General features: G+C 45.5%; 2 protein-coding genes across 7 annotated transcripts; both read left to right on the forward strand.

Moving 5' to 3' along the window:
• Window positions 1-17,798: 17,798 nt before the first annotated feature.
• Window positions 17,799-55,363, forward strand: nrip1b (nuclear receptor interacting protein 1b). 2 transcript variants are annotated; one of them, XM_068600924.1, is made up of 3 exons: window positions 17,799-18,132; window positions 23,337-23,418; window positions 49,058-55,363. In XM_068600924.1, exon 3 carries the CDS (start codon window positions 49,492-49,494, stop codon window positions 53,146-53,148), a length of 3,657 nt encoding a protein of 1,218 aa, XP_068457025.1. In that variant the 5' UTR covers window positions 17,799-18,132; window positions 23,337-23,418; window positions 49,058-49,491; the 3' UTR covers window positions 53,149-55,363. The 2 variants fall into 2 exon arrangements, with proteins under 2 accessions (XP_068457025.1, XP_068457024.1); XM_068600923.1 differs by lacking the exon at window positions 23,337-23,418.
• Window positions 55,364-66,926: 11,563 nt separating this feature from the next.
• Window positions 66,927-95,175, forward strand: usp25 (ubiquitin specific peptidase 25). 5 transcript variants are annotated; one of them, XM_068599950.1, is made up of 27 exons: window positions 66,927-67,015; window positions 67,125-67,151; window positions 69,471-69,548; window positions 70,031-70,175; window positions 70,443-70,566; window positions 71,993-72,155; window positions 74,074-74,160; window positions 75,486-75,623; window positions 77,240-77,316; window positions 77,432-77,505; window positions 78,057-78,208; window positions 79,960-80,087; window positions 80,192-80,287; window positions 80,429-80,593; window positions 81,007-81,117; window positions 81,850-82,079; window positions 82,178-82,248; window positions 82,353-82,581; window positions 83,121-83,387; window positions 83,864-84,003; window positions 86,927-87,022; window positions 88,164-88,342; window positions 89,537-89,615; window positions 89,789-89,868; window positions 90,191-90,314; window positions 92,692-92,884; window positions 94,248-95,175. In XM_068599950.1, the coding sequence occupies exons 1-27, from the start codon at window positions 66,944-66,946 to the stop codon at window positions 94,418-94,420; spliced, it is 3,498 nt and encodes a 1,165-aa protein (XP_068456051.1). In that variant the 5' UTR covers window positions 66,927-66,943; the 3' UTR covers window positions 94,421-95,175. The 5 variants fall into 5 exon arrangements, with proteins under 5 accessions (XP_068456051.1, XP_068456052.1, XP_068456050.1 ...); XM_068599951.1 differs by lacking the exon at window positions 86,927-87,022 and having other exon boundaries at window positions 66,929-67,015; XM_068599949.1 differs by lacking the exon at window positions 81,007-81,117 and adding an exon at window positions 85,614-85,790 and having other exon boundaries at window positions 66,931-67,151.
• The last annotated feature ends 13,502 nt before the right edge of the window (window positions 95,176-108,677 follow it).

Raw genomic sequence — 108,677 nt, forward strand, 5'->3', positions numbered from 1 at the left:
GTTTCCTCTGGGGAGGAATAGGTCACGAAGGGTGCGGAGCGTCGGGCTGCTCGTGTTGTTTAAGATGGGAGCACAGGCCGGCGCTGTGTGTTTGTGTTGCAGCTGCTGGTGCGTGAAATGGAACTCAGGTAGCTGGGCGGGCCTCGGGCCCTTCGCTGTATCTTCCGCCAAGTGATTACTTTACTCCATTGATTTTTCTCCCTCCTCCACTGATCTGAGAAGATCACTGGAAATAGAGAGAAGAGAAAACAAGGGAGGGAAAAGAGAGAGGGAGAGAGAGAGAGAGCGGAGGAACCATTGATTGACCTAGTGCCGAGATTCAACGATTGACAGCAGAACCTTGAGTGGCAATGCTCCCTCTTAGCCTGCTAATCTATGACTGAGATCCCCGGTACATTCAAGGAGCACTGTTTTATAAATCCTTACAGATAGAGGCCAGATCTTTTCCTATCCAAACATGTTGAGACGTTCAGGGGGGGAAAAAAAAAGACGGAGCTGTCCTTGTGAGAGCCCATCGCTGTCACATTGAATACGCCGTTAGGAACATCTTAACCACGTCTAAAACATCGACCTGTTAGCAATATATTCTACTCACTGCTCATCATGGTTGGCTGTGCACGCAGTATGTTTGTTTCTTTCATGGTCTTATCAAGGTTTGTTGACCTGGCAGGGCTGAGTAAATATATTCATGAGTTTCTGAATGGTTTTATTTTATTCCATAATGCATCTTTCAGACAGCATGACATCTCCGAGAATCAAAACTACACCTCTTTAACTCAGAGGCAGATAACAGAAATGCATATGCAAAAGGTGCATTTCATTACCCTATAAGCTGCAGCAGCTCTGTGTGTGTTATGGCGTAAAGTGTCTGCTAAAGGATAATTGCATTTTACTTTTATCAACTCGTGCGGGTGATCATCTGCCGAGGCTTCCGCCACAGCAGACTCGGAGGTGGAGCTGAACTTACTGGAGGTGAGATGAGTCACCGAGCCTCCCGCTTGAGTGTCAGACACAACAAGTTGATGGCCACAGCGTGCAGGCAACTTGAGTTCTCTCGGAAAAGCACGAACAGGAGTTGACACAGCAGCACTTTCCAGCCCTTTATAGAGGCAAAACACTCTGGGAGAGAGAACGTCAGCAATCTGTTCCAGCGGCCTGTCTGACATTATCAAGCTGACATTTTTGTTTTCTTTTTTTCTTTTTTACATTTTAAAGGATGTGTATGGTAATATTACATGTTACAGCTGTTGGCAACTAAAGACAAAAACAAAAGCATTGATATTGCAGATGAAGTGCCGTCTGCCAAACACGGATATTATTCCTCTGTGGCATAGAGCTCCATTGTCAGAGAGCGAGACTATTGCATAGGGTGACATGTTCCTCCATGAACACACACACACACACACACACACACACACACACACACACACTGTAATTGATTTGACTCAATCCTGCATAAACCATTCTGCTGCTGTAAATACTCACTTGTCTACAAACGTCTATTATTCCACAGCTGAAAATAGTCCCCAACAAAATAATTGATCACCATTTTTTTTCTCTCCAAATTGAACTAGAATCCAATTAAGCCAGCGTGTGTCTCTTGTCCCATCTGATGATTCTTACTTCTCAGAAATTCATTTGGTGACAACTATGCTTTTATTATTAAGTGCAATGGACAAAACCACAAAAAAATAAGACTTCCTCTAACCATGAATGAACAAGTGAGATGAAGCAATACTCTGTCAGGAGATTCAGGATGTCACTTAAGTAAATGTGCAAAACTGATATTAGCTAAATGCACTTAAAGTAGCAAAAGTAAATACATGTGTTTGTGTGTGTGTGTGTGAGAGAGAGAGAGAGAGAGAGAGAGAGAGAGAGAGAGAGAGAGAGTGTGTGTGTGTGTGTGTGTGTGTGTGTGTGCGTGTGTGTGTGTGTGTGTGTGTGTGTGTGTGTGTGTGTGTCTTACATAATAAAATATATCACTGGTTGTAGCTGTGGTGGAGCCAGTTTTACTGCTACAATATTATTTGTCTCTGAGTGAAGTGTCTTGCCCAGCAGCCCTTCAGCAGAATATGCAGCTTCAGCAGGGGTCAAACATGTGACGTAAGAACTGTAACCTTCCTCTGACACGGGAGTCACTTTCTGCAAAAGGTCATCCTGACACCTCGCCGGCTCACTCTGGATCTCTGCTGGCGGAGTGATTGAGATAAACAGTGTAAGTAGATACGACACCAAGGAGGGACATTAAAGATTAAATAACAGCAATATGCCACACATAGGTCAAACACAGGTCGGTTCTGTCATTATCGAACAGTAAAATGTTATCCTGTGTAGGAGGAACAGAACCTCTGCGTGTCTCGCTGACGGCGAAGGTCAAGCACAGCGGTGTTATTGGGGCATCATTAGGCGAGGAATCATGTAAAGGCCACCGTCGTAATTAAGACCCGAGACCTGCGCTTAACACTGGCACACTCTGGGCCTGGAGAGTGATAAGTGCTTGATCCTGATCAATAAGATGCACAGCCCCGTTGCCACTTGCAAAATCAATATTGTTTTATTTGCTGTTACAATAGGCTTGTCTGGTTGCAAATGAGGTCTGAGCCACAGAGTTACTTTGGAAGTGGAGACCTTGCCCGAGACTTCTGCCCCAGTCCGCCTTAATGAATAGGCCAATAAGTGTCTGCACTGGTGACCTCTCCAGGCGGATGCCTGGGGGTAAGCTTCAGGAGAGATCCCCAAAGGAGAGAGTCATTATCTTTACATACAGAGTCAAATCTGCAAGCAACATGCTCACGAGCTATTTTACTCAGCTATTAGGGTTTAGCGATTTTATGGCATGGCTGGAGTAATACTTGCAAAAGGGAAGTTAATTCCTTATAATGTCAAGGTTGGAAAAAGTGTCACCTTCTAGCATTAGGACGAACTGCAGCGATTAAGGTCTCTCTCATGTTAATTCCTTCCGACACAAGACAGTCTCAAATATAATGGAGCGCATTGTATCCATTAATCCTTCTCATATGTTCTATAGATACATGGGTGGGATGAGTTAATCTGGATTTAGCAAACACGAATCCTAGCATTGAGCCTAATTGTCATGATAGAGCAAAGACGGGGATAGGAACAATGATTCATAAGATAGGAATCCAAATTATGGATGGCGCCGCGCAGTTCAGATAATAGAGAAAAAGGTCTAGAATAGAAGGTCATTAATAGACTCAACAAATCTATTCATTCTGTGACAATGTACTGTGTCTATCCACCAGTCGAATCATAGATCATGCTAATGCTCTGGCAGATTTCACCTCCCATCTCGACTTGCTCTCCGGAGTTTAATTTGGGATGATATCAGCTTCATCTGCTCCCACTGACACACTCTCACATGTGATGAATTCAAAGGGGCTTTGTTTTCAGCTTCAGATTCTCAGGAAACTCCAATGAAGCACAAAAAGTAATAGTTTTGTTTCTGTGGGTATCCCCTGAGGCACTTCCTTTATTCTTTTTTGTGCCAAATGCAAAGAAATTCCCTCCAGCTGTTCCAGAGATATCGCAATCACGAGAATGGGACGGACATAAGGTCACAGTGACTTTTGACCTTTAACCACCTTTGACCTTTAATCTCGTCATCTTTGGACATTTGTGCTAAAATTAAAGAAGTTGCCTCGAGTCGTTCCTGAGATACCACGTTCACAGGAACGGGATGGGTGTGATGTTACAATTACCTTGACATTTGACCTTTGACCACCAAAATCTAATTTAATTAAGTTCATCTTTGAGTTAAATTGGACGTTTGTGCCAGATGTAATCAACTTCCCTGCAGGCCCTTCTGATATATCTTGTTCACAAAAACGAGATGGGCGATTGGACAACTTGCAAACATAATGCATCTGTCTACGGCTGCCGCTGGCGTGGAGGAAAAAATTAAGATTTGGTCAAAAACTATCACTGCTAAAATGAATAAATGCAATTTGTATAAATTGACTGCCATGATTGCCCCTCCTACTTTATTGTCCTTCAATGGGCGTGACTTTTTTGGTTCCTGCTGACAATGCTGGTTCAGTAATTTGGTTGGTTCAATATCTGTGCGGGTGGGCACTAAAAATAGTTCATAACATCACTACATTTCCAGCAGACACACAGGAAGTTGCTAGGGGGCCCAACGTTGTGCACCACTGCTATTTGATGTTCGTCCCATCTGGGAATTCAGCCCTCCATATGTTGCCGTGAGGCTCCACCTGGATCCTCTGAGGTTACAGGACAGCCCATTTGTGCAAGTTTTCACAGTCTGATTAATTGCTGTCACCACAACTACACCAAGGAAATAGAGACAGTTAACAATAGCTGGAGTGTGGTATTGAAATAACATTAACTAAAAGTAACTCTAATATTTATATATAAATATAGACTTACATATAAATGTATGTAGATTCAAATATCTATGTAGATATAGATATCCATGCGCTATCATTAGCAAGCTAAGCTAACTAACTTTCTATTCCTGAGTTAGCCTGTGTGCTAGCTTCCGCTTTCTGGGTAAGCCTCGCGCGATAGCTTCAACTTACAGAGTTAGCCTGTGTGCTCGCTTGCACTTTATGAGTAAGCGCCACACGATAGCTTTAATTTACGGAGTTAGCCTGTGTGCTAGCTTTCACATTCTGAAAGAAATACAAATTTGTCAATTGATCTTCCAAAATGTTTCAGGGTTTAAAAGGACAGACTGTGTCTGTATGTATGCATACCATAAAAGCAGTGTCTGTCAGGCCTGACTGATAACGTGTTGTTATCTCCAGGTGTCTGGCCGCCCTATATGGCTGTCAGACTCACCTTCCACTGACCTCTAGATACAAACTCTTCCAGGAAAAGGGAAAACAGGGGACAGACTGCAGCTCAACCTTGACTGTGCACCTTTTTCCCACCACCATCATCCGCACGCCATCGCCGGACTTCTTGTGTTTTCCATTATCACCTGCACTCATACAATCAGATCAATAATGTTGCACTTAAGGCTTGTTTGCCCCCTTAAAGATTTAAACCTCCTGCTCTATATCCTCACAGACTCCACAAACTTCATTACAGCACCGTGCCAGAACGCATTTGCCGCCCCTGCAGTAAATGCTTCCCTTCGCCTCGCCATAATTCACCTGGGTTTCACCTATGGGGCGCCATTTTGTCTCAGCCAAACGGAAGTGCTAATAAGGCTCCATAGCTCTCTGTGATTATTATCAGTGACAGGCACGGTCAGGGACCGGCGGCTCTCGACTGCCCCCCGTGTACATCAGATGCTGTAACCCACTTGCCCCCATTGCTCCTGGCCGACTCACCCTCTTGCCCCTCTGACACACACCGTGCACCGCATGGCCTTGTGGAGGGACAGACGGGGTGCAGAGGTTGGCTGGCTGCTGGTGTCCACAGCACCGCCTGCCGCAGCCGGGCCCTCCATGGCCCTCGGGCTGTTCTGTCTGTTCAGCATCTCCCTTTAACCTTCATCTAGGAAACAATAAAACAAGAACAGAGAGGAGGAGGAGGAGGAGGAGAAGGAGGAGGAGGAGGGAAAGAGAGGGTGTGAATTTCGGTATGTGTGTGTGTGTGTTGGTGCTCTGAGTATCTGTGTGGGGGGAGATAGAGAGAGATGCTGTGGACATTTGACACATCTCCTTAAGCCAATGTCTACTTTATTATCTTTGGCAGTCCTTATTGGTTGCACTAATCAAGTGGAAGGCAGCAGCGCTGTGTCGGGGGCTAACACACTGCGTGTGACAAATATATTATTAACTGGAGGGAGACGGGCGACCTTGGCCGTGTCACCTGAGGACCCCGCCGGCGCTCGCTCTGCCAGCAGGAAACGACCTTCATATTAAATCCCCGCAGAGGTCAATAAACTAAATAATTCACAAAGGTTACACGCTTTGCGCTGAAATCTGCTAAAAGAGAGTGAGGCAGAGAGGAAGAGAGCGAAGGAGGGAGGAGAGATGGCAAATCTTTTGACTTGTGAGCACGAGGACTGGTGTCCTTGTCAGAGTGTAGTCTCTTTATCATTGAGGAGGGCGTTTATATGAGCGTGTCAGAGGACGATGTAAATCCTGAATCTCTCTCTATTTCCTCGCAGCTGTCACTCTTCGATCGATCCGTCATCCTGTGGCAGTGGTAGAGGTGGTAGGGGGTTTGGCCGGGAGGGGGGGAAGAGAGGTGTGTGTGTGTGTGTGTGTGTGTGTGTGTGAGGAGGGAGGGGGGGAGGGTCAGTGTGCTCTCATAACACGGTAGCCCTTTTTGACACAACAGCACCTGCAGCTGTATTTATATCCACAAACTGGTTGATCAACCCATCGCTTTGAACCTACAGGGAAGACGGCTTTGTTCCTCTGATGCACATGACATCCTGCTCAGCAACAGCCTCACGCAGTAGGGTCACTGTTTGTTTCCATGCATCTCAGAGTGATGGATGCCTTCTGTTGTGATAGTCCACGCAGCGCTATTCTTGTGGGCAGAAAGCAGGCCTGTCCGACACAGCTAAAGGTCACGGTTAGAAAAAGAAGGTTGCCAGGCTGTGACCGAGGGGGTGGAGGGGAGGGACGTGGGGAACCTAACTGTAAAGGCAGGAACGGGAATCACCGCCTCACGGTTGTGTGCCTCTGACCGACCAGTCGAGTTGCAAAATGTCATCCCTTGAGTTATGGCCAAATAAGTGTTTTGTGAGGTCACAGTGACCTTTGACCACCAAATTCGAATCTATTCATTCTCCGATAAAGACTTGGAAAAAGTCCAGAATAGGGTCACATGACTCAGAAAAGCTAACGGCGTCAGAATGCTGAAACTACAGGCACATACGTCTATGATCATTATATGGTCATTGATGAGGAACGTCTTGATTTTTCTTTTTGTTTTCATTTGACTTCCTCAGTGGCCATTACTTTTTATATACAGCATATCATCATTAGTTTTATTGTTCTTGATCTATTGTTTTTCTTTCCTTTTGTCTATTTTTCAATTATGTAATCATGAATTACATATTTAATTTGAGATGAGTGGATCCCAGAATGAGTAGTTACTATGTTGCTAGCAGCTAATGGAGATCCAAATAAATAATTAATCTTATTTATCCATTCATTAATTTTAAGTGCAATCATATTCTGGTATCCTCTGAGACTTGATGAAGTGGACAAGGGAAAGTGCATTGGAAACAGCTGGAATTATGAAAGCTGAGCTAGCGCTAAGATGTTGAGCTTTAATGTTTCCCATGTTAGCTCGCCTGCTACCATTTGTTAATTAGCACTTGCCGAATTAAAAGTTTGACCTTGTGGTGGGACGAGAGGGAAAGCGAAGGGATGAAATTTGTTGAGACGTGTCACTAAAAACCACAAATGTCTGAATTTGTAATTATTGAAACTTACCAGTCAGAGAAAAGCTTTTAAAATCACGATGGTAAGTTGTGTTTAAGTTTAACTACATGTAGCTCTTATACTTTCTGAGTATCATCTCAGAACGCTTGGTCTCAAACAGGTCTGCAACATTGACATCCCACTGATGTTAGTTACTGTTCATCAGTCAATCTGGGAACTCATCGGCTCTCAGTCACTCTCAGACGCAGGTAAGCCTCTGGGGGCAACAGATAATATTCCTGGGGCTACGGTGTAGCCAGGCGCTATCCAGGGCTAAGATGTCCTCTTCCGTGCGTCAAACATTGTTGATACTCCGATTAGCAGCTTGACCCGAGACTAGCGAGCCAGTTTACGAGCTAATGTTAAACCAATAAAAAGCTAAATCATCCCCAGATGATCGAAAAGTAGGTCTGCTTCTTTTGCGCTCAACACCGACTGTTTGTAGTCAGATTCCCCCAAAATGCCTTCTCGAGCGGTCGATAAGACACCTTTTTAGAAAGATTAGGACCTAAAGAATTGGAATCTGCAACAACAAATGAAGCTTTGGCCTGTTACGAAGGAGTTTCAGGACTTAAATTTGGAGCGGGATTTGCGCACAGTTTCCAAAAAGTTAACTTCAATGGTCAACGCTACTAGGACTAGCAACTGTTCAGAATCAGCTTTATTGTGTCGACATACAAATGCATGTTTGTGTCTTTGTTGCCCTCAATGCATTTTCACAGAAATAGATATAGAGCTAAAAAAACTAGAGACCGTCTTGTGATGTGATTGCACTCACTGCGATGCCTTATCAGGACAAGAGAGGGCAATTGCCACTTCCGACCCCCCCTCCACTCCTCCACTTCCAGGGCCCTTGCTCCAACCACACCTATTTTTGAACCTATCTTCGGACTTAGCCTTTATTTTAATCACAACTAAAACAACTTAAAAGGGTTTACATTCTCAGAAAAACTATGACATTTGTCAGCGAGGGTGCAGGGTGCAATGGGTTCTCGCGCCTTTGTGTCATCAGCACCAGAGAAAATAACCGGTATGCAGATCCTCTGTCGACAAGGAGAAGAGTGCGTGACGCTGGAAGGCAGTGATATCCATCTATCTGTCCATCTCCAGCAGGTTTTACGCAACCGGGTTACATGCTGGTGGTTTCTCAATCTCAACTCAAGTTAGTTGCGTTAGCGGTTCGGAATGCAACCTTTGCATTCAGCTGTGAACTGAATGACACGGAAGTTTGGTTGTTGCAGCGAGCTATGCGCGATATCATCTCTGAAAGGAACACTTCGTTTCTAAAAGCCAACAAAAGAAAGATTTGCAAAGAGCGGATGATTCGGCAGAAGATTCGACAGGCGCTCTATCCCGCACTTTATACTTATCTTTTTAATTAACTGCCGTGATATTTCACTGGAATTTACTACACGATCGCATGTGATGAATAGAAACCATTGATTGACTGATTGGTCGGTCCGTTGATTGATTGATTGAAACTCACTCAAACATAATGATTGCGGGCATTTGGCAGCAAGCTCAAAATTCAGCAGAGCATTCAAGTAATGGGCCCTCGTATTTAATGTGAACACAAGCCTGTCCATTTCAAACATAACGAGCTGACATTGGTGGGGGAAGGGGGAGGTGGGGAGGTTTGAAAGCGTCAAACATTTCACAGCTCAAAGAGTTTGCGGGGGAAGTCTTTAATACGGCTGGTAGTATCTGCCGCCGCCTCTCCCTGCGTCTTGCTCGTCTGCCTTTGAGGCGCGGCGGCAGATCAGACGCATCAGTGCCATCACGGCTTGTCACGGGGAACAATCGCGTCTTGAAATAACACAAACAGCCGCGTTCAAAGAACAGACATGAAAAGATGACACGCGCGTCAAGAGTTCTGAATGCATTCGTGTGTGTGTGTGTGTGTGTGTGTGTGTGTGTGTGTGACAGTTTTGCACGGATGGAGAATAGAGGAGGATACGTTTTACATAAGGGGCAGAAAAACAAGGGATTCAATATGAATTCTACAGTAGAAGAAGGAGAGGGAGAGAGGGAGAGAGAGAGAGGGAGATGATGGGAGGAGGAAACAGTGAGACAGGCAGGAGTGGTGTGTGTATGTGTGTGTGTGTAGGGAGGGGGCGGGTTGGATGAGAAGGATAGACTTTAACTGTCTGAAGGACAAAGCTACTGACCCGCGGATCATTCAGAGGATTGCCTTTCAGTTTCAGAGCAAGGTCAGGCTGCTTATTTTACCTCAGTGTTTTCACTAATCTGCTTTTTGTGTGACACAAACAAACACATGCACGGACACACCGCGCGGCACACACACGCAAACGCTGGGGCTAAGCCTTCCCATACTGCCTTGAAATAATGACAGCCTATGTAGGCTTTGCTATCAATGAACATTAGACGTGCGGGCTGTGTGCCTACATGAGTATCACACTACCTCGGACCTGTCGAGAATTTCAATTTGCCAGAAGCGGAGGAGGAGGAGGGTAGGGGGGGTCTTCACAGGCCGCATATGTCCACGCTGCATTTCGATGTCTACGTGGCGTCTTCCTCGCGCTGATGATTCGGCCTTGGAATGAATAAAACAGATCTTTATGCTTTAATCTATTGTTAGACATCTTGGCGTAATGAGCTACAGTCGGCCTCCGTCTCGTATTGACAGCTCCGACAGTGGTCTTCGCTTGGCAGCTCATTAGTAGCCGCACTACATTTATGTCAACACGTTCACTGACAATCAGCGGCGGAGGGAGGTGGGGGGTGGGGGGGTGTGGATGCTAGAAAGCCGTGGCAGTCCCACGGGACCCGCTGGCATCTGTGGTGGAGACGTACCGGTGGGCATTGAGCTCCTGGAGAAGCGCTCCGTCGTAACACGACGTCACCGACGAGCGGGCGCTGGATTAGTGCCCCGCTGTGGTTTTTGAAGGGTTGCTACGAAGCGGGGAGGTCCAAAAATACTGCTCTGAGAGCAGAGTAATCTGCACCCCGGTGTGCGTGTGGAGTGTCAGGATGTCTGTGTGTGTGTGTGTGTGTGTGTGTGTGTGTTTGTGAATAGGGAGGGTTAAAGTGCCCCAGTGTGTTCCATGCTGATCTGATAATGAGTGAGCAGGGTCAATAGGATGTTAACGGCCCCGTGGGAACGGCCCGTGGTGGATGGGTGGAGGAAGGACGAGGGCCCAGGGACACGGAGCTGTGTTTTCACTGTCCTCGCTCGCCGCCATCTGTGTGTGTGTGTGTGTGTGTGTGTGTGTGTGTGTGTGTGTGCGGGAGTGAGATAGAGAGTGCAGCGGGGACACTAAGGTGCCTGTCCCTGATATTTGACTCTTCAGCTCAGCCCCCGCTGTGTGCTCCCAGTAAAGCCCCAGTCAAACAAAGCAGCTCGCCCAGTGTAAAACCAACAACCAACCCAGCAGCATTGGCTACAGATTAGGCGTTGCTCCACTGCGACAATTGTCACACACACACATTAAACAAATAAGCACATCACGCGTCCAACGTCTGGTTGAAGAATACTATCAGAAACTCAACAAGAGGCCTTTTTAGAGGTTTCTGACCTCGCAGAAGGCCGGCACAGAGCGAACGAAGAGTCGTACACGACACGTAATCGGATCCAAACATTAGTAATAAAACCTCACGGAGAAGACAGCGTGTCAGCTGTGTGTCTGCGGGGGGAAACTCCTGTTACACGTGTAAACCGAGAGAGCAGCACTGGTAGCCGAACGGCTACCGGCGGCTACGTGATCGGTACATCTCGGCCTCGGTTGGCTCGCGCACACACAAACGCGGTTAAAGTATCCGTAACCGTCAGGGTCAACGTGAGCGAAAGCAAATCGAAATAAATGGGTTGAAAGAAGAAGACCCGTGATAGCGTGCGGGGGAGGGAGAGAGGAGCTGAGCACTAAGAAAACATTGCATGTTGTGTTGGCAGGCGCTCCAGTCAAATCCCTTGGCGTTTTTTTTTTTTCTTTCTCCCCTCTCTCTCTCCCCGCGAGGCCCCGCCCTCGCCATCTGATATTCAAATGCGAAGAGGAAACCGGAGGAGAGCTCCTCCCGGACCACCCGCGGAATCGTCAGGGATTAGTCAAAGAGCACCAACTAGGTCAACAAGATGCAGGGCCGGCGCGTGTTCAGGGGGGACGCGAGGAAGCTCACCCGCACAGGAGTCGACCTAGTCCCGCGTTCCCGTTCACACGCGTGAACTGGGCCTCTCTCTCTCTCTCTCTCTCTCTCTCTCTCTCTCTCTCTCTCTCTAACTCTCTCAGCTCTCGCACGAGGAGGCAGCCACGCTTTATGCAGTGACCTGTTTTCTCTCTCTCTCTCTCTCTCTCTCTCTCTCTCTCTCTGTCCCTCTCTCTCTCTCTCTCCCCATACTTTGACAGTTATCCAAAAAACAACTCCAAAATTCCTCTTGATTTTTCTGTTTCAGAGCAAGCGGGTGTGGGTTAAGCATCAGATATGAGGACAGGCGTAGGGAGATGTAAACATTCCCACTGCTGTCAGCAGCCCCGCCGTTGATTCCCTGGCAGAACATTTGCTTTGCCGGGCAAAAAAAATAAAAAAAATGATGAAATGATGAAGTTTTAATACGCGAGGATTACAGATGTTTGTTTTTTTTTATCTACCGGAAACAAACTAGTTGTTTCACCTCTAAACTTTTACGTGCCGTGTGCCTTCAGGTCACGTAGAATATTGAATGGCAGTCACACCTTAACAAAACAGCTCCAGGCAGGAAGGCCTTTGAGATGTATTTCTTTCTTTTCCAAGACCATAGGTGTTCATTCTTCTCTGTAGCAGGCCGAAGAAGCTGCTGAATGGGAAAGCAGACACCCTCTCTATTGTGAGGCCTACCATCATGATATCCCTCCGCAGGGAGGCTGCGCTAAATAACACTGACACCTGGACTGTGAGCGTAACATCCACTGCATAAGCGCCACCGGACCCGGAGGGCACCTCTCGGCGTCCCGTGATGATCTCATTCAAAGGCAGTATGGCTCTTTCTGGAGCACTTTTCCCAACAAACTTAAATAACTCGCGGGACGTACTGATTGTGAGTCTGATGAGAAGATAAGGTGAGACGGGGTCATCAGACTGAATCAGTAGTTTGGCACACCTTTCCTAGCAGTGGCAGCTGTGACTTTTCGTGTATCTCCTCTTATAGCGCAGGAATTATCTATCTTGTCTATCAGACATAGTTTCATCTCCCCGACACACTTCAAGGACAAAAGTGGAATATTTACCGGGACGACCGGGGATGGCTGTTTAGCATGTCTGCCGTAATCCAGTCATAATCACTACCGTCTGTTTATTTTGAGCAGAGGTCATGCATTTCCTGTCTCCGTTCACAGTTTGTTGCGCCAATAAAGACAATTTAACTCGTTAATGAGTAACCCGCTCATCACAGAGGCCGGCGGCGAGTCTGCGGTGAGAGATGCCACTTTCGTGGCAAAGTTTGAAAGTTTGGCCTTGTCGAAAACTGGTCGAAAAGGGGAATGTGGCTTGTCGTCCTTGTCGTTCCATTGTTTACTTTATTGAATCGAATGTGCGGCCTCGGCACGGTTTCATTGGAGCGAAAGCAGTCGAAGAATCCACATGCGCCTCATCTGTGTCTCCGCGTCACATGCTTGCAGGCGAACCCTCCCGCGGTTGTATACGTGGGGAATGTCACAGCCATTCCATACTCATTCCAGTTCAAAGGTTACAGTGTGGTGTGACTTCCAGCGGGCCCTCCCCCTGCAGCTCGCACCTGCCTCCTCCCCAAGAGGGCCTTCCTTCACTCTAAAAACCTCGGGAGTCACCGCGGCTGAAATTGGGGAGTAGAGGTCAAAGGTCAGGAGGGTTAATGTCTGCTGACACTCCGGCTCGCTCCCTCTGAGACAATCAGGCGTCTGATTCTAAACTCTCCTCCGTCTGCACTGCCGGGCCAAGAGTACGCCACTGCAGAGCCGACCTTTGCCCACGCATTCATGTGTTTTCCAGCATTTTTCTTTACTGTGAAAAACATTCAGCGCAGTACAGTGTATAGGGAACCAATTTTAAAGAGGGCGGGTGTCAGATCCCTCTACTGCTGGATGGAGGGAGCAAATCAAATCTTCCTAACCCGTCCAACGACCTGAATGGTAATCTGGCCCAGTAGCCGCTCAGTGAACTCCTGCTGACACGAAAGGTGAGTCGCAGATGAGCCGGCTATATCGCCGCGGCCATAAACGTAGATATCACATCTGATGCATAGCTTTTTTTTAAAAATATTTGTCAACGGAAGTGTCTGCTTTTAGTTTTTCTATTGTATGTTGCTTCACAAAATACTTCTGATAATTAAAAAGCAGCAAAGTGCAAAGTTCTTTAATTGGAGGAACTATTCCGCATGGAAATCAGCCTCCCGCGTTTCCCTCTTCCTGTGTTGTCAAAATAAAGCACCTGAAATTTGAAATGCAAATGTTCCCTGCACTCTACAGCTGTTGGTTAGTCTGCTCAAATCCCGCTCCAGCACGGTTTAACTTACTACGACGGGTCACTGTGTTAACAAGATTGTAAAAAGTCAGTCTTGTAAAACAACATAGTCCGTTTACCTAATGATGTTTAAATGCTTGTTAACCTTCCCTTTTAATACCACACTTTCTTTTCTCCATGTCCTTCACTCCTTTTGTCACCAGCCACACTGCAACCAGCCGGTTAACACCCGTAACCAGCCTCTCCTCAACAGCTCCTCCCAGAGTGTGTTAAAAACCACACACATAAATACAAGTCATGACACAATGTTTTCAAACACGGCTTTAGACTGTTTTTTTTTTTTTGCCAGCCACAATCTGTCCATATACTTAAGGTCAAAGGACAGAGTTTTCTGAACCACATTTCTGTGAAAAGCTCCCGGGGGCAAAGTTCAGCGTGGCGTGGTTGGGGGAAGGAATGAAAGGGAGGATATTGTATCTCCATTTATGTGGCATTCGGGGAGGTCAGGGTTCAAAGATGAAAGGTCACTCCAGCTCTAGAGGTTACGGGGTGAGATGCCATCCAAACTGCTGAGCCGGTCCTCTCGCCTGAGTTAAGGCCGGACAACAAAAACAGTGTCTCGAGCCGCACTCGTGGTGCAATCCGACCACGGCGATAAACAGCGGCAAACATCAACTTTTTATGAACGGCACTTTGGCGAGGACTTTGATCGGACTTTTAACTGCTGTCGCACTCAAAATGCAAATCGCAGGTAACACCTACTGTGAACAACAGCCTTGTAAAAGAAAACTATCCAATTTACCTGACTGACATGTTAAGTGCCGCCTCTGTTTATACTACTGGCAATGAACTGAATTACTGTTTAAACACCACGGTGGGGTTGCGGCAGGTTAGGAGGCGCGGTATCCAACTGGCTGAGTGCGAGCGACCAATAACGCAGCGTGATGTGATAGCAGAGCAGTGGGAGGGGGAGGAGGATGGAGCCCCCAACCCCCCCTCTTGGAAAACGGAAACAGAGACAGGGATGGGTAAGAAGTAGGTTATGTTGTTGTGTTCTTACTCGTCAGAACACTGATGTTCCCCAGGTCCTCAGAGACATTTTGTTCAAGGCCATGTTGAAAAGACCGACGGCTGGCCAGTGGACCTGATAGCGGCGGATTCGCACAAGAGGCCGGAGAAGACGGAAAGAAAGAAAGTTCCTCCGAAGCATCGGGTCCACAATCATACGCCTGAGCTTTCATAGGCGCATCTGCTGTTGCACGAATGACACCCTGGTTCACACTTTAGTGACACGCGTTCACACCTGGGGGCTGCCTCGGTGCCCCGTTCAAGGGCACCTCGGTGACGGTGATGCTGTTTTCCCTTTCTCCGCTTTGGTCACTGTGTGCTAGGGGAAGGTTGTAAATCTCCAGCGCTGTGGCAGATATATGCTTTGAACTCTCCGACGCTGGACCTCATCCAGAGAGAGGCCCGATGAGTTGTTCAGGAGATGCTGACTAAAAGGTTGGTCAGGGCCACTTCTTCATTTAACGGAAAGTCCATTTTATTCATCTGCTGTTGTTCTAAGCCACGGGATAGGTTATGAATTATTGTGTAGTCTCCATTCAGGTTTTTGGTTTCAGGCTGCCTATTAATTAATATTTGACTGTTCATTATAAAACAAAACATGGTGTGACTCTGTGCAAAGGTTCTTACTGTGGTATAATAAATGCTGTCAATTCTATTGTCCACAGTCATGCTTTATTTTGGCCTAACAACATAAATAGATATTTGTAAAGTGTGTTTGAGATGACCTTCCATTAAGACATGTGACATTTATAGTCAGGTTACAGTAAACGGTACATTTGAGCAGACCCAGTTAGTGATTCAGTATCCGCCACAAACTTGGGAGACCTGAGATTCACATTAATAAGTCAACTGATCAAAACAATGCAGCTGAGGCCGAGATATTTTGATCTCCATAAACATCCTACTCTTCCCATAATGCAACTTAACAGCATCTTTCTTTTGAACTTCCCTGTCCAAAATTCTCACAGTCTTTCAAACTTCTCATCACTGTGTAACCCAAGCTTTCTGTTTGGAAAGGTGTTCTCTGAGAGCAGACCTATCCTACCCCCGATGACGTCATTGGTGTTATTTATATCTACATAGCGAACAGGACCTCTTCATGGAGTCTGCCATGTTGCACCACCGTGTTTCTACAGTATCCCAGAAAGGACAAACCAAACACTGGCTAAATGGTCAAAATAGTTCTCTGACACGCTTAAGAAACAACGGTAACATAAGCCACTGAGTGCAAAACCGTGGCGCTGCTAGCTAGCGTCTGACTTCCTTCGCTCCTGAAGAAGTGTTACGATGGGAAGGACGGCCTCTGAGCGAGGAGAGCTTTGTTACCACTATTTTGCACTTGGCGGCTCATGCTAGCACGGTCTTGGAACGAGTAAAGCACGCAAGATACGCGTGACCAACTTTGCATGGTCAAATCGGCCATTTTGCGTGCTTGCGTGCGTCTCCCCAAATTTCTGACTATCAAAGCAACGCAAGCCCACAAGGCTGTGATTGGTCCGCTAACCACATCCTTTCTGAGTCTCGCATTTCCGGTTTCATAGCATAATACCGCTGTTTTTAAAAGCCATAGCAAAAACACGAACAATGGATCCCGTTGAAGAACGTTTGGCTGAAGAGGTCCTGCAAATATGAGCATTTATATAACCCGTCTGACGGAGTATAAGGACAAGCAGATGGAGGTGAATTCCTGGAGGGAGATATCGGTGAACGTCGGTGTGCAGGTTGACTCTAAACGGTCGTTGCGCCACCTACTGTTCTGGCGTATGAAAAACGCACGGGAACTTTAAACCAAAACGAGTCCGTCGATCCGACTGCGTGGCCAGCCGCAGTTGTAGTTGCAGAAGTATAATTCAGCCTTAAGTGGAGGGGTATTCAGTTGGTTGCAATCAGCAACCATACCGCTAGATGCTACTAAATCCAACACACTGTCCCTTTAAGAAAGTTGTTTTGGATTTTCACAATTAAGAGATACAAAAAGAATGTTCCTCCAGAGCCACGGAAGACAATATAGTTGGTGGAGTGCCCCTTTAAGCTTTTCTATAAACCCCTGAACGTTTAAATTGCCTTCACTTTGTGTCCTCCTGATATTTACTGTGAAGCAATTTTTGGAGATTGTTGTGTTTCACAAAAAAAGTGCAAACATAGAGAATACTGCTGCTGCTACAGCTGCTACTGTTACTGCTACTGTTGGCTTTTTCCACTAATACTAACTGGTGGTATGTGTACTACCCACAATAACAATAGAACACAATTCAGTTACAATTAAAACGTACAACAAATATTTCTTTCTGGGAATAACAACTAAATGAACATAAAAAATATATAATATAGACTGCCCTTTAATGCAAATTGTAATCATTATCGTTGTTATTGTTATCATTTTTGTTATTATGTAAGTATTATTATTAGTGTTAATAGTATTACTATTAGTAATATAATACAGTTATTGTTATTATTATTGTTAAAACGTGATACTATTATTAGGGTATTATTATTGCTGTGTTGTTATTATTACTATTATAATTCAGATGTTATTATTATTGCTGTGTATTATTATTATTGTGTTATTATAATTCATTATACATAATAATTACAGTGTTATTGTTATTATTATGAATATTACGGTATTATTTATGTGTTCATATTATTAATCATACTATACTAATTACAGTGTTATTGTTGATATTCTGAATATTATGGTATTATTATTATTATAATTATAACTGTGTTATTATGAGGATTCTGATTACTGTTCTCATTATTAGGGCATTAGGGTTATTCCTGTTGGTGGGCACAGAGTGGAGGCCTGTTCCTTTAAGGGTGGTGTCAAGGCAGCAGAGTGGAGGCCTGTTCCTTTAAGGGTGGTGTCAGGGCAGCAGAGTGGAGGCCTGTTCCTTTAAGGGTGGTGTCGGGGCAGTGGGAGGAGGAGTGAGGCTGTGTCCGCTCACTTCTCCACAGCGAGGGACTCCGAGAATAAACAATTCCCACAGACTACACGCTATACGCCTCGGCTCGCTCGCAGTCGCAGCGCGCGGACACACACACACATTCACACACACGCACACACGCACACATACACACACAACATAACACCGAGGCATCTTTTTGGACTAAACGTTTTGTTTTTTAAAAGCCTGCCTCGCCATCTTTGTTCGCCCGCCTGAAGTGTCAAGACGGACGCGACCGTTTTTCATTGGATTTGCCTCCTCCTGCCGAACAACAGCGATGCGCCTCTCCGGCTGACTGTGGGTGGACACCGCAGGTAGGGGCTCTTTATGTGCTAACATATAAACGCACTGTCATATCTGGAGAATTTACTATTAGCACCGGGAAATGAAAGGAGAGAGGGGTGAACAATTCACGCGCACGGGACGCTATGTCGAGTATTGTGCTTGACGTTAGCGTGTTTTTTCGAGGCTCGGAACGGGCAGTTAGCGGTCTTACGGCGGCACAGAGACGCATATGGATGTCGCGCCGCGGGAAAAAAAGGGTGAAAAAGCGCTGTATAAAGAAGTGGGGGGAATGGACCCGTCTGTGTGCGGTAGGCTTCTGCTTTAGCGGAGGAACAGCCGCTGTCCGTGTGTCGTGTGGCCACCATTTGACCAGTACACTCGGCCTACATTAGAGGCGTTTATCCGTGTGGCTATAGAGCCGAGGAAATGAACGTCAGCGGTAGTTCGTGTTCACGTCGGGAGCGACCGTGGCGGAATCTCACGAACGCGCCCCGCTCCGCCGTCCGGGTGTATTAATAGGCTACTGTAACGCTACTGTCACGCCGACCGTCGAATGAATGATCTCGCCACCGGAGCCAATTCCCGGCCAATAACACACCCGAAGGCCGGACCGTGTCACAATGTGGCGTGAGTGCGGTTCCTGTCACGCCGGGGTCCAAACACTCGACAGCCGCCTGTCTCTGGAGCGGGTCTAGCACCACCAACGGGAAGCACTTCACAGCTGCACTGTTCTGGAAATGACTCCCGGCAGGTCCTGCTCCTTCAATACAAAACAATAGAAATGTCGGAGTGGTTTTGAATGAACGTAAAGGCCGTGAGTGTAGTTCTATGTTGAGCTTGAGTCATGAATGGGCTTTGTGAGGTGTAGAAATGTGGAAATGTCTTGGATATATTGGGCTACCCCAATGAGAAATCTCCCCCATGCCCAGACTCGTAGTTTACTTGGGCGGGGGTATTAATGTCTGAAGAGTCCTAAATTTGCCTTAAGTATTTGCCTATGCCCCTGCAGTGCCATCTTCTGTATTTAATTTCTCAGTGCCACTGGGTGGGGGGTCAGTGACAATGGCACTAACCTTCCTGGGCACCTCCAGTAAATGCAGTGTGGGCAAAGGTAGCTAAAAATGTAACAAAGCAATGTCTCCTTTCTGTTGCTACAACATTTGGTCCCATTTTAATGCACCAGAAACAGCCGTGATCTGGATTCATGGTTTATTAATGATGCTCATCCTTTAAAAAAAAGGAAGGATTTGAATCCAGCATGCATTCGGTCTGTTCAGCCTGTCAACATTGCTGTGCCGTCATGTCAGATATGTTTTGGTCGTGTTCAAAACTAGTTCACAAGTAACTACCAGTGAGAGGCTTTTTTTTTTTTTTTTTGCGTAGGTGTTCCTTTTTCCTGAAATGTCCTATTGCTTCATTGGACTTTGGATTGTCGGCGGAGGCTAAAAGGTCAGGGGCTAAAGTTTGCCGCGAGTTACAGGAAAGAGGGCAGAGAACTTCAGTTCAAGTTGCAAAAGGGCAATTTTCAGGGCTTCCCGGCGGTGAACCTGTTTGGATGTCGTAATGGGAGGACGAGGGAAACAAAAAGCGCTCTGTTCTGTGCTACACTTTCACAGAGCCGCTGTAACTTCAGACCCCGGCAGTCTAAAAGTAAGGTGGAGAGAAGTCAAACTTTCTGTAAAGCCTTCTAAATACTGTCTGTGTCTGGAGGTCTGCCTTTTAGCCCTTCTTTTGTTGAGCATTTAAGCTGCTTAATTATTTGACCTGAACTTACACAAGATGTTCAAGGTAGTTCAGCGTGTCCTCTTTTGCCACAGATAACGCAAACCTGCACATTTATAGCCTGACTTTTTTAAGTAGCACTTTTAAAAGTGTGTGTGTGTGTGTGTGTGTGTGTGTGTGTGAGACCAGTAACTCAAGAGGAGCCTCCGTGTTGGACGTGGCTCCATTTGACTGGGCCATCTGCTATTGTCCAGGGAGCTGCTGTTGAGTGATGTGCAGTAGCCTGCAACAGGACCAGAGGACATTCAAATGGCCGAATGCAAATGATGCGGAGGCTGCTGAGCAGTCACAAGACTGGACTCCGCCGCTCGACTCTCTCTCTCTCTCTCTCTCTCTCTCTCTCTCTCTCATCGGCTGCCTTCCGTGACAGCCAATCTCACCCGCCACCGAAAAAAGCGTCTGCTACAGCCGAAGAGTGGCGTGTTTTGACGTGTGTGTGTAATTGTCTTATGCAGCTGTGTTCCGCACATCTTTTGTGGTTTTATCGATGATGTGTTTCATTACGGCACACAAAACAAACAAAGAAAGTAGTCACCGAATCCCAGTGCTTGTTGTCACTTGATGACTGTCCTCTCCCTTTGTTTGTCATTGAACGTAATGTATATTTGTATACAGGGTGATGCCACAGATACGGAGGAGTACCTGCCCAGGCACTTATTTCCATAACAGCCTCTCTAACCATTACCACTGTGCCAGCTCAAGCCCGCTGTCTGTCAGTCTGTCAGTCACACAATGGCACGATACGCGCACATGGCTGACAAAGCTTTGGGTGGCATCCTGCTTTTGATTGCTGAGCTCCAGTCTGCACCCCCTTCCCCAAAAAGAAAACCTAATGTGCAATCTACCAGAACAAGTGTCATGCATTTACTGCAGGGTTTTTGATTTATTATAGACCTGGGAGCTGCCCAGCACTTGCGTTGTTGGCCACCGAACATTGTTCAAGGGCACTTTGACAGTAGATGTTGAGGAGGAGAAGCATTTCTCATCTACTGAGTCACGGCCTCGCACTTTGTCAGCCCACAGAGGATTCAAACCGGAGACCCCCCCCCCCCTTTGCCCTCCCCACACCCTATGGCCACAAGCTCATTTCTCTAATTGTTTCGGGCTCTGTAATGGTAGTGCAGAGCGTGCATTAAGCCAAATTATTGTTGTCTTTTATTGTTTGTTTATTCAGGAGACACTCTGGACTAATAACGGATCTGCTGCTGTTATTGGAAGGAGATTTACGCCGCGGCAGTTATGTTGTGAATTTAAACTCAGACTAAAGCGTTTATCTCCGATTGATGAGACAAAGACCCAATAGGAGATTAGTCTATGAGGCCCGATCAAAGTGTTTGAAAGGATCGGTTTTCGGTATTGACTCCCCTCTGTGCCTCCGGTTCCTCCCCGCTGCTTATCTTACACAAGTATATTACAGACTAGAGTGCTATACACACAACAGGGCCAGGTTGCATACAATATGAATGGAAGATTGAAGATGTCTTGCAGTGGATATGACAAAGACGTCTTGAGCTGGAGTAAAGTGAAAATAGATTGATGTAGCAACGAAAGGAAAAAAAATATTATTAAGGCCAAAGTGATAATCACAATTATTGTCGCTCAATACTGAAATACACATTTATTAATTATTTTCATGTTTTTTGAAATTCCTGCCTATACAAAGCTTTGCATTAAAACATTACTTCACGAGGTCCTTCTGACCCTGCATTCAGTGCTTTTTCAGCCGACAGGCAAAAAAAGTAGAAGAGATATTCAGTAAAGTTTCTCACAGGCGGTCACTGTGTGCATGACGGCTCCTCAAAAGTGGAGCGAAAACATCTGGATGGCTGCTAGTTAAGGAAGCACTTGATTTGACGCACAGCAGCGTTTTCCACGAGTGGAGCTTTTTTATTTAATTGTGGGAACCATGACGGTGATGAATATTCGGTTACTTGTATAGACTTGATAAACATGGAACGTTAAAACTGCCAGTCTGTGCTCATGTTAAATCAGCACGGCAGATGTGTTCATTTGATTTTTCATTTATTCTGCCACTAGACTACCCAAAGAAAGAGGCCGCGGTGTCAGAAAACAAGGCATAAAATGACTGAAGTTAATTCTGTTTTCTAAAATCCAATCACTGTGTGGGCAATTCGAGAGCCTCTCTTGTGAGCAGCTCAGAAGATGGAGATATTTTTTTATTAAGGGCTCTCAGTTAGAGCAGCACTATCTCATTCGGAGACGATCACTCCGGCTCCTGTTGGTGGTTCTGTCACGAACGAACGGCAGCCAAAGTCAATGGGCCTCATTTTGATGACGAGGCAGGAACCGCTAAATGCGATCGCTCCTGGACGCTGGGATGACGAAATGCTGGAGGGAAGAAAGATGGACGCCTCCGCTGCAAACCCCCGAGAGCTACGCTAGCCAGAGCTCATCTGTTGAATGACAACCCCTCTGCCCCTCCACCCTCCACCGCCTCCCCCTTCCTCCTCCCACTTCACCCTCACCTCCAACTCTCCGCCCCTCTGCCTTTGCGCTTCGCGCGTCACCTTGGCCTTGGCGCAATGACAGAGGCCCTCAATTATCCCCACCGATTGATCGCCGCTGATTGCAATTGTCGTGAATTATTTAGACTTTGCAGAAATTGTTCACCGAAAGGGGAGGGAGAATGAAAGAGAGAGAGAGAGAGAGGGGTTGGGGGGGTGGGTCAAATTAATTTACCCACATGACGTATTGGCCCGGTTGGTAAACAACAGCTGTGGAAGCTTTGGTGTGCCGATCAATGAGGCGGAGCTGTGAGACAAACGGCACCGAGCTACCTTGTTGCGGTGGCTACAGAACTAACGGCGTCCCGCCCTGATACGTTAAGTATCTGAAGAGATGTAGCGTGGAGGAGCAGGCCTCCTGGGTGACGTGAGAGGAGCTGACTCTTTTTGCTGGGCTGGTGTGGAACCCCCCCTTTGCTTCTCTTGCTCTTATAGCAATGCCGCTGCCCCCGGGGCTGTAAAGGTGCAGCAGGAAGGTATTCTCTACCATTGTGGCGAGGCGTGTTGCCAGGATGCTGCAGTCAGACGGACTGAGTGGGCCAAGTCGTTTAGGGGGGCAGATAAATGGTCTACCTAGACAGTGTGAACATGCGATAGAGGGAGCCTGTCCAATTTTTTGCCCGCAACTCGGAGCATGTTTGGAACTAAGTCTGAGATAAAACGGTTGTTGGTTGATTTGGAGGACCTTGTGCCTCGTTAAACCAAGCTACTCCTAACAGGCATCGGACAAGACCCCCCTCCCCCCCCCGCCCACACACACACACACACACACACGCCTGCGCTTGCAAGCTAAATGCTATTTGTGTATTAATGCATATGTCCCTGACATGGCCTAAGAGGCCTAAGGGTTTGAGGGCTAGAACACCGGGTCACAATGTCCAGGGAGTGAAGCCGGCTGTTACTCAACTGTGTCTTATTTTAACCAGGTTATGTGGCGGGAGTGCAGGGGAGAAGCCGGGGCTAAGTGAAAATGCCACTCATTCCTGAAGAGTCCCTGGCCTCGTCAAGGTTAGTGGCTTGTCTTTGTAAGTTGAGGGATTGATGCATGAGCCTGTCTGGCGCTGAATTCAAAGTCCAAAGCTGTCACAGGCAGCAGCTCCCTCCCTCCCTGCACCCTCCCACCCTCCCTCCTCTTTGCAGGCTATCACAGGGCCCCGTCCTTCCCAACTTCTTAGCAGCCTGTCCTTTTGGGAACCTTGAGCAGCCCAGGCAAGGACACAGCGTCTGGTGCAGTAAGCCTGTGCAGAGGGGGAGGCTTTACGTAACGCTCTGCTTTAAACATGGGTGTATGACTTCCCTGACACGGAGCAGTGCGGTGCAGTGCCGCTCGGCTCGCGGTGCATGTCCCCCCCCCTCACCACCACCCACCCCTCGCCCCCACCCCACCCCCGGGCCCTCCTGGGCAAGGAGGGGGCAGAGAGATCCCTGCAACTTAATTAGATCTTTCTCTTTTTAAAAGCTTTCGTTTGAAATTAAATTTTCCCAGGCAATTAACTAAAGAGGAGTTTTCAGAATTTATGAATGAATGATGGATATATTGCACTGGATGACAGGTGGAGGAGAGGAGCGGGGGGTATGCGGTCTATGCCGTGAGGTGGTGGATTTATTTCTGTATCAAAACAAGTGAAGTTGAGGGGTGGGGTGATGGTTAAACTTTGTACCTGAGAGCTGCTCGGCTCATGTACTGTGTACTGTTAACATTTGGGTTGTTTTCAGACCGTCACGTTGCTTGTCTCTGCTGGATGGGTGGGAAACGCGGGAGCTGGGGTTTCCCCTCTTCCTCATTCACTCACACCCACATCCGATAGAAGCTGGATGTAACGCAATGAATGGTACTTGTCGCACACCCCTGATTCCTCTTGGCTTCGAGCTGTAATTGTGTAACTTTTTGGCTTCTGGTGATGAGCTGAGTGGTTGCTGGGCAACAAGGGACCTGTGCGGGTGGCCGCGGAGAGTCGGAGCAGTGCGAGTTCACATGAATCTGCAGCGCATTAGTTTCCAATGGAGGAATGTCACTGAATCCCTCTTGAAATACCTAATTTTGTGTTCCTCCGAGCAAACCGATTGGTGGTTCGTCCAAAAGAGTCTGTCTCTCGCGATCAATAAAGACCGGCCCTGTACCGGCTTACAGAAACCTTTCACTCCATTTCAAATGTGTCAATGAATACACAAAATACACATTGCCCTTTTCAATAAAAAAAACATCTTTTAACAACATGGTTAAATAATGTCTAAATGTCTCATTAAAAAATGCACTCCCACACCACAAAGCGTGGATCGAGGACATCGGGCACAGACCAGATAGCCCTCTTTTCCTGAAAGTGGTTTCTGGAATTTCCCGAAAACACTCCGTTCTTTTGTGAACCGCCAGCCCGCTTGTGAATCCATTAGCGAGGTGGCGTCCTCGCTGGAGCTGGGTAAACAGACTGAAAAGACCGCGGCTCGGGAGTGCAGCTTCCTCGTAACCAACCGCGTTAGAAGGCGGCCAGCGGCGGAGAGGCCATTTGAGAGGAGATGGGGCGGATGACTCCGGGCAGCCGTATGACCTATTACTTTGGGAAAATGGACTGGTGACCAAAGATTGCTGGCTCATACTCCTGCTCACCCCTCTGCCCTTGAGCAAAGGCAATTAACCTGGATTCCTCCAGTAAATATCCAGCTGCAGCAACGGAGGGAGATGTGCAAGAGTGATAATCGCGTAAGTGACTTTGAATAAAAGTGTCCACTAAGCAGGAAGATTAATACGGCTAATAGAATCATAGCTTGTGTTTTCAAGTTAGCAAGGACTGCTGAACATGTAGAGGAGTACGTGCCTCCCCTTCCCCCCCACCTCCGTGTCATCTCTCTTTGTGCTCTCCTCAACACACACACATACACACACACACTCTCTCCTCTTCTTTTTCCTGTGGCATTAAGGCGAGAGCGTGACCTTGACCTGATTGCAGAGGAGGCTTTTTAAGCAACTCTCCAGAAGGAGATCCAATCATGTGACACCCTTCAACCACCCCCCTGCCCAATCCTCTCTCCTGACCTTGTATGTCTACGAGGGGGGCGGAGACGCGTACACATGCAGCTGCGTGGTCAAACGAGGTCAAGGTCGCGCCATGGAAGAGCAGCTTCCCCCCCGTCTGAATTTCAGAATGGCTGGCCACAAGTTGCCCCCCCTCCGCCCACCACCACCACCTTGGTGGTGACAAACCTGGCGGGTTGAGTCATCCTCTCAGTTCTCAATCACTGATACCAGCATATGTCAGGGAAAGGTCGTCTCATGTCCAGAGTGATTCATGTCCCGAGTGAGCTGGCTGCTAGCGTCTGTGTTATTGCAGTTGCCTCCGCTCACTCCCTCCAGCTGCCCCGCTGTTTAAACCGCGCTGGCTCACTGTGTCTCGCCTTGGAGCGCGCCACTGCGCCTGCCTCAGAGTATTTTTATGTGCGACTACGGTAACGTTTCTGCCTCCTCACAGGATACCTTCGCCATGTGGCTGGGTATATCGGGATAGCCCACCCTGTTTAAGCAGGTTATAATGAATCCCAGTCTTTCTGCGGCTGTGTCTTTCCACTGGAGCGGTAGAACTGGACCGCCGGAGGGAGGCACTGTATCCCTTGAGGTTGCTCGCCATTTAGCGTGTTTTGTGACACAAATATATATATATATATATATATATATATATATATATATATATATATATATAGTCATAAAATCCCAGAGTGAGTGAAAGTTCCAGTATGCTGCCTCTGCAACTTAACTTTTTTTTAAAGTATCTTTTTTGTTATTTGATAACAAAAAAGCAGGGTCACAATTTTTCAATGTTGTGATTCTTCACATTTGTATAAAGAGCTGAAATGTCACATCATAATGTACCATATAACATCTCGTGGAATCAAATAGAATTCAGCAATATAAAAGGTGATTTAAAAAAAACAACTCATGTGAGCACCGACTGTAAATAAGCGTGAGATAATAATAGGAAAGTTCATCTGGTGACTTGTTAAGCCACGCCCTGATCTGAATGTAATGTAATGTCAGACAGGAGAGATTGCACTCAGAGTCTGTAGGCAACTACAAAAGGAGACTCATTTCCATTCTTGTTTTCACAGAGATGTCCTTTTTCTTTACTCTGTGGAGCTAAATGTCAAGGATTCTCCAACGCTGTAGCGTTATTAGAAAACATGCCGAAACGTACCGCAGTCCTTAGCTTTATTAAAAGGAACCCATCGTGTACTGGAAGGAGTGAGCCATTATGCAAGACGGCTACCTTCAGTTTGTCAGGATGGACACAGGCTTGAGTAGGGGAGATATGTGATGCGCATCTTTTCATCAGAGCCTTATGCTAAAGGAGCTTAAATGTATTTCTCCCTATCAATCTACTCAAAATGTCCCATAATGACAAAGTTAAAACATGACATGTCTGCAAGTGTCTTAACTGAAACAAGACCCGACCTTTTTATATAAGGTCACAAGGTCAAGAAAAAAACATGTTCGGTATCAAATTAAACACAAAAATCAGGGCTACAATAACATATAATCCCCATGCACAACCTCTCAACACAACTCAAACAATAAATAGGGCTAGGGTGTGGGCTTAAAGGGCTCAGTGCTCCTTTGAAGCACCTTTTGGCAGCGTTTCTAGCTTCCTGGATATGACGCGACAAGCTTTGCACACCTGGATTTGGGGGATTTTCTGCCATTCCTTGCTGCAAATCCTCTCGAGCTGTCTCGAGTTTGAGTGGAGGCCGTCCACTTTCAGGTTTCTCTCCCCCCCCCCACGGTGTTCCCCAGCGCTTCATGAGCTTTCCTTGATTATGTGCAGAGAGTTGTCTTGTTTGATGCAACTAAAATTAAGGTCGCCTGCTAGGGCTTGACATTTAAAATCAGAGAGACGTTAGCTGCCCGGCTGGATACACCTTTAGCGTACACACACACACAAGCAGCCCAGAGGAACCTTAAGCTTTTGAAGTTTTAGTTTCAGCCAATCAGAGGTCTTCTTGTTTCACTGTATTATGTCGAAAGAGATATATTAATAATATATTAATATTTTGATATTGCAACAGGTGCAGTGTTTCTTCAATAAAAGGTTTTCACTGCATTCACACAGGCTGAGGACCAACTAGCAGGATCCTGTTGAGTTATACTACTTTATTGAGTTTCTATTTGAGCAAAATTCTTGGAATGAATTTTCGCTCCCTCTAATGACCAGATATGCAGAGTATGTGTCCAGAGCTTTTATTTTGAAAAGTAAGAAAATAAGGCGTTGGTCTGGTCTGCGCTGTCTTTGTCAAGGTTGATGGGTGTAACAAAATACTTGTTGTTCTCCACCGTGAGTACATTGAAACTGTCCATTCCTTACAACGCGATTGGTTGATGCCTTTATTCAGACGGTGCGTTGATTTTTGTCTCGTAGTATTCACTTTGTGTGAAAGTACCGTGAACAACCATTTATAAAAAAATAATAAAATAAATCCTGACTGCCAATTGACTGCATGGAAAAAACAACAACAACCCTGCCCCGATACTTCAAGCTTGTATAACATGCAAGATCCTTTATTGACACACACACACACAAACACACATACACACACACACACACCTGGGGTTAGCACAGAGGAGCTGTGTGCTTGTGTAACTGTGTTTACGTGTCTGAGGCTGGTACTGGCACTAGACCCAGATGAATGTGGTTTATCCAGGGTGTCTCTCTCTCTCTCTCTCTCTCTCTCTCTCTCTCTCTCTCTCTCTCTCTCTCTCTCTCTCTCTCTAAGCCACCTTCCTTTCCATTCAGCACTGACCTTGGGTGCTTATGAGGAGTCAGGGCTTGACCTACATCCACCCCCTCAACTGGAACTAGAACCTACGCCAGCCCCCGCACCCTCGTTGAATAAGGAGACCTGACACCCCGACTCCGCTTTCTCAAACGGACATTTTGCTCCCCGCAGGTCGTACGTTTGATAACAGAAATGTAAGGCCCAGCACGACCCCGCCGCATTTGCAGCGCGTTCTGGCAGCAGAGGGAAGTGGAGCAGCGAGCTCCATGACTCGTCTCAGAGGCACCAACATGTCTGTGTGCACTGGGTCACCGTTGGCACGCAGGGGCTTAGCAGCGGGCCGGCGTGAGTTTAGCGGCGGGTCAACCCTCCTCCGGTTTTTGTAGTGTGGAGTGTCAAACCGTGGCGGAAGCAAATGAGCACACACGCAAACACATGTAGCGGCTAGCATCTGGTGAGACTAATGTTCTGGTGCGGGTCAATCTGTGACACCAGGACGCTAACGTGAGGCACGCTAATGCTCAAAGAGTCTGCTCGAGAGGGGTTGTTGTTACTAATAAAACATATTACATACATGCTGCGGTTGCACAGAATTACATTCAGTTCAGTTAAAGGGGAAAGGTGATAATTAAATGTCACTCACTCCGACAAATATTGCTCTCGAACAGAAGCTAAACAGTGGTTGCCAAGCGACACCAAGGCACGAGAGTGAGTGATGATTTCCTGGCCGGTGCATTAATATTTAAATCGGCAGCCAAAAGGTGCAGCGTCGATTGGGTCCGCTCACAATGGCTTCAAGCGCCGATGCGAGGGGCGTTGCGGAATATGTGTCACAAACGAGCGATACCCTCAGCTTCTGTCAGAGGAGCCCCCACCCCCTGCCCAAGCAGCGCTTTGGGTATTACCGGGATACTGAGCGCGGCTTAACGAGGGGAGGGTTTGCATGAGAGCACCGTGCAGGATCTGAGATGCATCATGAGCTGTCCAAAGCAGCGCGGAGGTATTCGGGAGGAAGGAGGGGGGGGGGGGTGACAGTGTCGTGTGCTACCTGGCATTAGGGCAGCACCCGGATCGGCTTGCCCCCTCCCCCCTCCTCCCCGTAACGTCTCCCCTAGCGAGAGAGGCTCATAATATATATATATATTTTTTCTTCTGGCCTTGGCAACATGCCATACCTTCACGGGGTGTTAGATGACTGCAAAAAAGCGCTGTGTTTTAAATAAGGCATAGGATCCCATTTAGCATTCTGAGAAAGATATGACATAACGGCCACCCAGAAGAGATGGAGAAAACAGGAGGCGGGCTTGAGAGGCCTGTAGGTGGCGTTTAACCCTCGGGTGCAATTGTTGCATCAAGGCGTGGGAGTGTTTTTGCCAAACACACAGCTGGCCCACTGATAAGGGTCGCCCCTCCTGTTCCAGAGGCCACAGAAGCGCATTGCCAAAGTGCAGGGACTCATCACAGAGGAGTCTCTCTCTCTTTTCTCTTTTTTTTTAACTTCTTTTCTTCCTTTGTCTCCCTCTCCCTTCTACTGTCTCCCTCGATCATGCTCTGCAGCACTCCTTGCACGATGTTAGGGAGGAGGAAAGAGAGAGAGAGAGAGGAAAAAAAAAGAAAGAAGAAAAAGGAAAGTGGGTCAGGGCGACCTATTTTTTTTTTTTCCCCCGCAGTTCACGGAGGCAGAGGGTGGCGGTGTTATCGTCAGTTAGACGAGGAGCAGGGCCTGATGGGGAGGCAGGCCCCTGTCGCCAGGACGCAGCCACTCAGAACTGGGTCAGCAGCAGAGGCTACGTCTTGTAAACGGCTTGTCATGCTGAGGAGAAAAGCTGCAAATGAACCATAGATTATACGCCCCAAGCCGAGGTCTCTCCTCGCTCTCCAGACGCACATCTCCCCCCCAACCACCCCCCCCCCCCCCCAAAAAAAATGAACACACACATGTAAGCCTTACAGTAGCGCAGGAGCCTCCTATACGCTCCCCCTCAGTCTCAGTCTCCAGTAATACCGTTTGATTACCGCAGTCAGACCTGACAAGCTCGGAGCACCGATCTATTCACATTTCCCTTCCCCTGACGCGCGGGCTGCTGTTTTTCCTAAATGAAAGCCGCTCTCTCCTAGATTCGCCGGGCTCTAATTCAGGTCAGGTTATTCACTGTACCGAGTTCAGCTGTGGTTTAGAGACGGCCGATACGCATGCTTATTCAGCTGCAGCGGCCTCTTTGCATATCATCTGTGCCACTGCCAGACATGCGAAGAGATCATTTGCCTACATAAGCCCTGGTGGGGGAGTCGTTTTTTTTTTTTTCCGACCAAAAAGAAAAACACAACAAATTGTCTTCTGAGAGCTTGAAGGCATCACAATGAAACTCAACGCAACCTTTGTGAGCTCAAATAATTATATCTGTATTTAGATAGCAAAGCTAATTTAAAAAAAACAACAACATTATGAAACTAAAAACATGCTAATTAAAATAGTAAAAGTATATTTTTATGGAATAAAAGTCAGACAGGCAGTGTGATAAAGTACACTTTGAGGTCAGATTAAAAAAAAAGCCACTTTCCTCGGGCAGGAGGTTCCAGCGCCTTTGGGCTGTCCCCCTCAGTCTTCAGCTGAGAGACTGGAATAGACAGAAGGCCCCGATCCGAAGGTCCACAAGTAAGAGAAGGGTCAAGCGGATAAAAGATCTGAGATGTATCGAGGCGTGTTGTGAAGGCACGTACTGTCAGGTTTACAGAATCCTGGCCTCGACGTGTGGGTGGGCATTTGTCCACAGCCACCATATACATGTTTTGATATTGATTTGAAATGGGTCTGAGCCTTCATATCCTCCGCGTCTTCTCACTACGTCTCCGACAGACAAAGCGGGATAAACACTGGTTTTGATCACAAATACTTGCCGTCGCTGTTGTTTTGAGCTCGTATAGAAGAAGGGGAGAAAAAAAAAAGTCAGAGAATCTGGGCTTATTCCTGCATCGGGGTCCGTTTATGGAGCAATGCAATTTTCAGGCAACAGAGCTCACTCGTATTTCACTATGTGGAACAAATCTGCCTGTAATGAATCTCCCAGGACGCTGTGGTGCCTCCACAAACGAGTCTGTTTTTTTGGCTCTTCTGCATGGGAGGAAGGGGGGGGGGGCGTCCATAGTGGGCCTTTTTTTATTTATTTATTTTAGTTTTTTGATGACATTCCACAGCACATAAACACCTAGTTTATTAGAGTTTGTATCACTATATTAGAGCAAACAAATGTTAATCATATTGGTTTCGCTCTGTGCAAAAAAAACAAAAAACAGCCCTATTAGCAAAGGTGTCGCACTAGCAAACATAACATAATATCCCGAGGTGGGGCTAAACATGGCGCGGAGGTGTGTATGTGTGGGGGGGGGGAGGATAAGCAGTGAGACTCCGGTTAGCTGCAGGCCCCCGGCCCCTCTCGGTGCCACGAGCCCTGCCACTGGGAGGGAGGGGGCACGACCCGTCTCCTGTTATTCTTAGCCCCCGGAGCGGCATGTCTCCGTGCGAAAGCCCCTTAGCGCTAATTGAAGAGACTGCTCATGGCTCACGTCGCTCAACGGCAGCCTCTGAGGGGGAGTGCGCCGTCTGCCTTGTGAAGGTGAGACACGCTGAGCAGCAAACCAGTCAGAACCAGTACTCGGCCACTCCAGCCAGTGTTTTTTTTTTTTTTTTTTGTGATTTTTTTGGGTGATAGGGAGCCACCACAGTGCCTTTAGCAGATGGTTTCCAGCAGGCCTGCGTGTGACATGTGATAACATTACAGTTTCTAAAAGGTCAGGCATGAAGAGTACCAGCAGGAGGGCTGGGCCAGTCGCAGAGTGCCCAGACCTCCAGTGCAGTACACACACACACACACACACACACACACACACACACACACACACACACACACAGAGACACACACAGACATGCTGTTGCGTGGTGTGTGCGCGTTCAGCTCGAAATAAAAGGTTCTTTTTCTTGTGAATACGCCCAGTATTGAACACATTGCCTCTAACAGGGCAATGCAAATATTGACTGTATCACTTGAACCCTGGTGGCCCCGAGTCGCCGTTGCAAGGAGGGTGCCGCAATGTTTGCGCGCTGATAAAAACAAAACCAAAAAAAAAACAACCCTTCTTTGTGCCTTTTACAGTAGACTCAGCTGTCATGCAGGAGCGGGCCCAGACTTTGGACTATGCACCATGGTGTTTACTTTGGAAATCCAGAGGTCTTCATTCGGGGACACGGCGGGTCATCGTCAACCTGTCAAAACACAGGCTCCCGGGCGCCGCCCCACTGTCGTAGTCGTAGAATCTTGATTGGCCGGCGACCCGGGCGCTCATCCTTGGAGCGGAGGGGTTGGGGTTGTTTGTTTTGAAGCTCCAGGTCGCCGTGTGCCAACGACTCGGAGCGGAGCAGGGAGGGAGAAATAGACTGGAATTTCCTAGTATGTAAACAACACTTCTGGGCTGGATGGCCATTTCCTCACGCAGGTGTATTCCATAAAGAGACCCCCCCCTCCCCTCCGCCACCCCAATCTCCTTACCCTGAAACGACGCAGGCCTTGTGCAATAAGGAGGAGGTTTAAAAATAAATCTGTGCAGGCCAGTCAGACATTTTGAAATTCCGTTTCTATCTATCTAGTCCGACAGCGAGGTTAAAGATACAGCATTCTGATAAATTTCTTCCCACCAGGGGAAACAGATAAGAAGTGGCGTAGATTGAATAAAAGAGCGGTGGAGAAAGAGAGGGGGTAGGATGGGGTGAGGGAAAGGGGGGTGGGGGGTAGGAGGAGGGCTGAGATGTCTATCAGGCCGCGTGAAGGTTTTTCTTCTTTTTTTTTTTGTCTCGCAGATCCAGTTCAAGGGCGCCCGCAGGCGAGGCAGCTCTCGCTCTTGCCGTGCCAACGCTGCTGCTCAAGGTCATATGAGCCAGCCCTGTGACATTAAAGAGGAACAGGAAAGGGGAACCGAGGGGGGGTGGGGGGGGAGCAGAAACCATCAAACCACAGACATGCACGCACACGCAGAGAATTGAGTTGGAAGGGGAAAAAATGGCCTTTAACTCCTCAAATCTTTTCCTGTGACTTTTCTGCACCGCCGTCTGGGTCCACAGTGGATTTTCTTATTTTATTCTGTGAGGGCAGGAGCTTTTTAAGGGCAGTAATGAGAGTGTCTTATTCTCTCTGCTCGGAGCCAAGAGATGCTTGGCTAACTGCTTTGTAGTTGCCAGCCACACTGTGTGTGTGTGTGTGTGTGTGTGTGTGTGTGCGTGTGCGTGTGTGTGCGCGTGTGTAAGGGGAAAAGATGGAAGAGAGAAGAAGTCACAGTGATAAACCTTGAAGAGGGGGGGGGGGAGTAGAGAAGAGGGAGAGGAAAAAAAGTTATTTAAAGGGACAGTGAAGCAATGGCGGACGCTTCCAAAAGCTCTTCCTTCAGCTCAGACATTATGAAGTGTTTTTTTTTTTTAGCTGATGTGAATCAAAGAGCAGACTGTGCTGTTTAACCGTTTAACTGGTACAATTTCTCCGCGTTCTGATTATACCCAAGCCTGCAAAACTATGTTTTCCTGCACTCCCTGTCAGCTCCTGAAGTGTTCATTTGATGGACTCAGGAATGTTTTTTTTAAACGGGTTTCAGGAGGAAGAGCACCGCCGTGAATTACAAAATGAATGACTGCTAAGTTCCATTTATCTGCTTCAGTCTCAAGGTCCTGGTATTGTCACGGCTCACTGGGACACTTAGAACGTAGAACAGAGCCATTGTTAATGCTATCAGCAACACCTATGCCTTTCCTACTATGGCATGTCAATATAGCGATTATTACACTGTAATGTGCCTTTATTATGCTGCTTGTCTGATATCTCAGGAATGTCTTCGAATTTGGCACAAACATCCACTTGAAGGATGAAGTGATTAGGTTTTGTAGGCATTGGTGGCCGAAGGTCACTGTGACCTCTCAAAACAGGTTTTTGGGCCATAACTCAAGAAGGACAATGTTACACAGATGTATAATTTAGAAAACACGATTAAGTAATGTCATGGCTTTAAAATGCAACATGACACTGGCTGACGGGGGCATACAACCTTCAAGGTGGTTATTCCTGTTTCAGGGATACCTGGTCGATCATAAGGCAATAAATCACATATAAAAAGTTGCAATATGCTGCTAATATTTCGCTTATGTGTTTGGAAACCCTGAAACAAGACCTGTAGTGTGACAGAAAAAGGTCAACATATCTCTTCTATGTATGTGCGTTTCTTTCTGCCCCTATGACGTTTTATTTATTTGTTCATACATTGAATTATCCCTGTTGCCGCGAGTTGGTCGCAAGGCGCTTTTCCATCTGCCGTCCCTCCACAGATATTACAAAGTCAACCTGTCAATCAATAGCGGTTTCTGTACACATCGCCATGAGCAGCCATCAAGTGCACTCGTCACCGGATGTTGAGCAGTCGCACCGAGAACGCCGTGTAAACGCGCTCGTCCACTTTTTGTTTACATTGTCGCCACGTGTCCATCGGTCAATCGGGTATCGGCTTGCAGGGCCCATTACACGGTGCTGCAGCGGCTCGTCCTACCACAGCGCACATCAGGGTTGCTCGTAAGGCGGCGGACAGGTGCGCTCAGAGACGGCCCGAGAGGACGTGAGAGCAAGTCCCTGTTGGTACAGAAGGCTGTACTGAATAATAATGAGGCTAGACAGGTGAACGGTAAAACAAGTAACTCATAAAGATCAACTGGAAAAGATCAAATGTGTTGCAATATGCCAATGAACCGTTATCTTATCAAACATCTGTCAATTTGCATTCATCTCTGTTAAATATTAGATGAAGCCAGGTTGCAAAGTCATTTTGTTGACATATTACAGTCACTGGTATTTTTAAAAGAGAGGATTTGGAATATCTCTTTGTAAATCAGAAAAGACTGTCAACAGACATTCATTAAAAAATGTAACATTTTGGTCATGTTTTTAGTAATATTATGTTGTGTGAATCAGACTCTGAGCGTCATATGAACAAACCCCTCTGTAGAAACCCTCAGAATATATGTGGGAAGGGAAGTGTAAAGTTTGATGGATGTGAAAGCTGCTGAAGTGAGATTTATGGATCAGTCTGAGAAATAACTCCTTAAGAGAAAACAACCCTTAAAGAGATGGTTTGTTAAATTACATTATGAAGACTCTATAGCTAAAGTGGTCAAATAAATAACTGATATCAACATGAAACTTCTGCAGTTAATTACTGACATTTAGACATAAATGTTTCTATGAATGTTAGGTGTAAATCGGCCAATGAGGCCATATTTAATGGTGAGTTGGAGATAAATGTAGAGACACAAAGCAGTAAAGGAAACACCTGATGTGTATTTAAGATGATTTATTTCCTCTGGTCTGAAAGAAGACAATCTCTAAATCAGCCAGTACATGAAGAACAGGATGTTTGTCTCTCCTTCAGAGAAACACTGCATCACCACCCGCTCCAGCCCAGAGACTTGGCCATGGAGCTGACCTCTGACCTCCCTCTGTCTGGGAGAGTGAAGAGGCTTTCACTCACTAAAGTATCACATTATTAATAGAATCCAGTTATTATTTTTATACAGCCCAAAAATGTGGCCTTGAGAGTGTGTTATTACCTCTCGACTAATACGGTTTTTATCATCCTTAGCCAGAAATGAGAAACACCTCCTCACCTAAGATTTCACACCAACATACAAAGGATTGGAAAAAAAAGTACAAGGTGAAAGTAATGGGGCTGATTTTTTTTTTTTGGACAAAGATAAGGCTATGGTTTCTGGAACAGAACTAATAGCCTCGACTATCATCTAAATTCCCTTGTAGATGTAAAAAAGTACAGGCAGACATCGTATGAGTCCACAAAGTCAGTCTCCCCGACCGCTAATGGAGCCGCTTTGGGCCATGCATCAATATGACATCGCAGATTACAATCTTTAGACTTTGGGAGCACTTTAGGTACTTTCAGTGGTGAAGGAGCGGAGCAAGGAACTGGCCGACAAAACACTGAGTCATTATAATAACAATCAAGAGATGTGGGTGGAACCGCGCGGTGAGACAGCCCAACAGAAATGACTCCAGTACTCCCAGAAGGCCTTGTGGTGTGTCTGCGGGACCTGATAGGGGCGTGACAGTGACCTGAAGAAACATCACAGTTTCTTTAGTCTCTTGCCTTTCAATCGCCTTTTACATTGTCACAAAGTAGAATACATAACATACTATGTTATATATTTAGATGTGTCGTGAAATAAATTGTGTTTCATGTCAAATTCAACTTTTTCTGTCTTCAGAAAACCTTTTTATATTCTGTAAAATCAAACTAGGATTATTTGCACTATGTCTTTACACTAATGCCACCACTAGAAAATGGCGTTGAGTAAGTGTCTCCACGTCTCCATCTTTTTTTTCTGGTTGCTCCCGTCACATTTGACTCACTGTGGCCTTGTTTTTCTCTGCAGTGTGCGACTCCTGCAACTCGGTGGAAACGGCACAGTCATGGCCAGAAGTAGAGCAAACTCAAACATGTCTTTAGAGCGGCGGAACACAGTTCTGATGACAGAAATCAGTGCCCACAAGTGTTTCCAGTATTGGAAAATACAATTGAGGCGCCACACGTTATACATAGTGAACTATTTCTACAAGCTCAACTCACATTTTCTCCTGGCCGCTTCTGTCTCTGTGTCTGTATGAACGCCTTCAGGTCAGTGAAACTTTCAAGGAGTTTTTGTCAATTGACTGTTTGTCCCAACTGAGTCATTCATAGTTTCGCAATTGCGATGAGAAGGGCAGAATGTTATGTTTTTTACATAATCTTGTTAGCGCAAACGGTATAGTCTACATTTTTAAAAGACGTATATAGAATAAAGTGACTGATAAACAAAGCTTCTCCTACCTGAACCCGTTGCAGTCACACAAGATGTGTTCGCGGAAGGTCGGACACCTGTAAGTAAATCTGACAATAATGTCGCTTTTTCACAGCTTGTGGCTATGATAAGTTATTTTGGGGGAGTTTTCTATAATTTTTCTTTTTCAAGAAACCACCACCTCAAGCCGCTGCATCCAGCTAGCACGTCCTGGACCAGTCTGTACTGGACGACTAGCTGGATGCAGAGAGACCAAACGGTGCGTTACTGTGATAAGTAACTGCAATGTAACCTGTAGTGAATGACACTTGCATAAAACGTCACATGACTGTAACAGGTTGCGTGCCCAGCTGCCTAACCAAACGGTGAAGGGTGGTTTTGTATTTTGCCACAGTATTCAGAAACAAAATGAGGGTGAGCGTTGGTACCTTGAAACAGGTCACTTCGAGTGATGAATAATAAATTGACATTCAAATTGCAGCAGGGAGAGTCCCGTCTGTGGAGCGTTGCTCGGGGATTTCAGTGTTTATCCCCTTTGCATGCTCAAACTACATTAATGCGACCGGTCTGCACTCCATTCTGTGTGTGTGGAGCAGGGAGGACGCCTGTCCCCAGGCACCTGGAGCTCCGGGGGCGAAGAAATGTATGCATCCAGCCCCCATGACATCTAGTCTAAGTCTCCATGAACTGTACTTTGTACTCAGACAGGATTTACGGGATAAGTGTCCCTCGCACTTGTGATGCAATCCTTTCGAACAGCAACCACTCAAAGCTGGATTTTGAAGCTCCACCAACCCCCCCACCCACCCCTCCTTCCTTCCCCCCGTGCTGGCATGGCACCAGTTTGACTATTTCTTCTGATTAAAGGAGGAAGCACGTTGGGCCAAACAATCAATAGGTGCGGGGCTCGAGTCCTGAATCGCTCCGGTGTAAATCTCCCCACGGTTCCCCGGCGTGGCGTCGTCTTTGTATCATTTTCGCTGATTAGTTTCCCCATTACTCAAAAACAGATGTGTTCGCCGGTGATGAACGATCCAATCACGGGGCGTTTGTCACCCGTTTGATATGTGCAGCTCGTCTGGTACTGTAAAGAACATCCACTCCGTCTGACCCGGCCTTCAGATTAGTTTAACTGGCAATTAGGTGTTTTTCTGTCCCCAGCAGCGCCCGGCAACTCCTCCCTGATCATCTCATCCATCTTGTGGTTAGACAGGAGAGGTGCCCACTCTGGTCTGGTCTCATTTTGAGAGTGGTTGCCCTTCCATCAAATTTCACTTGCATCCTCAAAAGTCAGCCCCTCCCGTTGACATGCCTCGGATAACGGTCATATATGTCTAAACTGTTGCTGACCCCCCGCCTCCCTCTCCACCCACCCCCAAACTGCACAACATAACAATACACAGACACTCATAGCTGAAAGGATGCATGTACACCTCCCCCCCCTCTCCCTACACCCACCCACCCCGTCTGTGGACAGTAGGCTGATTCTGCAGCCTTGCTCGCTCCCTCCCCTCTTTCTATCTCCCTGCTCTGCTATGCTGAGCTGTGTGCGTGTGCGTGTGTGTGTGTCTGTGTGTGTGTGTGACAGCTGCCTAATTGGGCATTCTCCCCTCGTCGGAGCTCTGCCTCTCCTCCCTCTCCTCTCTCTCCTCCTGCCCGGGCCGGGGCTGCTGACGAATGGCAGCGGATTACAGATGAGGACACGGTGACCTGCCTGACCTTGCTGCACAGCCGCAAGGGGAGGGGGACAGAGCACTAGGGGTGGGGCGGACGGGGTGTTGGGACTGCAGAGGGGCAGGATGGGTGGGGGTGGCAGTGGGCATGGGTGGGCGGTGGGGGGCCAAAGCGGAGTCAGGTCAGCGGAGGATGAGGTCGCACGAAGGTGGGCAATAAATTCAGAGGGAGGGGCGGGCGGGGGGGAGGCTGCCAGGTGGCAGGGCGGGCGGGCGGGTGATGAGGCGAGTGACAAGAGTGTCACATGACGGCTACCCCCCACCCCCACCCTGCCCGTGTCAGTATGTCAAGGGCACGAGCCCCCGCTGGCAACCGCCACTGCGGCATTTCGCTCCCCCACCCACCCGACACCCACACACTTGTATTTATATATTTATTTCCTCTTTTTTTATGTGTTTTTACGCGTCTCCATCAGATGAGCGCCTACGTGACCGCTGGCTTGCCTCCGCAACCCCCCCCCTCCTCCTCCCACCTCAGGGGGACCGCGATGCGCTCGGTCAAAAGTAGGCGGCGGATTCTCAGTGTGATGAATTTTAATTTCTGCGCGCACTGTAGATATTTCCATGCCCCCCCCCCCCCAACCCACCTTCCCCGCTGTGTGTGTCTGTGTGTGTGTGTGTGTGTGTCTGTGTGTGTGTGTGTGTGTGTGAGAGACTGCCAAGGTGAGGTTGTGTCCTCTTGTTAAGAGCGATTAATGGCACTCGTTATGTACATAATGAAATATCCCTGCCGATGCATAGGGTGGCGTTGTCTCTCTCGCTCTCTCCCTCTCTCCCCGTCACACACTCCTATCGCCTGTGTGTGTGTGTGTGTGTGTGTGTGTGTGTGTGTGTGTGTGTATATATACACACATGTGTGTGCACGCGGTGTAACATCGAGGGCGCTTAGTTACAGCCTCCAGGCAACTCCGGTCTGTGTTTGATATGGTGTAGAGACCCCCACCTCCTCTTCCCCCCCTTCTTTCTTGTAAGCCGTCCCTACAAATGAAAAACGAATGGGAATTAAGGCCCTGTCAATTCACAGTTCAGTTTGTCTCCCCACCCCACCTCCACCCCCGCTTTAGACACTGCACAACACTGCTGCTCCCTGCGTGACATGTGTTCTGAGAGAGATAGAGACGGGTGGCTCACCACCGAGTCCCGCTCTGACTGGCGGAGTAAATTTAGATCTAATCTTCTTGTGTGTGTGTTCTTTTATAGCGGCGAGAATGTTCGCCGAACATCAGCTTTTAAGTTGACCTTGTTGTGTTGTTTGCTCGTCTGAGGCTCGTGTGTTTGTGTGCGTTTCTAGGACAAGACGCTGCTGGCTTCCCTATAGGTTTTCATTTTGACCTCGTGTGTGTGTGTGCGTGCGTGCACGCCAACACATCTCAGTGCCTGAGTCAAGCTGTGCAAGCTCTTTTAATCCCACGCCCCGGTGCACGTAGGCTTGATTAGTGGCAGCAGTTATCTGTGCAGAAGACAGCCCGCCCTCCTTTAGCATTTGGTCAGGTCTGGGGCACTGGAGAGGTGGTGGTGGGGGGGGGGGTGTCAAGTCATGAGAAAGGTGAAGGAGAAGGTGGGGGTGTTGGAGGGATGGCGAGAGGAAGAAGATGGGGGGAGGGGGGCAGGAGGCCTGATTAGTATTCTGGAGGAGCACTCCTGCCAGTAGAGCAAATTGATTACTGCACTTTACCTGTATCGGCCTCCACAGCTAAGGATGACAAGGTACGGGGGGCACCATGTGTGTCTGCGTTCGCCTCCCAACCGCCGCAGAGGAGGCGTGTTAGCAATCGGCTCACTGTGGGTTTTTATACTCTGTTGGGAACTTTTCTTCAGTTGCCGCCGTCCTGTCCCCTTTCCTTCGTTATGGGGACATAACGGGCCTGTTGCTGCCCGGCTGCCGGTCGTACCCTTCACCCCCCTTCTCGTATAATCGGCGATGGTGGGTCCGAGGGAAGACGGACTCCCTCTCTCTCTTTCCCCGCGAGCCTCAGCCCCCGCGCTCGTCCCCGTCTCCACTGACAGTTTGGTGCGGTCCTCTTGGTTACCGTAAAAAGCAACCTGGTCGTTTTCAAGGCAACAAAGGATTCAATTCTTCTTTCTTTTTTAAATTATTTTCCAGCCATCTCCTGCTGGTTTTCCTTCCTGCTGCTCGATCAGGGACACCTGGGCTGCCAGGTGAAGGCCGTTTATTGAAGTTAACCCTCTGAAACGCTCTCGTATGTGTACAGATTGTAAAGCCCACTGAGGCAAATTTGTGATTCTGGGCTAGATAAAAATAAATATAATTGAATTGAATCCCCGGTTTTCTTTAAACCATCACCGAAACTAAACAAACACATCATCATCATCGGATTTTCATCTTTTTGCCGGTCTTTGAGCACATTATGCGGGACAAACGCTTCTCGCAATAGAAGCAACCAAAATGGTGAAAGAAAAGAAGCAACCAAACTCAAAAATGGGGATACCTCATCAAAATAATGTTACTTTAAGTGCCTCATTGATAGTCTTGTCCCTGATAAGGTGTTTGAATTGACTGCATCCTGTAAAAGACAATGAATGAAGTTCTGAGCTCCTCAGCTCAACTAAGCTGGGACCAACAGTCACGTGACAATAACACTTGCTCATACATATACGAGACAAAATACGTATTTGTGTTATCTCTACTTCTCGCCTTGATTGTTCTGTTTCTCCAGAGATTCAGGACTTTCATATTGCAGTGAAAATCAAAGTGACGGGGAGTAAAATATAACGGAAAGAAGAAAAACCGCCCCAAAACTGCTTTGGTGTTAAGAGGGTTTTAACCTCTACTTGGACAGGAAACCAGGAACAGTTTGAACTCTTGACACCCGCCCCTCTCCCTTCCTTCACTGGGGACTGGACCTGAGCGTAAAAAGAAAAACGACTCCATCTTGAGATACTTCTTCTTACTGATTACTTTCATAACCCACAACATGGTTTCACTGTGAAATTCCAGTTCAGAGCCAACTACACTGATCAGTTCAGTGTGTTAGTAGCACGCCCCGTGTTGTCAATAATCAGTAGCCACTGCACGGATCACGAGGTTAAATCATGATATATATGTATATGTATGATTAGGACTACGTATACCTACGCCTGACGCGATGCGCACAGATAAATAGTCCCTCCGAACCAAACCATTGTTCTGCCAAAAACCATTGAACTGGTTTATTCCACTAATAATTTTTCTCCGCCCAATTAAATATGGCCGGTGTGGACTATCGAGAGAGGCAGTGAAGGCATATGTCTGAGGTCATATTTTGTAATAATGAGTTCCCGACCAGGACGGCTCATCCACAAACACTGGGCGATACGAGGAGCGTCTTTTTATATTGTAGAAAGTGTGTGTGTGTGTGTGTGTGTGTGTGTGTGTGTGTGTGTGTGTGTGTGTGTGTGTGTGTGTGTGTGTGTGTGTGTGTGTGTGTGTGTGTGTGTGTGTGACGGTTTGAATATAAGGAGGAGGTCAGGCTAAATAAAGTGGGTTCTGCCCTAATCTGTGGAAGGAAAATGGATTTATCTCCGGTTCAAGTGGAGATCACAGTGATCTTGGCGCACTTGAAGGAGAAAAAAATAATACTTTTAAGCACACAAAGACAGATTTTGTTGGAAATGTAACACCTTAACTTCCAGCGTTATTTAATGCATGTGGAAACTGTACTTTTAGCTGTATTTTAGCTCATCTTGTGTATTTGCATTCTGATCATTTTCTTTTGTTTTACATTTTGTTCATATCTAACTCTCAAGCCCAGAAAACAGTCCGTCATATTGGCAGTGTTTTTTAATAAAACACCTTCAGAACCCACCCGGTAATTGTGGGGTCAGTTGTTCCATCATCTGTGGAGGTCGTCATCGCTGAGGACCTTCTTATGTCACGTTACATTGCGATGGGGATTTTAAATGAAGCTTTTCAGCTGTCTAACAGTGGAGCTCTTTATGAGGGTTATGGATTTACAGTTACTTTTTAAATACTGGACTTTGCATAGAGCTATGGTGGCTTCCAGTACTCTTTGATGGTGGATGTAAACCTTCGTATTCCTGAAGAATCGGCCTGTTTTCCGTACAGTAACAGATTCTCTGGGAATAACTCATGTTTACTCACCGCTTTGGTCAGCTCCAGTTAAGTGTAGGCCTGTCACAATTAACATGATTATTGTCACGTTCCCACCATTTATTGCCACTGATATGATGATATAATGACATAATAGCGCAATAAAACAGCTCTGCCCTCTGTCAAAGAGATGTGAGCTTTAAATGCTTAAGAATATTCCGACATTGGAATTAGATTTTTGAAAGAAATATGAAAATATTCTAATATAAAAACAAGAAATTATATTAAAGCACAGAAGCAAAACAATACATTAAATGGACTCTCAGGCTCTGTTGACAAACATGTGCAATGTCCAAGTCTCTTTTATGGTGGAGGGAAAACGCTGCTGTTCATTCTGGCATCACGCCATGCCAGCTAAAATGTGGGTGACAAACACACTCGTAAACACACCGGGTAAAAAAGATTGAGGTCACGTCCACATATCGTACGATAATGGTCCACCACTGTATAGTCATCGTCCTTCACCCTTATTGTGCAGAGAGGAAGATAGCGGAGGTCACAACTACATTTGTCTTATTTAGGTCCCATGGAGCGCCTACATGCATGTGCAGCAGCACCGGGCGGCAGTTAGTCCATTACAATCCCCCGGTTATCTGAGCTCCATAACTCGTTGAAATGACTTGTTTTGCTCGTGAGGAAACCGTCTCGCAACGTGAACTTGAAAAGGCTGTGGGGGCCTGCCTAAAGCGGACACTTGGGTCTTCTCCAGGTTGCGTAACAAGGCAGCAGGGCGGTTCAAGGTCCTCCGGGGTGGCAGGAGGGCAAGCAGATTGTTGCGTGCTTTATCAATGTTCTATAAAAGCCTTGCGCTCAAGTTTATAAGGATACGGCACATATCCTTATAAACTGTTAGTGTACACCGTGTTACTGCATCGTGCCTCTTCAGTATTTCGGTCTAGGAGATAATAAGGTCCATTACCATATTCCGCCTCCTTGTTAGAAACTGGTATCTAAAGGGGGGGGGTTGCTCATGAACCTGGACCAGCAGCCATTGCTGTGTGAGCACTGGGTTTGGGCATGGAGTCCAGGTGTAGGACTAATCTTATTGAAGTCTCCTGTTGGTTGGCATGTGCTCCGCTCGGCCCTGCCAACTGGATTGATGCTGCTCGAGAGCTTTCCCCCAGAAAAGGTTACACATAATTGTTTTATACTTTATTGGGTTAAATGTACCTAATTGATTTAAAGGCTCCCATTAATTGTGTGACTTTGAATAGGACTGGATTCCTAATTGCAACACAACTGGTGTTTTTGCTCGCGGTGGCGAAGTGTCCCTTCACAGCCCCCGTACCCAGCGTTATCATTCTCCAGCCTCACTCTGAGCAAGAATTAGGGCGATTTGAAAAAAACAGAAAGTAGGTCAATGGGAGCATTATGAAAAGCAAAATGATAACAGAGATATGTCCTCTTCCTTTCTGTCACTGAGACCTCTGCCACACACCGCATTACTCCAAACCGTTTAAAAAAAGAGTAGCAGCACTCTTTTTTTAACCCAGTAAAGGCAGCCATCCTGCTGACTCACGGCAATAGCCCTCTTAGGGCGGATGCCAAGGATATTATGGAAATGATTCATTAAAGGCCACAGGTTTTTTTTAGCTGGTTTTATCCAGCTTTCAGGGCCGCCTGACAGTGGGACATTTGATCTCAATCACAAAGTGGCCCATTTCCCTCAGACATCACCGCTGCAGTCTGCCGCGAGAGCCGAGCTCGGCCTCTCGGCGACGCCGGCCGCGGGGCGATCATCTGCTCCGGTTTCCAGCACCGGTGTTTACAAATGGAAAATGTGTGTTGTTTCAGGAAGGGAAATGAGCACCATTTTGGACGGCCGATGGAAGCGGAAGATTACCTCGGAGCCCAATAGAAATGAACGAGGTATAGATTGATGGCGGCCACGGCTCATTAAGGAGGAATGTGTGTTTGTGTGTTGTGTGTGTTTAATTGATGCACTAATTCTCAGCCACTCAGGAAATGGCCCTTGGGTGGGTCTTCCAAATGGCACACAAATATTTACTGTGGACACAAACATTTTTCCGTAAGCAGCCGCCGTGCAAAAGCCTGTGCATGCAAGGTGAAAAAAAAGAAGAAAGGTGGGGGGGGGGGGGGGTCTGTCGAGGTCCACGATAAAGAGCAATGATCTCATCGCTCCTTTGACCGGGTCCTTCGCCAGTCAGCTGGGCTCAGAACCGCTTACATGACTCATCAGCGTGCACAAATTCCTCTTCTCTCTCTCTCTTTCTCTCTCACTCTCTCTCTCTCTCTCTCTCTCTCGACCCCAAGAACTCTTTGTACTGATGAGCACAGATGAAGTTAAAATCCGCCCCCGCGCTCCTCATCCAAGGCCAGCTGCAGGCCGAGAACCCCTCACACTCTGGTCCCATTTTGTCTGAAATCTTAGCACTCAGTCATCACACACTGTTCCTTCACACGCAAGTGCTCTGAGTGGGAGGATTTCTTTCTCCCCCAATGGATCGCCTGTGCTACTTAACACAAGAGTTCTGACTTATCCGTGTCTCACATTTCCTGTATGTGGGGTACATCCACGGGTCTTTCTCTATGTTTGTGTTTGTGTGCGCACACGGAGGCATGTGCGCACTATGCATGACTTGTTTGGTCAATGCATCTTTAGAAGTGGGTCAGAGTGCCCCAGTTTTCATTGTGTGGGCGCGCATGTCTGTGTTGCGTTGCATTGTTATTTTGTCCTGATTGACTTATCTGCAAGAAACATTTTCTTGCTCCGGCTCTCCCGCTGTTCGGGAGCGTGTTGTTCTTCTTGTTTACCTCTCTCAAGGTGAACAAAGAGCTTTTAATTCAACTTTCCTCCGGCGCACTCGTTCACTCGCGGTAGAAAGGGCCCGGAGCAACGGCGTTTGGTCAGGTAGCTTATGTTTTGTCTTATTTAATCATGTCAGGCCATATTGGATTTACAAATAGCGGTCACACCGCATGTGTAAGTGAGCTTCCCCGTTGAGTATGTGCAGCCGAGTTGGGCCGCAGATTACATGATATAATGGTGTTTAGGCATCGCCTCTCCTTCTTAAATTCCTTTAACCTTGACTCCCCTTAAATGCAGGGAGAACACATCTGCCAGGCTGGTGTCAGACATTAGTAATACACACCGCTTGGGCAGCATTGTCACTTTTTATTAACGCCCAGAGCTTTGCATGGACACCAGCTGTTGCGTCAAGTGGAAAAGCCTTGGCGGAGTGAATGACCTTGACTTTAACTGCCACTCCTTTTGGCTCTTCCCCTTTTTTTAATTCTTTTGTTTGGTCTCATACATTTTAAATGGATTACCATTCCAGACAATGAAGGTCATTCATGAAGTCACTTTTTTATGATTTAAAAAAAAAAAAAATCTGGATCAAACATGGCTGTGTGTCAGTGGGTGTAGTCTGGAGGTCAACAGAGGGAATGAAGGTCACATAACGAGATCCAATCCTTGACATCTGCATCGGCACGTTTTTACGTTGGCCTGCCCGGTAATTCTATGGAACTCCGGCGGCGGCTGAGAGTGCAGTGACCTTTCCTGTTCCCGGTGTCTGTTCGGCACGAGAGGGAGGGAAGAGGACAAGAGGAGAGAAACACACGGAGCGCCCGAGCAGCCAGTGGAGGATAGCGCTTTCACCCCCTCCCACCTCCCCATCACTTTGCCCTCCCTCTCCCACGTACGTGGCCGACTGTAGGGGTAAAAATCACTTTAGAATGGCGCCTGCTCTGTCATTGGCTGACATTGTCAAGGATAATGGATAATCACCACAGAAACCGTAGAGCAGCTCATCTGTGCTGTGCGGTGGGGGAGGAGGGAAAAGGGGGGGTGGAGGTCAGGCTTTTTGGGTGCCACCACCAATGAGATGACATGTTAACAGATGTGTAAGGTCATTTCCAATGTATACACCGGGGGAGATAATGTAATAGTAATGCACACATCACACATTGGGAGAGGGAGAGGAGGAGGGCCGTGTGCTTTAGGGGCTCGGCACAGAGGACAGCGTTCCCTATATTAAGGTCATTTGTTTGTTAACCGAGCTCTGTCACTGAGGGGAACATATTTTTTCTTGCCCTTGCTGTCGTCGAGCTTTTTGACACTGGCTCCGTCATTCCGTGTCTCTCAAGAGCCTGAAGGTCCCCACTTTGTTCCAGGAGTTATTTGTGCTTTGTGTGAGATAGTGAACGCAGTGGCTCTGTTGTATATTAACTAGCAGAGTGCAGTGTCATAGTGTCCCTGTGCCGCCTTGTCTGCTCTGTATTGAAGTTTCTTTGGGCAAAATCATCAACAAGGTCAACTGTAAATCCAAAGGTTCACTGCCAGCGGCAGAGAGATTAACAGCATTTCTCATGCTGGAAACTGTGTCAGTGTTTCTTTTCCATTTTCCTCTTAGGCTAACTGAGATCACAGCATATTAGTTACGTAGCCGGGCCGGTGTTGAAGGTAAACATGTGTACGTGTTTACCGCCCTGATCAAACGCGGTGTTACAGGGCATTCTATTATAATTGCGCTAAGCTCACTGGCGGGAAAATAGCCCTAATCCTGAGCATCTAAGATTAGCATGACAGCAGACGTCAGATGGCCCAGTATGACCAGGTTGGCTTTTGTTGTTGTCAAATTTAGGTCAGCCGCTTTTAAATGGCCTTGAACTGTAATTGCCGCCGATGGGCCAATCTCGGTTAAATGATTATATTCGATGCATTGTCGCGTCTTGTAAAAGCCGCCAACCTGTTTTCCTGCTGCCACTCAGACTTAATTGCGCTCTGATCAACTTGAATCCAGCTCCTAATCCCAGCTCCTTTTTCAAGGTGGCATTAAAAGTGCCACCTCTTTGCCCTGACTGTCATGACAACCTGTGGACCTTGGCCACCGTGATGGATTTCAGCGTGATTAGAACCCTGCAGCTTTGTTGTTTTTGGCCCTGGCTACTGCTCTCTGTGAAGTATTTAGGCCGGTGGCCGCGTGTTGCCATGGCCTCTCGTCATAATCAAGGGCTGCTGTCCTGTTGTGTGACCTGCTATGTCGGTCCACTCAGCGGACACCAAAGGTGAGGGCGGCCTCGGTAAAGGACACGGACAGCAGCTGAGGCGAAGGGGGAAGCTCTGTATTAATTAACCTTTATGGGACGCGGCCAGGACTGTCGGAGGTGTCCTGTATCCACGGAAACCGCGCTGACAGGGTTCAGAGCAGAGGTCTCCCAGGGCAGCGCCGCTGAAACTGTCATGGCAACTGGCACAATGCTCACCCCAGTGTCACCGACTCTGCCCTCCTGACAGTGGCGCGGTCTGACAGGTGCACCTGATCCTGAAGCCACCCCTCGACACACACACACACACACACACACACACACACACACACACACACACTTGACAGTCAAGTGCAGCTTGTCTGTTAGCTGTATTCTCGCTGTGATGCCCCCACTGCCTTTGTACTGTACGCGAAAACACGAGTCGCATCGCATAAAGTCCGCTCATGTTTTGCTTTTGTCTCTTGATTTAAAAGCAACCCGGGCGCAAAGGAGCTAAGCCTTTTGAGGATTCACAGCTCGCCAGTTGTGGGAGAAAAAAATACCTGAGACTGAGCCACCAGACCGTTTTTTACTTAATCTGCGACAGAGTATGCGTGCACATGTATGTCTTCATGTGCATATTCATGCTTGTGTCTTGGCATGCATGCTCAATGCTTACTTGTGGGTGGGTGGATGGTTTGGTGGGTGGATGAGTGGGCGGGTGGGCGGCTCCTGCTTTGTGTGGAGGGTTGCGTCGTGTGAGATGCTGCTCAAGTGCATAAGGAGCAGGAGGTGGTGTGGGGAGGTGGGGGTAGGGGGGATAATCCACTGAAATGACAAGCTGCATAAGAAATTATTCACAGCTCTCACAAGGCCCTTCACTTTTGAAAGACATCGCTGTGAGGGGCTTACAGCTCAAGACCTGAATGTTTTCAAGGTAGTGGGCTTGCATTTTCAATTTGGATCCAATCAGACCTAATCTGCATTTGTCGTCTGCTCGGTGGCAGTGAGGGGAGAGTGCAGAGAGGAGAAGCAGCCGTGTGCAGTCAATCTGAAATGTTGCTAAGTAACAGAGATGGCAGACAAGGTGGTGAAATGAATGTGATATAGTGCTGTGCAAATCCCTGCTTCTCACACAGTTTCTCTCTCTTCTCTCTCTCCCTCTCTCTCCTATAGGTCCCCAATGTGAGATCTGCAAAGCTGAAAGGCGCCACTGACAGGACCACAGCCAGGCCTCACGACAGACATCCCAAACATCCAAAGCCACGGAATGTGTCAACATCTTTGTGGTGAAATCCCGCTGACTCCTCGCTTGCTCCTCGCATAAGCGTGGAGCTTGGCCTTCTGGGATCCTACCGTGTTTAAAGGCATAGAACAATGCCTCGGAGGCCCACCTGCCCCAGATTGCCTCCAGCCATGGATGCTGTGTCACCACAGTGCTGACTGTGCCCACTACAGAAAGGGATCACATCTGGTCAGCGCATCCTCCGGCCCACTGCAGACACTTCTTTTTGGTTAGGAAGTACATGCCACTGTCAACCAGATGACCTAGTGGACATTTGTTTCCCAGTAGCAGTGCTGAACCATACGAGGGGATCCTAGTATTGAACATGACTCATGGGGAGGAGCCTGGCCCTGAGACACACAAGGATTCAGCTGTTCTAACTTATCTGGAAGGTTTACTGATGCATCCAGTGGTAGCCGGGCCTGGGGCCACGGCGAGCGGGAGGTCTGAGGCTGCCCACAGCAACCAGGAGCAGGGTGACAAGGTGGGCGGGCCCTTCCAACTACCCAATCATGGCCCAATGGCTCCCAAAGCTGGAACTAACGGGCCCACACTGGGTTCTTCGCAGCACCTGAAGAAAGCCCGCCTACTGCGGTCCGGAGCCTGGAATGATCCAGGCAGCCAGCGGATGACTTCGCCCCCAATGGAGCTCAATGGCCAAGTAGGAGGCCTGCAAAATGGAACACTAGAGGGATCTCCTCATGCCGGGGAGAGCACCCTATTGGCGTCCTTGCTCCAGTCATTCAGCTCACGGCTTCAGAGTGTGGCAATGTCTCAGCACTCTAACAAACCCCCCAGTGAGTGTTCCTCTCCATCCAAGGCACCGCCTCCGGATAAAGAGCCACTTCCTGTGTATGGGACGGCCTCGAGCCGCTTGAAGGGCCTGATGAGGAAGAGCAAACTTCAAAACCACAGCAACACCCCTTACAGTCGCAGGGGACACAGTCAGGACAGGCCCCCAGAATCTCCCCGGTCAGCGCACAGTGCCACGCCTCCCTCCGCCCCTCCGACTGCTGAATCCGTGTCCTGTGCGGACCGTCTGAAGGCGGTGGCTAACATGGTGAAAATCCGTTCTAGTCCAGCACCTTCACCCAAGCCCAGTGTGGCCTGCAGTCAACTGGCCCTGCTGCTGTCCAGCGAAGCCCATCTCCAGCAGTACTCCAGGGAGCATGCACTCAAAGCCCAGCTCTCAGGAAGGTCTGCTAGCGAGAGACTAGCTGCCATGGCAAACCAGCAGTATGGCCAGGACAGCAGGCCACCTAGTGTGGGAGGGACTCTGCCTGGAGTCCCAGACACACTAAGCTCCTTATCAACCCAAAATGGAATGACAACAACAACCACAATAACAACAACACTCCCTCGAACGGCGCTGTCCAGTCCACAGAGCCCCTCTTTGCTACGTGGCCACAGCCAAAGCTCCCCACCCACTCCCCCTGCACATGCCCCAAACCCCACTCTGAGCCAGCCACCAAGGGAGAAGCGAGGCTTTGACTCCCGTCCAACCCGTCCCCCGCAGACGTGCAGCAGCTTGTTGCTTCTGCTTCTCAACAACCACAACAACCAGAAGCAGCTGACCAAGAATGGGCACCTGGAGGACAGCTGTGGCATTCTGCCGCCAAGCGGCTCATCTTCAGTCACGTCGGACAGCGAGTGCTCCATCCACGAGAGGAGCCTGACCAAGGACAGCAGCGATGCAGAGAGTTCCTACTCGAGTTGCTCTCCCATTGATCTCTCCATAAGAAGCCGGGCCAGTACACGAGACACAGGGCCCAAAACCACTGCCCCCTCTTCCTCCTTCTCCTTCTGCTCTTCCACCTCTACCCTCTCTTCTTCCACCACAGTGTTTTCCTCCACCCCAGTTGCATTCTCTCCCCAAGCTTCTGCTCAACCCTCCACTGCAACCTTTTCTCCAACCTCTGCTGCTGTGCCCTGTATTTCCACTGCTATGTCCTCCTCTTCCTCCTCCATGTCTACCTCCTCTCTGGACAAACTAACAGAATCTTTAATAAACAAGTGGAAGCCAGAGCCATCAGGATCAAAGCTGTGCAAGAACAAGGAGCCTGAAATGAGCCAGGACCTAAAATCACACTCTAAAGTCACACTTATGCAGCTCCTTCTTGAGCGCAGAAATAATGAGATGGTTAATAAAAGCGTAGGTAACCCCAGCTCGCCCGTTGATGTAACTATGGCTGCCATTGGTCGAGGCCAACCAAAGGGAGTCGTGCCCTGGGAGGAGACCAGGACAAAAAGCCCCATAGATAGACCTGTAGCCCCAGTCCAGCCCCTCTACTCCCCCCTCAGCCGGGACACTAGTGGTGCACTGTCCCCGTACTCCTACCCCTCCCCCCATGTCCAGTCTAGCCCATTGGATTTGTGTAAATCTAAAGCCTTCCCTGCTGAGAAGGCTTCAGAGCCTGCCTTCAGTGCCAGTAAACTGTTACAAAATCTGGCTCAGTGTGGCACAGCCTCGTCCTCCCCACCCATCCCCTCCAGCAAAGGTCTTGGTCAGGAACTCGACGGCAGCAGGCCCCTTGCCCTATTGGAAAGGCTCAATGCTCCAATCCACAGGACCACCACCACTCCTCTCTCAGACGGACCATCCGGCAGTGGCACACCTTTCAGCCAGAAAGAGGCTTCACCTCCTTCAACGCAGATCGAGAACCTTCTAGAGAGGCGCACTGTGCTGCAGCTCCTTCTAGGAACGGGCTCGACCACTGCTACAGCCGTTCGCAAAGATAGGCCCAGTGGCAGTGGCAGGAGGAGTGCGGAGGTCGCAGGGGGCTGCTATGAGAAGAGCCCTGGCGGATCCCTCATCTGTGACAGCTCCAATGGGCCCCCTTTGGACGTAAAGGTCAAAACTGAGTTTGCGGAAGAGGTGGGACCGTCCTCGGCCATGTCTGAGGACTCAAGTGGTAGAAAGAGACCTAGTGGCTATGAGAAGAATAGCCCCCTCTCTGATTCCCAGCAGGACTTAAAAACAGAACCACGGCCTGCAGAGGTCATAGCAAAGTATGGCCTCCTCAGCCAGCTGCTTAAACAACAGACTGCTACCTATTATACCAGCTCTGCAATGCAGGCTGAGTCACAGCCCAGGCAGGTTAAAGAGGAACAGAGGGAGTATCCAAGCCCCAGTCACAAGAAGAGACGCCTCTGCTCTGACCGGACTGACAGTTTGAATCATAGCTGTCCAAGAGCAGTGGACAGTGGCGACATAAACATTTATGCGCCTTCTGCTGTTCAGGAAGAGCCTGAGCAGCAGAGGGTCGTGAAGGAAGAGGAGGCTCCCCCGAGGAGTCCTCCGAGTGAAACCCTCACCAGAGAGAGTCGAGGCTTCAATGTGCTCAAACAGCTGCTGCTTTCCGACAACTGCCTGAAGGAGATGTCCCAGCAGCCCCGGGGGACGCCCAGTCCCTCCGTCCTGCAGGCCAATGGCAAGGCCAACGGCAGCATTCTCAGTCAGCCCGCCCATAATCACAGCTTCCTCCACCTGCCGGGCTGGCACCCCCACGGTTCCCTCAACTCAGGGCCTCCGAGTAATCTCAGACCGCTGCCCACCCCCCCTGCAGGGGACAGCCCTATCCGCTCCCCCTGGAGCCGCCAGCCAGCTCCATGGCCGGTCGCTCCAAAACGGGACCCGCCTACTCTGGTCAAACAGGAGCCCGAGAGCCCTGTGAGATGGAGTAGTCAGGAGAATGAAGAGGAGGAGGAGGAGGAGGGCGAGGGTTGTGAATCAAACCCGGACTCTCCGCGGCTCTCGCGCTCCAACCCCATCCTGTACTACATGCTGCAGAAGGGCAGCATTCAGCTGAGGAAAGAGGTGCGGGATCAGGCAGAGGGAACCCACTCTATGGTCCGAGTTAAAGAAGAGCCAATCAGTGACATGCATGCTTATGAACACAGTCTGAGCTCCATCCCGCAATCGCCCAACCACAATGACAAGCACAGCCATGAGAGCCAAGGGCTGAGCCAATCATATGAGTAGAAGTTGTATCAACTGCAGAAAAATACCAAGCGGAATCAAATTCATTGACTCTTTTTTTTCTCCTTTTTTTTTTTTTTTTAATGACTTGCCAAATTGGTTTGATGGGACAAACAACAAAGAATGCAAACATGGTTTTGTTTTATTTTTTTCTTGTGGAATAGAGCAAGTTCCAATTGAAATGCATACAGTGCAGTGGTTTCTCAATATTAAAAGGCGACGTCATGGAGTGGTACAAAACAGGTCTATTCTAGCAAAATGTCTAATTGGTTGAAGCTAAACTACACAACTGTCACGGATGAACCTTTCCCATCAGTGATTATCATTCTTTACATATTTCATTTGGTCCATTAGGAAGTCCTCCTTTACAATTTGGTCTTGTTCTACACTTTTTATTTGTATCCGAGTTCTACACATATCACTATTCCATGTCCCCTTTGTTGCCGGCCATAAAACATTTAGAAGGAACATTTCAGGCAACATTCATTATTGATGACTCCAAAAATGTTAGCGCTCAGTTCAGTGGACATTTATTTATTTTCTCCATCAGAACATTTTCAGATAAGACAGAGGCCCATCAATTTTAGATAAGATTCCAAATAAAGCCATTCTAGGGCAGACACGGCGGTCTATTACAACAATGCACATGATAAATTCATTCAAAGGAGGACCTTGAAAACAGTTCACACTGCAGTAGCTTCGCTGAGGAGCCCACCATGATGAATGCTTTGTCTTGAGATTCACAGCGTGGTGTAATTATCAGGCAGGATGTAGCGAACGGAGGTTTGAATAGTCACAATTCATTGAGTTATGCTTTCATTTGAATTGAACGTTTCAAGGGCAATCTTCGACGGTGCAAATTCCGGGTGACACGCTTGCAGATTGTGCAGCTTTGAGAGCAGATGGGTCAGCGTGCGGTGCTCGCCGTTGAGCAACGGCGTGGAAACAGGTTTCTGGAGCAACAGTTAAAAAGGCTGAGGAAGTTGTCTCACCCGTCCTGGGTGAAACCCCCGCCGCCGCTCTCTTTACGCACACGAAAACTTGTGTTATTTGTATCCGAGTTCTGCACATATGTGTAGAGTGAAGAAGCGCAGCGCTGTTCCTCTTCTCTCTTTTCATGTCCCGTTGAAGGAGCACCTGGAGTTTGCACCGTCGAACGCCGAGTCCTCCTCGGTGTCCATTTCCAGAATCATTTAATGGCATGTAATACAAAAAAAAAGAAGAAATGTCAGTATTGTTATCCGTTGAGAATTTGACAGTTTGTGATTCTTTTCGTCATCATTTCTTCAACTGTTGTGGTTTATGGACATCTTTCTTTTTCTTTTTTTCTTTTTGTTTTTGTTTTGTGGCAGCCTCTTAACTCATAAAAATGTCAAAAGAATTGCATGGTAATTAAGAGAAGACCACAAGGTACATCTTTGTTTTCCAGGCAGCTGGATATGCGTACCTGCCCCCCAACCACCACCACCACGTGTTGGTGTCTTGAGGGCTCTCCGGTATCCAGCTCCTTATTTTGATTGTACTGTATTCTTTTTGGTTAATGTCACACACTGCTTTATCCATTTAGTCTTGTGATCTTTTTAATACATATACCTATGGAGTACGTCTCTTCGATTATTAATACATTTTCACAATGGTTCAATATATTTGTGTAAATAGTACTTTCAGTATGAAAGATGACTATTTTGTAATGTTTAAGAAAAGATATTACCCTAGTTTTTAATGCCCTGATATGTAAATATGAATTATATGCGTACAAGTGTACATACAAAGGCAGAGGATGCTATGCCCATCTTTTTTTGGTTGGTTTGTTCTTTGCATGTGTCTCTATGTGGTAAATGATAATCTATCCTGCGCTGTGTTGTGTAATATGTCTGACTCTCCTCACTGCTGCCTGTTGCATGCAGACGCATGGGAACTACCTGTGTATCCCTACTGGTGACGGGGAAATGTCAAGTCTTAAAAATAGGTCTTTTTTATCACAGAGAGAGGTCCGTTTAGAATACGAACAGTCCCTAAATAACCGCAGACTGTCGAGCGAATTGATTCTGAAATGTGTGAAAAATAAACGTGCATTGAATATTTTTGTGATTTCTTTTTTTTCTTTTTCTTTTCTGTTACTGGTTAACAAAAGCTCTGTGAAAGAGCTCGGGGCTATTAGTGGGGGGATTGACGTACAATCATAGATCTGCATTGTGCATCTGAGAAATACATTTGTAGCAGCAAATATATATATATATATATATATATATATATATATATATATATATATATATATATATATATATATATATATATATATATATATATATATATATAAAGATGTTTTGTTTTTTCATGTGAAGACCTGAAACAAAATTTCTTTCTTTTTTTATGTTTTTCTTTTTTTGGTGTTCATTTGCACTGATATCTCAAAAATAAAGTACTAAAATGCATGACCTAGTATGAATGTCTTCCTCTTTTTCTAGTTTCCTATTCAGAAGTGTATTTTTGTTTACCCCTCCACACACACACACACACACACACATTGGGGCCGTGTATATTCGATGATAAGACGTTATCTGTGCAAAGCTAAAACACATTTATATTCCTCTACATTATTGTAACTCCCGTCCAGAGGTCATGCACAGCCTGGTCCAAACTCACGTGAGAGGTCCCTGTAAGGGTTCAATGATTAAATACATTTATTGACGTGGTGCACGATATAAGTTCAGTCTTTAAAGATGAGTAAAGCGATCAAACGGCAGCTATACTTCCCAATGTCTGCCGTGCCTCGGAGAGAGAATAAAGTTGTTTAACGACGACATCAAAGCCAAGCGGCTCTTTGTCTAATCAAAGTGGAGGAGAGGAAGTCCTGTATTTGCCCTGAAACGTCTGCTTCTGAGTTGGCTGCTGTTCCCTTACAGTGCTGAGTCCTAACAAAGGCAGGAAAGACGCTGAAAAGGAGGGAGGACACCCAGAGGTCACCAGATGTACACCGAGGGCCCAAGGACTATTCAGAGCCCCCAACGCCTGTCATAAGAACCCTAACTCCCCGGTGTGTGTGTGTGTGTGTGTGTGCGGCTGTTTTGTGATCCCTTTCCTCGACTGGAGCGGAGCAGCCGCATCGTGAGCCTCCCTAAAGGTGAAGAGGAGTTCACGCTCCAACTTCCCCCTCGCGCTGGCTTTTGAATATGCAGTCCGGGCGAGTGAACAGGCGGCTTTTTGTCTGCTGTGCACTTTTAGAATCGCGGCGCAGTTTCTCAGCCCTGACTTCCCCTTTTTTTTCTTCTTTTTTTTTATTTAATGCTCCCCATGACTGGCTGCACTCTCTTTAAACTCCCGGTAACCTTTCCCCTCCGTGAACTTCTCTCATTTCAAAGATCCTTATCGCGGCTGAACCGCCAGTCACCCCTTGATTTCCTCCGAAAGCCGAAGCGGGGCAAACATCGGGGAGGGGAGGGTGAGAAGGGGTGCGTGGGGGGGAGGTGGAGGGAGGGGGGCGCGAGGCACGCCGAGGTCAAGGTGTAAAACTTAACAATCGTCCGTTTGTCTGCAGCTTCTCTCTTTGATTCGCTGACCTCAGCGTGATTCTAAAGGGAAGTGAGCGCCACCGGTGACTCAACTGGAGGCCGAGGCCTTCCGCATGTCCCGCATCCGGCCCTTCGTCGTCACGGGGCCTTCCGCAAACAGACCCCCCTCCCCCGGCGTCACAACGGTCAAGCGAACCCCTATTAGTGCCGGGTCCGGGCTCATGCGCACGGGAACACGTGCACTGCTTGGAAGCCATTGTGCTGAGACGAGTGGTAAGCAGACACCCTCTTGTTAAGGTGCTTTGTTTATTCACATGGAGGCCATGCAGAGCTGGCTGACACTGGTTGTCATGGTGATTGGTGGGATAAACATGCTCACAGATGTTCAGTCACCCTCTCCTCATGCCAGTGTTTGAACTTTGAGCACATGGTCTGACCTCACATGTTGTGTAAACACACACACACACAATGTAATTAGCATTTTATGGGTCGCGTGACCCCCCCCCCCCATTCGGAGCCTCACGAGGGCGGGATGTATTAATAAAATGCTAACGTTCTTTCCTCCGAACAGATACCAGTCAAGACAAACAAAGTCCCTCCGTACGTTGACGCGAAGCCGCTGCGGTGCGACGCGAGCTCGAGAGGCGAACAACAACGAGGTCAAAGCAAACACCTGGGGGAACTCCTGCTCCCAGAAAGGAGGTCAAACTGGTTTATTTTCCCAACCGTATACTGGTTTCCCCCAGTGGGGCTTTTGCTTTTGAAGATGTACCTCTTTGTGAAGTCTGTTCCTTAACCCCCCCCTCTCCTCCCTTGCGGGGCCACGACCTTTTGCCCCCTCCCTCCTCCTCACCCTGACCTGGCTGATCCTGTTTCCCGGGACAGGATCAACTGTTGGCCTGCAGCTGTGGTACTCTCCCTCCCTCCCTCCCTACACACACACACGCACACACACACACACGCAGCACACACACACACGCAGCACACCCTTCCTCCTCCCCCACTCTGTCGTTACACTCGGCCCATTCTTCTGACATTTTGTGTAAATATGACAAGTAGCAGCACGGCTTCAGTCCTTTCTTTCGCTGAATACCCGATAGCTTCTTGACCCGCTACTTCCCGTGGCCTCACACGTGAAGCGGTGATTCGTCATAGAAGACTAATAGGCTTGATGTGCAGAAAGGGTGGAAGCAACAGGTCACCAAGTCAAAAGACTTGTTCCTTCACCAGACAGCCCATCGGAGTAAAGTGCAAAAATACACCGGGCGGGTTTTTGGTTCTGTCCTTCCAGGTTGCTCACATCAAGGAACGCTTTTCTGCAAAGCCTCCGTCATGGCGGCCACATGTGTGCAAGTAAACACGCCCGATGTAATATTCATGATGAGTGAGAGTCCCCGCGGGCCCGGCGGCGTGAGAGAGATCCCCGGGCTGACGCTGCGTGGAGGAACGCGGCGAGATCTGCCGTGTCAGATGAGCGCGAGGGGTAAATGTTCTACAAAGTGGCCGAGGGAGAAGGAGCAATGTCAAATCTCCGCTCGGCCGATGTCTCCTGCCTCCGCCGGAAGCTCTCTCTGGGGGAAAGTCTGCTCACAGGCGCTCCGAGGGCTCTGGCCTGTTTACTCGTGCGTCTCGATGTCGCTGATCTCCACTAAACTCAAACTCTGGAGAGTCTCCAGGAAATGTGTTCGCCACTAATTTCCTGTGCGTTTCATCACGTGACGTGACAGAGCGGTTGATCTGCGGGGTCATGACCTTTTTCGAGTAAACATTTCTCATGCAACCCCCCCCCCCCACTAGAATGAGAAAAGGGCAGCCCGGTGTCAACATGTCTGGCTGAGGCCGGCTCGGGGATGTGAACTTTGTGCTGCGGGGGGCTAAAGGCCATCGAGGGCGAGCCGTGCCAAATGGAACTGGTTTGAGTTTGTGCTCGGATGCTCCACCAAGTGTGGAGAAAGTAACGACGCTCATCTGGCCTTCAGAGAGGATCTCCCAGACCACGAGAAGAACGCTTCACACATCGGCGCAGTCAACAGAAATATGTCGCCATATTGAGGTTGTTGTGTTAAGCAGCGTCTCACTGTTGGTAGCGCTGCTCCGTGTAAAGTAAAGTGTGACTCATTAGACATTGTTCACGTTGTTTCATGAACAGAGTCAGAGGTATTTCCTATGATGATTCATTATGTTATCAATTCATGTGTTTAATAAGTCCTTCTTCAACCAGTTGCGTGAACGCTGCAGGCTGTAATGTTGAGACATGATGAGACAGAGAGTCGATTTACAGTGAACTTTGACTTTATCGTCGGCTCTGTTGTCATGACAATAACGCCACTGAGCTATCCGCTAAGACCCTTCAAGTGTATTTACTGTTTGACTTGCTCTGGCCTGCATGAACCCACATGACTCCAGCGCTACATATTGAGTTCATGATGTCATCACCAGCCAATAAACATAGAGAGAGCTAACCAGATCACTAGCCTTTCTTTAATAAGCCTCCTTCAGGGTGCTCGTGTGTTTGTATTACAATGCGTATTAACAATAGTAAGAACATATACAAAAAATGTCACTTTTCAAATTGCTTGACTTAAGAAAGTACAGATTGGATATGAACTCTGTCTCAATCAGACTCTTTGTCCACTATTATTTAGTACTACTTTAGTACTACTTATTATTACAATTATTATTGCAGCTTCCTCGTTAAATGCCATGCTGCTGATTCAGTGTCGGCTCCACAGAGACACTGCACACATGAAAAGCTAAGTTAAGTTGTGCAATAACTTTCTGAGAGAAATATGAGATTTGCTGACCTCAGCGTTTGTCCTCAAACGCACAAGTCAAAGCGGAACAAGATGTATGTTATGTAGTCATAAATGGTCGATACACTGTAATTAATAAACAGGTTGTGGGTTTGACTGAAATGCTCGCGAACAAACTGACAGTTTCCAATGATGAACTGTGTTCATGTCGTTACGGCTGAGATGGAAGGCCCGCTGCTGGTGCTGTGCTGCGGCCGCTCACAGGACGCCAGGAACACATCGCAGTGCTGCTGGAAGGAAGTGAAGCCTGAATGCAGGACTCCGATGAGCCAGGACAGGTGTGTGTGTGTTGTTGTTGTTGGTTTTGTTGTTCATATTTCCAATGTGGGACTCATCCCAGCACCAGCAGTGGGCCTTCCATCTCAGCTGAAAGGACACACAAAGATGACTTCTATTTTATGAAACACAGAACCTGACTCTGATCTGTTTATTAACTCCAGTGTGTGGACCATTTTAAACGACTATCGAGGAAGAAAATGTTTTGAAAGACTTGTGTTATTTATTTTTGCCATGCTACCAGCGGGGTCACCCCTTCGATCCAGGCTGCTGCTGTATCTCAACAGCTAAATGGATTGCCGTGACACTTTGTGAAAACGCCTCAGGATGTTATACCATTGGTGATGAAAGACCTTCCTTTGGCTGACAACCAAATACCTGCAAAGCTCATGACACTCCCATCGGCCTCAGCTGCAGCCTACTCTATGTTCAGTGCTAGTTAGCGCTTGGTATCACGCTAACACGCTAACAGACATGGTAAGTACCTGCTAAACATTTTCATCAGGTGAGCACGTTTTCATCATGTGAGCACGTTGTCAAGTTTTGTGGTAGCATTTAGCTAAAAGCACCGCCCCGCAGAGCCAGCAGCATGCTACGTCTCAACTTCCTCCAGTAAGCTCATGACACTCCCATCGACCTTAGCTGTACTCTATGTTCAGCGCTAGTTAGCACTTGGTAGCATGCTAACACGCTAACTGACATGGATACCCGATAAACATTTTCATCATGTGAGCACGTTGTCATGTTTTGTGTTAGCATTTAGCTAAAAGCACCGCCCCGCAGAGCCAATAGCATGCTACGTCTCAACAGTTCGCCTCCATGCAGTACATCGTGTACTAGTGTACACCGTGTACTACTGTGCACCGTGTAAAGGGCGCCAACGTCTGCATAGCGTGTGAATTGCTGGAGGGGGAATTTAACACGACTGTTGTGCGTTTACCTGTAAAGGACGATTACAACATTTGACAGCTTCTCTTTGTTCTTGTTCTGGTTCCAGTCCTTCTCGTTCTTCTTCTTCTTCTTCTTTTTAATTAATGGCAGATTGCAGCCGGGACCGGTTTGAGTCCCAGCATCCTGGTCCTCACCATGCGTTGTGTTCCACACGTTGTCAGTGTGAACACGCGTATGCACTCTGAAGAAAAAGTGTCATTTCGGAAGAATGTATAATACTTTGTTCTTTAAATTATTCGACATGTGATTTATTTATTTTTTTTTATCCTTCAAAGGCTACGGAGTCCTTATCTGAGAACCTATGGATTATATATTAAATACTGCATTCAACCTCATTTGCACTCGGCACAGGTGAGATCATAAAACATGATAGAAAATAGATAAGGTCAGGATCAAGAAAGCATCTTCCTCCTTTCCTCTGCAACACTCTGGGAATTTACTTAAGTTCATATGGACAGATTCTGGCTTGAGTCATTAACTTGGCCTTTAAAACCATCGTAAAAGATATGAAATGTTGTCTATTACTAAAGGGGACTGGTGGAAGTGGTGAATGTCCGCCATAATGAGGATTGGAAGCCTGGAAAATGGCTGAAATCTTCTTAAAGCTCTTGTCTGGACGCCACGGCCAGGTTTAACTGCTTCATTCTTTACTGTGTCATAAAATCAATGCTCATATTGCACCGGAGAGCGAGGGGAAAGGACACAATCAGTGTTGTTCATAATTAAATGAATTGTGCATTATTGCAGCCGTGACTGCTCTCAACAAAACACATAGACACGCATTCCCCGACTAAAACCCAGCCGGGCTGCGATGCCTCTCAGGTACGCCGTCTTCATATTTTCTGTATCACATATTAACATCTATGATAGACGTTTCGCGTCTGCATTTGATATTAAATATGAGGATCAGCGACTGAGATCTCGTCGTGGCACTGTAATTTCCCCTGACCGCAAAACACACCGAGGCTTATCTTGCTTGTGTAAAAAGACCGAGACCTCATATACGGTCCCATGCCTTAGTCTGACGGGGGAAAAATGCTTTTCAGATGACATATCAGTTTTTATGGTTTCATGTTTATGACAGATAAATATCAGCGGTGTCGAAAGTAACCTCTGGGGTTTGCTGCAAGAAAGCGGCTGGATTTGATCGAATACTTCCAGATTTCCATGAGACAGCGTAACCGTGTCACCCAGCAGTCCTCATTGCACGTCTGCATGGCAGAAATACCAACGAAGAAGAAAAGAAACAGTTTGATTATAGAGTTACAAAAATGCAGACTGGTGTAGGACGAAGAAGGGTGTTCCTTTTTATGGGAAAACATAGAAAATGGCACTACGTTTGTTTAACAAGAGGTCCTTTTTAGCCCCAGAAATCTCTTTCTGAAGTGACATTGTGATCCGTTCCAAGGTGCCACATTGTGGGCCCCTTTGCAGAGGCCCCCAAGATGCAATGGGCCCTTGTGTGGCCCTGCTGTCTACGTTTGAACCCCCCGGAAATGCTGCGTAATTGGGGAATATTTTCCAACTAAGCATTTGCACTCCCTTTGAACGATCACGAGTGTCCACGTGCTTGGAGAAACCGCCCGCCTTAAAAAAAAATCCAAACAATTATATCAAATTTCTCTAAAACCCGTTTGAAGGTAAAGCCAGTTACACTCTTCTCGTCACCGGCACAACGGTCCGCTCCGGAGCGGGCGGATGATAATGGATGATGCTTTGTCAGCCACATTCAGAGACATGTAATAGCCGCAAGCCCTTAGTTAATAAAAAAGAATAAATCTCCTCCGTCACTATAACTGTACGGTATCCATCCAGCCTTGCTGTCTCTAAAAGCCCCCGGAGGAAAACATGGAAGAAGAATGAAAACCCGGCGAGGGCGCTAGCAGACCCACGAGGCAGCGCAGAGGAGAGGAGTGGATGCATTTCAAGATTGTGTTTCCAAAACACTGTTGCAATATAGTGTGTATACACTACAGAGAGGCTGCGTGGAGCCGGTTTGGGAGGGGCCTCGTCAGAGTGACAGGCACGGCGCCGTTGATGATGATATTTGCTAAAAACGTTGTCATCCATTCTTTCTCAGGATCTCAGGAATGTGAATCTGTGAATCCTCAAGGAAAGACGCAACGCTCTGTGTTCATGCAGCCTGCAGACCAGGTGACGTTACCCAGGGTGCACCAGGTGATCAGGAACCCCAGAAGCCTCCACGTCCACTGCAGATACATTTGAAATGTAGCAATACAGTGTAATCCTAATATACAACATGGATGGAGAGTATATATACTTTATTTATCCCGAGCGGAGCGATTTGGTTGTGGCAGCAGCAAGCAGAGTTACATAGACATTTAAGAAAATGTAATAATATAAGTGGAAAAATGCAAAGTATATGAAATGTGTATAACGAAGTACAGTTATGTTATGTTAAATATGTTTCCAAATTGGGTTCAAGAAACAAGACGTTGTGTCTGTCATCTGTTTAGTTGGTATCCATCTTGGTTGTCATAATTTGTACACATCCAAAACAGTATTTTTGTTCCAAATGTTTTTTATATTATGATTTTTTTTTTTTTATCATCCCAGATTTTCAAAATTGACAGTGTAAGCTTTCCATTGTATGTGTGTTGGATTACTGAGAGAGACAGAAAGCAGAGGGGGGGATGAGGTTTTTACAAAGTCCTGCATGGTGCGCGCCAGGGTTTTTTTTTTTTTATCATTCAGCCCCCAGGCTCACTTTCAGGATCCGTTTTGATCTTCAACAAACAAGTCTGAGCTCTTGTCAGCGGGATCTGTCCAGACCGCTACCGCGTGACTTTCCCAATTGATTCATCAACTTATTTTCTGATTGGTTTCCTGACAGCTTCCCAGATTCCTCTGACTGATAGCTCTACTTCCTGCCTTGAGGTCAAACTGTGTGATGGAGAAGGCTGTTTCCACAGGACGTGTCCTGTGTGCTTAGGTTAACCCTCACACACACTCTCTGCTGGCCACTCAATATTTCAGCACGCCGCAACGTCGACCGTATGAAATATCGATTAAGGTGCAGCGCAGTGAAAACAGCATTGGAGGCAGACGTTGAGATTTATAAAGCGTCTTGATTTAGAAAGTGGAATAATTTTCATGATTCATTATCTTTTGCACATTCCTGCTGCTATTGTGGGAGTCTGTCATTATGCAAGCTGGAGCTCCGAAGGAGGATGTTGCCATCTGCTGGAGGAAGACTGAACAACAGCTCGTGTTTGGACTGAGTACACAAATCAAAGGAATGTAGTCATACCTAGTGTGATTGTCAACATACACAGCCATATGGCACTCTGCATGATGTTTAATAACCATTCTTCCAGAAATCAAATTAAAAAAATTGCTAAAAAAAAAATCCATCGTGATGAAAGCTTCCTGCACAATGTGTTTTTGTGTTGCTAACTCCGTCCCCCAATGACACCACACAGTTCTGACTATCCCCATTAATATTTATATGTACTAGTTAGATGACACAGTTCATGTTAACAAAGCATGCTGACTGCCTCGGTTATGACTATATTACAAACAATGCTATTCCTGAACATCTAAAGGATGACCCAGTTCTGTGCAGAGAGGACCGTTCTTGTCTCTGCACTGAATTAATCACAGCTGACACATTTGAAAGCCCCGTGTTTGGACGTAGGTGTTATTCCATCCGTCTGAATAGTTCGGGCGGAACTCGGACAACTGAATTCAGACTCTTTATCCGTTATATTCAGTGTTGATGCTCACGCACAATTGGGCTACAACGTGATGGCGTTACGGCTGTTAAATTGGCTTTGTGTGTTTGCGTGGCTTTTATGCTCAATTTGAGGATTATATAAACACCTGATGATATTTCCTCCTTTTCGCTTATTGGTTTGACTGGTGGAAGAAGTATTCAGAGCCGTTTCTTATCGGGACAGTGTGTAGCATTTGGTCACATCTTTTGGCGACGTTGCAGATTGCAACCAATCCCCCGTTTCTCTTAATGCTACACGCTGGCCCTTTAAGTGAAAGTATTATATTGTATCAGTACCATCTGCCTAAACCACATTACTTCAACCAATATTCACATTATAATACATATAACAGTAATTATAATGCATGATACAAATATTTTTATGTATAACAGCTATGAGAATTATAATGCACTATGATCCTTACCAAGGAAATCTTAGTAAGTGACCATCAACTATGAAGTTTTATTATATTTGACCTCATGAGTCATTACAAACTGGTTTGCTATGTGATTAATGTTAGAAATTGCATTATGAATATTTATGAATAGGGATGCGCCAATCTACATGTTTCAGTCCTGATACACATCCCGGGGCTTTGGGTGTGGTCCAATAGTCCTCCATCTTTTTATGTTTCAGACAATATGAAGCCGGCTTGACTTTAACGTTGGTTTCATAACTTTTTCAATCAAAATGTCACAAATAAATACAAAGATACAAATGACTTTTCATTTATTACTAAAATACATTGTAAACAAGCAACTTTGTAAAATAAATCCAGTACATAATGTCTGCATAAACACTTGAGTTGAAAAGATCACTGATACACAATCCAGCAATCTGACTCTGCATCACTATTCATGCGTGTATAACTGTAACTATACAGTGTTATAAACAGACTACAAATGAACTATAAATTCAATAGTTTTCTTTTCTTTGTGTGTCTTGAAAAATTTAAATTATTATTATTATTATTATTATTATTATTAAATGATTACGAATATGTATATATTGCATTATATACAAAGGCGTCATTGAAAGTGTTACCACTTGTTAATTAATTGGTAATCACATAAGTTCTGCATTAAGTAATAATGAGTAAAAGTAAATGCAGAGTGTTAATAAAGTATTAACAGTACAAAAGCACCCACAAAGAGGCCTGAAAGAGAGAGCGAGAGAGTGAGAGATCGCCGCGTCGAGGCGTCACACGTTGTCTCAGGAAAAGACCTGAAAGAGATAAGACTGTCCTTAAGGCCCCAGACCTTAAACGCACCGTTTTCGGGTCTGGGGCCGTATTTAGTTTGTTGGTATATATTTAATTTCTGCCATTAGATCTATTGGCAGGAATGAAATACAATACTATTAAATATGTTTTCTTGATTGTTTTATTAATCAAATAAAAATAAGAATCGTTAGGTCGTCTACATGAAGCTGGCAGCCATGTTTCTACAGGGGCCCAGTAGTGATGTATTTCACAGGCAGACATAAAATTAACAAAGGATGCAGCTACACACACATTTCTACATGAATGTACACTCATGAACACATATGAATGAATCGAAACGTGAACTGTACACTACAAGTTGCCTAATGTGTTAAAAGGAAGTCATTTTTTCTGTGACTTCCTGTGTATACTTTGAAGGCAGCTGAAAACTGTCCTACTTGACCACAATTTTTTTTTTCAACGATTCCTTCTGCTCTCATCTGATCTGATCTCATAAGAGCGATATACATATTTTTCATTGCAGACCAGCTGGCTCCCCATTCTGACCCTCATCACCTTTACAATATGTTTACATTTCATAACTATCCACTGTATCTGCTTGTTCCATAACTTATCATCAAACCACACACCCAGAAACATAAAAACGTTCACTTGTTCTCTTTTGTCCATACATCTTTATCTGAGAATCTTTCTAGTAAACCAGATTGTTTTACTTTTTCCCACAGAAAACTTGAATGCACCATTTTTGTACTTTATTCACAACCTCTTGTGCTTTCCTTTTAATTTGGTGTATGTTCTCCCCCTCTTCCACAATGCAAACATAATCAGCAAATACGGATCTTCCAATATCACCCTGAACTTGAAGGAACACAACAGTTATCATGATGAGAGCAGTATTGGATTAATTGCACTACCCTGAGGTGTACCATTCTCCACCAGGTATCTTCTCGATAGTGCTGTCCCAATTCTAACTTAATACATTTGTAAAGTAAATAGTCTTTTATTCCAATTACATACTCTGCTGCCTATTCCCATCATAGTCAATGTAACCAACAACCTCATCTTACAAACCATATCATATGCCTTCTCCACGTCAAAAAACACAGCCATCACTGAGGTGTTGGTGCTATGGGTCTATAATTGGTTGAGTTTGATGAGTCTTTGTCTGGTTTATCGCTGCTTTATTTCTTATTTTTTATTCAAGATTTAAAAAAACGATTCTGTGACGTAATTTGCAGTTCAGGCAGACGCGAGTAGTCGATCCCAGAACTCGGGCAAAGCAGAGCAATGTTTTCATGCCTTCTGACGACCTGCACTAGTCACTCCGCCCGTGATGTTGCTGATGAAGGAGGAGACATGGTAGCGTCGTGTTTTAACTCGCTTTAGTGGAAAGTATTCGGTGCATTTTGCTACTCCCGGTTTGAACTAAATTGCATTTATCTCTTAACCCGCCATGACTGTGGAGCAGAATGTCCTCCAGCAGCATTCTCAGAAGGTAAGCTTACTGGAGCTAACTTGGTGGCAAGCTAACGTTAGCCTAACTGATAGCCGCGGAGTGTTTGGGCACGGAGTACCTGCGGAGTCGGCTCGTCCGCTCCTCGGTTAGTACGGTTATCGTTGCATTGTCTTTTTCGTGGGCCATGGCTGTCGCCGAGGAGCGGTTTCTAAATTGCAAGTAAATCGATTTGAACTAGGCCTGTTGTTAGCTTAGCGTAAAAGCGTAGTGTTGCTCATCAACGTTAGCTAACGGCAGCGCGTAACGTCAGCTATTGCTAAAGTACTGGTAAACCGTCGCCCTGTGTGTGTGTGTGTGTGTGTGTGTGTGTGTGTGTGTGTGTGTGTGTGTTTACGTTGGGTAATTGGTACGGTAGTAAACTGCTCATACGTAGTAATGCGGTAAAATGCTCCCCTACGCAACATTACCGACCCAGGGCAAACTGTGTTGTCTGTAGAAATAAACAAGGCCGAGTGTCGGTGAGAGATTTAACGCTACCGTAGCGTTAGTGTCCACTTGGTAGTAATTAATGCTATAGAGTGACGTCACGGCGTCTATTTGTTTACAGTGCGCTCAGCTGGGAGCGAGAAGGGGACACGCCGTGTGGGGTGTGTAATGTTTCCTTGGTTATGCTAGTCAACCCATAACTGATGTTTGTGTTTACAAAGCATGGCCAGCGGCGGAGGCAGGTATGGACACCGCCTTGATGCCTCGCGGGGATTGAGTAACGTCAGCCAGATAGCGAGCCAAGTGTGTGACGGTTCAAAACCGTGGAGGCACATTATGAGCTTTCATTTGATAACGAAGGACCATTTGGGATCGATTACACTGCTTAAGCTGTTAGACTTTCGACCAAACCATGACTGATGTAGCTGTAATGCGAGGAGAGTTTCAGATGTTAACTCTTCTTCTCCAAATGTGAAGAAATTACACTTTGGCATAAGAGTAAGGTTATGCAGTCAGTCATTTTGTATCGCACACCGGAGATCACCTCGCTGAAACAAGAAACAACAACACTTATGCTAGCAGTGTGGGGTAAATATCTTATTGATGACAGCCAGAAGTCTGGAGCAAAAATAAATACTTAACCACCGGTTGATGACTCAAACTTAAAAGTAGCAGTGTAACACAAACCCCATTATGCAGTCTGACCTTCTGGGGCTGAAATGAATACATAGTTAACAACAATGACAGCTGAGACAAATAAATGATCTCATACCATTTTGAGTCTTTTTTATTATGAATAATATTCCACAGCTTAATAGCTTTTATGATTTGTTTTGACCATGCGTGAGTGTTTTGTCGTGAATTAGATTGCACCATGAGAGCAGGGGGTGGTGCAGGTTTCCATGTAGAGGGCCTGTGAATAGGGAAATGTTGAAAGGCCTCTTCTATTTCTGTCTTTGCAATTTGTTTTTGTTTGCGACTCCTTCACATGCACACACAAAGAACCCGATAGCAACTTGCTGTAAAGCCCCACAAGTTGTTCCCTGTGTGCAGAGAATTATGTGTTGTTCACAAGCTCTTAATGGCCGATGACCAGTGAGACAAACAGCCGTGCTAGACATGTCACATGTGTGTGTGTGTGTGTGCGTGTGCGTGTGTGTGTGTGTGTGTGTGTGTGTGTGTGTGTGTGTGTGTGTCATGGTCAGATGTAGAGACTTTATAAGCGCCTGAGTTAAAATGTCATGAATGCTTTGTAAGGGAGCTCTTCGGGATCTCTACACTGTAAACACAGTCAGGCATCATCGTAATACCTCTAGCTGTGTTTTCTGATAGTTTCTCTCTTTATTGCATTATTTATGTGCTGTTACTCTAACAGAGCTTGATCTTTCTATTCATGGATCAGAACACGTGTTGGATGACAGTTTTTGTTACTTGTTTTGTTACGTGTCGCTTTATAACGCGCCATTTTCCCCAAGCGCGAATGGGTTCCATTACCTTTTTGTGTAGTAGCTGTGACAACTCCATAAAAAGTGGGCAAAAACATCTGTGACGTAGATGGTGCTACCGCGTTGCCATGGGTTCCTGTAGTGCAGTGTGAAAACAATCTACAGAATCGGGTCCCCAAACCAATGAAGAGCCCTTTGAACCGACACTCATCTGTTGCCTGCTGCACCTGTGAAAGCTTCAGTCACTCTCCTCTCACTCAAGACTCCGCCTAAGACGTGTGCCTTGAACACAGACACTAAGTGCTCTCCCCCATTGTTTGAAGTGCATTCATTCAAGCCTCACATTGCAGGTGTGTGTGCGTGGTGAGGCCATGTGGTCCAGTTGGGTTTAACTGCCTCGTATCCTCTCTTCTCCTTCCTTCAATAGCACCAGCAGACGCTACTCAACCAGTTGAGGGAGATTACGGGCACCACAGACGTTCAGCTGCTTCAGCAGGCGCTGCAGGTACACCATGAAACATTACATATAAATACACACGCTGTTCTCTTGCTGTCACTTTCTGATATTGCCAAATGCTGATACAGTTTCTCTGTTTTTACTTAAGTCAACACACACAGCACAAACAGTCGCTTCGCTTTCACACATGCATCATCACATGTTCCTTGTAAAACCCGTTTCATGTAAGAGACAGGTGGGAAGTTTTTCTTCCTCACGCCAACATTTGAACCATTCACATGAAACGGCTGGTCAACACAGAGTGGCAGTTTACACATTTTTCCACACTCGTCATGACTGAACCACACATGTACCTAGTTTTACAGTCAATAAAGACACTTTTTTTTGTTCTTACTCCTTTTTTAAATGAGCAGTTGTATTCATGAGGGCTTGAGCTGAAACAGGCCCCACGTTCAAGTTGAATGTTGCTGTTACTCTCCCGTGTTTATACCCAGCTGACGTGAGCCTCATCAAACACATTGTTACTGCAGGTGAGCAATGGAGACCTGGCCGAGGCCGTGGCGTTTCTGACGGAGAAGAACGCCAAGGTTCCTCAGCAAGATGAGACGGCCTACTACCAGACGTCCCAGGTGGCCAGCGACAGATACATCAGCGTCGGCAGCCAGGCGGACACAAGTGAGCGGCTTACTCACAACTTTTAGACACGGCAGGTCTTGAGACCTCACAGGGACGATTAAAAGACTATGCAAATGTGTCATTTTCGAGCGGCTCTGTGTCATCGCGGCGTGGGCTGCAGGTGGAAGCAACCAGGGCTTCACACCAGACGAGACAGAGTATCCCTTTTTAAAAGGAAATGTGAAGAAACTTGGTAGAAACCATGAAACATGTGAGTTCTTGTTCATGCAAACTAAACTAGAGCTTGTCTGTGTTCACTCCATGCAGATGTGATTGACCTGACCGGGGACGATAAGGATGATCTGCAGCGGGCCATCGCCCTCAGCCTGGAGGAGTCCAGCCGTGCGTTCAGGGAGACGGGCATCACTGATGAGGAGCAGGCCATCAGCAGGTGGGCTCAGTAGCATTACAGGCTAGTGACAGATATTCTGGAATAACACAAGACCCTCTTGTAATCTGGGATGTCTCAAGGCGATCTTGAGGATCCGTATCGAGGCCGAACCGGGCGCGTGTTAATAGATCGTTCCAGGTCAAATGAAGCTGATCCAAATCCGATCCTTTCATTACTGTACTCTACTGTGTTGTGTCCACCTCAGCCTGCCAATGTTATTGGCAGCTGCACTCTACAATCAAGTTAAAATGATGTGTTTGAATGTGAAGAATATCTTTGTTAGCACATTTTCATCGACTGTGTTGCATCTCTGCCCGATCTGCTCTGAACATTGTTTCTGAGGTGAAAAAAAAAGCATCACTCTGTCGCAACATGTACAACTGAGAGTGAACAGAGTGCGTCCAACAGTGATATTCACCTGATTTATCACATAATAGTTCCATGTAACAAAAAAATTATTTCTGCCAAAGGGGTCTTGAAAGAAATCCAGTTTTTAAAATTGTTTCTTGAATATTTTGTACAATGCTAGACCCAGTTTGATGTGGAATAATGAATGAATACTTGAAGTCACCAATTAAACCTCATATTTTTCCTTTCATTCACCGACCAAAGCATCGTTAATGGTCCCCTAACCTGTAAATCATGTGATTAGCTTATTATGTCCTGATAAGAGAGAATAAAAGCCTCATGAACATTACATTTTAAATCACAACCCTTAATATGAAAGGACAATGTGACCCGACTGGAGCACAATGCTAAGGAGCCACACTGGCAGTTTAATCAAACCTCATTGTGACAGAACGGCCCCTCTGAGGGCGAACTGGGTCGCTCTGGAGAACCGCTTTTCTGCTCTGCATCCTTCTATTTAAATACACAATCAGGACGGGAGTGGCGTCATGCTGCTTCGATTTGGGCGTCAGCCGTGAACACTGATTAGATTTGGGAGGTCAGAGGTCAAAGTCAACATGAACTCACATTTCACCCATTCTCATCAACACAATATTCAAGCAATACCTTGATTGGTTTCATATTTGTACAATGGACTCGAGGATGAACTGATTACAATTTGGCGGTGGAAGGTCACGTCACAGTTTTTGGCCATAAATCAAGAAGTTGCACACAATTTCTGACGATTTCACACGCACGCGGTAATAATAAAGAGATTGCATCTTAGACAGACATGGATGTAAATGGCAACATGAATAGTTTGTGGAGGCGTACAGCCGTGAGGTGTTTTTTCTAGTTTCTTTGCCCAAGATGAAGATGAAAATAGCATGTTTTTTTTTAGAGATGCAGTGCTGTGGTGCATAAAGCAGATTATCCTTCTATCACCATTGAGTTCAGCTGGGCCTGCTCAGTGTAGTGGTAGAAAGGTCTCGCAATGCTGAGATCATGTGTAAATGATGTTTCATTCAATTTCTTTTAGAGTTTTGGAGGCCAGCATAGCGGAGAACAAGGCGAGTCTGAAGAGGACCCACACAGAAGTGTGGAGCGACTCACCCAACCCGCATGACAGGAAGAGGATAGACACCTGCCCCGTGGGGCTGAAAAATGTTGGCAATACCTGCTGGTTCAGTGCTGTTATACAGGTGGACACACACACACACACACACACACACACACTCACACTCACACTCACACTCACACACACACTCACACTCTGATGGTCCAAGACAATCCTTTATTTATGGACTTTATTTATAAGCTTTTATAAGCGGGTCATAATTCCGACTCTTAATAAATATTTATGTTGTTGAAAACATCTTCTCTCCAACATTACATTTTACGAGATTACATGTATAATTAAGATTACATTCTAATTTACCTTCGCCCCAATGCTCATTTTCACTGAACAGAGCCTGATGGTTATTGTTTACTCGCTCTCCTGTTGATTTATAAACAGATCGGTTGTTCACAAAGTAACATCATCAGAGATCGGCTAACGGAGATGCATAAATAATGTCCTGATCACATATTTTACTGAATATATTGGTGGATAACGATCTGCACTAAAACTTTACTTCACACTGTGATGCTTAACGCAAACTGTGTCATTAATCCACCACACACAGTGTGCTGACCCGTGAGGGCGGTTGCGTATGGACCGACAGTGGTCTGTGAAACTAAACTAACTGAGGTCTTTATGGGGCCGTTATTGTCGCACAAAGATTTGCAAATGTGTGTGTAGAGTTGTGAAACTGTACCTTAATCCGATGTGTAAATGTTCTAAAGAACCTCCGTGCATTTGCAAATCTGACTATAGTGGAGTTTTATATACAAATCTGAATACGCATGAATGCATTCTGAACACTTACAGATTATCACACACACACATTGAGCTGCAGCTCCACCACTCTCCATGCACATTTGCAAATATTTCTGCTACAGTTATGTCCCGATAGGTCTTGACTTTTGCATTTCCTCGTGTGGTAGCATGTAATCATAATGATCTCGCTTTAATCCGCCGCGGTCCTCCTAAGTAGCAGTCATGGGTGAGACCGTAATCTGAATGTTTATATGATGGAAAATGCGGGGACATTTTTAGCCCAGCTGTCACAAAGACTCAGTGTCTTGTTTGCTGCTGCAGTCGGTGTGAGAATGTGACCTGAGCTGAAATATGCTGGATGAACACTGGATACACCATCACATGGCGTAATGTAACCCCACCTTTTGAGAAGGAGGCAGTGCTTGAACCTGATCCCACCTCACTTGGTGCCAGAGCAGAAGTAAACAACTTTTTCTTTTTCAAATGAGACATCCAAGTCTTGAGGCCTTTTTATGTTCACTTTCACATACCAAACAGAGATCATGTGAACCAAAGTTAAAGCAGGGAGGGTAAGTGGCTCTTCTTGCTGCCTCAAATGAAACAAACATCACAACAAACCTAGCTTTTGACATTCTGGCTTTTAAAGGTGAATTTCCTTGTTGTGTAGCTCTTTCAATAATGCGTTTTCGTACTTTCTGACATCACCTCGGGCTCTTTATTCATGACTTACCACATGCTGTAACAAGAGCTATCTGAAGTATTCCAAGCAATACAGAGAAGTTCCAGTTTGACGTCATATTTGTATATGGTCCAACTTTAATTTCAGTTTTATAAACCACAGCTGGCAGAAGCAGGAGACAGATTGACCATGTGTTTGGAGGTCGTGGTGTAATTTAAAGAGAGCGCAAGCTTTTCATTAAGAACTGTGTTTAAATCAGGAAAATGTATAGGATAGACACAAAGTGATTGAGAAACAGTATATTGCACATATAGCATGTATGTGTGCCAGGTAGTGTGAGCAATTACACAAGGTATGGTAGTCATTGCAGCTTCCCGGCATTACGGAGTGGAATACCACACGATGTAAAAGGTCTGAAGTTGTTCTATGGCTGTTGTTGAGCGAGGCCTCTCCACATTAAGACGACACTGAAGTTTAATCACGTTCTCCCATGTGTGTGGCCAACGGCTGTCGTTATTATTAGATGTTATTAACACGTGTCCATTCCTCTTTCACCTCAAAGTCCCTGTTCAACCTGCTGGAGTTCCAGAGGCTGGTGCTCAACTACTCACCGCCAGCCCGAGTGCACGACCTGCCCCGCAACCAGAAGGTAGGACTAGGGAGAGAAATCACACGTTAAATCACAATATATCCATATATAATCCACAATAAATACAATCAAATAATTACATTTTGATTGGATTCCATTCTGGGCCCTGAGATTGACATGAGATGGTGTCATACGCCCATTTAACACAATCACTTACATCAGTTACATTATGAACTCAACCATTAAATTTATGAATTTAACCATTGTATAACCTGGCTCTTCCAGACATTTGAATGAAAAACACTCGATGCGTTTTAATAAAAAATATAAAAAATTGTACTTGGAGGTCCAGTTGTTGGTCAATAACGATGAGCTTGTCACTAAAATGAGAAAAGCCGTTCTACCTTAAGGTGTGTGTGACACCACATTAGGTCTGTTTATATCCTTTTTAGTGCTTCCCAGTGCTTTAGCGCTGAGGGCTGGACCCTCTTGGAGCTGTGAGCCACTATTCAGCAGCCGTGTGATCGTGCCCCAAGGTCACTGCAGCTTAGCGCTTCGCCCCCGACAGTTCACGTAACACACTGCTAGCAAGTGACAAGAGATAGTGGGATTCCTAAGGTTGTGCAGATTTGAGATGCTCAACTGTGTCCAGCCACAGTGAATGGACTACTTGTATAGATATCTACTAGTTTTCCCTCCATTTAAAGTGCTTTAACACTACATGTCATCATTCACCCAGTCACACACATGCATACGCCACAGAACAGGTGTAGATTAAATGCACATTGACAGGGATTAGCGACGCCGGGGCTCCATGTTTTACCACTGAGTAGCAATCGCTTGTCCGACTCGTTGTCAGTGGGGGAGAATATGAACAAACAAGAAAGATGCTGAGCGCTCACCGAGGTTAGCGGCCTGTTGCTAATCTGCTGTAAGCCTGTGCTGTGGAAGTGTGGTTTATGGTCGTCCTCTCTTCACATCACTCCCCTCGGCCATAACCACTGACCTTTTACTTGAGCAGTGTGACACGGCGAGAGCTTAGACGCTAATCTTGACATTAGCATTCTCGTTTCACTGGCACGGAAAAATAAGCGCGACGTTATAATGCACCGCCGAGTCACGTTCCTCCGCATCTCACTGTCATGATGCCTCTATGTTGACGATGCACAAATTACAGATGAAGGCTACAGAGAAACCTTTATTTAAAACACTGCTTGTTGCTAAAAGTCACACGTTTTCGGTCCACGTCCTTCACAACAGTCTTCAAATGATACTTTTGTCATATGTGTTTGAATAGAGGATATATATGAAGGAAAGAACAAAGGTTACAATGCTGACATGACTGTTAGAATCACTAACTTGCTGATTGTTTTAACTCTGACCAGGAACACAGGAACCTGCCCTTCATGCAAGAGCTGAGGAACCTCTTCTCCCTGATGGTGGGCTCCAAGAGGAAATACGTGGATCCGTCACGCGCAGTGGAAATCCTCAAAGACGCCTTCAAGTCCAGCGAGTCGCAGCAGGTAAGCCTTTTTCTGCCACAACCCCGCTCCGCATGATGGAACCGCTCAGCACAGGCAGTGTTCAGTGAAGACAACGGCAGTACTGCAAGCAGGTTATGACAGTATGCACACTGTCGAACTGGAAAACACACCGCTCTATGGTGCAGTTTTGACCTCATTTTGAATTTCTAGGATGGTACATTTTGTTTGGTTTTGAGCTGCATTGTGCAGGCACAGTGAGCCTACAGTTTGTTAATAAAACTTGCATGAAATGGTCAATTTGATTTTTGTTGCAGAAAAATACATTCTTTGAACGGTTCTTTAAACAATTGGCAAAACAGTTTATCAAAGCTTGAAGTTGTTGTCATCGTATCGTCATTAAACACATCGTGTGTGATATCAAAGAAATGTAACTTGCGTTTTTTTTCTTTTTTATGATTTATGGTCGTGTAACCATGTTATTCTGCACAAATAAAAAATGTGTTCCTAGCGATGATTTTTTTTGTTTCCGTAGAGGGACAGGACTTAAATATTGTAGTGAAGGTCAAAGGCACAGAGAGAAAAATATGACGGGAGTGAACAACGCCCCTGAAACGGCTTGGTGTTGAGAGGGATAAAATATAATGGATGAAATAATCAATAAAACAATCGATGGGAAATTAGTGGCAGCTCAACTGTTCGTCCCATGCTCATGAAAGCAATAGCTCAGCACCGCCTGCAGGGAATCTCTTCGCATTCGCCACAAACGTCCACTTGGACTTAAGGATGAACTGATTTTAGAATGTGGAGGTCAAAGGTCACTGTAACCTCACGTCCGTCCTCTACTCATGATATCTCAGACATGCCTTGATCGCATTTATTCAAATTTGGCACTAACGTCCATGTAGACTGAAGGACGACTTGATTACAATCTTGGTGGCCACAAAACATCCCATTCCCTCATCCATAACTCAAGAATTCACATGGTTGTAACACCTTCATACAGATGTCTAACAGGATAAACTGATGACAAGACGACATTTTGGACAAACATGGACATGTACTTCCACTTGGCGGAGGCCTTGCCCTTTCAACCCCAGGCTTGAGTTTCATTGTCGTTCTCCTGACTCAGCTCTACTGGATCCAAGACACTGAACCGCTCTCATCTATAACTAATAATCCTCCCTCGCACCCCTCTGAACTTTGCAGAATATACTATTGACTAGGAATTAGCTCTTTGTGCCTATATGCTATAATGTGACGTACACATGTCAAATGTCAGGAGCTCTGTTCTTCCACCATAAGCATTAAGTCTCTGCGGAGGGTCAACTGAGGTCAGCCCTGTGGCCTCTTTACTCATCAGTCATGTCACTACTCTGTATTAGTCAGAGAGCCGTTGACCTGAATTACCAGCTGGCATCGATGTCTATGAGCCCGTTCCCCTTTGAAGTCCAACAATCCGCCGACTCATCTACTGAGACGAGGCACCTCGTAAGTGTTCATCAGCAGATGACAGACGTACCAATGATTTGACTGATTGGCCTCGTCTTGCTCCGAGGTCCAGTTAAGTCCCATAGTTTGACTCCGTGACATACGCGACCCAAAGGCAGTCCTGTAATTGCTCACTTTTGTCTGCGTGTGTCTGCTCTCCTCAACAGCAGGATGTGAGCGAGTTCACCCACAAGCTGCTGGACTGGCTGGAGGACGCCTTCCAGATGAAGGCTGAGGAAGACAGGTAGCCACAGAGTGGACATGCAGGATGTGCTCGTTGGTGGACTTGGGCGGCACATTGTTTACCTCGAACTGAATCAGAGCTGCCTCCTTCAAGCTACTTTTTGTTGTGCTTTCAGGGAGGGTGAGAAGCCAAAGAACCCCATGGTGGAGCTCTTCTACGGTCGCTTCCTTGCCGTTGGCGTCCTGGAAGGTGAGATGAGCTGTTCAATTCCAAACCAGTAAAGAGGGAAAGCTAGCGGCGGGGTGTGGGGGAGAACCACAGAGGCATGAAGTGTTAGCATGGTCCATGTCCTTGCCCGTAGTAATGAAAGGTGACCTTGTCTTAATGAGACGTGGTCCATGTAAAAGAGGAGAGTGGCTGCATTGATCGTGGAAGACCTTGATGGCTGATTGACATTGTGCTTATTATGCGTGACAATACTGGCCCAGAGCCACCGAAAGCTGGGCCAGTGGACTCATCAAGTGACCTTAATGCCTCATCTGCATGTCCGCCAGCAACTCCTCTCTCCCATTGTTTTGTTTGGGGGGGGGGGCTTCTCATCAGTAGTTGATGCAGGGAGGTCTATGCAGCTGTTTAATGATCAGCGAGTGAATACGGAACCAGAGAAAATCAGCTTGGATGCAAACAAGTGTGGAGTTATTGCATTCACACTCATTGCCTCTCGCACTCTTCTGTCATGCCTGGCACACCTTTGACCTTTGTATGTGATACTCACTCACTCACTTTCTGTAATTTCACAGGTAAAAAGTTTGAGAACACCGAGATGTTCGGGCAGTACCCGCTACAGGTGAATGGCTTTAAGGATCTCCACGAATGTCTGGAGGCAGCGATGATCGAGGGCGAGATCGAGTCCCTGCACTCGGCAGAGAACTCCGCCAGGTCTGGACAAGAGGTCAGTGCCAAAGCAGTACGACTAGAGTCGCCTGTCCAGGGGTGTTTCGCAAAATGAAATTCCAAGTTAGTTTGAGGTGCACGAGCAGTAATTTCAGAGCTGACAATCGGGGTTAAATCATTTTGGATTTGTGAAGTGGATCCTCTCCAAAGGGTTGACCTCGCGGTCCTTATGTCACACCTGTGCTATTCTGGGTGTGACCTGCGGTTCGCTGTGGCCTTGCCGAGGCTGTCCCACAGCAGCTGGGAGCATCTACTTACCAGGCCAGTGCGCAGTATGGCACCCAGCCCTCTGGAAAAGCACCAGACACTCCATCCACATCATTGAGGAATACAGGATTTCTCCTGGAAAATTTTTCGTTTAAAACTCTTTTTCTACATTAAAAATAATGATTAAAAAAAAAGGACATTGCAACCATGCACTTAGAGTACAAGGACAATGTATATTTATATATTTGATTAGATATTTCTCAAGTTTCTGTAGCTTCAACATTATAATCATGTTATTTTCAACACTCTGGTGTTTGGGATTACTCATCTAAAGTGTGATTGTCCTATTTCAGTCCCTGTGGGTGGATTTGTGTTCATGCCAGCCAAACTTACAACAATATTTTGTAGTAAGGTACAAGTACCACAAGATGGCAGTAGCTCCATTTGAGGTACCATGTGTACAATATACTGTACTAGTCACTGCTTCTTTTACAAAAAGTCTTTTTAGGAAGTGATGGGTTTCTCTCCACTGAACCAGGGCTTTAATTTAAAGAAAAAAATACCAAAAGTGCCGAGCTTGTATTCGCCACATTGTGCTGTCACACAAATGTAAAATAACGAACAGGAGCAGATCATATAAGGAGCTTAATTTTCCCACAGGAAGGAATGTACTTACGTAAAACAAAGTATAAACCTGCTCCACCTAAAGCTGATTCAGTCTGCAGGTAAATAAAGATCATGGTCACTATTTTAGAATTGACAGTGATATGTGTTACTGTTATTATTCAGTGAAGATGATAACTAAACATTCTTAACAAGCTGGTTTAGCTTAACTGCACCGCTGCAATCTATGTTCAAGTCCAGTTTTCTGTAAGTAGTAAACAATAGAGATGGCACAAAGAAATAAATACTCAATGGGTTTACATGGAGGGCATAGATTGTGTAGACATACATAAAGATTACTATATACTGTAATGTTCAGCCTGCAGGATTTATATTGACTGTGAGAGATGATATATTCATATTTTAAAACAATATATTTTTTAAACAATATATTTTGATGTTGAAGGGTCACTTTCAGTGAGATTTAACTGTTGATCAAAGGGACGACGTGGAAGGACCAAACTGCTCGTGTGTGTTATATTATTGCACTTAGGCATGAAGTATAAGTGGCTAACTCGATGCTGTCAGCGTTGTCCTGCTTTCATCTTCCTTGGAAAATAATCAAAAGTATATTTCATATATTTCTGTAAAAATGTTACTACATTTTGAATGTCTTCTGAGTCCTAATAAGTGTTTTGTTTATTTTTCATTTGTTAGTAGTAGTAGTCGTAGTAGTAAAAATCTCTTTTCTCTCTATGACTAGCGTAATCAAAGGTTATGCTTCTATGCCATGTGAAATGCTGCTCAAATTTAAATCAACAGCCAAAATAAATATAGTTTTGAGTGAATGTTTAACAACTCAACTCTAAAGAGAAAATGTCTACATCCTGACACGATAAGAGAATTCATCTCAAGAGCAACTCCTTATTTTCCTTCCAGCACTGGTTCACAGAACTCCCTCCTGTGTTGACTTTCGAACTGTCAAGATTTGAGTTCAACCAAGCTTTGGGCCGCCCGGAAAAGATCCACAACAAGCTGGAGTTCCCTTCAATGCTCTACATGGACAGGTAGTACAACTGTTAGCACTGAGTTTTTCTCTCATCTGTGGAAAAACAATGAAGGCCAAGTGTGTTGGAGACTGAAGCCTCGGCTGTGGTCTTTGTGTCGTTAGGTACATGGACAGGAACAGGGAAGTAACCAGAATCAAGAGGGAGGAGATCAGGAGGCTGAAAGAGCATCTGACTCTGCTTCAACAGCGACTGGAGAGGTACTACTATTCGACCTACAACTGATGATTTAGCCAACAACAACAAAGCTCTCCAGACAGCCCTGTAAAGAATTTCTAAGTTCTGTGTCTGTCTTTTTGTCCTCTTTTCTTATTCTTCTCCCTCTCTGGTATCCCCCTTAGGTATCTGAGTTACGGCTCCGGCCCCAAGAGGTTCCCTCTGGCAGATGTCCTACAGTACGCCATGGAGTTTGCCTCCAGTAAGCCAGTGTGCACCTCCCCAGTGGAAGACATTGACTCGTCAGCGCCCCCCGGTGGCACAACAGGACAACAGCTGTCCCTGCCGAGGCAAGTTTCATAACCTACAGCCTTTCCTTTCTATTCTTATCCTACTTTAAGTTAATATTTAGAAAACCCTTTTTAACTGCACAAACTTAGCAGATAGTGGACAGTGTCTTTTTAGACCTTTTTTGTAGAAAAGAGAAGAAAAAAGAGCTGCCTTGTGCTGTCAAAAAACAGGGGTGGGGGCTAACAGCGTGCTAAGCAGAGCTGCTTTCCAGTTTCGATCGCGCATGTCTCATAAGCAGGGTGAGATGCACCGCCACAGTCCACAGGGACTAGTGTCCAGCTACAATCTGTAGCTGGACACTTTTCTTCTTCTCTCCAAATTAAATTGTTGTTATTCTACAAATTAAAGTAACCAACTTGACTAGGTGCATACAGCGCCACCTAAAGTACCGGAGTGTGTGTGCACTGTGCAGGGAACACACAGCGCAGGGATTACACAGCGGCCAGCTCGCTGGCCGTCACTGTTTAGCCGGCGGAGAGAGAGAAGAGAGAAAGAAGAGAGAGAGACATACAGAGAGACAGAGGTGAGATCTGATTGGATAAAGAGCGTTAAAACAGCGTTCTAGGCCATGAGGAACAGACAGGAGACAGGAGCTGCTCAATAAGAAATTAAGCTAATAGGGAAAAATAATTATAACACGTGCAGTGTATTTGTGAAAAAACAATTACATTATATAATAAATATAACTTTTAATTATATATATATAGACATATATATATATATATATATATATATATATATATATAGACATATATATATATATATATATATATATATAGACATATATATATATATATATATATATATATATATAGACATATATATATATATATATATATATAGACATATATATATATATATATATATATATATATATATATATAGACATATATATATATATATATATATATATATATATATATATATATATAGACATATATATATATATATATATATATATATATATATATATATATATATATACATATATACAGAGTATGCAATGAAGGTTGTGTGTACAGAATACACCAGCATAATAAAATGACGTGCATGACTTTCAGACCGCACTGAGGTGCTGTGAGCTGCCTTTTGCTCACCTTACTGGCACTACTTTAGGTGGTTTCTGCTTTAACCCCTAGCCTTAATAGGACTTAGTTTTTCATTATTCTAAGCTGCAAAGAAGCTGGTATTGTAAAATTGGACCAACTTTTTATATTTGTTTCATTTAATATCTTGTGTGCCTCTCACCCTGCAGCACAGCCGAGCAGGACCCCTTGCCTCCTTTAGAGAGCTCAGGCTCGGCCTCAGCTCCCACCACTGCAGCCCAGCAGCAGAGAGTACCCATCCATAAGCCCTTTACCCAGTCCCGGCTACCCCCCGACCTCCCCATGCACCCCGCCCCGCGCCACATCACCGATGAAGAGCTGAGGGTGCTCGAGGGCTGCCTGCACCGCTGGAGGAGTGAAGTGGAAAACGACACCCGTGGTAGGTCTCCTGTACCGGCACAACATAACTGTTTCCTCTGTAATGTTGCAAAAGACACTTACTAATGAATAGACTGTATATGCTTTTCATCCCACCAGATCTGCAGGGCAGTATAAACAGAATCCACAGAACAATTGAGCTCATGTACTCTGACAAAACCATGATGCAGGTGAGCAGCTCTTTCCTGGATTAGGACATAATTGAAATACAAAAAGCCGAATCAACTTCTCCCCCTGTAAATCAACCTTCCAAACCTGCTTCGCATTGTTGCAGGTTCCATACCGACTTCATGCAGTGCTCGTTCACGAAGGCCAGGCCAATGCAGGCCACTACTGGGCTTACATCTACGACCCGCATCAGCGTTGCTGGATGAAGTACAACGACATCTCAGTCACCAAGTCGTCCTGGGAGGAGCTGGTCCGGGACTCGTTCGGAGGCTACCGCAACGCCAGTGCCTACTGTCTCATGTACATCAACGACAAGAAGCCCTTTCTCATAGAAGGTAAACATGGACGAGGGATGCTCACTTTGAAATATTTTTCTGACAGATAGCCGACCATTGTTAACCATTAATATCACATTTGTCAAATACAACTCGTGCTTTATTTTTTGATACATTTAGCTACATGGTATGATTACGTTATTTTGTTTATTCTGTAAGCGGTCGAGGCAATTTCCAACCACTCTCTCTAAATCTAAATGTAGATATGAATCCCGATATGGTTTGTTACATAAAGGGATACAGATAGTAGCTGGTAACTACAAAGCCTTACCCCTGAGCTTTAATTTAGAACAAAACATGACTTATGTTCTGTTAGCTTTTGGCTCAGTTTAAATCAAAGAAGTGAATCTGGTTCCACTCATGCTTGGTTTTGCCAGCTCTCCTGTAGACAGTTTGTAGTGTGTGTGTGTGTGTGTGTGTGTGTGTGTGTGTTTGTGCGCGCGTCTGTGTATATAAACTCACATTGCAGCAATAAACTGTCATGTTTTTGAGCAGGCCAGATTACGATCGTTCTCTCTCTCTCTGTGTTGTGTCTGCAGAGGAATTTGATAAAGAAACGGGACAGATACTCAGCGGCATGGACAAACTGCCTCCCGACCTGAAGCAGTACGTGAGGGAGGACAACGAGCTGTTCGAGAAGGAGGTCCAGGAGTGGGACGCCTTGCAGGTCCGCAAGGCTCAGCAGGAGAAGCTGGCCCTTGCTGCAGCTGCAGCTGCCGCAGCCGCCTCGGCAGCATCCAGCATCTCCACCTCTTCCTCTTCCCCTCAGCCCATGAGTATTGACTCCAGCCCTCCAGACAACACAGGTCAGGGCCATGACACTCAGACTACAGAGTAGAATAATTGATTGAGAATCAATACTTGGCGGTAGGATGAATACAGAAAAACTCTTATTCCCTAAATAGTTTTGAAATATTGGCATGCAGCCTTACCCTTCCAGCTCCTTGTGGCATGTGTGTATTATTGTATACCGTATTCACAGTAGATCACAGGAAAGGTCCCGGCTTAAAGAGGTGGCTGCAAGAACATGATCTTTGATGTTTATGATGCAGCCCACAGCACTTAGGTGTATTTCTATTGAATGATGGTGGACACCTAATTTGACTCCAGGCACCTGTCCAAAATACCAGCTTCCCACATGTCGTCCTGTCAGCACTGTGGACAACTTCCAGCTGCATGTAGACCTAGTGCACTGTGTGAGGGTGAAAAGAAAACTCAAGTAAAGAACTGTGTTTCTTTCTTTTTCTTTGTTTCTCCCATGATGCCGTTTGCCATCGTGCAGTGGCCCAGCAGGAGCCAGAGTACATGGAGCAGCCGTCACCCACGAACGACTCCAAACACCTGCAGGAGGACACGGAGAGGGCCATCTCCAGGGCTGCTGCTGAGCAAGAGGAGAGGAGCCCCGAGGCATTGCTAACCGCTGTATGTAAAACACGCAGAACACTCTCACTCTCTCACCCGCCGCCTGTCTGTCTTATACATGTCAGTTTGTTATCGCCAACCAACAAACTCAAGTGTTTTGATTTTATTTAGTACCTCAGCGAACATCTTTTCGAGTAATTGTTTGCTCAGGTTTTCTACTAGGTAACTACTCGGTTAGCTTTATATTAGGTTACCTTAATTAAATGTGATGTCATTTCTGTCTCCTAGAAAAGTAACATCCAAGTGTCGCTACAGGAGCGTGTTAAAGCTGCTGTGCAGCATGATAGTTTTACGTCAGCACTGACAGTCAAGTTGTCCAAAATAAGCCGTGGAGCAGCAACGTTAAAAACATTTTCAACAACTCACTTAATCTGACACTTATATTATATCTACACTGTGGTTAATTCCCATTATGCTGCTCGGAGTGACGCCCAGTGACCGGCTCTTCAGCTGAAGTTGTTGGAGGTTACAGTCACTCGCATCGTGATGCGATCGAGCTCTCCTCTACTCGGTAAAACTAAGAATTTGGCAAATAAATGCTGAAACGTTATCATGAGGTAATCTAGTAAAAAGCAGTTTTTGGTGAGAAACCTGAATGCATCCAGCTGTGTTCAGGATATGTTTTCAGAGCGATGTATAATAAATAGAAGAAAGAGAATTATGAGCCCTTTAACTTCAGAACTCTAGCTTCAGGCAGCTTCTAATTCATTATTAAAACTACTAAAGACAATACATTATTTCCCCCAAAGCTCCTTATTAAGAATACAATCATTAATTGCCTAATCCTTTGAATAATGTAACATATAGACGACAATAGCAAAGAAAAATGATAACATTGCTGCTTTCTGACAGGCTACCTTGAGTCTAAACAGTCTAAACGTTGTTTTTGGGGTGTTGGTGAAGGAAGTTAGCCTGGAAGCCTCGCTTCAGTTCATAGAAAGAAAATATAAATCGTCAGGTTACTTAAAAAACAAACCGACCATGGAAGTTTCAATCCGTGCATCCCTAACCTTTATGGTAATAGAGAATGCTCACTGAACTCTTTCGCTCAATGGAGACTTTTAGCTCTTTGTTTTGCTTCTCTGACCTGCAGCGTCACGGTTTTGTTTACTTCTCTCATAGCTGGTAAACATAGCGGAGCATCTAGCAGCTAAATAGCAGTATTAGAAGCCAGACCACAACTCAAAGAAAAAAGACCAGCTGGTCAGGAACCCAACTTCATATGAATGATAACTTTTGGTTCACGATGTCACCTGACCAGATGATAACACAGTAAGTCAGTATTGTGCTGCGTCCATCTTGTTCTGTCTGTGCAGGTTAAAGTAGTTTTTTACAAATGGAATAGTTTCTTTGCTAAACCGCTGAACTTGAGATCACACTATGTAGTCGTCGTCCCCACCCCTCGTCTCCCCCGTCCCCTTGATGCTGTCAACAGTTGAGTCCAGTGAGTCTGAACATGGACTGAAAGTTAAGTGATCTGACGCTCCCACTTTACGCGACAAGTTCCACTCCTCTGATATTTCACTGTTTTTCCTCCTCTCCATGCAATGCTCCCTGCTCTCCGCCAGTACTCTGTCCTTCCTGTTTCATCTGTCCCATTCTCTCTACAGTCTCCTCCCACCCCTTCCTCCCCTCACCCCGAGGTGCAGGCTTCCACTGCCTCCGCCCCCCCTCCCTCTGATCCGGTCACGGAGGACGAGTCCCCCGGCCAGCGCACGGTCGAGGTGGCCATTCCCAACGTGGGGACCTTTGTCATTGAGTCAGAAGAGGGGGGGTATGATGACGAGGTAGCACAGACACACCCTCATGCCCCCGTTCTTTTGTGCTGAGAAGCCTGTGACCGTTTATGGAATGAGAGCGCTGCAGAAGGTTTTTCACACCTGAGAGAATCCGGCCCTTTATTGGAGGACAATGCTGCGCAATGAGGCGGCCCTCCTTTTGTTGGCCTTCCTGTGTTACTCTCGTGTGAAAAGTCTCGTCTCGAGCTCGCCTGCATCTTGGCACAAAGGCGGGCCGAGCCTTTAGCGGTCTTAAGTGAGAACAGAGGAGAGCGCCGGCTCATGTTGTGGTTTGAATGAGCTGTCGTGTGTTGTCCGTTTGATACTCACCTTTCACCAGTGTATAACACCGAATGCACACATGGCGGATGTTTATTAATGTTTGCACAGACTTCACCATGATATCATACTTTGTCTGTTTTTGGGGCATGATGTCAGCGGTAGTTGTAGGCCAGTGTGTTGCTGCTGCTCAGTATCCAGACACCTGCACTCGGGCTGTCAATCAATACTGTAACTTTGATAATGATGCAAGAAAACTCAGAGGGGGAGATACACCGTGTCCTAACAGCAAGCGTTACGTCAAACAAAGCACCTATCATGTCCCTCCAGGTCAGACAGGAGTCCTAAAAGATTAGTCACTCATAAAACGTTGCACTTGTTTGTTGTTTTTAAAATGGAGATCTCTTGATCTTGATATTTACTGGAAACGACACATATTAGTCAACAGCAAGTAGGAAGCACTGCGGCGATCTCCCTCCAGCCAGCTGCCTCCTCTTTTAGTTTCTTTAGGGTGAAAAGAGGAGGTGTCGTTTAGCTAACTCCTCATTTCAACTTTTGAAGCACGTGTCAAGAATGAATAGAAACAGAGCGTCGTCTGAAAGGTCCGAGGCGCTACGACGCTGCGCCGCCCGGGGCCGGTTAGGACACGGTGTCATGGGCAGCCCTACGCCTCACACGACGGCCACGTGGCCGCCTCAGTTTCTTACAAGCCGCCCTCGCGTCGCTCTAACCAATGCATGGACTTGCTGAGTGATGGCCGGCATGTCGCAGTTGCCTCCAAACACATAACGCAGTGCGTGACCTTGTTCGGTTTCGTCACGAGGACCTGTTGTTTTGTTTGACATGGTTCCTGCTTCCCCGGGCAGGCGATGATGACCCCCAACATGCAGGGTGTAATTATGGCCATTGGCAAATCCAGCGGCGTGTATGAAAAGAACGGGCCTGAGACCGCCTTTTTTAAGGTACACACTCCTACCTCCTCATCCCACACGTACTCACTCCACCTCCCATCGATGTGCGTCTGTCTGCTCCTGTGTACCTTCTGACCGTTTACACCAGGGGTGGGCAATTATTATTCCAAGGGGCCGCGATGGAGTTTGACAGGACTTCCCAGCATGCAGTTCTGTGGTATAATTTTATAAATGTGAAACCTTGACTAGAGTTCCTATCCCTGACAGCTAAGTAGCTGGGCTTAGCGGGTCTTGGGCTATAACTGTGAAAATTAAATGTTACTGCCTGCTGACAGTTATGGCAATGCGCCGCCAACTTCACGGTATGTCCACCAGGCCTAATATTAATAATATAATTTTTTAAAAACTTTTATTTTTATAATACTAGAATAATTATAATACTCGGCAGGCCAGATTAAAACGCCCAACGGGTTGTATACAGCCTGCGGGCAATAGTTTGCCCACCCCTGGTATACACAAATAAAAGCTAAGTTCCACTTACTATTGCGGTAACGAAAGAAACTCAACAGAGTTTTTCTGTTAGTATTGACTGACTTGTGCTGTGCAGGTGAAACAAAACAGGGGAGATCAATTTCTAATGGGGCGGGGAGTCTTTTTTAGTTCAGAGAGAGCGAGCGAGAGAGAGGGGAGCTTAAAAGTGAGCGAGTGAATGTGTTTTCTTGTCTGAAAGCGTTTGATATTCAAGCACAAGTCCCCACAGAGACACATTAGTCTGCTGCAGACTCTGTGTTGTGTGTTTGCGTCTGATTACCCATTGAACCTGTGACTTCTCCACCACACAGAGGGAAGATGGCGTGCTTAATCGCACAGCCTTTGCTGTCAACACTTCATTATTGGCAGCAGCGCAGTCCAACATTTACACAATCCATTAGACTTGTTGGCCGTCCCACCACTTCACTTTGATCTCTACAATTGTTTTGCTGAACTATGAGCTCAAATCTGCAAGTGCGTCATGACTTCATAAATCAGCTGAAAGCTGGCCGTTCCAGATGAAAACTGAAATTCATTTTCATTGCAAAATAAATCCCATTGCAGGTTACCGTTTTATGTTCTCGACCCAAGAGGATCAGAAACGCCTGAACCGTAGTCGGCTTTTAACTGCGACTTGTCCCCTCTTTGTCTCTCTGCTCAGGCCATAAAGCTGGAGTATGCTCGTCTGCTGAGGTTCGCCCAAGAGGACACGCCCCCTGAGAACGACTACCGGCTGCAGCACATCATCGTGTACTTCATTCAAAACCAGGCGCCCAAGAAGATTCTGGAGAGGACTCTTCTCACTCAGTTTGCCGACCGGAACCTGGCCTTCGATGAGAGGTAGGTCAGGCCCAGGTCACCAACCCGAGACTCGCAGGTCCTTCTTGAGTTTAAGGGGTGTAAGACAACTTTTACAACACAGTAACACTGTAACTCTACAGTTAGCCTTTATCTTAGCATTGCATACATTTCTTTGAAAAATACTAAATGGATTTGCCATTTTATAATGTAGAAGCAACCAAAGAGCTTATAGAAGAGGCCAAGCGTCAGGGAGATAAAAACAATCCTTTTCTCTTAAAAGAAGCCTTTTACGTATGTATAATTGTTAGAAATTCTAAAAAAAAAGAACAGAAAACACAATCCAGACATGCATTAAAAGTTCCCAAAGAAATTTCTGATACAATATTTACAGGAAATAATCTGCTCACAATTCATCCAAATCACTCTTTTTACACAAACGTCTTGCAGTTATCACGTTCACAGTTTGGGTTCATTGTAATCCATCGTTCTGTACTGTTATTTTGCACTGAATGTAATATGAAATATCCATAAAATATGTCAGGGGTGGTCAGTTTACTCGTCAGTTAAACTGTACACTCTGCCCTAACATTGGTCTCAATACAAAACTCCTCTAGCATGAAGTGCACTCGATTCTCAGTCACTTAATAAAATCAATTTAAGTGCTTAAAACGTCCTGAACCTACTCACGAACACCAACAGGGGGCAGCAAAGGCCTTTCCTCTGTCAGCACAGACTGGTCAACGCTCCACTGCTGCAAACCCTTCCTCTCTGTTCCTTCTGCTTCGTTCTTCAAATACAAATCTTAGGAGGCGCATGACTTTTTAATGACTTTGTCTTTTATATACTGCTGGTAAATATCAAGAGCCCTTCCTATTGACAGTGTGCTGCTCATGTCATTAGGGTACGCAGTGCCCCATACTATCTCTTAAAACTTTTCAGCCACGCTTGATGGCCTCGATCCATATTCATGAGTGAAGAATTGATTTCTCCCTTCTCTGCTATTTTGAGCGAGATAATTAGATATACGTGTGCGTGTGGCCTCAATAGGAGCCTCCGGAGGGGTGTTTCACTTCTCCTCTCAGCACTAAAGAGTGATTTGTGAGGCCATGTTGAGGCCTCGGGGCAGGGTGGACTCTTTCAACTCCTGGAGTACCTCACAGTGACTCATCATCTCATCGCTAATGCTGGCTCCTCTTCCTGTCCCCCCCCAATGTCCTCCCTCCTCCTCAACAGATGTAAGAGCATTATGAATGTGGCACGTGCCAAACTGGACCTAATCAAACCCGAGGAGGTCAACATGGATGAATACGAGGTCAGCGGCGGTGTCTTTATTCCTCCAAAGTAGTAGATTTGAGTCTTTTTATGCTTCATTTAATACAGTATGATCCATTTTCTTTGCTGTGCCAGTGCTTGCTGGTCGACACGACTTTTTGGATGTGCATTTGAGTGAGTTTGCCGCCGCTAACCTCTGTTTATCTTTTCCAGATGTGGCATCAGGCTTACCGGAATTTCCGCGATACAACAATCTTCATGATGACCGGCCTGGATCTCTTTCAGAAGACAAAGTATGGCGACACGTCAGCTCTGCCCCTCTTAGTATCCAGTAGCAGAAACATTGAACTATGGTGTTAAAGCTTAAACTGGGTAATGTCGCATGCAACATTGATCTAATTCCCCCGCCTGAAGTGGCCAGGGAATGTTGAAATGTCACCTGCAGGGGGCGGCAACTCCCAGCCAGTGCAGCTCCCTGGCTTTGTAGTTAGTTGTGCAGTGAGTTCATCGGGTTTATTTCCTCTGTGAAACGGTTTCCTTTCAAAAGTCCTCAGTGCAGCTTTGATACCGTTTTTTTTATCTGCGTGTAACATCTGTTTATCTTCTCTTCCACAGTTACATGGAGGCTCTGATGTATCTAATTTACTCGTACCAGTACAACAAGGAGCTATTGTCTAAAGGGCAGTACAGAGGGCACGACGAGGAGCTGCTCGGTCATTACCGTCGACAGTGTTTGCTGGTGAGGCAATCGTGGATTTTCTATTAAAACGAGTAGACAGATACACAGGGCGTTACATTATGCGTCCTGCAGCTGTGTCCCCGGCGCTTCTTCGTCACCCCCTTTTTTCCCTATCAGACGCCGCCCCCTCTTGCTAAAAGTGACTCAGTAAAACTAACACGGCCAGATATTTCTCCTCCAGTACCGAGCCGTGGCACGATAATCAAATTTGCTCTTTGAGATATTGCTTTGGCTTGCTTGCAGCCCACAAAAGATTCTACTGAGGTTTTTTTTTGTTTTTTTTTCATCCGATGCTGCCAGATGAAAATCCTTTCAGCGTTTTTGTGATTTTGTGAGGCCCCATTTTCATCTAAGCTCCAGGCCGTGTGCTGTGTGTGTTACTGGTTCGGGCTGAGGGTATTTTGGTCGGATCGGCCTTGCGCTGGTCCTCAGCGGTGCACTCAGTAACCTCACACCAGCATTGTGCTTATAATGTAATCATTGGAGAGGGAATAGGAAGCAGGAGGGCCAGGGAGTATAAACACATTACCATGAGACACAAGCGTGTCCTCAGCTAACCCCGAACCTCGGCCTCGACCGGTCGTCTCAGATCTCTGGCCAGAACCTCTGGCTCCGTCCGCTCAGCTGTTTACCTCCAGCTCTTGTTTTAATTGAAAACACTGCAAACATTGACACAGTTAATGTACTCAGGTTTTTTTTTTTTTTCTTCGTGAATCCAGTCCCCAGTTCCAAACTGGCTCGCTCTTTAAAAAAAAAAAATAATAAAACAGCTTGTTTCCTCACAGAGGAGGTCAGCGAGTTTGTCTGTGACAGCAAGGTGGTTTTGGCCAAGAACAGCAAGAGAAGCTTGAATCCACTCCACATGCTTTTAAGAACCTCAGGACGCTCTTCAGTTCGAGAGGCAGGAGGATATTCTGCGCTATTAACGATGACTGTGAGACCTTTAGCTGTCCGGACTCCTCTATTGGAACAAATGCAACACATCTCTTCAAAGAATAGAGCAAGAATAGGGACATGAACGACGTAGTAAAAAGAAAACACAAGAATGTTGTCCGGAGCAAAAACAATCACCTCAGACAACACAAATGTGAAAAAAGAAAAGATAGTCGGCAAAGTTATTTCAAATTGTGATCATCTTTGTGATCTTCATTTCCTGGAAGGAATCGTTGGCTTCACGCAGAGCAGAGCTGTTCAAAGTGTGAGGGGGGAACTCCAGTTCTCAAACATGCCCCGTGATTGTCCCCTAAATGGAAGTACATCAAAGAAAAGAATTCCATTATCCTTAAATATTAACGGGGTGGGTGTTTTGGGGTTTTGTTTTTAGTGTTTTTGTTTTACGTTTGCCCTGGGAAAACGTAAAAAGCTTTATATCAAGGCACTCGTGGCCAAGGGGGCGTGGTCTATTGGGGCCGGCCGGCCGGCCGGCTACTTGACTCCAAGCAAGTGAAGAAGAGTTCGCCGGTAACTTTGGCATACCCAGCATCCAACAGGAACAAAAGGGAACTGCCTCTGAAGCCCCGCCTTCTTTGTTGACCACGACTTTGGGCTTTTTGTAGCCAAAATGTTAGAGCTGAACATGTCAGCAACCAAATGTGAGGTAGATCAGACACCACCACATACCCACAATGACTTCCTTTGCTTTAGCGCAGTGGTTCGCACACTTTTTTTGTCAAGCCCCATTTCGGAGGACGAATGTTCATGACCCACCACAAAACAAAAATGTAGAGTATTGTGGCTCCAATTAACCTGTATTGCACTGAATATCTTTTTAAAATAATAACGATATGTTCATCCTGTGCAGAACAAAACAGAATGAGTGCAGATTTGTGAGCCATCACGTGGTATCAGTATTAGTGGCTGCAATGAGCTGCTTCCCTCTACAAATCTTGTTGTAGATTTGATACGACCACTCTCAATTCATACTCAATGTTGAGTTAAGATCTGTATTTTGTTTTGAGAGACACAACAACAGGAGATGGGCTTTTGTCAAAACGCCAAGAATTGGTGAACATTTCCACAAAAAGTATTTTTATTAATGACGTTTTATGTCCGTCTACTTTGTTCTTCCATACTATGTAAAGTTCTCACGTAGCTCATGGGCTTAGTGTTCATTCTGAAATCAGAAGGTAGCTGGTTTTTATCCCTGGTCTCCCCATACTTTGCATGTTGACGTGTTCTTGAGCAAGACACCGTGTGAAGCAGTGTGCTTCACAGCAGCACACTGCTCCTTAGTTACTAAGGGTAAAATGCAGAGAATAATTTTCTGACTGTGGGATTAATAATTAATTAGAAAAAATCTGCTGCTTTACAGTAATATAATGAATGAATGTATCAGTCAGTTACGTGCATTAAAGCTTCCTCTTGGTCTCCCCCACAGAAATTGAACGAGCAAGCGGCTGCCATGTTTGAGTCGGGAGAGGAGCCGGAGGTGAGCACGGGCCTCGGCGTCATGAACGAGCTGGTGGTGCCCTGCATCCCACTGCTGCTGATCCACGACACCGAGAGAGACCTGCTGGCAGTGGAGGACATGAGGAACCGCTGGTGCTCCTACCTGGGCCAAGAGATGGAACGTGAGTCCCAGAGAGAGAGAGGGAGGCGGCCTGTTAGATATTTCTGGAGCGGTGAGGTCCGAGGTTACTGGAACATTCCCTTTACCCGTACCAAAGATCATCAGAACCAGGCCACAGCTGGGTTCACACAGGCGGAAGGCTTGGAGGTCGGGCGGCGTTTGCACTTGTCCTGGGAAATCTGGGAATCTAAATGTTGCTCACGTGATTTCAGATCTTCCCAGCGACAGTCGTCGTCCCAAAAGTCCCACATATGTGAGATTTATTACAGATCACAAGACATGTTGGTGATACTTTATTTGAAGTTCCCCACTTGAGTATTTCCATTCCATAAATGGTTTAGGATACACTACAATCTAGTTCTGAGGACATTTGAAGTGCTGAATAATGGACAGTATTTGGCAACAAATATAACTTATTAACATATTTATTGTAATTAGACCAGTGCTTTACTTTATGGTCATCATCATCATCTGCTTATACATCAGCCTCAGCTTATGAATGACCAGAGACAAAGCTATAGTTACTATTACTAAATACTTATAACTGCTAAAAGTGTGTTTATAAATTAGAGCTGTAACAAGTACAAGATGAGTCAGTAAACGGCAGTAAAAAGTATTTTAAACGTCATTTACTGACTTAAAATATCAATGTGCAACATTAAAGTCATATGATTTGATGATTTTTTAATATATTTTTTTATATGTGATGTTACTTAATATCTTTGGAAATCATTTAAATATATCACTTGAGCTCTTTATTTATATATATATATATATATATATATATATATATATATATATATATATATTGCTAATACATGCTTAAAAGTGGGACTAAAAGTAAAGGGTTGCCAGCTGTCAGTCTTCCTTCTCATCAGCATATATTTCTTCTGAAATGGCACAAATACATTTAAAGCCCCTCGTCTCGTGCTGAAACAAAAAGTCAAAGGCCAAACATTTGAATTTCAGGTTTTTCTGCGCTTCAAAGTCTTTACCGCTCCACATCTGGCGAAAGATGGTCTGTCAGATTGCACAAAGACATCTCCTGGAAAATAATTTCTTGGTAGAGAGATGCGAGTGAAGAGCGTTCAGCTTTTATCAGCGCGCTCCAGTATCAGTCTCTCTCAACAGCTCCTGGCCTGCGTTCAGGAAAACGCTGAGTATTATCATCAGCTCGCAAGCTGTTTCTGTTGTGGAACATGCTCTCAAGCGACGCGCGATATCACATGGAAAATATTTACCCTGTGATTTCTGCCTTTTAGGAATCTGACTGCCACCACCACGATGTGCGTTGCGAGGTCCATCTTGTTAATCATTTCCTTTGCTTCTGTCTGTCCTCTTCCTGCTGCCGCTGCCGCCACTAGCCAACCTCCAGGAGAAGCTGACCGACTTCCTCCCCAAGTTGCTGGACTGCTCGACGGAGATAAAGAGCTTCCACGACCCTCCCAAGCTGCCCACCTACTCCACGCTGGAGCTGAGCGAGCGATTCAGCCGCGTCATGGCCGCCGTGGGCAGGGCGCCCACCGACGGGAGATGAACTCCGGACAGACGGACGCACGCTCCTCCGCAATCACGGGCCCGACCCCCCCGGGCAGACATCCATGGAACTCTCTTAACCCATGCCTTCCTTCTGAATCCAGAGGTCTCTCGCTTCTAGTTGTTACTCCTCTGTTACTCTTTTGCTGCTATAGATTTTACCATTATAAATATGATTTCACTTTTCATTTTTGAAGCAAAACGGAACAGATGAAAGACGGGCGGACTGTTGGGGAGGGAATCGAGGAAATGAGAAAGGAGATGGGAGAGAAAGAAAAAAAACAGTGGCAATCCTGCAGTGGTTGAACGCCAAGCACACTCTGCTTCAGCTTTTTTTTTTCTTCTTTTTTTTTTTAAAAATAAGAAAACACGTTTGAGGGTTTTTCATAGTGTATTATTGTTGTTGTTGTTGTTATTGCTGTTTGATTCAAGCTTCCCCCGACCGCACTCCTCGCCCTTTCTGAAGCCCCCTCTCTTGTGAAAACGGATCAGCCCGCTGCTCCGCCTCCAGTTTGGTACAGTATTACCACGTTTTGTTTCTTCTTTTTTTTTCTCCAAGGAAGTGAGGAAGAGAGCCTTCAGAGTTAATCGGGCGGCTCAGAGTATCTCAGAGGGGTCTCATGTCTCCGCACCAGAACGAGAGGTTTTAAGTGCTGTGGTAGAAGGCCACGGACTTCCTGTGGCTTGTTAATAAATCGAGAGAATAAAGTTTTATTTATGGCCCTTTTAGGCCAAATAAACAAATGTTTTGCCTGATGTGGATTTTTCTTTTTCTTCCCCAACAACAACGTACATTGACATTATTATTATGACTGAGACAATAAGGTGGTGGAAAGCCTAACTTAGACATGTTAGCATGGTAGCTATCACACAGACCTGAGGTCAGAGCTCTCTATGTGATCCTGTGCTAATTCAGCTCCTATTATGCAGCTCGTTAGAATCAGACTTTTCATTTTAATTTTAATGATGCGACTTTTGACAAACTTCCTGGAGAAACGGTAATTTCCGGGAACTCTTGATTGCTACAAGCGATGAAAGCCGGAAGGCTTTCCCCCCCCCCCCCCAAAACGTTGCCACCAGCGTCATGCAGCTCCTAAATCAAAATCCTCTTTTGGAAGGGTTTGAAGTGTGAGTGCGTTGGTCTTGAATTTGACTCCAAGCCACTATTAGTCCTCCATCCGGAGAAATCATTTTTGGTAACGAGCACACGGCGACGCCCACTCCCCGTCCGCAGTTTTGTCACAAAGTGAGCTGATGTTTCGCTCGTCTTCAGTGTGCTCATCGCTGTACAAACAATCTTTGAGCTCTTTTTTTTTCTTTTCTTTTTTTAAACTGTTCCGGCTGTCATAGAATCTCAAAATACTTTTGCACACACAAACCGCTGCACAGTCTAAAAGGATGAACCTCTAGTGACGCGTTTCAACTGCATGTGCATTCCTGAACATCTTCCCGTGCCAGCCACGAACCATCAGATGACAGCTTGTCTGCTACAGTTGTGTCTTCCTTCTCTGGCCTTTTTTTTCTTCTTTTTAATCAAGCAGCTACATTTTCATCCAGTTCTGTCGCATCATAGGATGAGTGTTGAACAGATGTTGCTGCACACGAGCTGTTTTAAAAAAGCAGTAGTAGGACTGTTAACCCTGGTTCACATGGACTTGATTAGGGTCTGCATTGGAGCCCTTTTATGTAACAATGTAGTATTCACCTTCTTTACCTAAAGTAAAACATAGTATATATCATCAAATTCATTGCAAGTAAAAGCCATGCCTCAAAAGGTTCAACAAAAAGTACAGAAATAGTATCAGCAAAATGCTCTTTAAGTATGCATCAGGTGTAAGTTTGGTCCAGCGGTTCTCATCATCTGGGTCGGGCTCCTCGGAAGGGTCGTGGGATGATGAGCAAAGAACAAAATAAAAAAATGACTCTGCAAAGAACATCTGTATTTATTATTTAGATTTCAGGGCAGAGTCTTTGCTTTGTTTTCTACATTTTTTACCTTTTCTCCTTTTGTGTCATATATGATTCATAAAGTATCTTGTAGTGGAATAAAACTGCAATACTCAATTCTGAATTGTAGTGGAGTTTAAGTATGGTAGAGCATATAATACCTCAAAACTGTACTTTAAGTACAGTTCTTGAGTAAATGTACTTTTACAACGTTACTTTCTTACGTTCGCAGCCTCAATGCAGAGTTAAAGTAACAGAAACAAGTAAAAGATCCTCACGAACAAAAAAAAACAGCAGTTGGAGTCAAAATATCTGCACGCCTAATAAGAAATACATCAAAATGTAAAACTAAACATCCTCTTCCAGCAGTAGAGCAGCTCTGCATCTGTTTGGCTTCCTGTGGTATAAAACAAATAAACTGGCGAGAGGAAGCCGAGGTTACTAGAGTTTCTCATTTCTGCTAGTTGGAGGGTTGCCATAATACACCTTTGGGGATGTCACACCTTTCTTTACACCTCAGGGCCTCACAGTCTCCTTTGCGGCCGTGTCCGTGCTTCCTGCTTACCGCACTGAGGCCGATTGAGCGAACAGATGAGGAAGCTTTCCACCCTCAACTCGTCGTAATAGTTACTGAGACAGCAGGGGATGGGGAGATCAGATCCTCAGACTGCCTGACACCTGATGCGCTGACTCATCGCTATCTGCCCGAAGTTGAATAAATCTCTGTTTATGAGTATTTAATCATTGTCATAAGATCCGACAAGTAATATGACTTGGAGATCCATTCTATGTTATCCTTGGTTTAGGCTAGTTTATAAAAAATAAATTAAAAAATACCAGGGCATGAGTGTTTGTGTGTGAGACCATCTTTGAGTTGGTCTTTCGAGATACCTCTCCCAAGTAGACCTGGTTGGAACTGCAAATGTTTATGGGGCATTAATTATCATTATTGGCGGCTACATCCCCTAATTTTTGCTCATTATTTCTATTGACTTCAAGTGGGGCATGAGGCCAAATACTGTGATGATTATAGAGTAGAGACGGTGGCAGTTTAATTCGGGCCATGATACTGATGGGCAGGCTTAATTAGCGGTTTGAACTGTTTTTCCAACAGCATCCAAATTAAAACCCCAAGGACACGCTGCTGTTTGTTAGAGGGGTGGAGCAGCTGAGACAAAAACACACCTTTTTTATTTTATAGTCAATGAAATGTACACTAACACCGTCCATATATGTCTTAGATATACACTTTACTTATAGGGCTCTATCCTGTTTAGTTGACTGCACCAGCAGGAATTCTCCACCTCACCACATAAATATGGTTTAATTATCTACAGTTAGAAATACATTTGTGTTCAAATTAAAAAGTGGATTCTTCTTTTTGTCACGTATGTGGCGCGGGATTCAATGCAGTAGAACATCCTGGTATTTCTTAGCATACTGCATTCATTAAACCACGTATTGAGATATGATGAATATTTTCCCGGCATGCTAAATAGTATGTAACGAAAGCACAGACGGACTCTGATTTGATGGCTCGATCGACAGTCGGCACAATGCATCATGGGTACGTAACCGTTACATTGCCCTTGACGGGCTTCAGCTAATGACTGTCAAGACAACTCCTTTCAACACGGGTAAATGGATGACTTATCACAAAAAAAGACATTATTTGTTGCTTTTATAAAGTCTCTATAAACACACGCTGCTGTTCCCTGCTGGAGGACCAGGCCCCCCGAAGGAAAGCTACGGCGGCGACGGAGCGGCGGCCATTTTTAAGTAAGTGTCAAGACCGAGATATAAGAAAACCAAAGTATTTACCGCTTTTTAAAAAATAGCCCACCCCCCCAATCCTTCCCTCAAGGTCAAAAGGGTGAACCTGGTGCGCAGACTTTACCAGTGTAGATTTATTATAATTGAATATTAAAAACATTGAATTGTGTTTCTCAGCAGCTCTAGCTCTATGATTTTTTTTTTCAAAGGTTTCATTGCAATTAATTTAAAGCTCGTCACAACGTGTCCACGTCCCACATTTCCCCAGTTCAGAACTTGCCCAAGGTTAGTTTGGTAATCTTCTGTCGGCCATGACACCATGGAGCCCTGACTGCTCTATTACAGCTCAAGCTGGCAAACAGCAACACGCTGTATAAATATGTGAGATTTGAAGGGCTTAAACTTTCCAAATACCTGATACTGTTTGAGTGACACTCTGAAGTGGTCTGCTGTCACTCTGAAGTGACATTTATTTGTGGTAACGGGCTGTTTCCTATTAATTTTGATCTAATTTTAAAATGGTCTTATTTTGTAAATCCACATCAATTTGCTCTGATATTATCTGAGTGACACAGAGGTGGTGAAAATAGGTCTGTGGAAACATGACGTTTGTGAACTTGAGGTGGTCTTCTGTCTTTTTGAAGTCAGTCTGTCTTTGAAAATTCATTTTTAATTATTAAGTTTTATTTAATGTTCACACAATTACAGTAAACAATTTATCTTAAATACAGTTTGCGGGCAATAGTTATTATTTTGTATTCATCAATGTAATTTATTGGTATTTATTCATTCACAAATGTTATTAATAAACTGTCTTCCTTATTAAATTAATGTTAAATGTCGATTGCATTCATCGGAACATCTTTTCTTTTGAAGTCGGTTCATAAAATCTTACTCAGGGGCGGAGCGGGAGCCCAATGCATCGCACGTATTGACCAGTCAGTGGCTTACTTTGAAAAATACCCATTCACTTAACAATATTTTGGATGATTATAAAGAATTTCCATCAAATATGTATTTTGGTAATAATGTTTGGCTCCACCAGTTTATTTGCCTGGATGGACAAATGCTCATAACAAACTGATACTGGCTATTGTAACACTACAAGGTAGATATAGTTTGCTAGATGAATATGCTTAACTCTGTGCTAGTGTCAGATGGTAATACGTATAACTACAGAGCCTTAAGGAATGAATGTCAGCTGAGAAAGACCACACAATAAAGAAAGTGGAATCAGAGGGTAGAATTAGTATGAACTACAGTGTTGATCTCGAGGTCAGCTTTTGGCAAGGAGCCAAGAACCCCACCCCGAATATATAATATATTGTTACTGTTTTTTCTGTTTTTTTTTAACGTCTTTTTTTATATTTATCTTTGCTTATTGTAAACAAGCACATATTGCAGAAACCGGAGTCAAATTCTATGGATGTGAAAATGTACACGGCCATTAAAGCTGATTCTGAAACAACTATATTGTAGAAATTAATTGAACAGAACATATGATGTCTGCACATCAGTGGTTGTGTTGCAGGCTGTGTGTGTGTGTGTGTGTGTGTGTGTGTGTGTGTGTGTGTGTGTGTAAGGGTGTTTCAGGTGCATAAAAACGGCTTCATCTGCGGGCGGGTGACGCAAGTGTTGAGTAGGCTAGAGTGATATTTAATAACACCTCAACAAAGTTAGACCGGCGAAGGAGATTAGATGAGTAAAGAAGATGGAAACCATGAGTGTGAATACAGATCGCGGCGAGGAGTATAAATATTCGTCAGTGATCCTTGACTTTAGGTATTAGAGTAAATTTAACCTTTTTCTGTGAAACATAAAATATAAGCGTGTCCGGGGATGTCAGAGGGAGGGCCGGTTGGTGATGGTGGTGGGCTGGTATTGGACCAACCCAACCCCGTGGGCTTACCGTGGGTCTCCCTATAGCCAGCCCGCCCTTACTGTAATGTCTATACACTTTTTGTTTTTAAGGCAGAGTCGCTAAATGTATCTGCTGTGTGCCCTAGATTATAGCCAAGCTAGTACGCTGAACCAGTTTTTATGTATAAATGGTAATGTGCCAACAACCTATAATTTGCAGATTTGCAATTACAGCTCCTAGTGTGTCACTGAAAGGTTATTTTTGATGCTGTTTGGCAACAAAAGTGACTATTCAGTTACAAGAGACGTTAATGTTTCCAAAGGACATCACCATAGGATCCATGTTCGCTGAGTTGGTTGCTTGCTAGCCGACAGCCAGCATATATATTTTTGAACTTTTACATGTATTTATTTTGATACTCTTAGACACAAAGTCTGTTAAATCAATCACATTTTTCCTAAAACATTTTCCCACAAGCTTGATTGTATTACAGCTATTAATCAGTCAGCGACCAAGTACATGGAAATGAAAGTAAGGGAAAGGTAATCAGTCAGTCCAATACCTTCATTTCCTGTGTGCAACATGGTTGAATTTGAAATGAATGCATTTAACACATTTTTTATAACATCATACTGACGGTGGCAGATGGGCTGGTGTTTACACAGTTTCTGGGGCTATGGAAGAGTCTTCAGGTTTGTAATAAATCAGCCATTATGATTTACACTTTCTGAGAATATCAGTCTCTGGACTTCAAATACCTGAATTATTACTGATTATTGTGGCAGTACGTACAGCATACTATAAATATTTCATCACACAGTATGTCGTATAAATATCAATAAAAACTTCACAATATATCATGTAAAACAAGTGTCATAAAAAATGCCGCAGTATGGTACGCCATCGAAATAGCAAGATATATGATGCAAAAAAAAAAATGAGTCTAGTTTTTTGGGGTCTTAACATGAAGTTAAAAATGCTTTTATTTCCTCTCGGCTGGACCCCTGTAATGCGCTTTGTGTTGGTATCAACCACAGCTCCCTTCACCGACTCCCAACACGGCCCAAAAGAAATGAACACGTCAATCTCGTACCAGACAACGAACCCTGGATGCCGGTTATTCACCGAGTTCAAATCCTGTTGGGAGGGTCTGATGTAACTGAGCGGCTGCTCTACCAGTCACAGGTAATCGTCACAATCACAGACACACAAATAGCCGTGGTTTGCGATAACACTCTTTAATTTGTTGTTCCACGTGAGTTAGGAGATACATTTGCCTCCATCAGCTTTGTTTTGGTTTAAGAATTGAGTTGCAACGTGTTAAATCGTGCTACAGGTGGGTATTGTTTTTTACAGATCTAGAATATAACCACAAAACACTGTTTTTTGAAAGCCAGGAATTTATCTGTCAGAACTGGAATCTCAACCCAGTGAGCTACTGACTAGGCAGTCATACCACTAGCCGAGCATAAGACCCTGATACCTTCAAATAACTCAATCGTTGTAATATTTCTGTGCCTTTTGTTTACCTGGAAACGATTGCTGGTCATCTCGAGCCCGCTGTGCTACTGCGGAGAGCAGCGCAGCGAAGCCTTTGAAGCCGATAGATGGCAGAAGAAACGGCGCGTTGGTTTCGACCTTGCAGCTAATAAATGTTTACACGGTATTTTCTTTCCCGGCAAAGCTAAATATCTCACCTTTCAGTTGAGTCAGCATTTTGTGGTCGTCAAAGAATTCACACTTTAGAAATGTGCAAAAAATAGGTGTGTTGCGGGAGCTCAGCCTTCTGCAGCTGCAGTGTGTGAATCAGGCCGAAGCCTCTCACAGCACAGACCGTTCCAAGCTCACGCTGCTGGCAATTTGCAGTCGCGCTGAATAGAAAGCAGCGGAGGGCTTTCTTCACACAGCCATTCTGAACACATATTTAACATCTTTGTCCGCGTGGGTCTTTAATCCCCCATGAACTGAATATCAATTAACAAGCCCCTCTTTCTAGTCAGGTTCAAGAATAGCTGGTGGGGGAGAAAAGGGGATTTCAAATTGCTGCCCGTTCACATCGCACTTCATGGCGCTTGTTGGGCTGTGTTTTATGGTCAGATAAAAGTTGTGCTGGGAGACGAATGCCATCCGGGCTTTGTGCCAGGGGCTGGTGTTCCACAGCGGCTACCGCCTCGTGGGGTGAGAAGACTTGGTGAAACAAGGGCTCGAGGTGAGGATTTTTTGGGAAGGGGGGGAAAACAAGATTTCCATCAGTGGACAGACAAAAGAGGAGGTGGCCGTCTGACTGCCTCATTACTGGAAACCCGGCAGCTGCCACCAAACTGCTGAGATCTGCTTCTCTGGGAACATCAGCGAGGGCAACACTAATAAACTTCTGGTCGTAATGAGTGATGTTGAGCATAAATCCTTTTTCTCATGGGATTGGTTGTGTTGTTGCTGTTGGCTCGGTTGCCCGGGACGTAAGCATCTCACTGCAGGCTGCAGTGTGTATGCTCTTTTTCCTCCAATCTATTATTTTTGTGTGAACTCAGAACTGAAATCTGGGCATGTTTTCTGTCACTTGCTTTTGTTTCTGTTTAAACACATTTTTGCCTTGTTGACTTTCATGAGTTGGTCATCTCAGCGTTGTCAGGGAGTTTGAAGACGAGGGGGAAGAAAGGCCGTGAGCTCACCTCATACTGACCATCCCTGTCGCCACTCCTTGTTCTCCATTTGTTCTCTCTAAACACAGACTGCGGGAGTCTTGGAGTGTTGGCTTTAACAAGTTTAAAGGGCCACCAGTCTCTTTACACAAACACGTTGTGTGGCACTGTGTTCATTCAATCGGCACGCGAGGAAAGAACCCTGCATGTGTTTGCAGAGATAAGACTGGAACAGGATGAAGCGCTGACGGTGACGACTCTCTTGCAAGATTTAGTGACTTTTAAGACCCTCTTAGTGACTTAATTTCTAAAAAAGCGTCTGGCGACAAATTTAGCGACTTCTTCAGATCATCAGGGAAACAGCAAGACATATATTTAAATAAGTTGGACTGTAATTCCTTCCCATGTCTGCTGCTTAAAGTAAAGTGGGCCACGGCTCTTCTGTCAGAAGCACAACGTCTCTCCCTCTTCTCTCGTGCTGTGTCACTATGTATGTTTGTGTATGTGTGTGTGTGTATATATATATATATTGATTGGCTGGACAAAGTTGAAAAAATTTACTGATTAGTCGCATGATTTTTCTGCAATTAATCGCATTATGCGCCAAATTCGATGATGAAGTTAAAAACATTATTTTGCACGCTTTTATTTTAAATTAATTTCATCAGAACAATATAACAGGCACTCTAGAGCAACAGCAATTTAACATGCATGCATATATAGTTTTTAAATCAGTTTTTCTTTCTGTAGTAAGGGTCCCTGTGAGGGACAAGTCACTCCTTTTGTTTATGTTCAGTTTGTTGCTTACCTTAAAGATGTTAAAGACTAGCAATTGATTCACTTCATACAAAAGCAATAAGTGCTTTTCATATTTACAGTTCAGTTTTTCTTCCTCAGTGAGAAAGGTCCAGTCTGTGTTGGCTTGAACAAGTGCACTGAACATCTTGTGATGTGAGGAAAGTTCTCCTCTTTGAGAGAAGAGTAAAGATCCCGAACTGATCCTGACTTAAAGTGCTCCGCGTGGATCAGACCGCGGGGTCAGGAGCTTTGCGCATGCGCGATTAACTTTTGATCTCGACGCGGCGGCTGCCTGTAGACTGCCCGCCTGTTGCAGCACTGGCTGCTCGTTGAGAACAGAAGCTACATAACAATACGTGTTTTCACGTCAGGCTCAATTCGTCAACGCTGCGTGTCGGTGAGGCTACGGAAGCGTGCCCGCGCACCTACATAAATCGCCTTCAAAGGAAAAGCAGTATTTCATTCATAGCATGCATCTTATTTATTTATTTTTCATGTTTGATTGACCTCACGTGGGCCGGACTGGGGGAGCCGTAAGATGCCCAGGTCTGAACGACCCGTCTGGAGAGATTTAAAGCTATAAGCCCATCCCGATGCGCACAAAATAAAAAAATGCAGTTAATGCATGATCAAATAGTTAACGTCGTTAAAGGATTGCCACTTAACTGGTGATGAACAACTGGCAATATTTTCAGTGTAGAAACTTTATGTAGAGTGACGTTATCAGGACAAACACCAACAAAGAGAATAGAGTCAACAGCAGTGTGTAAAAAACTGCAACTGTGCTCTTATGTTTCCAAAATGATTACATTAATGTGTATTTAAAAAAAAACCCATTTGGTATTGTTTTATATCTGCAATAAAATGCATTGCTGCCTCTGGTTCATCCTTTGTAATAGGTTTTTAAATAGTCCTGTTGAGGTAGTTCTCGGGTGCTATTGAATACTTGTTCTTTAAGAAGCAGCTAATAAGAAATGAAGTCCTGAACACAGACCGAAGGAAATGAAGCGGGAGCAATAAGCTCTCCCATGAAAAGCACTCCAGACATTCAGCGTTCAATTCCCCATTTAGGCAAAGTCACAATCAGCGAAAAAGGTGTCTTGGCTTCCAGTCAATGTGGAAAAGGACTGATGCTTTTAATGTATGAAGAAACATTCACTGAAACCCAAGGCCATAAATCATTACCGTAAGCCCTTCCAGCCCACAGTTTTCTTCTCAATTTGCCCTCCCTCCCCCACCTCGTGGCACAGATCACGGAGGAACTCACTAAGAGCATTGTTCCTCCTGCCAACTCACTTGGCATATCTAGTTTTATTTAGAACCCCTTCGGCTGTTTGGCAGGAAGGGGGAATAAGCGGTGTTAGAGGTATTTATGAGGTTGTCCTCAAAGAACCTTTCTTTATATCAACAGTTTGACATGTGACAGTAAACTTGATGTTGGCAGTAACTATGAAGAAGTTGTCTGCATAAATGATGTCGGTTGCGATAGCTGCCGAGCTAGCGTATTAATTATAGTAGCTTTCAAACAGACTGATGTTTGGGAACCACATAAATGACCTGTTTCTTACGATTACAATCCCCCCAAGAGGTTTTACTGGTATCCAAATTCAATTCTTAAGCTGGTTAATATGTATCAGCAGCACTTTCATGGTTAACTTCTCAAATGGGAGCAGGACTAAAAGTATGGGCTATTACCACATTCCTCCAGTGTCCCTGGTTTAAATCCTGTAGGCAGTCTTTGTTGCATGTTGTTCCCTTTTAATTGAAATTTCATCATGTTTTTGGATCGTCTGTCCATCCGTCTGTCTCGTAATTGTGATATTTAAGGAACGCCCAGAGGGAATGTCTTCAAATTTGGCACAGACGTCCACTTGGAATCAAGGATGAACTGATTAGTTTTGGTGGTCAAAAGTCACTGTGACCCCACAAAACACGTTTTGGCCACGACTCAAAAAGTGATATACTAATTATGACAATTTCACACAAATGTCTATGACCATAAAAGGATGAATTGAGGACATTTTGGAACGATACAGACGTGTGCCGCAACAAAGAAATTCAACCGTGAAGTAGGGTTGTCACAATGCCAAAATTATGACTTATGATACGAAACCTGCCATAAATATCTTGATACCCGATATTTACGATACCAGTATTCAATACGATACCACAAATACAATATGATACTATATTTATCTCTAATAGAAATACTAAAACGTCTGTATGGTTCCCAGCTTGTTTTTGCCCAGCTTTTTAAACACTTAACAAGTCCCATTAATATTACTGTTAGCCTACAGCAAGATATTAATGTAAACTACATGATGCCATCATAGCATTGATTATACACGGCTATGTGGGCTTATTGTTTGGTGGCTGTCTGAAAGGTGCTTTGCCATGTTCGACGTGTCCTTTCTTGGTTTGTTAGACGGGTCTCTGTGTGTCCTTCACAGTCTTCAATGTCGCCAAAGAACTTCTGGCATCTTTTGTTCCAACAAGCCGAGGATGGTCGGCACGAGCTCCTGCATTGAGGCCATGTCTCCCCTGATCACTCGCTGTGATTGGGCGCTGTCTGTTACATGTGTGAGCGCTGGGCAGACCCGCCTCCTTAAGCCCCGCCTCCTTGAATCCCGCCTGCATGCAGTCAATGCAGACAGGCAGCATGACAGGAAGTGGAGCAGTGAGTGCACTCTGATCCGTATCGATACAAAAAATATGCAAAATTGTATTGTTTTTAACGTTCGGGTACGGCGGTATCTTTTTAGTACCGATATAACGTGCAACATTACCGTGAAGAAGTAATTATAGTTCAAGCAGACTATATTCAATTGTTCAATTCATGTATTTCTTCATGCAAAAACAAAATAGCATAGCAACATCCTAATATTTCATCAAGGTTAAAACATAGTAATTTTCTCTGTCATTGGACTCTTTAGTTCAATGACACATATAATGAACACATTAACTATAATAGCCAAAAGCATCAACTTTGGAATTCAATCTACTGTGGAAATTATACATTGTCAGTGATAACTTTGACAAAAAACCCAACTTCTAAACTGAAATTGGAACTCGCTGTAACACTTGGCAGCTGAATTTATGCCAAGAGTCTTAACTTTAAGGCAGGCATACCACATTTCAAGCAAACCAATTGAAAGTTGAGAACTTCACGCTGCCCTAGTGGCCAGCGTAGTCAGACTTGTCTGCAGGCCGTCTGTATCACTATGAAAATTGCTGCAGCTGTTAAAACCTCATTTGTAGTCTCCTCATGCTAAAGTCTGTCTCCTTAGATAATGCCTCACTGGCAACCGGTGAGATGGAGCCACGAAAACATAACAGGATAAAGAAAAATAGCAGAATACTCAGTAAAGCCTCAGTCTGTGGCTTCAACCTTGAAAACAGCTTAACAAACACGGGGTCAGTGTATTTAATGAGAATTACTTTGTATATGTCTGCGTCAAAATGTCAGAATAATAACTACCAGGTTTACACATATTTGTTTTTGTATTGAGCAATTCCCCCCATGAACAAACAGTCACATAATTCATTACGTTTTTCTTCAGTTAAAACTAGTGGCAACTTTTTTTTTATTTCTGGTCTCTGTTCTGCGCGACCTTCAAATGAGGCTACCTGTCCTCATTTTCCCTCATACTTTGGCAGCACCTAAAATATCTTAGGTTTGCTTTATTTATAGTGAATTTAACTATAATGAATGCGTATCAAAGTAAAATTGTTGTTAATTGGCCTTATTTGGTTCTAATGATCCAGCTACCAGTAAGCTAGCTAATGCTATCCAGGTAAAATGTATTCATTGTTCTTTTATTTGGTTCAAAACTACAATATTATTAAATTTGCAGAACTGCGTCTGCACGGCATCATCTACAAATGACCTTAAACTTTGTGAGAAGTTAAGGTTACAGTCAGTTGTACACATTGTTATTGCTGCAGGGATGAAACCTACGTTTGGTACAGAGTAACATAAGTTGCCAGGAAAAGTGCTGCCTCTCCCTCCTTTGCAGCTGAGGTTCCACTGAGCCAACAGAGGAAGCCATAGGGTGAGTCCACAGGCAGCCGTTAGCAATTCAACCTAATTTCCATCCTTCGTTTCTCTGCCGTTCCCAGCTTTATTTTGAGCCTGTCTGTGGATTTCTCCCCACCAAAAGAAGTATTTTGGTTGAAGAACAACAGATGCAGGGACATTCTCTATGATAGGTAGATTTGTGTCTTTATTACGCAAACAAAAAAACATGTTTTGATAGTAAATTCAAAAAGTTTCACTCTCAAAAAAAATATACGAGTTGAGTTTGGACGTAGTGGCCGGGTCATACACTGCTAAATGATCAAGGAGTTTCTATTGGTGGGTTTCAACTGGGCATTTTTTTGTGTAATGAAGACACAAATCTACCTTCATAGTTCTCTCTCCTGCTGATTAAAATTGTCATATAGTTTTGTAATAATCTAAATCTCCCTTAAGGGGTGAGCTACTAACTTCTTCACTCTAACTATAAAGTCTCTCTGTCTCTGCGCATCTCATGAATTGTTCATCTGGTCTCGCTCACACTTGTCGGGTGTATTGCTGCAGACCCTATGACGTGCAGTGTCGACTGTTGCAATTTCAACATGTGACACCTTCATTAAATCAACTTTGAATAAACACACACAATGCTCTCTGCAGCAGGGGGGTTGAGCTTCAGGACTCTGCAGACTGAGTTCAGGATCTCGTACAGGGTGGACTTTTAAGGGCTCATTGGCTGCAGTTCACTTTTGCTGTTACAACTGAATTGCTATTAATTTTCTTGGAGTCATCAAGCAATGAGCGGTTTTCGACAACACAATCGACCCGCTCCAAATGGCCACGCATCCCGAACGGCCATGACCCGAATGACCACTGCATTAGTTTATTAAACGAGAGAATGAAGAAGTGGATGGACTATTCGTTGTAGTATACAACGAATAGTAGCCTACTCATTCTTCCTCTATCTTCATGTAGTGTTGCAACCATTGAGATATTCAAACACTGACTTGTATTTTAACTGTACTATGTCGGGGTGGATATGTGTGTTTGTGTTTTGCTACAGGTGTTCAAAGGCGACAACTCTTCTTGGCAAATTATCATGAATCTTAGATCAAATTATATTAAAACTTAAATAGCTGGAATATTATTAGCTTTTATTTACAGTACTACAAACGTTCTTTCTGAAGTAAAACTATGAATTTCGGAGTGAAAATAGAAGCAACAT

The sequence above is a fragment of the Clinocottus analis genome, unplaced genomic scaffold, assembly GCF_023055335.1.
Source record: "Clinocottus analis isolate CAN_PGR_092001 unplaced genomic scaffold, fCliAna1.0.p SCAF_5, whole genome shotgun sequence".
Lineage (NCBI taxonomy): Eukaryota > Metazoa > Chordata > Actinopteri > Perciformes > Cottidae > Clinocottus > Clinocottus analis.

Excerpts from the sequence above, each read along its gene's own strand:
- nrip1b (XM_068600924.1), top strand. The coding sequence starts at position 49,492 with ATGACTCATGGGGAGGAGCCTGGCCCTGAGACACACAAGGATTCAGCT.
- usp25 (XM_068599949.1), top strand. The coding sequence starts at position 67,110 with ATGACTGTGGAGCAGAATGTCCTCCAGCAGCATTCTCAGAAG. Across the intron at positions 77,506-78,056 it reads TGCCGTTGGCGTCCTGGAAG|GTAAAAAGTTTGAGAACACC; the intron begins GTGAGATGAGCT and ends GTAATTTCACAG. Across the intron at positions 80,088-80,191 it reads TCAATGCTCTACATGGACAG|GTACATGGACAGGAACAGGG; the intron begins GTAGTACAACTG and ends TTGTGTCGTTAG.